Source organism: Lethenteron reissneri, chromosome 6 (assembly GCF_015708825.2).
Source record: "Lethenteron reissneri isolate LAM-NWPU_2019-01 chromosome 6, ASM1570882v1, whole genome shotgun sequence".
Classification (NCBI taxonomy): Eukaryota; Metazoa; Chordata; class Hyperoartia; order Petromyzontiformes; family Petromyzontidae; genus Lethenteron; species Lethenteron reissneri.
Genome location: NC_083784.1, coordinates 473,203 through 617,381, shown reverse-complemented (window position 1 = coordinate 617,381; position 144,179 = coordinate 473,203). Strand labels below are relative to the sequence as shown.

Genomic DNA, 144,179 nt, shown 5'->3' with positions numbered 1-144,179 from the left:
GGAACGAAAGCCAAGGAATGAAACACTTCAGACAGCACCCTGAAGAAGCTGCTAGGACATCAGCACCACCACCACCTCGACCACCACCACCACCTCGACCACCACCACCTCGACCACCACCACCTCGACCACCACCACGAGCACCACCACCACCACCAGTACCACCACCAACACGACCACCACCAGTACCACCACCAGCACCACCACGACCACCACCACCACCTCGACCACCACCACCACCACCACGAGCACCACCACCTCGACCACCACCTCCACCACCTCGACCACCACCACGACCGCCACATGAGTAGGCCTCTCTCTACGCATGACGTAGACGCGTGGCTGTATTTGGGGCGCGCCTCTGATGCGGAGACACCTGGAGGCGTTCGTGGCCACATCCCCACAACTCCCCACCTCTCTCTCTCCACTTACACCGCCACCCTCCCCCCCACTCACCCATTCGCCCGTGGGGTGAGTGAGACGATGATCCTGCGCCCTGCGCTATTGACTCGGCGGCGGTGCCTGTTGCTCCACGTAGGGACGGACGCGGGATGGTGCCCGCGCTGAGTGGAGCTGCGTGGAGCTGCGTGGAGCTGAGTGGAGCTGCGTGGAGCTGAGTGGAGCTGCGTGGAGCTGAGTGGAGCTGAGTGGAGCTGCGTGGAGCTGAGTGGAGCTGCGTGGAGCTGAGTGGAGCTGCGTGGAGCTGAGTGGAGCTGCGTGGAGCTGCGTGGAGCTGAGTGGAGCTGCGTGGAGCTGAGTGGAGCTGCGTGGAGCTGCGTGGAGCTGAGTGGAGCTGCGTGGAGCTGAGTGGAGCTGCGTGGAGCTGAGTGGAGCTGCGTGGAGTTGCGTGGAGCTGAGTGGAGCTGCGTGCTGCGGATGAAAGTCGCGGAGCCGTGGGACTCTGCCCGCACTACCGCTGCCATGTGAGCCACGCTCCAGGGCCCCGAGTGGGGTGAGTGGGGTGAGTGAGTGAGTGAGTGGGGTGAGTGAGTGGGGAGAGTGAGTGGGGAGAGTGAGTGGGGAGAGTGAGTGGGGAGAGTGAGTGGGGAGAGTGAGTGGGGAGAGTGAGTGGGGAGAGTGAGTGGAGTGAGTGAGTGGGGTGAGTGAGTGGGGTGAGTGAGTGAGTGGGGTGAGTGAGTGGGGTGAGTGGGTGAGTGAGTGGGGTGAGTGGGTGAGTGAGTGGGGTGAGTGGGTGAGTGGGGTGAGTGAGTTGGTGGGGTGAGTGAGTTGGTGGGGTGAGTGGGGTGAGTGAATAAGTGGGGTAAGGAGAGAATACGGTGCCAATTGAATGATGCACGTGGATCTGTAATTGTTAGGTTTTATTCAGTAAACATGTGTTATCAATTCATTCTAATCACGCCCCATGGTATATGGACTGATGTCTCCAACTGTTATCCACTTTACCGTTCTCTGGCCTCTCTATATGACGTGAAGAAGGGTCATCACTTGAAACGTCGTCTATCATGTACACAATACATTTCCTTTATTATTGACGATTGTGTTGAGTTTGTTTTGTGTCAGTGACTAGTGGTCTTTGCGTCATGTATAGGCCATGTGTGTGTGCGGAGTGTAGTAGTGTATAGGCATGTGTGTGTGTAGAGTGTAGTAGTGTATGGGCATGTGTGTGTAGAGTGTAGTAGTGTATAGGCATGTGTGTGGGTAGAGTGTAGTAGTGTGTAGGCATGTGTGTGTGTAGAGTGTAGTAGTGTGTAGGCATGTGTGTGTGTAGAGTGTAGTAGTGTGTAGGCATGTGTGTGTGTAGAGTGTAGTAGTGTGTAGGCATGTGTGTGTGTAGAGTCTAGTAGTGTATGGACATGTGTGTGTGTAGAGTGTAGTAGTGTATAGGCATGTGTGTGGGTAGAGTGTAGTAGTGTGTAGGCATGTGTGTGTGTAGAGTATAGTAGTGTATGGGCATGTGTGTGTAGAGTGTAGTAGTGTATAGGCATGTGTGTGGGTAGAGTGTAGTAGTGTATAGGCATGTGTGTGGGTAGAGTGTAGTAGTGTGTAGGCATGTGTGTGTGTAGAGTCTAGTAGTGTATGGGCATGTGTGTGTAGAGTGTAGTAGTGTGTAGGCATGTGTGTGGGTAGAGTGTAGTAGTGTGTAGGCATGTGTGTGTGTAGAGTCTAGTAGTGTATGGACATGTGTGTGTGTAGAGTGTAGTAGTGTATAGGCATGTGTGTGGGTAGAGTGTAGTAGTGTATAGGCATGTGTGTGTGTAGAGTGTAGTAGTGTATGGGCATGTGTGTGTAGAGTGTAGTAGTGTATAGGCATGTGTGTGGGTAGAGTGTAGTAGTGTGTAGGCATGTGTGTGTGTAGAGTGTAGTAGTGTGTAGGCATATGTGTGTGTAGAGTGTAGTAGTGTGTAGGCATGTGTGTATGTAGAGTGTAGTAGTGTGTAGGCATGTGTGTGTGTAGAGTCTAGTAGTGTATGGACATGTGTGTGTGTAGAGTGTAGTAGTGTATAGGCATGTGTGTGTGTAGAGTGTAGTAGTGTGTAGGCATGTGTGTGTGTAGAGTGTAGTAGTGTGTAGGCATGTGTGTGTGTAGAGTCTAGTAGTGTATGGTCATGTGTGTGTGTAGAGTGTAGTAGTGTGTAGGCATGTGTGTGTGTAGAGTGTAGTAGTGTATGGACATGTGTGTGTGTAGAGTCTAGTAGTGTATGGACATGTGTGTGTGTAGAGTCTAGTAGTGTGTAGGCATGTGTGTGTGTAGAGTGTAGTAGTGTGTAGGCATGTGTGTGTGTAGAGTGTAGTAGTGTGTATGGACATGTGTGTGTGTAGAGTCTAGTAGTGTATGGACATGTGTGTGTGTAGAGTCTAGTAGTGTATGGACATGTGTGTGTGTAGAGTCTAGTAGTGTATGGACATGTGTGTGTGTAGAGTCTAGTAGTGTGTAGGCATGTGTGTGTGTAGAGTGTAGTAGTGTGTATGGACGTGTGTGTGTAGAGTCTAGTAGTGTATGGACATGTGTGTGTGTGTAGAGTGTAGTAGTGTATGGACATGTGTGTGTGTAGAGTGTAGTAGTGTATGGACATGTGTGTGGGTAGAGTGTAGTAGTGTGTAGGCATGTGTGTGTGTAGAGTGTAGTAGTGTATGGACATGTGTGTGGGTAGAGTACAGTACTTTGTGTGTGTTGCTTGCATACTCAAACGAGCCTTGGGCGGTTCTCATCTCTGGTGGAAATTCCACGTTGGCATGGCAGAAGCCAGTACGTCCATCTGGTAACCACTATTGATGACCACAGATTGGTAGCAATTGTGTCTATGAACGCCGACGGTGCTGTACACAGCTCTTCTGGTTCATAGCCGAGTGCAGTGTTGGTGGGTGAGTGGAGTGGTGGAGACTGGGGTTCGTGGACTGTGCTGTGGACGCCAGCTTCTCAGCCGAGGCGAACATCCGTGGCGAGTTGATGATCAGAACCGGTCCTGACGGCTCCCAGCTTCACTAGCGGATTAACGCAGGGGCTTAAGTAATTATTAATTTTTTTTAATGCAAAGCTATTCTTGCGTGTGACAGCGATACGTCTCGGAGCCAATTGCCTGCCACGACGGGAGAGATTCGTGAGTTGAGAGTTCAAGGAGCGCAGACGACTCTGGCTGGCTTGTGTCGTCTGTGCTTCAACGCTTCTGTGTGGTCTTGGAAACATACAATAGATCATTATGCCGAGTGTGTGTGTTTAGTGTAGACTAAATGTGCGTACACGTATATTGTATGTGTCTTGATACAAACAAAATCACCAATTACTTGCAGCAGAGATTAAACAACAATGTCTATCTTGTAACTCGACCTGATATTTTGATTATGTTCACTATACAAGCATTAATATGCATGTCTACGTATTCATTATACATGAAAACTTGATATATACTCGAAGTGTGAACACTTTCATGGCTGTAACAAAAAACGACCCAAATGATTACACTGGTCTACAGCCTAAATGCTTCCAAAATAAATGTAGTCCAACTTTTCTAATTCTGGGTCACTGAGAATGAAAATGATGCTTAAAATTGCTGATTGGCTCTAGTTTTCAAGCTATGCTACTGGGTGAGTATATACGACCCGTGACTTGGGAATGGCAGAGGATAAGTGAGTTATAAAGGCAAGGGATCTCAATTTAAACCAGAAATGACTAAAATACATCTTTGACTGGATCTGTGAATAAATCAATGACTGGGTTTGGACAGTACTTGATTTTTGAACAAAAAATGAATTACAAAAATCTGAACCTGGTATTGCATCATACATGATGAGTTGCATCATGTTATTCCTAGAAGTCATGGATTATGCAATATTAACGAGGCTTACATCCCTCTGCTGAACAAATTGCCCTATATCAGCTCTAGAAATCATACAGTGTCATGCTCTCTTATTTGTCAGTGTTTAATTTTCCAAAGGGACACATTTCTGCTTTGCTAAAGTGACCAGAGATGCCTCGTACCTGTGTGAACAAAGCAGATAACTTCTGCTATGTTTTTGGTGAAGTGACTTTTGCATTACAAAAGCGCAGTATAACCACTATGGTTAAGAAAGCCTTTTACCTTAATTTTGGCTGCAAAATTGGAGATCAAGACAAGATGTGGGCCCCACACATATGCTGCAACACATCTTCGCTAGTGGTTGAACAGGAAAAGGAAATCGATGCCTTTTGCAGTGCCAATGATTTGGAGAGAGCCAACAGATCACATCAGCAATTGTTACTTCAGCATGGACTGTGCATTATCCAAAAATTCCATCAGCTACACGCCCGTTACCCCACGGATGACTGCCGGTTCCTGATGCACCAGAATCATTCTCACTTGAGTCAGACGAGGAAGAGGATTACACTTCTGGTCCTGAACCATCAAGGTCACATGACCCAGATTTTCTCCCATCCTCCTCCTCTGAACCACACCTCATAACACAAGGTGAACTGAAAGACCTTGTCAGGGATTTGGAACTACCCAAGAGCAAGGCAGAGCTGTTGGGCTCCAGGCTGCAGCAATGGAATCTTCTGGCAGGTGATGTTAGGGTTTCCATGTTCCGTGACCGTCAAAAAGATCCTGTCCCATTCTTCTTCATGGAAGGTGATTTTGTAGCCTGCAACAACATCAATGGTGTGATGGCAGCCCTCAACATCGTTCATGATCCAGATGAGTGGAGACTGTTCATTGATTCATCGAAGATGAGTCTTAAAGTTGTTTTGCTGCGTAATGGAAATGTATTGCCATCAATTCGAGTTGGTCATGCAGTCCATATGAAGGAAACCTATGGCAACATGAAACAACTTTTGGGGTGCATACACTATGACCAACATCAGTGGTAGCTTTGTGGCGATTTGAAGATTGTTGCTCTCTTGATTGGTCTGCAGACTGGATACACAAAGTACTGCTGTTTTCTTCTTGGTTCTTTCGGTAAAGTCACGTAGAAGGGAAGTAATAAAATAATAAAAATAAAACATAATAAAACAATTCTCACGACGTTTCGGCCACAACGCAAGCAGCCGTCCTCAGGTGAAAACCAGGTCCGTCGAGGCGACAGAGTCTGAATGTTGTTTTCTCTGCTGTTTTCTCTGCGAATGGGATAGTCGCGCGAGAGATTCCCACTACATCAAGATCGACTGGCCACTCAGACAGTCATTGGAGCCTGGGAGGAAAAGTCTTCAGCATCCACCACTTATTGAATCAAGGAAGATTTTGTTACCACCCTTACACATCAAGCTGGGTCTGATGAAGAACTTTGTCAAAGCCATGGACAAAACACAAGCAGCTTTCAAGTATTTTCGTGGAAATTTGCCAAGGTTAAGATAAAGGAAGGTGTCCCTGTTGGTCCTCAGATTCGTGAACTTCTTCGAGATGATGCATATGACAGTGCACTGCGTGGCAAGAAAAAGAGGGCATGGAAAGCTTTCCAGTTAGTGGCAACACATTTTCTCGGAAACAACAAGGCAGACAACTACAGGGAGTTGGTGGAAAACCTCCTCAAGGAAACATGTCACTCAAGATACATGTGTTTGCACTCTCATCATCTAGATGTTTTCCTACCGAACTGCGGAGCAGTGAGCGACGAGCGTGGCGAGCGATGTCACCAGGAGATTGCAACAATGGAGAAACGCTATGAGGACAAATGGAGCCCATCAATGCTTGCAGACTATCGCTGGACAGTGACAAGAGATGCTCCACTTAATGAATACAAGAGACAAGCCAAGATGTGCCGAGTAGACACTGAATAAGGACTAAACTATGTAGTTACGAATACATAATAGTTGTTTGCTTTTGTTTCATAATACATCTTATTTATATAACCCTTTTGCTGATTTGTAAAGTGTTACGTGAACAGGACAGGTGACATGTTATCATGTAAAGAAACCATAAACTCATGAAAAAACCTAGGTTTACAATGTATTAGTAAACTCTACTATCTACACAATATACATAGACGTAAAATGTAGGCAATCAGTTGTTTTGTCATATTTTAATTCAACACGTAAAAATCCATAATAAACAGCACAATTAGTCTCTGAAGCAGACGGCGTCTAAAAAATTGTAAACCAGCGTTTTCAATGCTATTCTTGCGCATGCCAATATATGTTAAGTAACTTGATGGCAATGTCGAGGTCTGATGGCCAGACGAGAGGGCTTCAGAAGAGAGTTGTTGTCGTTTTGTCGTCACTCCTCTGTTGAAGGAGCTTGGAATACCGCAGTGGTTTACCAACAGGTCCATCGCTCCAGTTGCTTGGCCACAAGTGTACTCTGGCTTGCCTTCAGTGTACATCTCTGCGTCTCTGGGTCGCTGTGTATCTCTATGGGTCACTGTGTATGCATCTATGTCCATTGGTCACTGTGTATCGCTATGAGCATCTATGTATATCTGTGTCTCTATGGGTCACTGTGTATCTCTATGGGTCTCTTTGCATTTCGGATGGTGGCGGCGGGTTAAATACACATTTATATTTACGCAATCTAACCCCAAAGAAACCTTTAGTATCGATTAATCGGGCTGTGTAAGGTGGAGAATGGTGTACGACACACATTTTACTTACGGCGATCTAGCGCAAAAAAAAATTGCGAATTGCTCTGATTCGAGTTGTAATTCCACGTGCATTTAACATTCACTCTGCGATGCAGGAATATACACGGGGAAAAAAAATCTGACGTACGTACTGCGTACATTGTCCTTGTTTCACGCTGCGCTAATCAGAGGTGGGGAGGGGGGGGAGCAAACTAAACACAAAAAGCAGTTCTACAGAAATGCGTTTTCACTCGAGATGATGGGTTGCTGCGCGCTGCACCGCAAAGCGCAGGGAGATGTGTGGGGAGGTGGTTGTGGAACTAAAGGGGGAAGCGGTGCAAGGGGGTGACGGCGGGAGTTATGCAAATGTCTGCCTGCCTGTAATCCAGCCTGTAGAGGCAGCGAGGGTTGGTGGGTCTCGCCGGACAGATGTTGTGGAACTCCCTCTCCCTCCGTGGGCTCCGAAGAGGAGCCATACCCTGGCTTGCCAGGAGAATGCGTTACGGGGGAAAACGTGGATTCATCTCCAGCTGTTCCATCTGCGTGGAATAGAGTGTTGCCCCCTCCCACATGTTTCAACACTCATTAACCCGTTCGCGTTCCGAGACGACTGTAAGGTGCAGGGTGGGTGTCCCATTCACTGTTGAATCTCAGAACACATAAGCGGTTAGCGTTAATTTTATTTAGAGAGTGGCGCCGCTGTTTTTAACAACCTCGTACTCACCACAGAAAACTGTAGCGACACGACCGCCAAACTCTGCGATAACTGGCGCCAAACTGGCCACACGCCCTCCGGACGATGTCTACGTACGTCATCGGAACGGAATCAGAAGAAAAACGGACTACGTACACGTACATCATCGGAATGCGTTAATTGGGTAATTGTTGGCACCGGCTCACCGCTTGGCTGCCTCCCCACTTGAATGTGGTTCCTCCTCGCGCTGCACAGATGTTCTCTCTCTTCGAGAACAAACGGATAGAGTACTGTTCGGCAGCGTGTTACAAAGTTCAAATAACAAAAAATCATCACGTGCTGCAATGTGCCTCGCGGCGCCACCACTGTGGTGTTTGGGAGGCAACAGTTTGTGGAGAACGTTAAGGTCTTTCAAGCAATCCAAAGCTGCGGTAGACGCTGTACAGATTGCAGCGATGCCGCCAGGGTGTGCGGTGCTGCGTTTAAGGGTTGGGGCTATGCCACAGTCGCAGCTTGGCGATTCTTTAATTTCCCACGGCATTGAGATGCGGCAGAGTCCCACGAGGCGTTCACCAGCATCTCGGCGTGCCATTGTTTTAGATACCTCCTCTGTGCACGTGCTGTGAATTCATTAATCGAAGTGCCAATGCTCACTGCATACTAGGAGGGTCCAAGGGTGTATCCTGCGATAATAACGCAAGATACTCCCTTACCTGTGCCACGAGTAGCACCCAGTTCGAGTAAAGCGCTTGAATCTATGATTGTGGACGGCGCAATGTGGCTGCTTCACCACGGCCAGCAGCTGTTTCTATAACACAGCGACGTTTTACCTGTGGCGCACCACAGGGAGGAGAGTTGAGTCAGGGATATTCTGTAATGTATGGGAAAATAGTACTATCAATGCTTTGGACAACGACAGGAATTTCCCCACAGAGAGGTGGTGTGATGGGTTAGGGTTAGACTTCTACAGGGAGGTGGTGTGATGGATTTGGGTTAGACCTGCACTGAGAGGTGGTGTAATTGATAGGTTGTCACACTCATTAATCTCATTAAGCTGAGAGCATTTCTCACGGTGCAGTTAGAAAATGCGTCTCATGTTGCATAGTTATCACGTGTGTGCGGTGCTGTGGCACTGCAATTTGCGCACTGCGCAATGAACGCGCCTATCTAAGTTTGATTACCGGCCATGGCTAATTATTCCCGTGGCAAGTCATAAATGCATCGGTCCTGGGCCTCCCTCCAACTTCAACTCGACAAAGTATGGTCAAAACAATCCCATGGCCTTCATCCAGCAATGGATTAACAAAGGGCTGAAATGGTTTTAAACGCAACTGTAACACACTGCAAATTATGATCAATTCACTGATCATGGAGTGGCTTGAGGATTATTGACTGGCTGTCTGTGCAGCCAGGGAGTCTTCAATGCAGGTTCATCAGTTGTTCTTTATGCCAAACTGAGTGAGAGAGAGAGGGGAGGCCATTGAGTAAACATTTATATTTTCGACATAGAACAAAGCAAAACTCAACGTGCTTGTCAATAGCACTGCCAATATATGACGTTTCGGGCAATGGCCCTTTTTCATAGCACATGACGAAGGACCATTGCTGCCCGGGACATTGCCTATGTTATGATTTTTTAATGTTAAGTCTAGAGTGTTAATGACAAATGTGTTGAGTGTTTTGTTTTTTCTAGATTTTAAGTTTTCGTGACTGCAAGGATTCATACTCTTTGGTTTTTTCGGTAAAGTCACGTAGGTAAAAAATTAAAATAAATTAACTCGCAACGTTTCGGAAGCAACACAAGCCTCCGTCATCAGGTGTAACTGCTCCAGTAGCTACAGCAATTTTACTGGAACAGTTACACCTGATGCGTATATATACACTACAGCAATTTTACTGGAGGAGTTGGACCTGATGACGGAGGCTTGTGTTGCTTCCGAAACGTCGTGAGTTACATTTTTTAATTTTTTTACTTACGTGACTTTACCGAAAAAAACAAAGAGAGTGTTTTTTTGTTAATTGTGACTGTACACCACTGCCAACGCAGCATCAGCAGCAGCATCATCACCGGATAATGAATTTTCCACAAGGGCACGTGTGTGGTGTATTCGTGCTTCAAACTGTTGTGTTGTCAGCCTATGTTTTGAATCAACAGTCTCATTCTGGAGCATAAATAATGACATGTAAATAATTACATGTCTAAATAATTACATATATAAATCGACCACCGTTCTGTCTCCACATTCACATTATTTAGAATTTTAGACCATCAGCCGGATATCTTTCCAGACCAGTATTATCCAGTGGCATTTGTTTAAGCAAGCAAACCTGTGGACCGTTTTTGACATTTCAACAAAGCATAACTGTGCTCATAAGACCCAGAGAAGGTCGAAGCCAGCTCAGAGGTTTGCTTGCTTAAACAAATGCCACTGGAAAATATTGGCCTGGAAAGTAAATATACCGACGGGCTTGAACATACTTGTATGCAGGGACACCGAACCAACGGAGGTCAGTTTATTTTTTATTATTTATAAAGTAAAACAATCAAGTTTCCGGTAGGAATTGTATTTACTTGAATAAGTGCTGGTTTTTTTAAGTTAATGAGTTTGTGAGAATCGATAGGATGGATAAAATATCAAACGCCTCTTTTAAAAGCGTAGCCCATTCTTGACCAGAACAAATATTGACGTCTACTATGTTCTTCTGACCAAATGCACTAAAGAAACAGTGAGCACACATACTGGCGTTGATGGCAGTCTGCATCCGACGATGGTGTCACGTTGAAAAAACCCCGCTTTCTGTTGTCTCTGCTTGCGGTGATGGCAATATGTTCAGGGGCTAAATGCCAATGTATTTCGACACCTGACGGGATTAGGTGCATTTTGGGTGATCTGGTCCCCAGGAATGCTCCAGTATTATAAGTGGGGTTAATGTCTCGTTCCGATGATCGGAAACCCAGTTCGTGGATTATGGGGAGGTAAACGTTACTATAAGTTTGTTGTCGAGTGGACTTGTGGGTTGATCTTTGGGCAGGCCCGCATGGGATATTACCAACACAGTAGCTATAATTGTGGTGCTGTAATTTTGATGGAGCATGACAGCCGATTTACCCCATCGCTGATACCGTGGTTTAGTTTCTCCAGCCCAGGTCACAAACGTGCTCCTGAAGACTCCCAACTCAGGGAAGAAAGCCTTCATCGAGCAGTAGATATTTGAGTGCATATAGCCGGGGGTTTTTTTTAAACGCATCATTACGCTTTTGTGGCCATCTGTACCACTTCCTTCCAGTATTAGGACGCCACTGGAGCTATGCACTTTAAAATCTAGATTGAAAACTCATTTTTTGAGAACTGTTGTTTGTGTTTAGTTTGTTGTCCTTCCACGGTACCTCTCCGATTAGCACGGTTGGCTACAAACGGTGTGAAAGATGTTCAGCATGCATACATTGCTGTAAAGGTTCTTTGGGATGGTTTTCATCTCCTGCTCGCGGCCCTTGAGCTAACTGGTGGAAATTCCCCATTCATTAGATAGGGCCAAGTCTATTCGCAGAATGGCCACCATTGGTTGAGCATGGTCAAAGAATTCCCAAACCAACATGGCATGGGGAGGAATTAATCGAGCAGTGGATTGACAAAGGACTGTGAATGATTGCTATCCAATGTCCGAGCTAGATGAACGTAGGATGCGGCTTTGCTGTAATGGTGAAGCACACCGCTCGCTGGTCCAATTTAACCTCCAGGTGCGACAGCTGGACCCACAGGTGCCAGTGACCGCCTCTGTACACAGGGCGGTATTAATGGGTACCGCCACAGTTAGTATCTCGGGCAGTCACGTGCGTGGCGAGGTGAAGTGTGGGTCCTCACACCTCTTCTCAAACGTGTGGCCGGCGTGGACAGCCCCTGACCAGAACGTCTGGCCAGGGGCTCTCCAGTCCTCTAAGCGGAGGCCCTTCAGCCAGCAGCAAGCAATCGCAGGGCTGCGCTTGCAACGCAGCGTTGTCTGCAACGCACCCCTGGACGCCTTCCACAGCACGAGTGCAAGACAAGAGCCACGCAGGGCTTGGGGAATGGCGGCGGTGTGCGGGAGCACCTGGGAAACGAGACGTTTGTTTAGGGGGGATGGCAGACGTGACGTTTCGTCTGCGTCCTCACTCTTGAGAATATTTGTTCTCAAGACCTCAGAGACATTGGCTGTTCCATCAAAGGTATTCATTTTATAGAGGGTGGTTTTTAGAGTCCCTTTTAATGGGTCTGGTTAAGAAAACTCCCTGTTATAAGGCGCCAGTGACTAAGCTAATCGCATTTTAAAGAACCAGCTGATTTTCTGCATCGTCATTGCTTGCCGTGGACGTGAAGACGCCCGTGGGGGTGGGGGGTCTGTGGAGGACACGGCAAGCCCCTGCTCTGTCAGCAGTGATGTGGCTTGGCACGGTGTCCGAAGTTTCATGTTGGGAGCTCCTTCAGGACCTGCATGTCCATACTTGATGGTAGGACGTGAATAGTGTATTCCCATTGCATTGTGCCAGCAACATTTGTAAAAATAAACTCCTTAAAGAACGTTATTTTTTAACAGCGGGTTTATTCTTAAGTGCACTAAAAACTAAATACTGTAACTCGATTGGCCAAGGGGAAGTGGCCGCCATCTTGATGACGAGGGACACGCGGCGCCTGCTCATTGGTCGAGGCGATTCCTGAGTTTAGGGACCGCGGCGTTTTGACCTAAACAAATACACATTTAATTAATAAGCCGTCCACACAAAATGCTAATTGCTTTGAAAGAGACTATCAATTGATTAGTTTATTCCGATTTTGATCCCGGCATGCATCTGAGTACGTGGGCAAAAATTTGGAATTGATTGGCCAACAGGAAGTTGACTAAACGTTGATTACAAGATTTGACCACGACAAACACAGGAGTCAAGTTAAGTATAAACCGTTGAATTTAAAATGTCTCTTTAATATAAATGAGTTTATTTAGTAGTAAACACTTTGTGAGTTTTGAAGGATGTGGCTGTTACTCAAGAGCTACGATTCAGTAACTAATTTTACGCTTATTTAAAAATAAACTTGTAATCAGAAAACACGACATGGAATTCTCCCCGGGCTCCTTGGTGAGTCACTCTGTAGCTCTCGCCTCTGTTTCGTGTGCGCTATGGAGAAGGGCCACTTCCCGAAACGTCACAGATTAAGTATATTTGCCCATCACGAACAGTGTTGTCGAGGAGAGTTGTCATACACAAGGACTGTTTTCTTGGAATTTCTCTCACTTGATACAGCTGTCGTGCTGTGACGGTTCCACCTGAAGACGGAAGCTTGTGTTGCCTCCGAAACGTCGTGATTTTTATTTTACTTTTACTAATTTTAATTTTTTACCTACGTGACTTTACCGAAAAAACCTAAGAGTATGGATCCTTGCAGTCACGAAAGCTTCAAATCTATAATTATGTACCTGTTGAGTTGTCTCTTATCCATAATACAGTTTGTTGTGGGTTAGAACGCGTAAATCTATAAATGTGTCGTTAAACCCGCCACCACCCGACACAGCCAACTAGTGAGGGTTGTCACGTCAACAGAACGTGCCGATTCGTCGCGAGTTCAGCACTAACCGGTGTGTTGGAGAGCCAAGCCACAACATTCACAATCTGTATTCCGGTTGAGAATGGTCGCGAAAGCCTCCGCGTGAGATTGTTTATTGTCCACCGCGGCTTGTGCAGCAGCAGCAGCCAGCACTGTCATGTCCAGCTCCCCGGTGATGGTGGTGCCACCCTGTGGTGATGATGGTGATGGTGGTGCCACCCTGTGGTGGTGACAGTGATGGAGTTGCCACTCTGTGGTGGTGCCACCTTGTGGTGCCACCTTGTGGTGGTGGCAGTGATGGCGGTGATGGTGGTGCCACCCTGTGGTGTTGGCAGTGGTTGTGGTGATGGTGGTGCCACCCTGTGGTGATGGCAGTGATGGAGTTGCCACTCTGTGGTGGTGCCACCTTGTGGTGGTGGCAGTGATGGCGGTGATGGTGGTGCCACCCTGTGGTGATGGTGGTGCCACCCTGTGGTGATGGTGGTGCCACTCTGTAGTGATGGTGGTGTCACCCTGTGGTGTTGGCAGTGATGGAGTTGCCACTCGCAACGCTTCGAGGCAATGGGCGACACGCAGAGCGAGGTGGTGGGGCCAGGGACGGAAGGGTGCGAAGTTGCGGCACACGACATTTGACCGTATTGGTAGGGTTAGAAAACAAATTCTAAGGTAAGGCACAACATGTTTTTGCTCAGGGGTAAAGTCGGAAACTACGGTCCGATATTTTGTTCGAGTGCGCTAGAGGAAATGTTTGAATCGTTGCGCGTATCGTGCTGCCACCTCATGATGGGGCCTCCCTTGCCAGTAGCCAATATAAGAAGAATAGGTTTTACCCTTTCTGGCAATAAAATAGGCGTTAAGATGTTAAAAAACCTAACAGAAACCTTTCGCAAGGAATCCTGTCTGCAATAACCAGGAAGGGCACGAGATATTCTCGCTGCCATCATTGGCCAGAAGGAATTCGAGCCAACGTGGGTCTCTGTCATCGCTCGTCTCGACCATAATCACCATCATCCCGTCTCGCCATGGACTTGTCCTGCACGTGTCCCCTATATATTTATCTTCGCACTCAAGGTGATGTTTATATATTGAAAAAAAATCTCTGGTGGAACTTCACACACAGCTCACATTCTGGAGGTGGGCTGCGTTGCTGTTAATGCCAACAAACATCTCAGCAAGGTAACAATAAACTAGTCAATAAGAAGTACTGTATATGAGGTGATGTTTCGAGTAATGGACCTTCATAGCAACTAAGGTGCCTGAGTCGTCCACCAGATGGCACTCATTACGCACAAAGTGCTGGCAACGAATGGCCCACACAACAGCACCTGGCTGATCTCGCCAAGGAACATCAACCATCACGCAAACGCCGCTCATCCTCGCAGCGGATTTTGGCTATCCGAGTATCCATCGAACAGAGATTGTATTAGGAAGCCACTGGAGCTATGCACTTTAAAATCGCCTCGATTCTTGACAACTTTTTGTGTTGAGTTCGCTATCCTTCCCCCACACCTCCGATTAGCGCGGTTGGCTACGTGCGGTGCGAAAGAAGTTCGACAATACAGAACATTTCCGGCGTGCTTGATTCAGTTGCCGCTTAACGAGGGTGCAATGGTCGATTCTGTGCACCACGCGAGCTGTGTCCATGACTGCATGTTCAGCTCCTGTGCCCATCCACTGCTGGATGAAGGCTTCCCCACACCAGCGGTGGCCCATTGGAGGCCCCCCGCAGACCTCGTTTTGCGGACATCCCTTTCAATGTCGACACTCCGAGCGAGATGATGGGAGAGGCAGTCGCCAAGGGAGTCGAAGCGATTGGGTTTCGGGTGTGGTTTTAATTTGGAACTGATTAAATCGGTTACGGTTGGAATTATTCAATATGGCGTTGGAAGATTCGGTTCCCCGCTTACTGAAAACCGGTTCAAACCGGTTCATATTTGCATATCGACTCGAAAAATTTGCACGCTAATTTTGAGCAAATATTCTAGACTTCCTGCAAAGCTGAGAGAGGGACGTGTTTGAATCGCTTCAAACACGTTTCTGTGTTGCGAGAAACGGCAAGATGAAGCTCCAGAGAGGCAAGTGCTGTTTGTGGGCACCTCGTGGATGCCTCTTGGTGGTGGTGGTGCAGCTGGTCGTGGTGGGGGTGGGAGGCAGGTGATGCGTTGACTGTGGTGGTGGTGGTCGTGGCTGTGATTGGCTGTGGTGGTTAGAGTCGGGTGGCTATAATCTAGCACGAACTCTTGTGGCACGACTATTAAAACTCGACATATAAACTCTTCGGTTCTTTAGGTAAAGTCACGTGGGTATAAATTAAATTAAATCACGACGTTTCAATTGCAACACAAGCAATCATCATCAAGTGGGAAAACCACAGCAAGATTTTTTTTTGCTGAAGTGGGAGAGAGATGCCGTGGTAAGAGGTTATATAGGTTTTCCCACCTGATGATGATTGCTTGTGTTGCAATCGAAACGTCGTGATTTATTTTATTTTCTACCTACGTGACTTTACTGAAAGAACCAAAGAGTATGGATCCCTGCAGTCACGAAAACTTCAAATCTAGATGATACATCTAAACTATTAATTATTTTAGTAGGTAAGGCCCACTGAGCTATATAGTTATTTTTCAGAAGGGACCTTGCCACGAATCATAGCTCAACAAAGTGGCTTCTCATGCGCAAATGTTTCGCTGCCAAATACTCTAAACGCGTGTTGATTATAAATGTGGAGGGAAAAACCGGAGGACGTAGGCGCAGGGAGACACACACGCACACTCCATATATACAGGCGTCAGGGTCGGGGTTGAGATTGAACTCACGACCTCCTGCCTACGAGGCAAGGGAGTTAACATCTCCTAGCCACCGTGTTGGAACAGTGGTGCACAATTCTTGATTCCCGCCACCTCTGTTGTCCACTTAGTCGGACAAACGGGTGCACCACACCCAGCCAATCAGCAGGCTGTGTGCGGTGGGATCAAATTAGGGTAATCCCACCTCTTCCAAGACATCTGGCCAGTATGGAAGAGTATGCCAAATACCCTCTGGATGGGCCTCTCCTAGAGCTCCCTCTAGTGGTGAAGGCCCTTCTCCCAGCAGTGATGTGAGCGAGCAATTGCAGGGCTGCACCTTCACCTGCCGCTAACCTCCTTTGTAAGATCGTCGCTTCTTGGATCGCGACGACCTGGATTTAATTCTAACTGCGGCGTTTTCCCACCTCTTGGATCTGGGAGTTTATAATCCGCTTTAGCCGTTCATTTTCTGTCAAAGAAATTAAGCAACGTGTTGTTTTAACTCTTCCCTGTTGGCCAGTATGTGCATGAGAACATTGGACTGGATAAGACTGTTATTCCTTCTGAGAGGATTTCAGTCATAATTAAAAGTGTTACTTAGTTAACCGCCATCATGTAATGGAACCGTATCATTCACAATGGGCCAACAAAATGGGCATCCAATTTCCAAGCTACACTGACGCATTTATTTAATTTGCGATAAAGCCCGCCGTGTCCTTGCGGTTTCTCTTGAACGGTCGTCACAAAGGTCCGTGTGAGCACGTCGCCCTACTTATGATGTGAAGCACATTTATTTATTCATTTCAGCAGGATAACTTCTCACTGCGTGATGCAGCCGTGGGCATTCTGGTGAGTGCACTCTGCTACAATAGCTAGCTATGCGAGTTCGAATTCCAGGCTATGGCGAAGGTCGGTGGGTGGAGTGACATCTGAACCCGTCCTGAACACACACTGACCAGAGTGGTGATAGTGATGGTCAAACCACCTCCCATGACGGACACGGCGTAGGGAAGGCATTGATAGCAGTGGATTAACAATGTGTTATTTATTATGTTTGATTGTGACTTAAATGAGTTATGTTAATATAATACTGGGAAAATACAACTGTATGTAAAGTGGTAATTATACGATTTGTGAATGTTGTGGATCCACTCTTCAACACACCGGTGGGCTAAAGTAGTGAACTATTTTGTCTTTTGTCAACGTGACGCATTTTTTACTGATTGGCCGTGTCAGGTGGTGGAGAGTTGCGACACATTTATAAATAACGCGATGTAACCCAAAAACCTTGATTATGAATTATAGAGGAGGTGCCCAGATAAACAAACACCAAACAGACACCCATCACAAGGCATGAAGTCTGCCTTAACCACACGTGCTTGTGGTAAAACATGCAAACGAACGTGTTTGATAACAATGCATGCCTTGCCCTTAAAACTGATTGGCCTACACCGGAAACGGCTTCCTTCACAGCATCGTTTCACCACCAGTGCCATCGAGCACAAAACGCCAAAAGGCGGACAGTACAAGGGCAATGCAGTCGCCGCAGCATGGATAGCTCGGGTATGCAGTTCCATCTACGGGACAATTTTTTGACAGGACTGTATTAAGATAGTAAAAATAAGTAAATACTTTGCCCTTTCTGGCAATAATATTGGTACAGCCTTTTCTTGAAAAAAGGGTTCCATAGATGAATGTAAAATGTTCACCATCGTTCATGTATGTATGATATCTTAATCTACATAACAGTTATGTTGAATTATGTAGATTGTATTGAAGTTGCAGTGGAGAAAAATAACGGTACAGGTTAATATAGTGGGGTTTACATCCGTCTGTAAGCGATATACTGCATAGTGGTTTTTAATAAGTTATAATCATTGCTGAATTCAACAAAGTGTACATAGCAGTACACATGAGATCGGATTAAAGTTATAGCCCAAAAATATACAATATAGGTTCATATGTATATATTTTTTTATAAATTAAATCAACACTTTGTGTCGCTATTTTGATACTTTCATCGTGCACACAACTATACAATCGTTTATTTCGGAATTTATTAACAGCAAAGTGGATTAAAAATCCGAAACAATTCATGGCATTATTTTATATAATGGCGACAAAGACGCTGGACTTTATTCAGATTTCGCGAGTAAGGCTGCTTATGAACATTCTGGGTGAGAATTACTGGCTTGGAGCCATCTTTGTTGAGCGCTCCCATCAAGAAAATGAACCACCACATTCCCGCCTGCCTGGTCAATTCCAGCCAATCAACGCCGTTAGTGGCTCTGCCTGCAGCAACGTTCGCAACCAGGCAGCTTCACGTGGAAAGTCGCGCCACCAGCTTAGAGTCGGCAGGAGGCTGGGGGGTCGAGCCGTGCGCCGTGACGGCGGGGCCCGGGGTAGCGCCAACAGTGGGCCCCGCTCCAACCCCATTGACCCTGGAGCGTGGCCAGGGTCAGATTGACCCCGGAGCAAACTCGTCCTTGTTTGACCATGCATGTACTGTACGTTGAACTTTTTTTGCGTCGTACATAACCGACCGTGCTAATCGGAGGTGCGGGGGAAGGACAACAAACTAAACACAACAAAGTTCTAAAGAAATAGTTTCCAGTGTAGATGATTTAAAAGTGCATAGCTTTAGTGGCTTCCTGATATTGGAAGGTCGTTGTGTCGGGTGCCGCAGTGGTGAGATGCTACTTGGCCTGGTATGGAGGAGGTTGTGGGTTCGATGCCAACCCTGACGACGCCTGTATGTTTGGAGTTTGCGTGTCTCTCTTCGTGGTCGTGTGGATTTTTTTCTCCGGGTCCTCCGGCTTTTATTTCCACATTTAGAATCAACATCACGCGTTTAGAGTATTTGACTGCTCTACATTTCCACGTGATAAGCCACTTCGTTGAGCTATCATTTGTGATCGCCAGGTCGCTTCTGAAAAAGACCTATACAGGTTAGTGGCCTTACCTGGTAAAATAAAACATTAGTTTAGTTTCAGGATTTAATGACCCGGCCACGATCCCGGCTGGCTGCCCTGTGTCCCCTGCCACTTGGCCCTCTGGGCCCCCACACAACCGACCACACCTCGATTGGAGCCGACAACAACAGGGGCTTCTTCACTGCCAACTCACACATGCCAGTGCGGTGAAGTATGGTCAAACAACTTCCAATAACCGATACAGTGTGGCCGAGGCCTTCATCCAGGAGTGGATAGACAGTTGTACTGGAGGCTTAATTTCTTATGGAATATTAACCACCCCCTGCCCATCACCTCCAATAACCATGGTTGGCTACGTAATGTCCGAAAGAAGTTCAAGATACATACATATAACCCCCTTGCGCACAACCTAACTCCCACTAAGGAAAGATTTTCCAGAGCTCTGCCCCGGACAGCTCCGGGTGAATTCAACCCCTCGCTGTACCTATTGGCCATGCGCCTTGGAAGCAGCAGTTCATGTCCTCTGCAATTCCCTTCCACCCCACCCCATTCCCCAGCATTCACAATTGGGCTTCAAGAATTTACGCAAAACTTTCCGTCCACTCGTGTTTGTTGTTGTGTTTGTTGTTTGGCGGAGGGCAGAGGGGACGTAATTGCCCCTCGCTTTTGCGCGGATCTCAGCGCTGCGTGTCTCGGAAAGGGCCGGAGGGCGCTTGTAGCGGGCACAGAGGCCAGGCCGACCCCACACAGCGGAGCGCGCTCACCATCCTCCACCCTCCTCTCCCGCGAACCCGGCTCACCCCTCTCGTGCACCGCCACTGCCACCGTCGCCTCGTATTGGCGGGGAGTCGGCGCTACAAAGGCTGCCCCAACCACCACTGCCCGAGACCTGGCCGCGATTGAAGGTCCCCCGGCGCGTTTGCTCCTGCACTGAAGGAACACGCGCCCAGCGCAACACCCGGAGCAGTGCACGATCGTTGTTGCTCACATCTGTGAAAAAGAGCTTCATAGCTCATCGTATTCCTCCAGTATAAAACAAATATTCTGATTCTGCAGAGAAACAATGAGTCAGGTGCGAGAAACCACAGAGAAGTGGGACGGCAGCAGCCATACAGTGAGCCGCCACTACCAACACTTGCCCAAACTCTGCAGTCCTCTTTATCTTGACTTAAAGCTTTCGTGACTGCAGGAATTCATATTCTTTGGGTCTTCAGGTAAAGCCACGTAGATAGAAAAAAATAATCAAAAAAATAAGAATATCACGACGTTTCGATCGCACCACAAGCAATCGTCTCCACCTGAAGATGATTGCTTGTGTTGCGATCGAAACGTTGCAATCAAAACACAAGCAATCGTCTTCAGGTGCGATGGAAACGTCGTGATATTGTTATTTTTTTTCTATCTACGTGGCTTTACCGAAAGACCCAAAGAACATGGTCCTCTTTATATTAAGTTATCGTCCGTGGGAGGAAACTGGAGCACCTAGAGAAAACCCACGTGTGTGAAGGGGCAACGCTCTATTCCATGCAAATGGAATAGATGGCATCCACATATCACGGGACCTTTTTTTGCCAGTATCTAAGTATGAAAGTATGAAAAATCTAAATAGATGGAGTCCACGTTTGCTGTACCGCTTTCTCCTGACGAGCCAGAGTACGGCAACCTCCCCGTAGCCCGCGGGAAGGAAGTTTCACAACATTTGTGTTATCCACCAACACCCGCTGCCTCCACGGTTCTGCACGACCAGGCCACGTGCAGTAGAGCCACCGCCGGCCAACTGGTCATGTGACGAGGGATCATGTTGTTAGAATTCAAGTTCACGATCCGATTCAGTAATCGGTCCTTTTGGTCTCGTTTGTATTGTTTCTCAAATGTGCGTGTCTCGCTATTGCAGTGTTGCGTGCTCCCTTAGTCGAGATCAGTGATTCTTAACCTTTACTGCAGCCTCGCACCCCTTTGGCTCTCAATTAGTACAAACATGTACAATGTTAATAAATACATGGAGGGTTTGATGAAACGAAGTAAGTTGTACTTAGGTGCCCGTGCTTAATTTGTGTTTGGATGATTTACCTTCTAAAAACATCTCGCCATTTCTCGCACCCCCAAGGGGTGCGTGCACCCCAGGTTAAGAACCACTGCTCTAGAGGTAATGAAGTGGTTTGGTTCACAAGGACAGACGCAGTGCGGCATGTGACACCAAAACAGAGGGCAGGACGAGATGGGAAATGCGCGACTGTCATTCCCTGGATTGGGGGTGACACACGATGATGACTTGGCACATGATTAAAGTTTAAACAGTCGTTTATCACACCCCTTGTTCGATGCACGTGTCGTGAATGCGTGAAAATCTATGTGAATCGATGACTCGACGTATCCCCGAGCGCGACAGATGAAAAACTCCTGAACTCGTTTATCTCCATTTCTGTCTTTGAGCAGGGAACGGGAGGGAGTGTAACCGAGTAAATTCACCAACCCAAGCCCCTTCGCTCAGCACCTGGCGACAAGACGAGGCCGGCGGGCGCCATGAACTGGGCCGGCCTCTACGAGGTGCTGAGCGGCGCTAACCGCTACTCAACGTCCATCGGCCGCGTGTGGCTCTCCGTGCTCTTCATCTTCCGCATCATGGTGCTGGTGGTGGCGGCCGAGAGCGTGTGGGGCGACGAACAGTCCGACTTCGTGTGCAACACGCTGCAGCCGGGCTGCCAGAACGTGTGCTACGACCACCACTTCCCCATCTCGCATGTGCGCCTCTGGGCCCTGCAGCTCATCTTCGTGTCGACGCCGGCGCTGCTCGTGGCCATGCACGTCGCTCACCGCCACCGCCGGGCCAAGCGGAAGGCGCGGCGGTGCGGGCGGCCCTACGACGACGTCGCGGTGCGGAAGCCGCCCATCGACGGCCCGCTGCTGTGCACGTACGTGGTGAGCGTGCTCTTCCGCGTCGCCTTCGAGTGCTCCTTCCTCTACGCGTTCTACTTCGTCTACAGCGGCGTCACGATGCCGCGGCTCATCAAGTGCGACGCGTCTCCCTGCCCCAACGTCGTGGACTGCTTCGTGTCGCGCCCCACCGAGAAGACCATCTTCACCATCTTCATGCTGGCCGTGTCAGCCGTCTGCCTGCTGCTCAACCTGGCCGAGCTGGTCTACCTGCTGGCGCGCTACTGCGGCCGCGTTTGCCGGCGCGGCTCGGAGCGCCCCTCCGGCGCGGGGAGCGGCTGGAGCGGCCGGCGGAAGAGGCGGGGGGTGGGCGCGTCGGCGAGCGAGGGGGGCGGCGGGGCGCCCCCCGGCCAGCGGAAGGGCGACGGCGAGAGGGGACGCAGTCGCTCGAGGACGCCGGAGGGGCGGCGACGGCCGGAGAGGTTCGCCGGAGGAGAAGCGCCCGGCAAGTCCGCCGGCGGCGGCGGTGCCGGCGCGGCGCTGCTGAGCGAGGTGGAGCAGAACAAGAGGAACTCGCACCTGGAGACCATCACCCTGGCCAACGGGGTGGTGGCCCACGCCAAGAAGGGTGTCCACCAGGACGTGGTGGAGATCGGAGAGGCGTGATCGCGGGGCCGGGCAACGGCAGTGGTGATCGCAGGGCCGGGCAATGGCGGTGGTGCCCGCCCGGCTGGGAGGAGGCCTGAGCAGACACCCTTTGTGGGTGCCTCGCCCGACTCCACACGGTGTATGCGTGAGCAAGCAATGTAACGTCATTACGTCGTGCACAGTTTTGTGCGATGTAATTAAAGCAATGGACTAATTACACTGTTAACATTATGCTCATAGTGTTATTAGAATTACAATTTATATATATAAGAATCTGAAATCGAGGTGATTTTTTGGTGCACCACATGAATGGTGTCATGCCTCCAGGGCCCCTCGAGCCACTGGGCGCTCACACCGAGCGTCGCCGCTGTCCGTTCGCGAGCCAAGCGTTCGGTGGCGGTGCTCATCTCTGTCGGCTTCCCCAAGCCCGCGGTGGAAATCTCACAAGACCGTAACGGGGCACCGCTCTCTCTAGAAAATGACCGCTGTTGACTTCCCACAAAGCCGTGCCCGATTTCGCCGACCACGGGAAGGATGATGGACCGAGTGGACGCCCACCCCGACGGGGATTTGAACTCCGCAGATTCTCGACCCGGGCGGCTCCGTTCACAGCGCCACGCGGCGTGGGACTTTATTTACTTTATTTGTGAACGATCGTTTAAAATAATACGCAGCAATAATGATGGTAATAACTGCCATCTCAATAAAAAAGTCACCAAGAACAATATTTTCGTCTGACATAGATTCACAGTTATCGCAGGAAAAGTACAGAACCCTACATGCAGCAGTTTCCTTGTTGGTTTGGCTGCAAGGGGCTCTTGCTGGGTTTCTTAAGTGGAGAGGGGTGGTGACTGCCAGGGGTGGCGAATTCCCTTTCAATGCAAGGGGGTTCTGTTACATTGTTTACAGCCATTGTCATTAAAGCCGAACTGGCAAAGGTGTCGAGTCTCGACTGGATTCAGAGTGAGTTCAGCATGGCTCCTTGTGGGCTCTTGAAAGCCAAACGATAGCAATACAAAATAAATTCAAAACAAGTTTGGACATCACAGAGCAAGAACCTTCATCAACAAATACTCTAATATACAGAACTGTATTTTATACATATCTTTAAAAAACATGTATAAAAGTGTTTTCACAATTTATGTTAAAGGCAGTATGAGCTTCACTTGGTTAACGCTCAGGGTATGTTTTACAAGTTGGTCCAGAAAACATTTACAATCACACCGCGCCGTGTGATACATGCAAAACACACGCCGGTTTCTACTCTGTCACACTTGAGAAAGAGAGATATATTTTTATAGAATTTTGTGTCTTTTGTCACATCACCAAACCAATGCAAATTGAGATTTCGGATAGGTCTACACACACACACACACGGGACACATTGCCTCTGTTAAAACTCCCCTTATCACTGAAATGCAAACCACACTGTGGGTTTTATAATAGACTCACCATTTGCCCTTCCAAGGACGTAAATCTGAAGCTTGCAAACAAAAAGCAGACCGCGACGTGATATTCATTGCATCAATTCGCGTGCAATTAGTAAGGGCGCGGTGACACAGACTTATTTCATTTCAAGGTTATAATCCCTTGTTCATCATGACGTCCTTTTTACTTTGATGTCTCAACAGCGTTACGTAGATCGCGTGACGTGAGGGTTCTGCCTTTGTAGTGAGGGTTGTAAGGGGCCATCCATTTAGTACGTACGCATGGAGGGGGGATGGGGGGTTAACCCAAATGCGTACGCTTGCGTATGGGGGGGGGTCTACTGACAATGTACGCATAGGAAACGGGGGGGCGGTGCAGCCTCGATAATAATTTGTCTACTTGGGCCTTCAAATTAGTTAGACAGTCCGGCGGTGGACTGTCTGTTTGCTTAAACACGTCAATATTATTAATCCTTGGTCGTTTCTGCGTGGATTAAATATCGGCCGTTCTATAGGATTCGGGGGGGGGGGGTGCGTCAAGGGTACGTACCCAAGTGGGGGGGGGGGGTGTAAAAAGTCCGCGTGCGTACAGGGAGGGGTCAGAGGTCAAGTTTTGAGAGATTTTTGCGTTCCTACTCAATGGATGGCCTCTAAGTTGACGCTGAAGAGGGGGGAGGAGGCGCCTCTCCCCCCCATGTGGAGTGACGTCAACCGCTAATTATTATTAATGGAGAAGGTGTCCATTTGGTTGACGTCACCTGTTCATGATTATTAATGAGGGGCGCTGTTCGATGTGGAGTGACGTCACCTGCTCATTACTAATGAGGGGGGGGAGCTACATGTGGAGTGACGTCACCCACTCATGATTATTAATTAGGGGGGGTCCATGTGGAGGACGTTGCCTGTTCATGATTATTAATGAGGGGGGCTGATCGACGTGGAGTGACGTCACGCGCGGGACACACAGACATTCTTGGCTCATTATCGTAGTAAATTAATGGCATCACCCACCTTTACCTAACATCATTTAAGGGCCTAGCTTACACAATCAGCAATGACGCTCACCTGCTCGGCAAATAAGTGTTAGCTCTGTCTTTTATTTTAACGAAACATGATTTATCTACGCACAGAAAATGACTCAATTTCATCACTTCGTGTGGGAATTTCCACTCGTATCCCGTTTCATAACTTACAAAAAAATTTGAGTTGAAGTCGTAAACTTTCCCCTGGGAAGTTCAAGACCCCCCGGGTTGTTGTTGCAGCACTGATCCATAGGAGACGCGCTTTGCTTGCTTGGATTGGAACCAGATTCACATGCCGGTAAAACAAATGACTCAAACTTGCAATAAGACACACGTGCAAACTCGCAATAAGACACACGTGCAAACTCGACATCATCCCCAAGACGCCGTCACCCTTCGCGATGCGACGATCCCCCCCCCCGATCTCTTCGCTCCGTCTCCGCGGTGTACGTCCTCCATGTCGCGATGACTGCTTTGGCTGCCGCGCAGGATTATACCTCAGCCACGGGCCATCATCCCTTACAAAGCCACGTGTCCTCGCCGAGCCCACTCACTTTTCTGAACACAGTCCAAATGACGTCTTTCACCCTGCTTATAGACCGTGTATTCCACTGTCTGCCAAGCTTGCATCTCTCCGTGCTGCTTTAAGAATCTTGGAGCTGTCATTCCTTCCTCTGTCTGTGTCCGCGTGCATCGCGTGCGTATGGCATCGCAAGGCAGTACGCACCGATTACAATGCAAGTCGCCTTGTTGCACTCGGTTTGAAAGCCTCCTTCTCATGCTTTCTGAACACGAAGCGAGAACTCATCTCCACTGCTAATCTCGTTGGAAATTTGTCAAAATTACACATTCATATACCAGGGTGAGGTCTCTTTATTTTTTTATGGAACCGGCCACAGTATCGAGTGAAGGTTCCAGCGGAACCATGACAGCTGCGTTGCGGGATGATCACGATCGATCTGCAAGACGTTGCATGACACTGGGGGTTGTTTTGTGAAGTACATCCAGCGAGGATGCTGCCACAGCCACGGTTCGGTTCGCACACTCGACTCGCAATCCAGGCAGACGTCGCCCAATGTGGCGGTCGATCACAACGGGGCCAGATTCGTCAATCCCCGGCCCCAACCCGGCGGTCGGAGTGAGCTCACAGCGGCGAGCTGATGATCGGCAGCGTCACGTGCGGCGGTGGGCTGACGGTGCGGGACACTTCCCATCTCTCCAGCATGGAAGAGTAGGCCAAAACCAGCGTTCTAGGAGTCGGCTGCCTGAGAGCGCCGCCTTGCCCGCAGGCTGTTCCGTGTCGCCGGCAGTGGCCCGAGCGGTGCGATTGCAGCGCTGCGCCTTCGCCTCTTTGCCGTGCGCGCTACGAGGGAGCTGCTCGACTCAGTCGGGGGGGGGGGCACTTGACGGGATGGGTTGTAATTGACGCTGGTTGGCATGGCCACTTGGCTAAGCGGCTTGATGAGGGGTTAGCTTCGTGAGCGAGCGAGCGAGTTTGCCTGCGTCTCTGTTTTGTGTGTTGTTGCGAAAGTTGATTTGGGCTTCAGCAGCAGAGCTCTGAAGCCAGGTGATGAACAGAAACAGGTTTGCACTTTTCATCAGTATTACAGTTTGTGCGCGCGTGTGTGTGCGTGACTAAGCTTGTCTTGGGTATGTGATGCACACATGCATTTCAGTGCCAGCATTGTACAGCCTACAGTATAGGTGTATACATATATGTTTTTAATGTGTATATATACGTGTGTGTAGTACAAAGATTAAGGCCCCCCTCTGTATTGCCTACATACGCTGTCGGGGCAAGTGCTGTTAGCGAGCACAGACAATACACACACACACGTTCTGCACAGGATGCTCGCATTTGTCTCCGTCACCATGGGAGTAATTCACCCATGCTAGGTGTGTCATGAGCGTATCTGCATTCGTCAATTCCATTGGTGGATGAAGGCCTCCCCCACACCGTACGGGCCGTGGAGGCTGTGCTGACCTCACGTGACCACGCTGGTCAGCGTGGGCTCGTGAAGACGGCAGGAAGCGGGGAGTGGGGGTGGTGGTGGTGGTAGCCCAGGATTTGTTCAGGTATCGCTCGCCACTGATGCTATCCCTGGCCGGGGACTTGAACTCACAACTCCGGGGTTTACAGTGCAGCGAGTTGACAGCTGCTCCCACCACTGCACCGTGGCTGAAGTGCGTGGTGAAGTATGGACAACCCCCCCCCCCCCCCGGCTGACGAGACATGGGGGAGGCCTTCCTGCAGCAACGTACCGACAGACGACTGTGATGCACAATTATAAACAATTGTAAACATTTATAAACATTAACAAACGTATGCGGTGTTTAGGTTAAGTAAACACAGGGTGCTGCTCATCTCCATCAGACGTCGTGCAGCATTGGTGTCAATTCTACGTTGTTATGCCAGGGCCCATTCGCACTCTTTCAATTCAGCCTCGTCTGGGGAGGGGGCCAGGGCAGTGACGATGCCCGGGCTGAAACAACTCGGGGCTGGGTTAGAACTCGGGGCTGGGTTAGAACTCGGGGCTGGGTTAGAACTCGGGGCTGGGTTAGAACTCGGGGCTGGGTTAGAACTCTGGGCTGGGTTAGAAGTCGGGGCTGGGTTAGATCTCGGAACTTGAAGGTTTGGAGCTCTGCTGCTTGACTAATTGAGCTCTACCCAGTGTAATGAGTAGCAAGCTTGGGAGCCCGACTGCTTTACTCTATCTCTGTAACATGTCCCAATTATTTAAAGGCATGCGTATTTAAAAAATTAAGAGATATACGTATAAGACTGTATTAACCTACTGCTGCTTCAGTGGTCACATTTTGTCCCATTTCAGGGACAAAAACGAGTTAACATTTCAGCCATGCAGTGATCTCTCTGGGGATTGAGGCCATTCCTTTACAACTCTTTCCTACATTTAGAGTATTTTGTCCCACATTGAAACAAAAGCACGTGTCGTTTTCTTTGCGCGGAGTGGACGCATTCGACAATGTATGTGCACTGTATGATCAAACACAATAAAAGGGGATGTCTAATGTTCATGCAGCAGAGCTTCTCTTATCCGCGAACCTACTACCCGTGACTACTATTGTCTGCAAACCCTATTACTCGCGTGACTCCTATTATCTGTGAACCTATTATCTGCGGGAGCTGTTAGGGCTCGCGAAAAGTCCCTATTGCCAGCAGCCCTTTTTCAGAATCATCAGAAACTTTATTTATTTTTCGATTTAACGCTTTCGTGACTGCAGGGATTAATCTTCTTGGTTCTTTCGGTAAAGTCACGTCGAAGGAAAATAATAAAATAATAAAAATAAAACATCATAAAATAATTCTCACGACGTTTCGGCCACAACGCAAGCAGCCGTCTTCAGGTGGAGAACAGGTCTGATTTATTTTTATTATTTTATTATTTTCCTTCTACGTAACTTTATCCTGCAGAAATCCGATGAGCTATGAAGCTCTTTTTTACACATGTGGAGTAAACAATCGCGGAGGACCTCGCGGATAACAGGGCCCAGCGATGTCGGCCCCGCGTGGCACGGCGGATAACCGGGGCCCTCCTCCTACACTCTCACGTTGGTGGCGGTTGACAATTATGAACTTAGCTTCGTGCTCACGGACGCTGAGTGAACGACGGTGTGGTTTGTGAACTGACTAAACGCGTCAGCTGAACGTAATGGGGGCATCAAGCACGCGGTTGTCCACGAGCGGCGTGCCGTGGCGAATCTTTGGCTGGCATGGGCCCAGGTGGCAATTGCTAAACGCAGCCAAGGGGCGACCACAACCACCTGCGGCCCCCAGACACTATCTCGATACGGCCCGAAGCCTGTGGAATTGCGTCCCTCGCCGAATTGGGGACTGCCTGACCCCCTCCAAAGTTCAAATTTTAACTTAAAACGTGAACCTGTTCGGGCAGCCATTTCGAGACACAGGTCAACAAAATGTCACAATGTACGGTTTTATATTAACCTAATTATATTATTATGTTTCGATTTAAAGCTTTCGTGACTGCAGGAATCCATCTTCTTGGTTCTTTCGGTAAAGTCACGTAGAAGGGAAGCAATAAAATAATAAAAATAAAAAAATTATTATGTTTTATTTTTATTATTTTATTGCTTCCCTTCTACGTGACTTTACCGAAAGAACCAAGAAGATATATTATTATGATTGCGGACTGTATGCTTTTACAGTTGTATCGGACGACAACGATGTACGTACAAGGGGGGCCTCGGTGCGAGAGAGGCCCTTTAAAGAGGTCAAGTTCAGTCGCTCGACTGGTGCTCGCGATACAAGAGGGCGACCTGGCACGTGCCCCACCCCTCCCCTCGTCCCTCCCGCCACTCGGGAGCGCGGCGCTTGGGACGCAGTCGCACCGCGTGCTGCACCCTGCACATCCCCGCGTGCTGCACCCTGCACATCACCGCGCCACTCGCTGCGTTAACACCCCAGAGCATAGTTCACGAAGAGATGTGTCGTCAACTCGACGGAACCGATCCAAGCATCAAGGGGGTTGTAATCGGGGTGTTTTAATGTATTCCCAACGCCGAGTGGCTCAAGCTGCAACTTTCACTTCCAGACAGTGAAGCGACTGGAATGTGCCCCGCCACTGGAGGAGTCTCCCCGCTACGTCGACTCCGCGCCGTGTCTCCCGCAGTTGCGTCGTGACGCCTTTCGTGCCACACACCGTGAGGCTCTCACAGAGACAGAGTCCGCCCGGCGACGTGAAACCGCAGCCCACCCCACGCGACAAAACCGCGGATGTGCGGATCGGAAGGTTGCGTCATCCCGAGTTCACTTCGTGGCGAGGTTGTAGAAACGTTGTGTTGTTTCAGTGGCGATGCCTTTCATCTCGTCGACGCGCCACCCGGACAGCGTCTGCCACGACTTGGGCAGAGAGTGCGCAGCAGACACGCGGCGGAGGCGTCCTGCGGCTGTTCTCTTGTTGAGAGGACACGCGGGCAAAGTTTGTTGCGGTACGCCGCGACCTCATTGATGCACAACGGAGGGAGCGTCGTGACGGCGACGCTCACGCCCGATGCGGGTGACCCCAAAACTCACGAGGAGGAGGAGGAGGTGGTGGGGGAGGAGGAGGGGGAGGAGGAGGCGCGTGACCCCAAAACTCACGAGGAGGAGGCAGAGGGGGAGGAGGAGGCGCGCCTCACCGGACGGGGCTGCGTGCCCCCCGGGCTCCCCGTGCCCCCCGGGCTCCCCGTGCCCCCGTGCCCCCGGGCTCCCGTGCCCCCCGTGCCCCCCGGGCTCCCCGTGCCCCCCGGGCTCCCCGTGCCCCCCGGGCTCCCCATGCCCCCCGTGCCCCCCGGGCTCCTCGTGCCCCCCGGGCTCCCCGTGCCCCCCCGGCTCCCCGTGCCCCCCAGGCTCCTCGTGCCCCCAGGGCCCCTCGGGCTCTCCGTGCCTCCTGGGCGCCGCTATCAGCACCCTGGCGCGGACCTCTCCCTGAACTGCCACCTCATATGTATCTTCTAACTCGGCGGTCTTCACTCATTCTTTCAGAGGGCCCGTGGGGGCCGCTGTCGTCGAGAAGACGCCATCAGCGCGCGGGCCGCCACGCCGCCTGCAAGGGGCTGTTCTCACTCCTTGTGGGCGGCCGGTGGCCCTGGTGGCCTTGCGATGAAGGACGCCGCTCCCACTCTATGCAAACTATGAACGTTCGTAGATGTGCGCACAGAACCTGCAGTCGTGAGGTTTCATCGTTTTTGGAGACAACGTCAAACGGGTGTGAGTGTTTCTGGCCATGCCCACCCCCTGCTGTCGTGATGCCCTCAATCGGTGCTCGCTGAAATTAATTGGCGATGGGTGCACCGAGCTCACGCTTGATCCGAGTGAGGGCGCCATTGAGCCACGAGTCACCAATCGCGTGCCAAACAGCTGAACGCTTCTCGACCAACGGCCTCCTTCCCCACGCACCGTGAGCACGTGCGACACCTCATACACCGCCCTCGTCTGCCTCTGAGCCGTGACCACGCTTGCCGACACCACATCCCACGTTGCTTCACAGCTTCCAAACGTCCTCGATTTTTTTTGCGCGGATAAATGGAGCACATTCGCGGATAAACCTGCGGAATAAATGATCCGCAAAGTTCATCCCTCACATTGCCCACAGGGAGAGGAGGTCTTACTTTTGAGCGGTGGTCTTCACTCATCTTCAGAGGGGGGCCACTTTCGCCGAAGAGACATCATCAGTGTGAGGACCGCCACAACATTTGTGTCCACTCGCTGTGTCTTGTCGGGGCCCGCACTAAAGGCCTCCTGGGGCCGCCAGTGGCCGCGGGGCCTTGCACTGAAGAAGAGCGCCGCTCTCGAGTGAGACTTGTGGTGGTCAGCCGGCAACCCCCCACAGCTGGGTAGAGGCCTCCCACATTCTCCTCCATTCCCAGCTGCTCCCGTCCAGTCCTGGACCTCCGTTGCTCTTGTAACTCGCTGACTGGCCCCGTACTGGACATCTGTGAAAAAGAGCTTCATAGCTCATCTGATTCCTCCTTGCACTCTCAATACAGATTGTGATTCTGTCCATTGAACTCTCGTGATGCGATGAACCCCTTTTGAGCGAAGAAGCGGTGACATTTCCCCATCTGTGCAGGTGGCCTGTGTACTCTCACCCCGTGTACTCTAACCCCGTGTACTCTCACCCAGTGTACTCTCACCCCGTGCACTCTCACCCCGTGTACTCTCTCTCCGAGTACTCTCTCCCCGTGCCACCTCACCCCGTGTACTCTAACCCAGTGTACTCTCACCCCGTGCACTCTCACCCCGTGTACTCTCACCCCGTGTACTCTCACCCCGAGTCCTCTCACCCCGTGTACTCTAACCCAGTGCACTCTCACCCAGTGCCCCTCAGCCTTCGTGTCGTCACGGCAGGGTCCAGGGCGTGCCGCTGCTTATTCTGAAATCGAGGCAAGAAGCTCGCGGGGTTCACGAGCTGGGGCAGAGGAACCCTCCGTGGCGTTCAGTGGCCGATCCGGGCCCCACTCGCCCCCCCCCACCCGCTCTCCGCTCCCCATTGGTCGCGGCGCGGCAGCGGACAGCCGTCGGCCCCCACCGCCGGCCCTCTCAACTCGCTGGGCCCTCTCAACTCGCTGGGCCCTCTCAACTCGCTGGGCCCTCTCAACTCGCTGGGCCCTCTCAACTCGCTGGGCCCTCTCAACTCGCTGGGCCACACGCGCGCAGTTGGGCGGCGTGAATTATCGGCTCAGGGGGTTCGGCAATGGGTCAGGTGGGGCCCCAATAGCGCTGTAATTACATTACAATAACACGTGGAACGTAAATGAAGGCATTTTCATAAGAACATTCAAGGGGGTCCCAACTCGCAGCTTTGGCCGCCGGGGGTGTGGGGGTGCAAGGCCCCCCCCCCCGCCTGCTCCACGCTCGCTCCGCTGCCGAGGAGCAGCGCTCCGAACCCTCGACCCTGCGGCGCCTCGAGCTCGATCAGTGCCGCGGTGCGCAGCAGAGGTGGAGTGGTTGCGCGCAACCTTCATCCGACATCACAATCACTGGCGGCCGAGTCGGGCTGCTGAGATCGTATATGCAGCCAAGGAATGTTAATCTGGGGAAAGCGATCCACACGCACACCGCAGGCATAAGCCATCACAATGCGCCATAATTACCCAAGCCCTTTACCCATATCATCTTCCATTGCCTGGGCTTGCAAAAATGCGTGTAATATCTTAACTACATGTAGCGCAGATGGCATCGCTTAGACTCTTTTTGTGTTAAATTGGCCTGCATGTTGCCGTGATTGTGTCTCTGTGCGTGTCACTGTGGGGAGCGGTGGCGCAGCGGTTAGCGCTTCGCTGCGCTACGATCCCGGCGACCCGAGTTCAATTTCCGCTCACGGCCAACACCGGTGACGATTATCTGAAACGGTCCTGGGCCTCCCCTAGGTCGACTCAGCCTCATTATTACCTGGTGCGGCATATAAACATCGCCACTAGGGAGACAAAGGTGGCCGGGCGTGGTGCCGGCCACCCACCCCCTCGTGCGCCGTGCCGGCCTTCATAAGTGCTCGCTGACAGAACTTGCCCCAACAGTCTGTTAAGGCTATACGGGAGATCTTTGTCTTTGTGTGCCACTGAATTGACAATTTGCTATTACTCTTTGGCGAACACACCCCGTGTTAATGATTTAAGGTATTTTTTTTTTATAAATCCACTGCTGAGCCGTGTTTGTCATTGGGTCGTTTGACCATACTTCATCACGCCGGTCAGTGCAGGTTGGTGGACAGATGTGGGGCGGCTGGGGCCCGTGCAGATGTTACTCTCCACGGACGATAGCCGGGGCCAGCAATCAAACTCAGGTCGCTACCACAGGAGGTTGCTTTCACCCACCTCCGATTAGCATGGTTGGCTACGTACGGTGCGAAGGAAGTTCAACATACAGTGCACACATGCTCCATCAATTGGAAGAATATCAATGCTATTTTTTCATTATCAGCCCGTGTTTTTATTGCAAATGTAACCGGCAGTTCGTTACATGTGCAACTTTATTACTTGGCTGTGTCGGGCGGAGGAGGGTGTACGATCCACATTTTTTTGCGATCTGACCGAAACAAAATCTATTATGAATCATAATATTGGTGGCGAAATCCTACTACGTGTTAAATGTATCAGTTGGTTCGACTCGTGTGCACTGCAATAGCAAGCAAGTCTACTGCAATCACTAACATTTATCATCAACAGACATCACTAGCGGACGAATGCCTCCTCCGTAAAACCTCGTCATCCTTCGAGGCCCTTAACTGTCACAATTCCACTTTTTCTAAAGATGCAATAAAATGTGGTGCGTGCGTAGTCACAACGGCATGCACAACGCCACGTGGCACGGGGGGCGCTCGCATGAGAAACAGACAGAAATAGATTAAGATTTCGAACCCGGACATATTAATTATCGCATCAGCAATTAGTTTTTTGTTAAAGCGTGGGGAGTTGCAGTCAGTCACTCCACTCATGAATTATTAATCCACGCTGTCCAAGCCTTGACAGTGGCGTCTGTGATTTTTTTCCTCTTCGGGTCAAAGTCGGCTATAGTTCAGGATTGTTGCCAACCAGAAGTCGACCAACAACGCCAGCGAATGAAACTCCCGAGACCACGGCCCGACAACCAAAATAACAATGAGACATTTTTCGAATTCGGTAGCAAAAAAAGCTGCAATATTTCAAGAGCCGCAACGCCATGTCAATACGAGAGACGGTGGTCATGAATGAATGACGCCACGAAGCAGTCCTTCACGAGCCACGCGCGGCCCGGAGCAGCAGGGAGCCGACCCCGCCTTGGAGCGGGCACGGGGGCCTCTGCCGTGGTGGAGTGGCCATCGCCCTGGGCTGCCCCTCTCCCAGCGCGCCAGTTGAAACAACGCTGTCCATCCAGAACTGCAATTGTGTATACCCACAGTCGTTCGGCAAATCGTGTGTGGTCGGATAAAGCGTGGGTCCTAGCCACCTCTTCCAAGACGTACGGTCAGTGTGGAAGAGTTGGCCAAAATTCCATCGAGAGGAAACTGGTTTCCGCGATGCGCTAAGTTTTCTTTAACGATTGGTGTTCTCGTCATTCGCAGACTTTTATTGAGCCTTTTCTGTGGAGCATTATGGGTTCAAGCAACTTGCATTCCAAAAGAATCTTGTTTTGCCTCCACACATAAATGGAGGTCAAGTGTCCAGTCCACCAACTTGGTGGCTTTCCAGGCCGAATTCAAGCAGCGTTTGTTTAAGGACTTTAAGCGATCAAACTCTGAATCAGTTTCGACTTTCGGGGTCTCATCAGATCAGCAGGGGTAGTCTTGTTGAATGCTGCTGGATTGACAAATCTTATTGGCAAGAGCACCATATTCACATTTTAGGGGCCCAATTCACGCAAAAAATCCATAACACACACAAACTCATCACCATCCAGCAGTGGATGTAGAAAGGGCTTAACAAGCAAACACATTTTGTTTGTCGATTTAAAGTTGTTCTCACGAAATGGGTAAAACGGAAGCAGATGTAGGCCATGGCGTCACAGAATGGTGCCAAGTCGCGGAGCCTCGAGGGATAATTAAGCGGGGAGAGCTACATTCGATTCACTCCATGTGATCATTCGCTCTCACAAGTGCGCAAACAAGCAAACGGGCGGCTTAATCGCGGCGGCGAACTGTTCCAGCGAGCGGCCGAGTGTGATTTGTCCGTAATTCGTACACGCTCAGAGAAATCGGGTATGCGCCCGGGTTTAAATTAGTGGGCAGACATCAAAGTTCCGTGGGTTTATACATTATCAGCAATATGCATCAATAAATACGGATATCCTCCCTTAAATTCCTTGGGATACTCCCACCTACTGCTGCAAACGGAGTGCACACCGCTGCAGGCTTCTCCAAGTCCCCCCCCTCACTCACTCACCCCGCTCAAACCAAGCACTTGAGCCGTTCCGGGCCAATTGCAAAGGCACGTGTTTGTTTAGTCTAGAGTTGGGACGATTCGTCGATTAAGTTGGTGAATCAACTAGAGATTGTATCGACCATTTCGGTCGTGGTGGATTGCTTGATCGACAAAAGTCAGATTTCGTTTCTGCTCAAACAACCCCGCAGAGCCAGTGATGTAAATTCCACATTCTTTTGGCTGGGGCAGGTATATCCATAGAACAATCGATGTTTCACTTCCCCGCAAAGAACATCCATTTTATCGACCCTGGAGGGTGATGGGCTTGAACTCGTACACGTTGCAAAGTGTGGCCCAACTCACTCCTGTCTCCCCAAGGTGGGACCCCCCCCCCCATCCTCTGTGTTTAACCATACTTCACCACCACGCTGGTTTCGTGCGGATCGGTTAAGGTGGGCCGACGGCCGGTTCAGGCAAGTATGTATGCTGAACTTCTTTTGCACCGTATGTACCGTGCAGTCAGGAATGGGACTCTGGAGTCTGGAGTGGCCAGACTTGTAACAGAGCTGCGCTAACAACTGTGCCACCGCTCCTCATATGTGTTTACACACACATAGCCATAGTTACATTTTTCGAATAGACACTTCTAAGATTGCCAACTAATGTAATCGCACGGTTGGGCTTTCACTTTTGTTCTGATAAACCGAACGAGTCAAGTTAACATTCGTTCCGTGCCGACTTGAGGGTTTAGTTCGCAAAAGTTAAAGAGGAGGGGGGAGATGCTTGAGAAATGGGATCAGAGAACCTCAGCTGGCTCTGTGGGGGCACCGCTCCGTGACGACGTCTTGAGAAAACACGAGACGCGACACCCGTGGCAGGAGAGCCTGAACACAGCATCGCGAGCACGTGTCGCATCCAACACAGCGCTCAGAGTCACGCACTCACGCGCGCGCAGCCCCACTCCCTGTGCATTAACGACTGTGCCCGCACTCTTGGTGGATCTTGCCCCCCCCCCGCCCCTAAGACCAACAAAGACAAAGACCCCCGCGATAGCCGAGCTCAGGCTGCTTGGGACAACTGCTCTTCTCGAGCAGCTACGAACGCTCGTTCTTCCGATATTAGGAAGCCACTGGAGTTATGCACTTTTACATCTAAATAGAAAACTCATTTCTTTACAGTAGCTGTTCATGCTTAGTTTGTTGTCCTTCCCCTGCACCTCCGATTAGCGGGGTTTGCTATGTACTGCACGAAAGAAGTTCAACATACACACATGGAGACTTGCACGGTGCCAGCAGCAATGCCCGACCACCTTTGCCTCCAATTCCTAATTTAAGGCTGAGTTGCCCGAAGGGAGGCCCAAACTTTTTGGCACTGATGTGAGAAAACTTACGTGGCCGCGTTTACGAAATCTGACTCCGGCGTCACGAGCTCACTGTGCAACATAGCCGTGGTATTGATTCGAAATCGCCGGGTTCGTAGCGCAGTGTACACCCCCCCCCACACACGTGCAGCCATCACCTGGCGCGGCACACGCACGGGGCGCTTGCCAGCACCATGCCGGGCCTCCACGCTGACGTTCACACACCGCACCGGCTACTCGCTGACGGCCGAGTGGACCCAGAAGAGGCCCAGGACCGGTTCAGATATTCGCCACTGGTCGTGAGCGGGAAATCGAACTCGGGTCATCGGGTTCGTAGCGCAGCATTCTCAACACTCCACGACCGCTGATCTACAATGACAAAGATCCCCATGTAGCATGCACAGACTGTTGGAGCAAGTGCTGTTAGCGAGCTCCTGTGAAGGACACAAACACCAACACCAACACATCGCGTTCTGAACGTCGCTGAGCGCCCTTGAAACCCCAAAGCGGCGTCGTCGTGCACGAGCGCGTCAACGTCTCTGCACGGCGGTGCGCACAAAGTACACACACGTGTGTGTGTGAACACGTGTGCGTGTGTGTGTTAACACGCACACGTGTGCGTGTGTGTGTAAACACGCACACGCATGTGTATGTGTGTGAACACGTGTGCGTGTGTGTGTTAACACGCACACGTGTGCGTGTGTGTGTAAACACGCACACGCATGTGTGTGTGAACACGGGTGTGTGTGAACACGTGTGTGTTAACACGCACACGTGTGCGTGTGTGTGTTAACACGCACACGCATGTGTGTGTGAATACGGGTGTGTGTGAACACGTGTGTGTTTTAACACGCACACATGCGTGTGTGTGTAAACACGCACACGCATGTGTGTGTGTGTGAACACGTGTGTGTGTGTGTGTTAACACGCACACGCATGTGTGTGTGAACACGTGTGTGTGTGTGTGAACACGTGTGTGTTAACACGCACACATGTGCGTGTGTGTGTGAATACGCGCGTGTGCGTGTCGGAAAGTGTTCAGCCTCTGCAGCTTCGAGTGGAATTCTGCAGTGGCCGCTTTGAAAGTCGACATCAACTCATGCGTAAAAGCTCACCGACTGTAACATTTTAAAAGCACACATACACAAAGAGAATAAGGCATCGAGACCAGTGTCGTCGCTTCCTTCCTTCTGATAGATCAGGGCTCGGCAAGCAAAAGAAACCTCAACATTTCAGGAGCCGCAATGCATGTGAGCAGGAGACGGCGGTGCTTGATAAAGAATAAACACGAAATAATAAACACTAAATAATAAACAATTGTCCAAGAGCGACACTTCCAGTCTCGCGTCAAAATCTGTGAACGACGAGAGAGATTTCCCATCGCCATAGCAGAAACCAGACGTTCAAACAACACTCCGAGCCACGTGCTAATCGCTCCTCCGATTCGATGAGCGCGGTTGGCTACGTACGGCGCGAAAGAAGTTCAACAGGAAGCATAACCATTCGTGTGGAAAGTGCACACCGCCTTTTGTGCATTCACGCAAAAGTCACCAGAAGCGCTCAGTGATACCTGAACCAGTCCCGAACGTTTCCTTCGCCAACCCGTATTGACCAGCGTGGTGAAGTATGGTTAAAAATATTCCCCCCGCCTCACCACCCCCACGGCGTGGGGAGGCCCTCATCCAGCAGTGGATTGACACAAAGGGATAATAAATACATGTCCCGTATTCATGCACGATGCGACATATCTGGATATGGTGTGTAAGTGAATGCTGAAGGGTAGACATCGGACTGCATTATTCCCGTAAACGTCTTCGAGGCTCTATTTTCAACACAAACAGCTGTCTCACCCTTCCCAATTAACAGTTACTAAATCTGTGACGGGACTCCATGTTGGCTCTATATAGGTCAACATGATGACAAATGTCATCGCCGTAGCTTGGGTTCACTTGGTCAACTGCCACGCGCGTTCATCGCCATTCGCTCCGTGGTCGTCGCGAGAGGGATGACGATGGCTGTGGTGGTGGTGGTGGTGGAGGTGGTGGTGGAGGTGGTGGTGGAGGTGGTGGTGGTGGTGGTGGTGGAGGTGGTGGTGGAGGTGGTGGTAGTGGAGGTGGTGGAGGTGGTGGTGGTAGAGGTGGTGGTGGTGAAGGTGGTGGTGGTGGAGGTGGTGGTGGTGGTGGTGGAGGTGGTGGTGGTGGCACGCCGCGTGTGAGCCTCGTGCAGCGCCGCACGGTGCCACGGGCGCGTTCATTACGGAGACTTGCGAAGGGGAGTTGACACGCAGGACCAGGAACAACAACAATCACTTTCGCCAAGTCCCGAACGCCGCCCATCAACTCGAGGATTTTAATAAGAGAGGTCGCGTCCGTGCCACACATCACGACACGGTGACTCCTTACACGCGTCTCATGGCAACTGTGTTGACCGGGGAGACATTTCTCCTGAAATATTTTCCAGAGCCCCCCACCGCATCTCCCTGTGTGGATTATCACTCGCCACTGATGTTAACAGTGGCCAGGAATCGAGCTCAGGTGGCAGCAGTTAGCGCAATTCGAATTGCGCTAACTGCTGCGCCACCGCTCCACCCCACTGTGTTAATGTGCAGCCTGTACGATGTTATACCACAGCGGCATTCCGACAACACTTGGCACACGCTGTCCTGATTTGTTTTAATGCTAAAACAAACACAAGTGCTGTTAGCGAGCGCCTATTAAGGCTGACACGGCACAGGCGCGGGCGGGTGGCCAGCGCGACACCCACACGCAGTTACAACATATCTCCCGTTTGTACTCGTGGGCTCCAGGGTGTAAGTGCTGTTAGCGAGTACCTATTGAGTCCGAGACGGCAACCCTGCGGTGGCGAGGCCAGAACCACGCCCGACCGTCTTTGTCTTCCCGCTACACCAGGTAGGACACCAGGTAGGACACTTATTACGGCGAAGTCGACCTCGTCTGAGCGTGGCCAGAACGCCGCCACCCTGGGTCGTCTTTGTTGTTTAACAAACCGCGCTGGGCAGGACATACTTTTAAGACTGAGTCGACCTAGGGGAGGCTCGCTACAGGTTTGGCTATCACATTTCATGGAGAATTTGAGACAGGTGCCATCCAGACATCCTCCCGACGTCCTTCCTTGCGGAAGAGGTACGTAGATGACAAGTTCGTCATCTGGCCACATGGCCGGATGGCGCTATACAAATTTCTCAACCACATCAATTCCATACACCCATCTATCAAATTCACCATGGAAGTGGAAAATGATGGCAACCTACCATTCCTGGATGTTTTGATCGAGAAGAGACATGATGCCTCGTTGGGACACTCTGTCTATAGGAAAGCCACCCACACGGATTCCTATCTAAAGCCTGACTCCCACCACCATCCAGCCCAGAAGAATTCCCTTAGCAAAACACTACACCATAGGGCCCGTTGCATCTCCGACCAGCACCACCTAGCCAATGAGCTTGAACACGTATGCCAAGTTCTCAGGAAGAATGGATATTCTGACCGCACAATCCGCAAAGCTGCATCCCCAACCATGGGTAGAGAACCATCTGAGGACCCAATAAAAACCATCACCTTACCATACATAGCAGGGGTCACCAAAAGGATTGCCAAAATCTTAAACAAACACAAGATCCAAGTTCGGTTCAATACAGTACACAAAATCCGTCATTTGATCCCATCGGTGAAGGATGCGATTTCGGACATGCAATGTCCTGGTGTCTATAAGCTGCGTTGTGTCTGCGGCAGCAGTCACATTGGTGACACGAAGCGACGTGTCTCAGACAGGGGTCGCGAACACAAAGCGGATTTGAAACACGGCAGAACCAACACCTCGGCGGTGGCGGATCATTGCTTCAACGCTGTGGGCACACGCGATGACGCTGTGGGCACACGCGGTGGCATTGTGTTCTCCGAGACCAAGGTGCTCTGCAAACCCTCGAGCCACCATCAGAGATTTGTTCACGAAGCCATCCAGATAAACAAACACAGACACAACTTTAATCGAGAAGAAGGATTCAGATTGAGCAATCATTGGAAGGATGTGATAAGCCGCGTTAAGTTTTAACTGCCATGATTGTCAGTCACCCACCCGTGGGTCTTGTTGTCCGATTACTACAAGTCCATTTACTTGATAATCTCTCCAGCCCCACCCGTCCATGCACGCCACAAACTCCCCCCCCCCTCTTCCCTGTGAACCCTACAGCCAAACTCCCCCTCCCTCCTCCCGTGCCTAACCCCTACAGCCACACTCCCCCCCCCCCCCCCCCCGTGCCTAACCCCTACAGCCAAACTCCCCCCTCCCCCCCCCGTGCCTAACCCCTACAGCCAAATTCCCCCCCCTCCCCCCCGTGCCTAACCCCTACAGCCAAACTCCCCCTACCGTGCCTATATAAAGCCACAACAGCAGATACTTTTTTCACCTGAAGACGGCCGCTTGTGTTGCGACCGAGACGTGGTGTTTTATGATGATTATCATCTTCGTGCCTTTACCGTTATGAACCAGCGAGTATGTGATTCCTGCAGTCACGACAGCTTCACATGAAGATTGAGTGAGTGAGGTTGTGCAAGGGCGTGGACACTCTGCGCCCTTTAAACTGGACACCTCCTCGCGAGCGCGACTCGGACCGTGCAGATGAGGGCCGTAAAACAAAGGGAGATAAATCGCCCTCGTGATAAAGTCGCATTTCTAGTGACACTAGTTCACAACACGTGCTCAGCCCACTGCTGGATGAATGCCGTGTCGGCGTCTGAGTTTGTTCCACAGTTCGCTGACCGGTGCGAGTTTGTGAAGGGGAGGAGCGATTCAGATCTCTCTCTCTCTCGCATCACTGATGTTGACCACGAGGAGTGCGCTGCGCCATGGCCACTGCGCCCGTCGCCCGCCCAGTAGTGAGACAAGTTAGAGGCGCAGCCCTGCAATGACTTATTGACACACCTCCGATTAGCACGGTCGACGACGTCGTTCAACACACACAGAGCAACTGCAGATTAAACAAGCCATGTGAAAGACCCCCTCGTCTAATCATCACCGTCGGCCTTGGCCAATCCACTGCTGGACGAATGCCCCCGGAGGCCCACCACTCGTCGTCCGATGCAGCAATCGCCACCACGAGTGTGCCTGAGCTCCAGTGCTGGAAGCCGCATTCGTATCACTATGCACGGGACGCTCCAGACGCAACTCAGTCGCAGTTGCAGGCGGTCGTGCACCTCTGAGAAATGCGCGTGTCAGTCAGCAGCAGCAGCGCTCGCTGTTATTAGTCCACGTGAGTGCCGGGTTCACGCAGAAGCAGCACGCGGCCCCTGGGAGAGACGTGGAGGCCCACGGCCGCGTTCTCGCCGCGACTCGGAAGACGCTCCGCCAAGGAAGACGACAACCGTCACAGCTGCTGCCCCCGTAGTGTTCGACAAAGTTGAACAAACGTCTACTGGATTATGATGTGCACCCAACACTTTTGCTCCGACTTGGGGGGTAAAACGGTGCTTCTTATATTCCGGAGAAGAGGGTGTGTACGCGAGGCTGATGTCTCCACCAAGCATATTGCACACACACACACAGACGCAACAACTACAAAGACGAACACCCCCCATGTCGGCATTCGCAATCTGCTGAGGGCAGTGGCCGTGAGCGAGTAGCACCTCAGAAGGCCGAGGCGGGGAACAAGCTGCGGCCAGAGCCACGCCCGGCCGCCTTTGTCTCCCCAGTGCCGAGTTGTTGTTTGGCACACACAGCACCGGGCACTTGTTTGAAGGCTGAGTCGACTTAGGAGAGAGTTGCAGGAGTGGCTACAACATCGCTCGCCACTGACGTTACAGAGCAGCCAGGAATCGACCTCGGATGCCAGGATTCGAGGCAGCGTGTGCGCCTAACCATTGCGCCACCACTCCGCACCGGTGCTGGAGAGCGACTTCGTTCCACCGCCCCCCAGAGGCGTTCTTCCTTCACGAGACGCAGAGGCGGATTGCGACACCGCTGGTCGTAGTGACCGGCAAATCCGATCAGCTCCACAGCCTCCTCGACCACATCAGCCCATGTCTTATCTAGCCCATGCCGCGCCCGTTTAGCCCCCCTCTATCTGGCCAATAAAGTCAAGTTCCCCGTAATAGTCTGCGCAGATTGTTGGGGCAAGTGCTGTTAGCGAGCAGCGATGAAGGTCGGCACATCACGCGAGGGAGTGGGTGGCCAGAACCACACTCGGCCGCCTTTGTCTCCCTCATGGCAATGATGTTTAGACACTTACCAGGTACAGTACTCAATTTGAGGCTGAGTCGACTTAGGGGAGTCCCAGGACCCGTTAATATAATCGTCACTGGTGTTGGCCGTGATCGGAAATCGAACTCGGGTCGCCGGGTTCGTAGCGCAGTTCACTCACCAGCGCACCACCGCTCCCCACTATACACACACAGACACACAAACACACACACAGAGACACACGAACACACAGACACACACACACAGACACACACAGACACAGAGACACGAACACACACAGACACACAAACAGAGACACACACACAGACACACACAGACACACGAACACGCACACACAGACACGAACACACACAGACAGACAGACGAACACACACACACACAGAGACACACACAGAGACACACACAGACACACACACACACAGAGACACACACACACACAGAGACACACAGAGACACACACACACAGAGACACACACACAGAGAGACACACACACACAGAGACACACACAGACACACACAGACACACACAGACACACGCACACACAGAGACACACACAGACGCGAACACGCGCGCAGCGAGCGGCAGAGTAACGAGTTAAGTCTTAACCGCGCCCCATCCCGAACGTCACCCTCCCTGGGCGACTTAAAGCCACCGCCGCCACCACAGCGGCCACGAGTACGCAAATGAGAGCGCCTCTTCCCAGTGATTGATGAGCTAACAGGACGACCCGAGGCAGCTATTTACAGAGGAAGGGGTGGTGGGAAGAGTTGAGGCCACGATCCAACCACTGCCACACACACACACACGCGCGCGCCACAGGCACTCATCACAACTTTCCAACCGAGCGCCGCGCCAGGAGATCGAACGTTGACAGCTGCCGCTTCGAGCACGAAGGGCACAGGGGGTGGTGAGAGGGTATCGGTGCGAGGCGCTGGGAGGCTCTTGGAGTGACACTTCGGTTCACGCACCTGGCACAAGGTAAGACTCTCATTCCCACCGCTTCACTGACAGCCCACTCTCGTCAATCCACTGCTGGATGAACGCCTCCCCACGTCGCTTCGGCCATGGGTGGGGGTGAGAGGGAGCGAGCGAGGTTGTTTGGACATACTTCACCACGCTGGCCAGTGCGGGTTAGTGAATCAGAATCTTGTTTGAGACTGGAGGAATCCGATGAGCTATGAAGCGCTTTTTTTTACAGATGTCCAGTCGTGAAGGAGAAATCGCCACTGATGTTATAGCCGTGGCCGGGAACATCTCACCCAGCTGGCTGGGTTCATAGCGCACTGACCTAACCACTGCGCCACCGGTCCTACCGTGCCAATGGTTGGTTTTCAATGAATGTATGTTTACAATGAATGTATGTTTAAAATGAATATATGTTTACAATGAATGTTTGTTTAAACCAGACGTTGATGTCTTAGACCCAGATGGGCAGTGAGCTGATGAGGCATGTTCTCAGACAACGTTGCGGAGAGCGAGATGAAAATGCCCCACACGGACACGAGATTCGAAGCACAATTATCTCCAAGTGACTCCGCTAAGTTACATTTGAAGTGGAATTAAGTGCATCCACTGATTTTATTTTAAGAGGGGCGGAGAGGTGGGGGGGGGGAGTGGTGGCTCAATGGTGAGCGCAGTGCGCTCATCAACCCCTCCACCTAAGTTGAGTTAGATTCTATCACGGCTGATGTCTGATTGATATCTCCAGCCGGTCCTGAGTACTCCTACCCTCGCTACTCACCGACGTGGTGGGGAAGTATGGTCAAACAACCCCCATCACCGTCATGATGTGGGGGAGGTGTTCATCCAAACGTAGATTGACGAAGAACTGTAAAATACTCTTGTAACTTTGTCATTCAAAGCGACGGAACTGAATTGTCTGTCGAGTGTACATTAGTTGACATCACAGATATGGAATGTTCCTTAGGGGGGGGCTCTTAACCCACCCTACTATACATTATTTTAGCGAAATTCAATTCTGATGTTACATGTATTGTACGATATAGACTCTGTCCTTGTTGGAGTCAGACAGAGGCAGGATGCCGCAGTGCTCAAACAAGCGGCAGGGCGATTCACATCTCCTTTGGCAACCCCTGAGCCGGTGGTGGAAATTCCGCATTCCCGTGGCGGGGTCAAGTGTATCCATAGGGTAGCCGCCGTGTGACTTGCTACAAAAGTGTCGCTCTCCCTTGAAATGATGATGGGTGGATCGCAGCCCAGGTTAGGATTGTAACTCGCAAGCCAGTCGAGCGCTCTGTATCCGCGATAATCCGGTGCGACGTCTCACAACCGAATATACAAACTGTCTATTGAACTGACGTTTCGGGTAATGGCCCTTTGTCAGAGCAGATGGAGAGAGGGCGATCATGTTGTGACGCATCGCTGAAAGCGGCTTTTTACAGTGTGGTGCCTTCGGCATATACCCTCGTCTGTTTATAAATATTCATACTGTACAAATCACCCTAGAGATGTTTAATGTTTCTGTCACTTAATTTTGCAATTGTACTATGATATGTCCAAAAATAATCGGCCCGAGTCAACTTACGCTCCAGGGAATGTATAGCTGTAGTTGACGTTGCTAAGTATTTTGTGCGATATTTCCATGTTTTTTTGTGACACGGTTGTTTTTGCAACGATTTCTATTGACTCCATGCCTCCACTTGAGTTTGTTTTGAGTTTGTCATCTCGGTGAACCACGTGGCTCAGGCGAGTGCGACTCCATCCTGGTCGCTCGACTTCTCTCAATCGACGTGGGCGACAATATCGTGACTGAGCTTTGGAGCCTGCAGTCTAACACTGAGCACTTCAGGAAAATCAGAAGATATTATAGATGTTATAATTATACGTAGCAAGCAAATAAAAGTATTCTGAAAAAAATCTTCGATTAAAAGTAGATAAATGAAGACAGTAACCATATTCGCAACGTCTAATATATATGTAATAAACCACCATTAACCAAACGCTGCCCGCATGCAGAGCGTTAAGGGCAGTCTGACTCGCAGACAGAAGTTAAATACAACACTGACTCATACTTCGCTAATCAGTCGCTATCCGTGTGAAAGTACGTGCTGGAAATACTCTCAGCGTGGTCATTAACACGCCCCGTCTATACGACTACGAACAATCGTAAACAGGTAAAACAATAAAGTACTGCCGTTTGTCAATCCACTGCTGGATGAAGGCCTCCTCCCAGCACGCATCGTTTCACCATCCTTCAGCAAGCTGATTGCTGCCGGTTGGTGAAGAGAGAGGGGAGCCCAGGATCGCTCCACGGATCAGTCGCTCCACGGATCAGTCGGTCTGCAGATCAGTCGCATCACAGTTCAGTCGCATCACAGATCAGTCGCTCCACGGATCAGTCGGTCTGCAGATCAGTCGCATCACAGATCAGTCGCATCACAGTTCAGTCGCATCACAGATCAGTCGCTCCACGGATCAGTCGGTCTGCAGATCAGTCGCATCACAGATCAGTCGCATCACAGTTCAGTCGCATCACAGATCAGTCGCTCCACGGATCAGTCGGTCTGCAGATCAGTCGCATCACAGATCAGTCGCATCACAGTTCAGTCGCATCACAGATCAGTCGCTCCACGGATCAGTCGGTCTGCAGATCAGTCGCATCACAGATCAGTCGCATCACAGTTCAGTCGCATCACAGATCAGTCGCTCCACGGATCAGTCGGTCTGCAGATCAGTCGCATCACAGATCAGTCGCATCACAGATCAGTCGCTCCACGGATCCACTGATCAGTCGCTCCACAGATCGCCCCTCGCGCTCGCCGTGCCTGACGACTCGAACCGAGCGGCGGCTGCGTCAGTTCGAGCCGTGCGCGCTCGTCGATGCGACACCGTCTCCCCCCCGGCCCCCCCCCCCCCGTCCCACCGCCAACCCGCGTTGTCGTGACCCGTACGGCTGCCCGTGTCAAAACGTCGAAGGTGACGACCGTGTCGATGATGTCACTCCTTGTCTGCCCGAGCGCAGTGTCTCCGCACTCGGGTCTGAGCGGGTCGCGCGATGGGCGATTGGAGCTTCCTCGGGAGGCTCTTGGAGAACGCGCAGACGCACTCCACCGTGGTGGGCAAGGTCAGAGCCCGTCCGCACCGCACGCAGCCCTCACTCGCCGCGCGTAGCCGTGGCCAAGGTGTGAGTGTGTGTGAGTGTGTGTTCACGTGTGAGTGTGTGTTAATATGCGTGTGTGTGTGTTAATGTGTGAGTGTGTGAGTGTGTGTGTGTTAATGTGTGAGTGTGTGTTAATGTGAGTGTGTGTGTGAGTGTGTGTGTGTTAATGTGTGAGTGTGTGTTAATGTGAGTGTGAGTGTGTGTGTGTTAATGTGTGAGTGTGTGAGTGTGTGTGTGTTAATGTGTGAGTGTGTGTTAATGTGTGAGTGTGTGTGAGTGTGTTAATGTGTGTGAGTGTGTGTCAATGTGTGTGAGTGTGTCAATCTGTGTGTGTGTGTCAATGTGTGTGTGTGTGTTAATGTGTGAGTGTGTGTTAATGTGTGAGTGTGTGTTAATGTGTGAGTGTGTGTTAATGTGTGAGTGTGTGTGTTAATGTGTGTTAATGTGTTAATGTGTGAGTGTGTGTTAATGTGTGAGTGTGTGTGTGAGTGTGTGTTAATGTGTGTTAATGTGTGAGTGTGTGTTAATGTGTGAGTGTGTGTTAATGTGTGAGTGTGTGTGAGTGTGTGTGTTAATGTGTGTTAATGTGTGAGTGTGTGAGTGTGTGTTAATGTGTGAGTGTGTGTTAATGTGTGAGTGTGTGTTAATATGCGTGTGTGTGAATGTGTGAGTGTGTAAGTGAGTGTGTGTTAATGTGTGACTGTGTGTTAATGTGTGTGTGAAAGTGGGTGTGTGTGATTCGATTCCCGCTCACGGCCAACACCAGTGACATTATCTGAACCGGTCCCGGGCCTCCCCTAGGTCGACTCAGCCTCAAACGAGTACCTGGTGCGATGTGTAAAACATCGCCACTAGGGAGAGAAAAAGCAGCCGGGCGTGGTGTTGGCCACCCACCCCCTCGTTTGCCGTGCCGGCCTTCATAGGTGCTCGCTCACAGCACTTTCCCCAATCGTATGTTGAGGCTATAGGGGGCATCTTTGTCTTGGTGAGTGGTGCTCGGAGCGGACCCACTCTGGGTGTCCGGACAGCCCGTTCGTTTCATCAACTGCTCAGAGACACTCGCAACGTTTATTGCGAAAAGAAACCCCACAACATTTTAAATATGGCCAACAGACAACCACACATTGATTTTATTCCGGATAAGAGAATCCCCCCCCCCAACATTTTTTCTTGGCTAATAGACACCCATACATTGTTATCACGTGGCTAAGAGAGACGCACAAGATGCTGGTCTCGAGTCAGGGCAAGTCAGAGGAAGTCCCGTGTGTTTCTCGCTGTAACAAGGCGACGTGGTGGGGACGATGATCACGCTGATGAGGGGCCTCTCTCTCTCACACAGCAGTCGGCGCAGTGCTGAGTCAGTCACCTGCAGTAATTGCGTAGATGTAATCCACTGTATGGTAATTATAGAGCCGTATAACTCATTTTGTCCGTGGCGTGATGAAGTGGGGGCCAAATTCACGGACCCTATCTGTAATCTCATCAATAACCACCGGTACCAATTCATTGATAGCTTGCACGACGCGGCTCTGCCCTTGGAGTGTGTGCTGTGCGGGGTGATCGATGTACTGGAAGAGTGGATGGCTGGTGGTGTTGATGGTGAAAAAAGAGATGGGGAAACGTGGTCGTGGTGATTATGGTGGTGCCGCGGGTGACGAGAGAATGCGGAAAGAGGTCCCGCTTTCAGAAGAAGGGAACACATTTCACTGCAATAATTATAGACGTCCTAATTTTATGCCAATTCCACGCCCGGTGCGTGATCATGTGAGCACGCTGCGTCGTCTTTGTGGGTGGTAGTGGTTGTACAATGCAGGGAGTGTCTCGGGCTGCGCTTAACGGGGCTGGCAAGGGCTCTGCTCTGCAGCTTGTGTCTGCAGACATCCTCCTCCTGTAGACCAGCTCAGAGCAGCTCGCAATGACCAGTGTGATGAAGTGTGGGAAGTGTGGTGACGTGTGGTGAAGTGTGGTACAACTAACGCTGATGAACAAGTGGCCCACCAGTGGATTGACCATGGCTGACGACGACTATGATTACGAAAGCATAATTTAAGTATTATATATGTATCGAATGACATTTGTAACCGTACAATTAAAACCTGTCACTAACTCTTACAGTCTCGCGATTTAACATTCCATCTTGCACCTAGCTAAACGTGAGCTGATTCCAACGCTCCATCTCCACCATTGAAGTAATTTAGGAGCCATTTCTCGGGTTCCACTCCACCACAAAATCCTTCATCATCAGCCATCATTCCTTCGAGAGCGTAACCCCTACAGCCACTACATTTACCAGAATGTTGACACAATCCAGTATTCAAATCAGATCGCGACCATTAGATTTGTACACGCTCTGTTATAGCGCTCTTAAAATATATAATACAGAATAGGCGACGTTTGTGCAACGACCCTTCATCATAGCACACACATCATGGCAATGATCACGATCATTCTCACAATAACCCGTGACGCTTCGGCGTGCTCCCCGCTGTCGCACCCCGCAGGTTTGGCTCTCGGTGCTCTTCATCTTCCGCATCCTCGTGCTGGGAGCGGCGGCCGAGAGCGTGTGGGGCGACGAGCAGGCGGGCTTCCGCTGCAACACGCAGCAGCCCGGCTGCGAGAACGTGTGCTACGACGAGGCCTTCCCCATCTCGCACATCCGCTTCTGGGTGCTCCAGATCATCTTCGTGTCCACGCCGGCGCTCGTCTACCTGGGCCACGTGCTGCACATCATGCGCATGGAGTCGCGCCGGAAGGAGGAGCTCGAGGAATGGCGGAAGCGGCATCCCGACGAGGACGAGGACGACTGCAGGGCGCTCCTCGACGGCGCCAAGGGCAGAAAGGGCGGCCCGCCCAAGTCGAGGAAGACCTACGTGAGCGACCAGGGCAAGGTCTGCATCAAGGGCGCCTTGCTGCGCACCTACGTGCTCAGCATCTTCAGCAGGACCATCTTCGAGGTGGGCTTCATCGTGGGCCAGTACTTCCTCTACGGATTCAGCCTGGGGCCGCTCTACCGCTGCAGCAGGAGCCCGTGCCCCAATGTGGTCGACTGCTTCATCTCGCGTCCCACCGAGAAGACCATCTTCATCCTCTTCATGCTTGTGGTGGCCTGCCTCTCGCTGCTGCTCAACCTCTTGGAGATGTACCACCTGGGCTGGAAGAAGATCCGCAAGGGGCTCGGCAAGCGCTACGAGAAGATGCAGCAGCAGCAGCAGCAACAGTCCGCGATGAAGCACCACCCGCCCTCGCTCGACCAACACTCGGTGAAGACCTCCTCGCAGCCCATCTCCTACACCTACTACCAGCCGCCCACGGACGAACGCAACTACGACCCGCCGAGTTTCCGCACGGCGACCAGAGACCCCGTCGCGGGGGCCCGTCTCGTCGCACAGGGCGTGGACGGGCAGAATTGGGCCAACTGGGAGGAGGAGGAGAGCCGACGGGGCGCCGCTCGGGCCGCCACCGCCGGCGGCGAGGAGGCGAGGCACGCGGCTCACGCGCCGCACCTCGTGAGCCGCGGCCTCGCGATGAGCACTCCGCCGCACGGCGCTCCTCCTCCAGCCACGTCGTCGTCGTCACCGCCGCCGCTGCTGCTGCAGCCCTGGGCCGCGTCCTCTCCTGTCGCCTGTGCCTCCTCCTCCTCCTCGGCCGCCGTCGCCGCCGCTCTGGCTGCGGCTCTGGAGGACGAGGCGGAGGTTCTGACGGCTACGGTGCAGATGCACAAGCCGCCTCTGCGTGACGCGGGAGGCGAGCACGACATCGACTTGAGGAGGTTGAGCAGGGCGAGCAGTCGGGCGCGCTCCGATGACCTGCAGGTGTAGCCCCCCCCCCCCCCCCACGTTCTCTCCGAGGGTCCGCCTCGACTCAGCCGCGCGTGGCGCTTTTCAGAGTGACCATTTACATACATTTTTTACCGTGGGATTCTCATTTATTTGAATCAATCATGGTTCCAATGTTGATCAAGGTGGGCCCTTTTCCCCAAAAATTTTAATCGCTTTCTCCATTTGCGAGCTTCAGTCCAGACTCTGCAAGACTTCTTGAAGCACCTCCCATTAGCACTGTTGGCTACGTACGGTGCGAAAAAAGTTCAACATACATCCAAGCAGATTAAAGGACTGCATTGGCACACAACCATAGGCAGACAACAATATACCCGGTCGTGTCGAGAGGGAACCGTTTGTAACAAAGGCGATAAATTGACCGACTTCATCGCTGGAGAGAGCCAGGGACGGTGAACATCCTGTTACCTACGTGTCTTTACCGAAAAAAAACCTAAGAATATGAATCCTGTTGTGGAATTAGAAAAAAAAATCGGAAGGTTTTTAATAGATTTAAATTCGCAGAGAGTGGGTATACAATCCCTTCAAGAGTGACACATGGATAATTAAACTGGCTTACACACAAAAAATTGCATCAACATGTGACACGCAATGGTCTGTCAAGCACGTTCAGCCGCGTGGATGGATCACAACTCGGCCAAGTGACACATTCCTGGAGAGACAAAGAGTCGATCCCTCGCCGCGACGATTGTTGTCGACGCCTCTCCCTCCCTCTCACAGGTCAGATCGTACGGATAATGTTGAAGTTGGCGGGTTCACATTCCGTAAGATGTGGTGCCGTGAGCTCACCGGAGCCCGAGAGCTCCACGTGCTCCTCCATCAACGCCGCGCCGGCCACTCGACGCGTCACGCCGAGTCGGCGTTGGCCGTCGTGGTCCCACGGCGTCGCCTTGCCAGAGACCGCAGTGTGGTGGTGGTGGTGGTCTGCGTCATTAAGACGTTTTATCGGCGTCAATAAAGTTATACAAATCTAATCTTACACACACACCCGATTATAATACGCACCCCTTCCCCCAAAATTAGCTTTAAAACACAGTGGGGGGGGGGGGGGGGGGGGGGGGGGGAGTGCATCGTGTAATCGGTATCGTGCACGGTAACACACGACCGTCTGGCGGAGCGAGCTATCTGGCAGCAGCAGTAGACACGGCAATGTCGAGGCGGTATAAAGGATGAGCTCACAGGCTAACACCATGGACCACGTGAACAGCCACTGATAGATGAGGGCCGCCCCACTCCCTGAGGGTCGTAGGGTTCACTTGACCAGACTCCACGATGGTCAGCACGGGTCGCCGTGGGCGGGTAGATACCGCAGCAGCCTGTAGCACCTGTGGATGCATTAGAGTCGCACGTCCGAGCACTATCCTGGCCCAAACCTGCTTTGGCTGTGTGCGGTAAAGTCAATTTCACTTCTGTGTTCACACCTCCCATGCACCCTCCCCCCACCCGCCTGAACCAACCCGCATGAACCAGCGTGGTGAAGTATGCTCAAGCATCCCCAGTGACCCGCACGGCGTGGGTTAGCCCCTCGTCCAGCAGTGCAATGAGAATGGGCTCGAGATGTCGATGTAATTCTTCTGTGCAGAGCAGCACTGTAGGCTAAACGCAAGCACTTGTGACTCTTGGTTGTGCTATTTGTTTAGCATGGCACGTGTGCGTGTGTGTGTAGCTCTGTGTAGATGTGGTGGGGAGCGTGGGGAGTGGTGGTGAGCGCTTCGCTGCGCTACGAACCCCGGGTCTCCCCTAGGTCGACTCAGCCTCAAATGAGTACCTGGTGCAGTGTATAAAAGCGTGGTGCTGGCCACCCAAAACCTCGTGTGTCGCGCAGGCCGTGCCGGCCTTCACAGGTGCTTGCAAACACCGCTTGCCCCAACAGTCTGCTAAGGCTATACGGGGGGGGGGGGGGGTCTTTGTAACATGTCCATACGCAGCGCCTAATTTCTGGGGCGTTGGTCTGGAAAATGTTGGCACGCCACATCCGTCTCACGACATCTCGTCCTCACATTTGTTATAAACCTGTGCATAAGATTACAGGAATTATAAGGGTACAGTAATACAAGATTATCACTGTTAGACATACTTTGTACTCTCGTGGTAGTGCCTTACGCCGATAATTATCCTTACTCTAAGCCAGCCCAGCAGCATTTCAGAAAATATCTAGCGATAAATTAATCTCTGCGTGTATATATATACACACCCACACGTTGTTACTGATATGCATAATCGAGTGGCTGTCTGCACAAGAGCAGGGACAGGGCGACGAGTGGATGCACACAGCATCGCGTGCACTGGGCGTGGGCAGTCGGAACACCGCGATTGACGACCACCCTGGTTCGACTACCGACTGCGGTGCACAACGTTGGTAAATGGTAATCTAATCATGCTCTGGGTGTCCCGTAGGTTGACTCAGCATTAACTGAGTACCCGTATCCAAAGTTACAATTGGGATACATTTAGAGACAAAGGCGGCCGAGGAGTGCGTGGCGTGTGCGCTGCGTTCGTCACTCGCGTTGCGCGCTGTGCCACTCGCGTTGTGTGCCACTCGCGTTGTGCGCTGTGCCACTCGCGTTGTGTGCCACTCGCGTTGTGCGCTGCGCCGGCTTCAGTCTAACAGCGCCGCGTGTCCCGGCTCAGGAGCGGCCTTTGTTGTATGTGCGACTGTACAAATTGGCCATGAATGCAGCCTTATTCATAACGTGTTACGGGCTAAACTTCAGGAATGTTGTCGATACTAGATCGTATTAATAGCCGTAACAATCAATGTAAGACGTAAAGTAATGAAAACGAATGTAAATTAAAAAAAATAACTATCGATAAGGAATGTTTACCATGGCCACCTTATAGCCACCAAGGCGACCACACGTACAGCAAGTGGGTTGCCAGCCCCACGTTTGTGCATCTCGAGTCTTCGCCTCTCGTGCGAGTGAGGGGGTCATCGTTTCTCCCACGTGTACTTGAAGAAAGAAAAAAGCTCCAAAAAAAAGGAGTCTGGTACAAACATCCCCATCGACAGGGAGCACCTCCCTGTACGACAGACACGAAGTGAATGCTTGTCTCTGTCATTAAATACCATCTGTGAGCATCACCACCACCATCACCGCAGTACTTACAGGGTTGCGATGCGCAGTGTGTCCTCGAAATACTGGGCTCAATCAGCGGTGGGGTTACATCGGCTATATATAAACATTCATCTGTTTTTTTTTATATAAATATCCGTTATTCCCACGAAGACCAAACTTATATCATGTCCCCTTTTTGACATCGCCATTCAAATGCCTTTTGTGACATTAAATTATATCTTAGAACAACGTCAATATATAGAAAAACAGAAAGGCAAAGAAACCAGCAATGCAACTACCGAAACATCGCTAAGCACAATTCTGGATCGCACGATCCAACACTTGCTACAGCACTGACAGTCGCTCCCCACGGTGTGTGTGCCTTGCCACCAGCTCATAAACACTCACAGCAGTTCGTCTCGAACTGCTTCGAGTGTTTAGTTTGTTGTCCTTCCCCAGCAACTCCGATTAGCGCGGTTCAACACACGTACGTAAACGTCGCGTCTCTGTGCAGCGTGGAGACTCGGGTGAACAACAAGCCAGCCACGACACCATCTGGACACACGATCGACAATAGAACCGTGGTCTTTAAAGGCACATAATTGGTGACGTCTCGGACGATGACTCCTCTCTATCGCACAGCAAGGGACATTGCCAGACACGTCGTTGATTGTTTGTATTTCCTTGAAGGCCGCAGGGTCATTTGCGAATGTGTTGAATTTGCTTTTATTTGTACGTGTCCACCACTGCCAAGACAGGCAGCAGTGTCACCAAATAGTTTGATTAACAATTAGTCAGCACTGCTTTGCACGATGTTCAATCAGGGTGCCACGGTGGCTAGGAGATGCTAACTACCTCGCCTGGTCCACAGGAGGTCGTGGGTTCGACCCCGACCCTGACGCCTGCTGCTGTATATCTGTAGTCTGCGTGTCTCTCTCCCCGTGGTCGCGTTGACTTTTCTCCGAGCCCTGCAGTTTCCCCTCCACATTTAGAATCAACATGTTAGAGTATTTGGCTGCTATAAATTACCACATATTAAGCTACTTCGTGGAACTATGATATCTTGACCAGTTTCAGTTTTCTAGAATCAAGAGTTACGATTTAATTTCCATTTGTTCCTTCAGAAATCCCACCCAAAAAACGCGATTTATCCACCCATGTTATTTCGAGGCCACTGTATAACATAAATATATGATTACGCATATCAAATGTCTTGCCAAAAATGTTGTAATTTCAAAGATGTTGGATCTATGCACAAATGTAATGCATTTTAAATAATGTACTTACGTCTAGGAAAGCCTAAACAACACACGTGTTTCAGCACATGGGGAAATCAACATTGGTATCGTAAAAAAATAACGTTTGCACTGCTACTCTATGTTAGTATTCCTAATTTAATATGCACTAATTGCTTAATACTTGACAAACGCAACGTATATTTAGTATGCAAGCTTTAACTGTGTGTTGCCTTATCTCCGGTGTCCGGTGATTGAAATGAGCGTGAACATCTTTGCGAGTTAAAGGCGCAGCCCTGCAATCGCTTGCTCGCGCCACTGCTGCCAGAATGCGGCCTCTACTCGAGGGGGGGCCGGTGTGCGCTTCCTAGAGAGCACTTGGCCGAATCTCCCCCCTGAGCAGACGTCCTGTACCCCGTCGCACACGAGCTGTCGATCGACTTCACCGCATTCGTGCGCATTGCATTTGCACGCTTTGCATGAGACAATTGTAGAGTATACATGTCTCGTGTGCATTACCTGCAGTGTAATACTGTACTGCGTGTTACCATCACTGCCTGGATTGACAACAATCGATATCAGGGATGACCTTCGTGTGTATGGAGTCACATATGCAATGAATATCACGGGCCACTACTTTTTGTACAGAAATATCAACTCGACCTCAAGAGCAACCGGGCGATGGGTGAGATCGACAGCTCGCTCGTGGGATGTTGGGTTGTACCGCGTGGAGTTCGGCACGACTGTCCGAAGTTTCGCTCCACGCGTGCTGGAAGCTTCATCAGCAACACTGGACCTTTCAGACTGCGCCTGCCATCAGTACAGGATGTTTGGTCTGACACGTGACTATTTGTGAAGCGTCATATCCTACGATGTTCTGCAATAGATCATAGCACAGCAAACGACAATAAGATATAATCAAAGACGATTAAGAATCGCTCAGCTACTGGTCAACGAGGTAGCATGGCATTGAACACTCGTTACGACCATGCAAACGAGGTGTTGAGACTTGTGATGTTTTTAAAACGCGGAGTTCCCCCCCCCCCCATAATTGCTTTCGCCATCCTGTTGTGGCACAAGACGAAGACAAACGTCGCAACGTTCTGGAGACAGCAGCATGCCAGCTGATGTTCGAGAAGCAACGTTCTGGAGATAGCAGCGTGCCAGCTGATGTTCGAGAAGCAGCCTCGAGAAGGTGGCGTCACAGAACTGCCGTGTGAGGCTCCTCGAATCGCTTGTTTGTACTCATCAGCTGGTGCACGTGTTGCACGAAGAATGCGCATCACGTGCCAAACAAACCAAGCACGATACATTCCTATAGCCAGAATAAAGCCTCGTCAAGTGAATGAAACCAATTGTGACGAGATGGGGTTTTTTAAACATGCTTTTTTTACGCAGCCAAATGTCGACTGGTAAGCAACTCGCTCCGTAGCTACGTGCAGGCCGGTGCTGCGCCCAGCCTTGTGCCACGCGGAGACAGCTGCCACTGGGGGTTCCCCTGGGCTCGCCTGCAGCAGGCGGTACATTTGAGTGGTTGACATTGGACGTGAAGTTCGGCTGAGGCATGTAAGCAAGCGTCCACGCACAGTAAGGCCAAATTCGGAATCCGGGTTTCATCACGTGCAGTTGTAACAACGTGGATTCGAACTCGCAACGTTTCTCACTCAGATCCATCGACTCGGTGCTCTGAGATGGTGAGCGCTGATCTTGATCCGGGTTCGGGCTTTCTTTTGAAGAAGACAACACTGAGTCTGCTTTGCTAGTTCATAGGCCTTGCACGTGTGGTTTGGTTAACACCGCAATAGTTGAGATGCGTTTGCACCAAAGTACTAACGTCAAACGGTTGCTATTATTGTTATTCTTGGGTCTTTCGGTAAAGTCACGTAGATAGGTTCGAACCTATCTACGCTACTTTACCGAAAGACCCAAGAATATGAAGTTCTGCAGTGTCACGAAAGCTTCAAGTCGAGATTTCCATTTATTGTTGTTGATTGTTTTTCTCTCATTTTACAATAAAACATAAACTCGATTATATATTGTTCTCGCCGTGTTTGTTGCAAGCCCAGCATGCGTTAAGAACCATTCAAGCCGTGCGTATCGGATTTGCACAATGCTTTGCTAAGCACTCCGTTTGTGCCTTGACGTGAGCTGAGCTACTTTTGATGAAATCCTTTTAATTAAGAAATAAAATCACGAAATCCTTTTCAACAATTCCTGCTGTGGTCTCTGCTCGGAACTCTTCTTGGGTGCTTGATTTCCGTCACTATTCAGCGGGGACATCCAACAGTGGTTGTCCTGTGGATGGTGCGTCCTCGCCCCCGCCATATGAATGTAGAATTTCCACCACCGACTCTGTAAAACGGGAGTTTTCACTTTCACCTTTTTTTTGCTTGAGTCATTGCTACACGGCTGTAGGTTATGAAACACGTACACAAACAGCGCCGTTGTCAATCCACTGATGGATGAGGGCATCCCCACTGCCTTGCAGGCAGTTAAAGGTCTATTAACCATACTTCACCACTCAGGTCAGTGCGTGTTACTTTAAGTGGGGGGTGGGGGGGTAGGCCACACTCGGTTCAGAAATCACTCGGCCACTCGTGCGAACCGTGGCCTTGAGTCTCGCGGAGGTCGTGAGTTCTTAGTGGTTGTACTAGCGCAGGTCACGTGTTCATAGTGGTTGTACTAGCGCAGGTCACGTGTTCACAGTGGTTGTTCTAGCGCAGGTCACGTGTTCATAGTGGTTGTTCTAGCGCAGGTCACGTGTTCACAGTGGTTGTTCTAGCGCAGGTCACGTGTTCATAGTGGTTGTTCTAGCGCAGGTCACGTGTTCATAGTGGTTGTTCTAGCGCAGGTCACGTGTTCATAGTGGTTGTACTAGTGCAGGTCACGTGTTCATAGTGGTTGTTCTAGCGCAGGTCACGTGTTCACAGTGGTTGTTCTAGCGCAGGTCACGTGTTCATAGTGGTTGTACTAGCGCAGGTCACGTGTTCACAGTGGTTGTTCTAGCGCAGGTCACGTGTTCATAGTGGTTGTTCTAGCGCAGGTCACGTGTTCACAGTGGTTGTTCTAGCGCAGGTCACGTGTTCATAGTGGTTGTTCTAGCGCAGGTCACGTGTTCATAGTGGTTGTTCTAGCGCAGGTCACGTGTTCATAGTGGTTGTACTAGTGCAGGTCACGTGTTCATAGTGGTTGTTCTAGCGCAGGTCACGTGTTCACAGTGGTTGTTCTAGCGCAGGTCACGTGTTCATAGTGGTTGTTCTAGCGCAGGTCACGTGTTCACAGTGGTTGTTCTAGCGCAGGTCACGTGTTCATAGTGGTTGTTCTAGCGCAGGTCACGTGTTCATAGTAGTTGTTCTAGCGCAGATCACGTGTTCATAGTGGTTGTTCTAGCGCAGGTCACGTGTTCATAGTGGTTGTACTAGTGCAGGTCACGTGTTCATAGTGGTTGTTCTAGCGCAGGTCACGTGTTCATAGTGGTTGTTCTAGCGCAGGTCACGTGTTCACAGTGGTTGTACTAGTGCAGGTCACGTGTTCATAGTGGTTGTACTAGCGCAGGTCACGTGTTCATAGTGGTTGTTCTAGCGCAGATCACGTGTTCATAGTGGTTGTTCTAGCGCAGGTCACGTGTTCATAGTGGTTGTTCTAGCGCAGGTCACGTGTTCATAGTGGTTGTTCTAGCGCAGGTCACGTGTTCATAGTGGTTGTTCTAGCGCAGGTCACGTGTTCATAGTGGTTGTTCTAGCGCAGGTCACGTGTTCATAGTGGTTGTACTAGTGCAGGTCACGTGTTCATAGTGGTTGTTCTAGCGCAGGTCACGTGTTCACAGTGGTTGTTCTAGCGCAGGTCACGTGTTCATAGTGGTTGTTCTAGCGCAGGTCACGTGTTCACAGTGGTTGTTCTAGCGCAGGTCACGTGTTCATAGTGGTTGTTCTAGCGCAGGTCACGTGTTCATAGTAGTTGTTCTAGCGCAGATCACGTGTTCATAGTGGTTGTTCTAGCGCAGGTCACGTGTTCATAGTGGTTGTACTAGTGCAGGTCACGTGTTCATAGTGGTTGTTCTAGCGCAGGTCACGTGTTCGTAGTGGTTGTTCTAGCGCAGGTCACGTGTTCACAGTGGTTGTACTAGTGCAGGTCACGTGTTCATAGTGGTTGTTCTAGCGCAGGTCACGTGTTCATAGTGGTTGTTCTAGCGCAGATCACGTGTTCATAATGGTTGTTCTAGCGCAGGTCACGTGTTCACAGTGGTTGTTCTAGCGCAGGTCACGTGTTCACAGTGGTTGTTCTAGTGCAGGTCACGTGTTCATAGTGGTTGTTCTAGCGCAGGTCACGTGTTCATAGTGGTTGTTCTAGTGCAGGTCACGTGTTCATAGTGGTTGTTCTAGTGCAGGTCACGTGTTCGTAGTGGTTGTTCTAGCGCAGGTCACGTGTTCACAGTGGTTGTTCTAGCGCAGGTCACGTGTTCATAGTGGTTGTTCTAGCGCAGGTCACGTGTTCACAGTGGTTGTTCTAGCGCAGGTCACGTGTTCACAGTGGTTGTTATAGTGCAGGTCACGTGTTCGTTGGCTAAAAACTCAACAGAAGCGTCAATAAGAGTGTTTTATTAAAGGAATAAATATATATACTATTTGAGACGTTTCGGTCAATGACCCTTCTTCATAGCACATACAAATACATGTAAAAATATTAATAGATATTGGTATGCGCCTTTGCCCTCAACGTCGCCGATTATTTCTTTCCCTTCAAGGCAGTCTTATTTTCCTGGCATAGCGACATCCGTGTCGAGTGTCATTGATGCACGTGTTGAGTTGTGAGCTGTTCACTGCGCTTGTGCACCACTGCCAAGGTAGCGGCAGCAGCAGCAGCAGCCAACATCACATAAATCATTGAGTTCATTGTCCTTGCCCTTGAGCGCAGGAGAAAGTGACCAAACGGAAACTTTCTCAAAAGTCCCATCGGAGAGTCCAATACCGCGACCAGGAAGGAATCCAATCGGAGACGAGTTTAGGGCGCAGCGCGTGGAGTGTCTCATCGACCTCGCCGGCTCAAGACGACGCAGACAATTGGGCTCGAGTCCAGCTGTTATCTGTTCTTCGCCCGCTGCTGCCTGGCTCGGTGTTCCCTTGAGCACCCCGGTGGTCACGGGTCCAGGTCATACCCCTCGACCCCCTCGACCCTCTCCAAACGCTGACGCGAGCGCGCCGCATTCCGCCACGCGCCGCCGGTGACGCAATAAACACACACACACACAATAAACACACACACACAATAAACACACAATACATACACACACAATAAACACACACAATACACACACAATAAACACACACACAATACACACACAATAAACACACACACAATACACACACACACAATAAACACACACACAATACACACACACAATAAACACACACACAATACACACACACAATAAACACACACACACACAATACACACACAATAAACACACACACACACAATACACACACAATAAACACACACACACAATACACACACAATAAACACACACACAATAAACACACACACACAATAAACACACACACAATAAACACACACACATAATAAACACACACACAATAAACACACACACACAATACACACACAATAAACACACATGCAATAAACACACACACACAATACACACACACAATACATACACACACACAATAAACACACACACAATAAACACACACACACAATAAACACACACACAATAAACACACACGCAATAAACACACACACAATAAACACACACACAGAATAAACACACACACACACAATAAACACACACACACAATAAACACACACACAATAAACACACACACAATAAACACACACACACAATAAACACACACACAATAAACACACACACAATAAACACACACACACAATAAACACACACACACAATAAACACACACACACAATAAACACACACACACACAATAAACACACTCACAATAAACACACTCACAATAAACACACACACACAATAAACACACACACAATAAACACACACACACAATAAACACACTCACAATAAACGCACACACACAATAAACACACACACAATAAACACACACACAATAAACACACACACAATACACACACACACAATAAACACACACACACAATAAACACACTCACAATAAACACACTCACAATAAACACACACACACAATACACACACACACAATACACACACACAATAAACACACACAATATACACGCACACACATAATAAACACACATACATAATATACACGAACACAAATATATATACACCAACAATATTTTTACACACAATCTACACACAATAAACACGCACGCACACAATATACACATAATATCTAAACAACACACACAATATACACACAATATACACACAATACACACACAATAAACACACGCACAGAATATATACACAATATAAACGCACACAATATACACTCACACACAATATACACGGACACACACAACACACACAATATACACGCACAATACACACATACACTATACACGCACACACACAACACACACACAATATACACACATAATATATTCACACATAATAAACACGTACACACAATATACACACACCACAATACACACACAATACACACACACAAGACACACAATACACACACACAATACACACACACAATACACACACACACTACACACACACACAATATACACACACACAATACACACACAACACACACACAACATACACACACACTTAGTAGACACAGAGAGTGAGACAACAAAAACACACACACAACACACACACAATATACACACACAACACACACACACACAACATACACACACTTAGTAGACACAGAGAGACACAACACACACACACTTATTAGACACAGAGAGAGAGAGACAGTTTAACACGTAGTAAGGCTTTCGCGACCAATATTATTCATAATAAACGTTTTGGGTTAGATCGCGTTATTTATAAATGTGTCGTAACCCTCCACCACCCGACACGGCCAATCAGCAAAAAAGTGTCACGTTGACAAAAGACAAATAGTTCACTACTTTAGCCCACCGGTATGTTGAAGAGTGAAACCACAACATTTACAATGCCATGTTCTCTGTCATTTTGGAGCTGCGCAAGCCTCTCCTCAGCGTGCCTGGCAAAGTGATGTTGAATAATCCTTGGTCAGGAGCGTGCACACAAACATAGGAGACAAATAGACGCACACACGGCACGACACACACACACACGCGCGCCTACACACAGACACAGCGTGGTGGCGACGTCACCACGGTGGACCTTGAGGCCACGTGGAGTGTCAAGGCTCACTGACAGGTCAGATGGTCACGGGACAGACCGAGGTGCCATTGGGTTCACTGACTGAGATAACTGGCAGATGCACCATCTGTGCTCCCCTCTGTGCCAGCTGTCTGTATTTTACGCACCCGGCTCCCCGCTCGCTGTTGTGAGCTTTCTTGCTGGAGGGCCCGGAAGCGTCCTTCATGAGCCTCCTCCACAGAGGCCGGTCTTGACATCGCTGGTACCAGTCTTTGGCAAGTCCACTTAGCTTCATATCCTCCTGTACAAGATTGTGGGTTGCACAGAAGCCTCTTACCATTGGTATTGGGCTGATCTGTCCCATACCTTCCAATCACTTCAGCCCAGGTGTCTGCGTCATGCCCAACTCGGGCATTAAAGTCAACCAACAGGATGACTCCGTCCCAAGGGGCCACTTTAGCCAGCACCTGGCACAGGTCGTAGAAGGCATCTATCTGACTCATTAGTGTTGCCTGCATCCCACCACTGATGTTCATCTTCGGTGGGGGTGTATAACACCACCACCACCACCGTTCAACAATACCATCTTTCAACACCACCACCATCACTACCATTCAACACCACCACCATTCAACACCACCACCACCACCATGCTTCGCCTCGCGTTCATGGTGATGCGAGCCCACATTAACCTGGGACTGCCCCGAGTGGAGGTCTGTCCAACCCTTATAGTGAACCACTGGACCTCCTGTATGCCACACAAGTCTTGACGGTGCAGCTCCCGCTAAAGCGAGGCAAAGACTCCCCGTAGCACATGCGAAGGCCGGCACGGCACACGAGGGATGGGGGTGGTAGGTGGCCATCACCACGCTTGGCCGCCTTTGTCTCCCTAGTAGCAATGTTTACACACCGCACCAGGTAATCATTTTTAGACTGAGTCTACCGAGGGGAGCGAGGTCCAAGACCGGTATTGGTCGTGAGCAGGAAACGAACTCGGGTCGCCGGGTTTGTAGTGCCGCGAGCGAACTACTATCCTGCCGCTCCACCCCGACAAACCGAACTACACTTTGTTTATTTTATGTAGAGCAGCTAAATACTCGCAGCGCACGTTGACTATAAATGTGGAGGAGGGAAAAGCCGGAGGACTCGGGGGAAAAAATCCACGCGACCACGGAGAGAGACACGCAAACTCCAAATGCACAGGTGTCAGGGTCGGGATCGAGCTCACGACCTCCTGTAAACGAGGCGAGGCAGCTAACATCTCGCCACTGCGGTGCCCCTTGCAGACAGAGCCTGGCCGATTGCTAGCGAATGTTCTGGCTGCCTTCCTGCTTGCCTCTGGTTTCGCGTGCCACCTCTGAATATCAGGTAATCCCCAAGTGAGACACATTTGTCACCTTTAACTTGCAATTTCCTTATCGAGCACACATTTTGGACCTTTAAACCCCATGCCGCCAGAGTGTGGTGAACCCCAACGCGTATCTTACACTTGAGATGAAGTGTGCCGGTGATTACACTTGCAAACAATGCAATGTTCACCCACCCTACAATACGCACATGATATGACTGTGCTCACCACACCCCGAGCCCTGCATCTGCCGTCATCAGCTGTGTCAATGTCGACCTGCGACTGCTCGCTGCTCTCGCTGGTGGAAGAGCTTCCCCTACGGAGAGATCTCGAGGTTCGCGCCAGCGAATATTTGGCCTACTCTTTCACTCTGCGTCATAGCTCATCGGATTTCTTCAGGATAAATACACATTCAGATTTTGTGTCGGGAAAGGTGGGAGTACCCACACTTTACCCCACCATATGCGGCCTGCCGATGTACTAACTGTGGGCTACCCACTTTAAACTACCCGGTGGGCACAGGCATGGGGACTTGATTAATTGTGCACCATTGTTTCAACTGCCGTGCCGGGAGATCGAATCGAGCCGGCGGCTTCTGAAGTCGAGTGCTCTGCGAACCATTTCACCACCCCAAGTATGCATCTCCAAGGAGGTGTTTGTACAATTTCATTTCCATGCCCTTTGTAAATAAACTCAAAGCCCTGGGAGAAACAAAACATGTCGAATCGGTGAGTGGCTTTTGCAGGCTCGGAGGGGCGGCATGCAAGAGTCGATGGCATTAGCCGTATACAGCGCTTGCCAGAGCTTATAAAGTATTTACAGAAACACGAATTAACAGGGATTTTTGTGATGCACATTATGGCACTTGGAAAAGATTGTTGAGAATCAGTGAGGCATTCCTGGGTAATTACATAGAATAATAATAAAATAAACCAATACTAATCATAAATACGTGCTCCAGTAATGATTGACAGCCCTTTAACAATCAGCTACTGAAGGTCTCTCTTGTGTGACCAACGTTCACCACGCCGGCCAGGGCGGCGTTCGTTAGCACGAGGCGGTTGTGGGTGTCGGGACAATGATCATTCGCCACTGATGTGAGCCGTGCTTGGGAATCCAACTCGGACAAGGAGCTCAACGCAGCGTGCGAAGCGCTGCGCCACCGGTCTACCCCCCACCAATGAAGCGACCACTGTGACCGCACACACACTCTGCAACGACGACGCGTCCTTACAGCTGCTCACATTCACTTTACAGCTGGTTGTGTTCAGTTCCCCACGCGCCTCCGATGAGCACTTTTGGCTACGTACGGTGCGAAAGAAGTTCAACGTACGTACTAATGTGATCATATCGGCGAAAGACGTGCTCGCAGTGTGTATTGACAAAGCAAGCTCGAACTGAGTTTGATGCGGCTGTCATTCAAGTTGACTAAAGCGAGGACGATGAGTCGACTGAAATGATAATCAACCACTTTATGTCCATGGTCCATTGCTCAGGCCCCATAAAAAAAGATTGGCAGTCGCCTCGGCATCCTTCCTCCCTGAAGGCGGGAAAGCCCTCAAGCCATGCCCAGCGCGACACAACTTATGATGCCGATGACATCACGAAGCCCCGCCCATCACCTCCCGTCCAGCGGCACACGTGGGGGGAACAGAGGTCGAGACTTTAACTGTTTTCGTATTCACGCGATTAGTCGAGTTTCCGAGCCAATCATCGGTAGAATAATCGTTTACTTAAATCGCCGGAGGGCCCAGCAATAGTGCTGACAATTTCAAAGCCAGCCGATGAAGTCTCCATGCAAATCGTGTCCTACGTGCAGTGGTCATCACGGGAGAAATGTTAACATCAAACAAAGCCATTAAGTAAAGACTCAACTACCAACTCAGGTTGCCCGCAACCAAAAATAAGTCGAAGAAACAATTGTATTCGAATTCGGTGAACAACCCAATTGTTTCAAGTGTCGCAATGCAGCGTGAGACATGGGCTGTTGTGCCAGCAAGGCTCGGGCGAGCGCTTGGGGCGGCCGCGTGGATGACAGTCCGCTGGTGTTTGTGCACACATCAGCTGTATTTTATCATTTTAAACTTTAAACTCCACCGGGTGATATTGTTTTGCAGACACATGCATTCCACCCGCATGTTGTCAAGTTGTACACAAAGTGGTGCGCTTGCCACGAGCATTCGATGCAATTCGTAACGTCAATTAATGATGAACATGACGAATTGACTGGTGACGGTTTATTTGGCAACAGTGCCGAATAAAACCAGAAATGTTGAATCACACCGATGTTGAATCACACCGATGTTGAATCACACCGATGTTGAGTCACACCGATGTTGAATCACACCGATGTTGAATCACACCGATGTTGAATCACACCGATGTCGAATCACACCGATGTCGAGTCACACCGATGTCGAGTCACACCGATGTCGAGTCACACCGATGTTGAGTCACACCGATGTTGAGTCACACCGATGTTGAGTCACACCGATGTTGAGTCACACCGATGTTGAATCACACCGATGTTGAGTCACACCGATGTTGAATCACACCGATGTTGAATCACACCGATGTTGAGTCACCCCGATGTTGAGTCACACCGATGTTGAGTCACACCGGTGTTGAATCACACCGGTGTTGAGTCACACCGATGTTGAGTCACACCGATGTTGAGTCACACCGATGTTGAGTCACACCGATGTTGAATCACACCGATGTTGAGTCACACCGATGTTGAGTCACACCGATGTTGAGTCACACCGATGTTGAATCACACCGATGTTGAGTCACACCGATGTTGAGTCACACCGATGTTGAGTCACACCGATGTTGAGTCACACCGATGTTGTGAAACGGGCGTCGCGAGGGTGGCAATACCTTGACTTGCCAGCAGAATGTGGCGCGGCATTCCCTCGTGATTCTCCAGGGATGCGTTCCGGGGATGCTCGCGAACCGCACATTTCGTGTATAATTATACAGTATTGGCCTTTTAATTATATAGAAATAAAATATAAAATTCGTGAACATTATGTCACCACTTTCTCTCTCTATCTCGATGCAGTTGTGCAAAGTTCCAGATGCGATTCGTGGATCGTCAAAACCGCGGATAGCAAGTTCGTGAATAACGAGGGAATACTGTGCAGCAAGAATGTGGACTTCCACCTGTTCCGTCTGTCTGGAATGTTGCCCACTCGGCAGAAACAGGTTTACTCCCACGTGTTTAAAACACCCATTAATTGGTTCCAACCACGTGTTTATTGAAATTATAGACGTGGCCATATGCCCAAAGTGTCTGCCAACCCTTTCCCAAAACCCGTGATGGACTTTCTATTCAAGGGACGGTGGTGCACTCAGGTCCGTCTCAATATGAGAACTGAGAATCTGTGGAAACATTTTGCAATGATCTCATGGTCGAGGCGGAGGGACTCAGGCGAGCTTTGCCTTGAAGGCCCGCGGAATTGCCGCGTGTCTTCTTAAACCAATGTAGACATGGCACGACTTTCAGTCGGTGAAATCAGTTGATTGATCGACTACAAATTGCAATCGACTCCATACCTCTTGCCTCCCGAAGGCGGGAAACCCCCTACAGGCCACGCCCTGCGTGACGCGGAAGATGTTTGACGTCAAACATGACGTGTCCCGCCCATCACCTCTCGTCCAGTGGCACACGTGTGAATAGAGGTGAGGGTTACATAAAAATAAGTTCATGTTATCCGATTAGTTGAGTAATACAATCGATAATATTTAGTTAATTGGTTAGGCCAGTTCAAAATAAATCCTAACACTTTTTCTAAATGATGAGAAACTTCATCAGACGAAGGAAGGAGTGTGTTCAGGATGGCCACGGATGAGACCAGTAATACGCATGCACCCACACAGAAGGTGATTTCTAGGCAGGCTGGATTGTTCGACTGTTTAATTTGTTTGTTGTTTCCCCTCTCGAGTATTTAACAGCTGAACGCGTGGGTATTCAGGTGTCAAATGAAGAAGTGCGTCTTGACGCTCCGACCAGCGACACGCGGGGACACGTGACAGCGCCACGCGGGGTCACGTGACAGCGCCACGCGGGGACACGTGACAGCGCCACGCGGGGTCACGTGACAGCGCCACGCGGGGACACGTGACAGCGCCACGCGGGGACACGTGACAGCGCCACGCGGGGACACGTGACCCGGGGCACAGCCACGAGCGCTCTGCGCGCCTTGCGGCGCACGACGCAAGATTAGTCAATGGAAACTTGAAAAGCGTGCGAGAGAAGCACGCTGAGATGCAAGGTTGGGAAATAACACGATTAACGTGTTAAAGAGAGACAGATGATTGAAAAGTTCGTGACTACACATCCCTCGAGAGTTGGGAAGTACTGAAGAGGGTTTGTCTGTTACCCACAGTAGCAACTGGTAGGTAACCATTCATATAACAATAAAACAAAACACTTTTTAAAAAGTCTTTTCTCATCATGCGCCATGGTGTAATCAAGTAGAGTCTCCGACTCTGAGTATCCACTCTGTCTCGACTGGCCTCTCTGTGTATGTGCTGTGACGAAAGGCCATTGCTCAATACCTCCCCGATTATATGTTTATTGACAAATGTATTGAGCTTATTGATGAAGAGCGGGCAGCTGATTGTTTGACCACATATAAAGGAACACAAATGCAACACATCGCATTGACGTTGCAAACACATGAGGTTGGGCTTGTTCAGGAAACATCACGTCAACACGGGGCGAAGACTAATGGGCACGTGATTGGTGACGTGGTGACAGCCGATGGAGAGCTGCACAAGATTCCAAAGAACACAGGATGAAATGTTACTATCCTTTGTGCAAGCACTTCCAAGAGTTCATGAACAGTGAGCCTGGTGAAATTTATGGAGCGCATCGTCAGTAGTGAACCTTTGGATCCTAGGGTGTTTCGGCCTTTCATACTATACACCCTCCCCAAAGGCGGCCAGCGACAGGGTGATCAATCCTACGCTTGCGTCCCATTCCCAATTAGTCATAGGAGTTGCCTTGTTGTTGATAGCCAACATCCCATGGGACTATGCATGGCAGGGGTGTCCTCCTCCCTGAGTCAAGCATTGTTGACTGCATACCTCCTGGCCCTCTCACTTTGGGGCCCAGCTGGGGTCTTTCCTCTTCATCCAGAGCCACTGACTGCTGCCTTCTGCCGCTTCCGATACAGCTCTGATTGCCGAACGCTGGCTCTGGCCCTTAATTCCCAGGTCTCTAAGCAGTCTGGTTGTAGATGTTGCCACAAAACCTCTGCAGCCCACCTCCACTGGTCGGACTTCTGTGTTCCAGCCATGATGCCGCGCTTCGGCAGCTAGATCGGCATAGCGCAGATGTTTTCGCTCATAAGCCTCATCTACTGAGTCCTCCCAGGGTACTGTGAGCTCAATGATGAAGACCTTCTTGAGCGAACAGGACCAGAGCACCATGTCAGGTCTTAGGGTGGTGGTTGCGATCTCCGAGGAAACACAAGTTGCCGGCCAATGTCAGCTAGCATTTTCCAGTCGCGGGCCAAGCGCAGCTGGTCTCGCTCTATTGGTGTAGAAAAAAGAGGATGACCGTTGTGGAGATGGAGCGAGCAGACGAACTCGTACGCAGAGGCGAGTTGGATCGTGGCCACACAGTGTTGCCACCTTGTCGTGCGGTTAACGTCCACATAACGTCGAAACAACCATAGAATTGGCCTAACATCCCATTGAGTCGTAAGACTCTTTATGGGTAAATAATGGCTATCATTATTACTATTCATCCTCATGTATCAGAGAGTACGACGTGTCTTCGTGGGCAATGTGTCTTGTTGTCAAACTCTGACATGACTCACAGATGTGTAAGTAACACACTTGGTAGCAGTCATAATTCAATATTGGCATGTTAATTTGTACCAATGGTCCTTATACCAGGCAACTATTTATTTTGTGAACAGCCATTTGCCAATCCAGTGCTCAATGAGGGCCTCCCCAAGCTGTACCGGTTGTGCAGAATATTTAACCACGCTTCGCCATGCACGTCATTCGGGATTTGTGAGTGTGTGGAGCAGAGAGACGTGGGTGGCACGACAGTTCAGCACCACTTTGCTCTGCTGCCCACACCGCAGCCCAACAGCAGCCTATAACAACAACATCATCAACGTGCCATGCATGGCGGTGACCCATCCAACCGCTATCCAGGCTTAAGTCTGCTTCGCGTACGAGATCTGACGAGTTCGGGGCGCATTTGCCATTCACTATTTGCACAGAAGGGAATTCTATTCTGTACGCAGCATCACGGATTTCGTTTATGTCGTTGCATCAACAACCCTTTTTGGACTTTGTGCGATCCAGCAGGAATTCTAGTCCAGGAAGGAATGCAACGCGCTATTAATGAACAACAGAAGAAGTTGTACTTTGTGCCGGGGGTAGTTTGTTTGTATTTGTGTCCGAGGCTCCGTCACATGACTTATTAGTTGATATGTCAATTCAGAACTTCAATCCTGAACAATATTATTTTGCACAACACATCCCCATATGCATCTGCAGTTTTTGTAACATGCTTATTGAGTGCACTGGTTAGCAGCATCTCGAAGAAACGCCTCATTCAGGACCCAACATCGCTACCTCCTGGCTTTGAAATTCCTCAGACGTCAACCGCACAGGAGAACATCAGCAGACCGATGCGCACCATCTGCTTCATGTCGGGATAGTTAAAGACACGCCACAGTCCTGAGATGGTGGCCATGCAGCCCAAACCATGAACTATATCGTAAACCGATGTGGTCTACGCTCCTTCAACAGAGGAGGAATATCAAGACCACACGAACTCTCTCCCTCTCGTCGTGGCTAGCAGACCTCGACACTGGCATTTAGCTCGAGGACATATTGACACGTGCTATAAATAGAACAGTATTCTTATATGTCAAGGCTCACTGCTGTAAATTGAAATCTACTTGGAATTGAGTTTTGGATTTCATTTTTTTCAAGTATTGTATTATTAAATATATATTCCCAATTTGAGATTTCATTTGCGTATTTTTACATAACATATTTTCATAGGTGTATTTGTGTGTGCACTAAATGTAATCACTTTAAACATTTTATAAAATCTTGCAGTGAACTTATTCAATATTAAGTTTCACCAGGAACACTGTATGTTTGTACGTGAACATCATTGTAGTTTTATAATGTAGGAAAAAAGTGTTGCCACTTATCGTCAATATAACTTTACGTGATGGCACCTGGCAGGCTACTCACGGCAGTGACGATGCGGTTGTGACGTCACTTCAAATGACGTCACTGCTCGTGATGTCATATTTTCGGATCAATAAACAATGTCTGGATTTCCCATAATGTAATATCGAGGCCAACTTTTTTTTCTCAGATGAATCCCAACATCGGGTAGACGTCCATACGATCTACTTATTCTCTGCATGTCTATCTGTCTGTTGTTGTATTTATTTCACATTAAGTATTCATATTATATCTATGGCCACCAAATCTGAATGCGCCCAATCTCATTACATCTCAAAATCTGAGCGTAGCTCTTGGATGAGCAACCACCATCCATAACAGGTGTTGTGGGCTTCGGGGCTGTGGGCAGGAGAGAGAAACGCAGAAAGTAAACTCTCACTCTCTGGTGCTTTCGGTAAAGTCACGTAGATAAAAAATAATAATAAAATAAAACACGACGTTTCGGTCGCCAAACAGGTGTTGAGATCTTAAAACACCAAACTGAAACCTTTTACAAGGAATCATGTCTGCATTGAGACGAGGGTCAAAAGAAAGCTGTCTCTGGTGTGGACCAATCTGTTTCAAAGACGATGCCTATATTATCAGAGTATGTTTTTTGCTGCATTCTGACCACAAGTATTGTGGTTAATGCAGGCATGATTCCTTGTGAAAGGTTTCAGTTTGGTGTTTTAAGATCTTAACACCCGTTTTGTTGCCAGAAAAAGGGGGAAAACCTATTCTCACATTTTGGTACTGGCAAAGGAGATCCCATGATCTTATAAAGTGTTTATTTGCTCCCACATCTGCCTATAACCTCTACAAATTGAAAAATATAATTATTTCGATGCAATGCATCATTCCACCCCGACCCTCTCGTGTTGCCGAACCAGAGAAGTGGTCGTGTGCTGTCGACTTCCAGGGCTCTTCTTTGGCACGGTGTAGAGATGCTCCGTTGACTCAATGAAATTTCATAAACAAATTTGTTGTTCGCCTCACGTGAGTGCACATGTCAGCCTTAACCAAGAACGGACACCCAATTCTCTCTGTGCTCAACAGAGAGCTGTGGTCTTCTATTAATTCGTGAGGAAAATAATGTTTACTATTAACTAAATACTCTTGTGTTGGGCAATGTGTGATCTGGTCTGCCCCTATACACCAGGACGAAGACAGATTCTCGTATAAAAACAAAATACTATAATCATTTCCTTTAAAATATTGGCGTAATAATTTGCATCCCTTTGTCGATCCACTGCTGGATGAAGGCCTCCCCATCCCATGTCCGTCGTCGGGGTTGCTTCACCCTGCTTCTCTATGGTGCATCAGTGCGGGTTGCCGGAGAACAGGGCCGAGGATCGGTCCATTTACAACTCGCCACTGATGTTAGCTGTGGTCAGGTGTCAAACTCAGGCTGTTGGGTTCACAGTGCGGTGCGCTAGCCACTGCCCCACCGCTCCCACACAACCTACATTGGACAGACAGGAACACTGCAATGCGCAACTTAAAATACGTAGACTTGCCAATCTCACAAATGTTGCCACAAATAGCCAGGTAGAAAGATAGGCCAGCAGAGTGACATGCAGAGAGACAGACATACTGGCAGATAGGCAGTCTGTGAGCCTGCCTGACAGGCAAGCAGACAGACAGGTAGACAGGAAGTCATTCAGTCAAGCAGGCAAAAAGACAGGCAGCCAGACAGACCGACTCACAGGCTGACAGGCACACAGGCGTAAATGTTGACAGACTGCAACACACTGACAGACAGACTGACTGGTAGACAGAGAGATAGCCAGACTGATCGAGGCTGATTGGCGGGCATAGAGATATGACGGACAGCGTGTGAATGACTCCATGGCACCGGATAGGAAATAAAAAATATCGTAAAAAAAAACGTACAGCACGGATTGAGTCATGCGTGCACCCAGAACGCGACGGGCATTAGGCACGCCGACTGCTCTGGGCAGAAGCAGCGCTATTGTTCGGGGCAAGTCAGCTGACGCGACGCGTCGCTCTGCCCAGTCTTGCGCCCTAAACGGGTTAATAGAGCTTCTATCTTTCCAGCGATTCGCACTCGCAGATAATGCAAACACACACACCCCACCGAACACGAATACGCATTGGAGGGCGGGCGGGAGTTCATGACTCATTGGCACGGTCCGTGGATGTGGTGGCGCTGACTGGCACGAGATCAACCGATGCGTGCTAATTGATAACGCGGTCTCAGTAATGTACTTTACAAGGTGTGTACTTGGTGACTTTCATTACCAACTTTCAACTCTCAATTAGTGCTTCATTCCGCTCGTTTGCCTCTTTTCATTTCGATCGAGATGAAAGTGCTGAAAATAATACCTATGGGTCCAGGTTGATCGATACCACCTTTAGTAATTGCCCCGTATGGTGGGTGGTGGTACGAGACGATTTCCACATTGGTCGTGCATGCCTGCGAGCCAGCACTGTGGAAGCGAGGGTTGGTGAATCACGCGAAATGTCTCGCGACCTCCCCGTGGGCGTCGAGGAAGAGCACCATCGTCAGCCCTTCTAATCGTCGTCAGCCGTCCGAATCGGAGGTGCGGGGAAAACACAACGAATTAAGCACAAAAATCGGTTCTAAATAAATGAGGGTTCAATCTAAATTGTTTCAAAGTGCATAGCTCCAGTGGCTTCCTAATATCGGAAGGAACAGCGTTCCAGACGGCCACAGAAGTGAATCTGAAAGCGCGCGATGCAGTGACCGTCTTTGTGGACCATACTTCACCACGCTGGCCAATGTATGATGGTCAACGGAGTCGGGTGACATAATGAAACAGATTAACTTGGAAAAGTACTCTAATATGACATTGTACGAGATTCGCTGTCATTTGCACATCGCGACTCTTGTGGAGCACAGCAGAGCCGTGAGCGCGACAATGAATTGCCATCAACGTAATGAAAGCATCTTGACACAGCCGCAAACTCTACAACGACTCTCGCAGGCAGGACGCAGGGACAGCGTGGCTGGCGCTGGGGCACAAGCCAACCAAGAGCACGCACAGCGCCCTCGGCAGCACAATGAGCGCGGCATTAATAATAAATAGGAGTGCATCAAATATCACATCAAACCCTAATAACCACAAGCTAATTAACATAAACAGTCAATTACAGGAAGCTCTCTCATCTCTTATCGTCTGCATCTTTTTTCTCACAAAGGCTCTATTTTTGGTCCGTGTTTCTCTTATCGCACTCCATCTATCTTCCTTGTCCATATATGTTCTGTCATCTCACGAGGATTGAGAGCCCCGATGGAGGAGGACTGCCCTGCTTCGGGGCCCCATGGGCCACCACCAACGACAGCAACATGCTTCTCCTGCCCTGCCTCGCGGCGGCGGCGGCGGTGGGATGTTAACTACCTCGCCTGGTGTGCACGAGGACATGGCCTCGATCACGACCCTGACGCCTGTATATTTGGAGTTTGCGTGTTCTTCGTTTTTGTACCGCCACACTTATAAACATGCGTTGAGACTATTTGGCTGCTATCACTGAGCTATATCGCTCAGTGGGTCTAATTATCTAGTAAAATACATTTTGTCAAGTTCCTGGAGCCCCGCGGCTGAATGTCACGGTGGGCCCTCTCATTTGTGACCGACAAAGACGACAACACCGGCCACACATGGTGCGGGCCCGATCTTGTTCAGATTCCCTAGACAAGTGGCTCCCTCCCGTTGCGTGATCGGCCTCGATGCTGGCTAATGCAAACGCGCCCCCTTGTGGCGCAACAACGCGGCACGGGCGTCTCAAATAGAATTCCCGACAGTTTTCGCAATTCAAACTGAATAGGGCGCTTTGCTGAGTGTTTTTCATACTCAAGACGCAATTCCGGAACAGTGATACTTATCATTCTGGCTGAACAAATCCCACATCATAATCACGATGCATAGTACACTTTGGTTTTGTTGGGGGGCAGGGGTGGGAAAAGTGAATTTTAGAGCAGGTCGACCGTAACGGATCACTTGACTCGATTCGCGATTTTTTGTGTGTTAGGTGATAAATTTGAGGAACCAAAATAAATGTGTTCAACAAGAAGGGGGCACCCGGATTTGAACCGGGGACCTCTTGATCTGCAGTCAAATGCTCTACCCCTGAGCTATACCCCCACAGCATTAGACCCGCTTAGCAGCACTTAAACGCATAGCTTATACCACCTGTGACCACTCAGATGCCAACCATTGCCCAGGATTACTTATGAAATGTATAATCTGCACAGGACGTATGGTACCTGGGGGTATAGCTCAGGGGTAGAGCATTTGACTGCAGATCAAGAGGTCCCCGGTTCAAATCCGGGTGCCCCCTGCGTCGTTTTTTTAACGCCAAACTTTATTTTGTCAACTCAGACGACAGAATGGGCCAGCAACTCAACAAATGTCTGGATTCTGTTCGTGGCAGTGGCTTCAACAATAACGATGGAATTCAGTAACATTATTCAGCTACATTTTAAATGTCTTACAACGAAAAGGCGTCCCGTGCGCGTCAACGCTTATCTCACACGACGCGTGCGCAGTGTCTGTAATTGAGGGGTTTTGTCCTATTTCGCGTGCACATCAACACAATTGTTCATTATCTGTTAGCCGCACAGACGAGGGGGTGGTGTTCTGAGCACACTCTAAGCCAGTGGTCTTCACTCATCTTCAGAGGGGGGACACTTTCGCCGACAAGACATCATCAGTGTGAGGACCGCCACATTTCAAACGATTGCGGGTTTGACAGCACCACGGTGATGATAACGGGCGCTGCGTCCACTCGCCGTGTCCACTCGCTGCGTCTTGTCGGGGCCGCACGACAGAGGCCTCCAGGGGCCTCCAGGGGCCGCCAGTGGCCGCAGGGCCTTGCACTGAAGCAGAGCGCCGCCCACAGCCGTCTGCGCGATCTCCACGTCGACGTCTCTGGGTGGCGGCGCTGGGAGCGCGACACGGCGAGACCCGAGAAGCGGCTCACAGACTGCTCGGAGCGGCTCTCCTCTCCTCTCACTGTATGACTCATACCCAGCAGAAGCAGTCGTTTCACAGACACTGCGCACGCTTAGTGTGAGATAAGTGTTGACGCGCACGGGACGCCGTTCGTTGTAAGACATTTAAAATGTAGCTGAAAAATGTCACTGAATTCCATCGTTATCGTTGAAGCCACCGCCACGAACAGAATCCAAACATTTGTTGAGTTGCTGGCCCATTCTGTCGTCTGAGTTGACAAAATAAAGTTTGGCGTTAAAAAAACGACGCAGGGGGCACCCGGATTTGAACCGGGGACCTCTTGATCTGCAGTCAAATGCTCTACCCCTGAGCTATACCCCCAGGTACCATACGTCCTGTGCAGATTATACATTTTATAAGTAATCCTGGGCAATGGTTGGCATCTGAGTGGTCACAGGTGGTATAAGCTATGCGTTTAAGTGCTGCTAAGCGGGTCTAATGCTGTGGGGGTATAGCTCAGGGGTAGAGCATTTGACTGCAGATCAAGAGGTCCCCGGTTCAAATCCGGGTGCCCCCTGCGTCGTTTTTTTAACACCAAACTTTTTTTTGTCAACTCAGACGACAAAATGGGCCAGCAACTCAACAAATGTCTGGATTCTGTTCGTGGCGGTGGCTTCAACGATAACGACGGCAGCGTGGAGCAAAGCGTGCGACTGGCGGGGCGAGTCACCACCCACTCGTGATGGGGAGAGCCCCTGGGGGGCACCTGGGGGGGGGGGGGGCACGCCGCCCTCTCATCGCAGGGGCCACGATTTGAGACACAATAAATCGGCGAAGGGAAGGATATGATGAGAAAAAGGCGGGGAGGAGAGGACATGAAGGCGATGTCGCGGTTTGTCCGTTTTTCAATCTTCCAGTAGCAGCGACGGCTGCGTGAATGGTGCCGCAGTGCCGGGACCCCCCCCCCTACCCCCCCCCCTACCCCCCCACACTCGCACGGCGACTCGTGCCGGCTCACGGAGCGGCTCTTCTCCAACACGCGTCCGTGCCGTGCCGGGGTGAAATGAAGCATCGTCGTCGTCCTCGTCGTGTGCCACGTTGGGAAGTCGCTCGAACGAGGGTCGAGCGCTGCGCCAAAGATCGCCGCCGGTCACGGGCAGCACCGAGCCTGGCACGGGGTCGTGCCGGCTCGCCACCATTGCTGTTCCCCCACTCCCACCAAGCGCCTGGGGATCTTCATCATCATCATCACCACCATCACCACGATCTCTGGCGAGACCGCCCGGTAGGTGTCCACAGCTCCCTCTGTCTTGTGCCAGAGATCGGCACCCGCTCATCGGACAGCGATCTCGCTCCACCAATCGGAACCCGTTTCGATGTTTTCGTCACTCCGGCCGCATGCACGTTCCTCCAGGATGCCGTGTTGCCCGCTTATATTCTTTCAAATCTCTGACGCTTAATGTCGTCGGGTCTACGAAGCCTAACGAACTGAAATATTAGACACGGACTCGTCTCGTGTGACAATTCAAGATTACATTAAAAAATCATGAATACTCGTTCATTCTACGAAGAGTAATCAATGAAGCAGAGGTACCGCTGTTGCCGGTATTGTTTAGATGTTTCCACGATCTCTCTGATGGTTACGATCTGGTCTCTTGTTCATCTTTTCTTCCTAAAGTCGGCTTGAACATCTGGTAGTTCTCGCTCTACACAGCTCTCTATTTTATGTTGAATCATCTTCAAGAAAACGTCGCTGGTATGTGATGAGAGCTCTGGTACGGTCGTTGGAGCATTCTCTGGGGCCGCTTTCTTCTTCTTCTTCTTCTATGTAGGTAGGAGACGAAACGCTTCCAGTCTATGGGCCACTCGCCACGAGACCAAATCTGTTGATGCAAAACTGTGTCTCAATATCCTCATCTCCTGCTCCCTTGATGAGCTCAATGGTATATGACATCTCCTCCTGGGGCCTTGTTGTTTGTGAGCTCCTTCAGGGCTTTGCGCGCTTCACACTCAACCACAGTAGCTTCTTGTTCCTACTTTCCTGCAGCACATTATTTAACGCTTTCATCTAGCTCTGTATTCTCTCGATCGTCTATTTACTTCTTCCAAAGTACTCTTTGGTTCTTTCGGTAACGTCACGTAGGTGACGAGACTTTACCGAAAGAACCAAAGAGTATGGATTCCTGCAGTCACGAAAGCTTCAAATCAAGATTCTTCCAGAATATTATTTCCAATGGTGTCCTTAAGGCCACCCACTCACTTTGGGTAAATCTGCCTCACTTCTTGAAGAGATCTCTCGTCCTTCCTGCTCTAACTTTAATTTCTTTGCTGCACTTCAACATTGCATCATTAATGTCTTTATTAAGTTAACGACATTGGGACTACAACGTGTAAAAAAATGATAAAAAGTTTTTCAATTCACACACTTTTATTTGACGACGAAGAGATGACAGCGATGACAGCGACAGCCAGGACCCGAACCCCCACGACAGCCCCGAACCCTCATTTGCCTCTCTTATATTCACTCAGCGTGGCCAAGCCCCGCCCTTGGCCACGCCCCTCTTCTCGAACTCTCCCGCGGATTCCAGGAGCTTCCAATTCGATCCCCTCTGACTCTTGGCCCAGTTGTCGTCCTATGCTGCACCCACACCCGGAATTAACACCCATGGCCACTAGATGGCATACTGTCATTACAGATGTAACAGATGGATTTGATACACTCTTCAACCACACACACAGATTTATTTTCATGCAAACAAGTAAGTATCTTATAAATCAGACTGCCAGTCATAACATATGCAACTGACACTTGAACCAAAGAATGATTGCTACGGTGATACTAATAAAGTAAGCAATGGCTAAATTCGTGATTAATATTAATCAATATCATTAGAAGGCAAACAACTCAACAAAGACAATCAGCTTTCAGTTTGTAGCAGTAGTCAGTCTCACGCTCGCGTTGAGGCGACCGCAGGCATGTAGACCTATTCTGTGCTGTTGATTGTGAAGTCGTCACGTGAACAGGCAGCAGCTTGATGGGTGGCGACAGAGCAGCGTCAGCACGGTGGTTGATGCAAATGGTGACTAATGTATCCCACTGCTCTACTAATTGTATGAATGCGCCATTGTATGAGAATGGATGTGTTTCTTATTGGATATATGTTGTCTCTCTTGTGAGACAATGAAGACCTTACAATTTACCAGCTCACCGCACGTTTGGCCTCAAGTTGTGTCTGGTGCGGCCACAGCTTGTGAGTATAATGTCGTGCTCTGGAGTCGGGGAGTCTCTGGTGCACTGAGCCAACCTCCCAACCTTGTGACATAGCTTTCAAGTCAAGTTCGTCTCCTATCTGTGGTGCCACGTTTCCTTAACGAAATAACATTTGTATGCAAACAACCATTAACTAATCAATGAAAATTTTCCTCATCATTGATGAGTATTAAAATACATATGATTGAGACAATGTGTGTAATCCTTCTTAACACTAAATGTGTGTTTTTATAAGGGTATATCCACAACGCAGCCCAACTGTAAAAATACACAAGGTGGTTTATCAACAATGTTAGCGGAGCCTGCTGTGGGCGGTGAGTGCAGGGTGCGTCAAAAGACTTTATTATTATTATTTAAGTGGCCCCACATACAGCATTGTAATGACTCGCAGTTTAAAACTTAAAATTTCTTAAAACGTAAACGGGGAGCGCCCTTTTACTTGATCGGCCAACGCGTCACTTGCCAGCGCTCCTACGAGCCGAGCTCGTGCTCAGCTCACCTACATATTGGCTGGCTGCCGGGCGTGCGCGCATGATTGACAGAATGCCTGACCTTCGATTCTTGATTGGCCAGGGGATGTGAAGGGTAAATACCCATGTAGTTCAAACGGTAAATGGAGGCTGGTTAATGACCTGGGATGGGAAGTTAAAGGGTTCGTTGAAAAGAAAAGAGATCGACCCAGAGAGCCATAAAAAGGGCACGCGCCAGTTAATCGGGAATGCTTTTTACGAGAGAGTCCCATCCCTCTGTATCACGTCTTGCGTTGTTGTCGAAACCACTTAACCCTTAACAGACATACTCCTCTGGAAGTTCCCTTAACAAACGCGAGTGTATGCGTGCGTGAGCGTATGTGTGCGCGTGTGTGCGTGCGTGAGCGTACGGGTGCGTGCGGGCACGTGTGTATTTGCACGCACATGCGGACTGGATCAGGCCACTCCAAGCAGACTGCAGGTGGCTGCCTGCCAGTTGGGGCCCAGCTCGAGCCGCGTGCACGCGCACGGGCACGCGCTCTCCGTCGCGCGGATCCACGAGGCCGCTCGCGCAAACGCGTCGGCACTCCCCGGCACGAACATATCCAGCTGCACCAACCTAAAGTCCAGGCGACACGCGACACACGACACGTCAAATTGCTGCAAGTCTGTGAAAAAAGATCTTCAGAGCTCATTGGATTCCTCCAGTCTAAAAAGGTTGGCTACGTACGGTGCGAAAGAAGTTCAACACACAGTACATACATGAATGCGTGCGTACATTTGGAAAGACAAGAGCGGGTGGCGAGCCGAGCGCTTTGTAAAGTGACGGCAGCGTGGCACTCACGTGCTCGCGTCTCGCCGGAGCAGCTGCAGCACAAACTCATTCAGGCTCGAGGCCACACCCGCGCGCAGGCGCAGGATCTGCAGCACGAGCAGCGTCCACACCAGCCGGACGACGGCTTCTTCCATGCGTGGGCCTGGGATGTTTGCGTTCGGTGAAAGCAAACAGCGGGGGGGAAATCAGACTTGCGTAGGTGTTCACGGTTTTGCAGTGTGGATTATCCGAAATTGCACTGCGTGTTGTTCAGCATCACCCTGTAGAAGGTACCCTGCATGCGGAGCAGAACGTCGGTCACCAAGCCCAACAACACATCGGCGAGCTGCACAGCGTATGTGTGGACTACTTAATTTTTATCTTTCGATCGTTTGAAACAAATATATCCTGCGATGTTTAATTTTCAGAGTGTAATAAAAATGTTACTCATGGGAGAGCATTGGCTCATTATTTATAAGTATCATTTAGGGACTCATTCTTTCCAAGAATTACAGTAAACCTCAACAAAGTTGAGGGTTTTACTCAATTTAACCACAATATATATAGAGAAAATGCACCGGGATATTTCTGCAGTTCTGCTTAAGATTCGTGCTTTACAATAATGACATAAATGCCAGTAATTTATGCTAAATTCAAAGTGCTGCGATTAGTTACCATTAGTTCGTGTGCTCACAATACACAAATAGACTTTTACACTGAAGAATGCTCTGTTTAAGATCCTTGTGAATCATACGCACTTTTTTATTTTAGACTCATGCAGCTAACTGCACACACGTGACAAAATCCTTGAAAAAATACAAAACAATCAAAATTAACCCGTAAAAACAAAGTTTTTCACTATAAATCCTTTATATGCGTGGCATCGGTTTTATTTCAGCCCACATTGGTGTTTGAAACGGGCGGCTAGAGTCCTCTCGTCCTCTGGCTTGAGATGGCTGCCACCTATGGGTCAGATTATTGCCTGCCACCATTAAGCAATTGGTAATTAAATAGAAAAAAAAAATCCTAAAAAGTGTAAAATTTTGGAAAAAAAAAATTTCACGAACATTAATTGTCTCGCACAACGAGTCTGTGTGCAAAATGTCAGCTCGATTTGATCACGGGAAGTGGGTTAAAAAACGACCGAAATATGTGCACGGTCGTAAGCAAGCAAGCAAGCACGCAAGCACGCAAGCAAGCAAGCAAGTGAACTTAATATAAAGGATTAAAAAATGAGACTATAAATATGAATTGAATTGTAACTTTGACTTGTAAAATAATAATCAAATCACATCGGTGGTTGAAACTTTACATGGACACTCAGATTAGAAATAGTAGTGGGACCATCTTATAAATAAGGCACACATTTAAATCGACTGCTAGGAAGCAATTACTGTTAAGCATCGTATACACTGTCTTCCATTCGAACAAGTTAACGCCATTGCGCACCTAGGGACTGAATGCCCTGCTTCTTCAGAATGACGGTGATGTGATCTGGGCTCCAGCCGACGAGGGATGAGAGCTCCACGCCACCATCCCAGAATCCATCCTGATTGCAAAAAAAAACATTTACTCAAAGAAACATTGTGGAAATGTAACTATCGTTCTCAAATAGTCACCATTTGTCAAGGGGCTTCAAGGAATATTTCAACCGAAAATAAAACGCTCTTGCAGATGCAGAACTAGGACTTCCATCCTTTGTTTGAATCAGAATAAAAAAATTTGTACTGCAGGAGGCATCCGATGAGCTATAAAGATCTTTTTCACAGATGGTCAGAACGGTAGAACAATTAAAAAGCCGGATAGAAGTGTAAAGTACAGGAAAGGCTCGTGGTTCCAGCCTGGTCACCAAAGATTGCACAAAAAACATAATTAAATTTAGTTTGTGCACTGAATTTGGATAAATTCCACCTATTGAGATTTAAATTGATCAGGGTGACAGCCATTAGACAGTTTTATAGCAGTATGTGGAAAAACTGTGACCCCTACTGTGCAAGTTTCACGAAAGACAGTTGTATCTGAAAATAACATCAATTTATATTTGGATTGCATCTCCTTTGAGGCATTCCAGTACATTATAGAAATGTTTATTTTCCTTCTTAATTTCCATCTAACAACAATAGCACTCCATCCTTTTGTTGTTTGCCTCTTTATTCCATGTTTTGTTCCTGATCTGCCTTCAATAATTGCCCTAGTTATACATATTCTGTGTTTTTCAGTTCCATCTCACCAACTAGAGTTTTTCTTTTTTGTTTATGCAAACTTGTTGTGCTTGACTTTTATATCGCTCATATTGACCCAATGTGCATCAAGACCGTTTTCTAATCAATGCACATTACGACTCATGACATACGCATCCGAAACATGGCGAATGATAAAGGAGACGCAACAAAAGCTGAAAAGTGTGCAACGAAGAATGGAGAGATGACAGACAGAAATCGTGGGTGAGAGATCAAACATAAAGCGGAGACATCGATTCTTAAGGAAATTAAGTGGACTTGGGCAGGACACATCGTGGCAAGAATGGATGGCGACTGAAGAAAGAGTCTCGTGACCAAATGGGCGCCAAGAGGAGACGAGACGCCCGAGAGGACGGCCGTGCACCGGCGGGAGAGAGGGCAGCGCTCAGAGTGCAGAAGCGAGATTGACTGTGCTACCACAGCACCGTCAGTGATGGCGATGGTAACCTTCATCCAGCAGTGGATATACAATGGAAGATAACAAATCACACACATATACGTACATACTGGCTTAACAGTGTTCTATGCAATTCAACAAGATTTCACGATATAGCAAGTGGAAATTATCTTCTTGGTTCTTTCGGTAAAGTCACGTAGAAGGGAAGTAATAAAATAATAAAAATAAAACATAATAAAATAATATAATACTTCCCTTCTACGTGACTTTACCGAAAGAACCAAGAAGATGAATCGCTGCAGTCATGAAAGCTTTAAATCGAAAGTGGAAATTACTTTACAATACAAGTATTTACACTGTAGATGACAAAGGAATGTGATTAGCCAGTGCTAATACTGTATCGTCCATTTATAAACGGCATGCATGTAAATGACCATACTGTTAATATCACCTTGTTTTGAAGACACGTGATCTTGCTCAAGTCAGCGTGTTGCCAAGGGGTCATAACGGACAACTCGGATGGCCCACTGCCGCCCAACTGGGGAGCTCCACGTGATGTGTCGGCCATTAGAAAACATTCAAAACCAAAAGGCAGCAGACATTCTTCTTCGCTGCTGAAACTCTCCAATAAATTAGATGAGCCTTCGAATGGAGGCTCTTCACGAAGACGGCTGGATGCTTGACAAGATGAATACTGAAAGGCATAGTGCCTTGGTCGTTCAAAACGCGAGGCAAGCCGCGCTGGAGGTGGAGGCGGGGGGAGTGGAGGTTCTGGAATGTCAGTCGAGCGCTCTTCGGAAGAGAGTGGCGTGTGAATGGGAGCAAGAGAATGGGCTGAGCGTGGGGACGAGAGAATACTTCCAAAAGAGCTGGACATGGCGGGTGCGTAGTATTCTGGTGCTGAATCCCTGTTAGCTAGTTGCATTACGGACATGTCTCGTTTTGCAGGTTCAGGCGCTCTGCTCATTAAACCAGCTCCAAGCTCGTTGACGTCGGGCATTGGTGCCGCACCTGGTCGGCCACGGGCCCCAAAACAGAATATTGGAGATGGAGGTTTTCTAACGCGAGCCAAGCATTGTTGTTGTTGTTGTTGCAAGGAAGAGGCATGCATAGCGAAATGCTCCGATTGTAATCTTGCATGGCCCTGCTTAAAGGTGTATTGATATGGTGGAGTGAACGTGCTCGGCGTTTCCATCGCAATAACGTCCAGAGAAGCACCTGGAGGCTGCAGGTTATCTAAGATGTTTAATGGGGCAGATGCTTGAGCTCTGGCAAGAGACACTCGTTTTCCAGTGGAATTCAGTTTGCGAACGACAGATCGCGGTACGCAAGCTGAGCTGCCGAATACTTGTTGTAATTGCTGACATTCAGCTGCTTCTTTTAAGCTCACTTGTGTGGCTTGTTGTAAAAGCTGGTGTTCACCAAATCTCTTGCTGGCAGACATCATGGTTATGTGTGAAGCTGACACACCATCGTCCTTAACATCTCGTCTGAAGAGATTTGATGAACCTTTACTGGAACCCGTTACCGCTTCTACACTTGCATGAGCAAATTTTGTCTGGATTCCAGAAGTATATTGAGAGCCCTCGTCTGCTGCAGCCTCTATTTCAAACGGAGGCAATTCTACACATTCAGCTGCACCGCCGAATTCAATTTCGGGAGTTTGTTCAGTTTTTTTAGATAGCATATGGCTACGTGATGGACGTGCCTTCCTACATTTTATTTTCGAGGAGACCAAGCCTCCTTCTCCACCGACCGGTGCTTTTGTTTTTTCTGCCCCCAGGTGGAACTGCATTGAACCCTGCTTCTTCTCCTCCTCCACCCAGCCCACGTAGGGCAGGAAGTCCACAGACTCCTTGGAGAGCAGCTCGTCCAGTGCAGGGCCTGTCGCTTCATCGGCCAGTGTCTGTGGGTCACAGAGAGACCACAGCCTCACGCTCCGGTGGACCACTTGCACACACACACGCACATGCCCTCATAACATCAACATTATCAGCCAATCTATCCACTGCTGGGTGAAGGCCTTTCCAAGTCAACACCATCTATCGCAATGTAATGATTCACCTAGCATCTGCATACAAGCAGATTTCATTGCTCCACTGTCTCAACAGACATCATCTCAGGTGCATCCTGGGTGCATCATAATTACCGCAATGCACAACAATTTAATCCAGAGACCGCTGCTTTCATTCAATCTCTCGGTGCGGCCTTTGGAACAATGGGAAACTTTTTTTAAATCCCCCAGCCTCTGTCCACCCAGCAGCAGTGTAAATGGGTGCACCACAGTTAGTCGATGGGGAGTAGGCCAAAATAATATTTACCGGAGCTCTGTGGAGCTCCCTCTAGCCAAGGCCCTTCCACCAGCAGTGGCATGAGCAAAACGTTTCTGGGCTGTGCCTCTAACCTCGTGCAGCACAGACTGCCGTGTGTGAACTCTACAGTGTTGCCACAAGCATCCACATTCTCAGCCACCCCGTGTCTTAAAATAATCTCTGGGACGTCCAAAGGTGGCACAGCATGCCATCCAACCACCATGGTGAAACCTATGGCCAGTGCCACTAGACGCTCAAAAGCTGATAATTGAATTAACCTTTTTGTTCATTTGCGTTGCTTGTACGTATAAAGGGCTCCATCATGAAGTGTCAGTGGCATAACAACTTTGTACATTTGGTACTTGTGTCATTCTTTTAAGCACAAGGCCATCACAAAGGGACTGTTGCAGGGGGAAAGTCAATAGGGATACAAAAATGAAATGATACACATACGGTGCGATTCGACTAACACGCTGTTTTTCAGGAACACAAATCGCCTGCTGGGCGATGGACGCCTGTAAATGTACCTCCTTCAAACACAGCCACAAGCCCAAACCGTGCACTGTAGACTTACAGAGTCTCTTTCCTCCACCGCCACGAAGCTGGTGTACGGCGTTATAATCGAATACTCCTTGCTCAACTCGACGATTCGACTCTTCATTTCTGCTATCATGACCTGTGGAGAAGAAAAAATACATACATATCTTCGCGTCTGCGTATTGTTTGGCAGACTTTTCGCTACGCGCGCTCGGTAGCTTCTTCAGTCAGGCCTCATGGTGAATATTTGAAACCCTCCCAGCGAAATATCGCAATGGGCAGTGGCGTTACGATGTGGTCTATGATTTTGCCGACTGATATTTGGATAAGGACGCCGATTTATTGAGCCAGTGGACGAACTCACGAAGAGCGCTTATCCCATCAGTCTGCGGGAGGATAAAGAGAAAATAATCTGTCTTCGTAACACGACAACTAGCACCAACCTTCCCTACTACAGAGATAAATGTCCATTACATGAGAGTAAAACCGATATTTTTTTATTCTGAGAACTGGAATTTATCTACATTACAGGCCCAGGGATTCTGCCATGGTGTAATGGCTAACACACTGGATGTGCAATCCAGCATGGCAGGTGAAACGATGGTGCAGTTTTCATAAATCCCCCTGCCTCTGTCCACTCGGCACTACGACTGGGTGCACCGCAATTCGTTGACCGCCATGCTGTACCCTTTTCCTACGTGAAATTCAAATACATAGATTTTTGCTTCGAGCAAGTGAGGTGCAGCACCTGTCGTCGAACTCACCGAGCACCACCAATTCATGCAACTGCTCCTCGTGGCAAACACTAGGCTCAGAGCGTCCGACGCGGCGCCCCACGTCAACACCCGGTAACGACACCGCAGCTACTCCGCGAGCCAAGCGGCAACGCCGGTGGCAGGTTACCAGAGGTCGCAAACGGGTTTTGATTCCTTACCCGTACCCGGCCACACCAGGGTCGCAAACGGGTACCCGTATCGGGTAGGGTACGGGTATCGGGTACCCGATTGCGACTTCTGCAGCGTTACGCTTTTGGACACCGCTCATAGCCGAAGACGCAAGCCTCGGATAAAAATAAACCTCGTGCTGCGTCTCGTCCGGATGCAGGTTCCCGTCCTCGTAGTCTTGGATGATGGCGTGAGCCGTCAGCCTGTGCAGCATCTGTCACGAGATCGTTTGGCAAGTGTGAGCACAGGTACAACGCACTCCGTTGTATGGTGTGCACATCTGTGCGTGTGCTTACATGTGTCCTTGCAGTATAGCGCTACGAAACCGGTGACGCGAATTCGATTCTCACTCACGACTAACGCCAGTGACGTTTATCTCACCTGCTCCTGGGCCTCCCCTAAGTCGACTCATGCGAGAACCTGGTGCGATGTATAAATATCGCCACTGGGGAGACAAACGCGGTCGGGCGTGGTGCTGGCCACTCTCCACCTTGCATGCCGTGCCAGTCTTCACTGGTGTTTGCTAATAGCACTCACGGAGGATTTTTGTCTTGTCCTTGAAATACCAGGCTAATTAAAGGGTGGAATGGCCATATTCCTTGTATTCACAAATTCCTGTTATTTTCATCGAGACCAAATGTATCCCCAGTTACTTGTAATGTTATTTTTGAGTGCTTATCAATTTACATCACATCGCACATTTTTAATGGTCTTCCCCCAAAAGGCCGCATTACGTGCAGAACAGGGCACATCCATTCACTCACTCACTCGATTTCAAGGACACCTTAACCCAAGTACCTCACAATAAGCAACACGCATCGTAGAAGTGTGCGTGCATGTATGCGAGTGTGGGCACCACGACAGAACATGCCTTTCCACGCGTGATCTGCAAATTGCTGGTCGACACCATCGTAGAGAATTCTTGGTTGTTGATAATGGCATGGAGCGTTGCCTGCAAAACGACACCAACCTCTGTGTGAACATTATAATTTACAAAAAAAATCAGTTTACAGAACTTTGTCAATGCACTGGTAGATTAAGGCCCTCCACAATGACTGGACAAGGCTTCACCACGTTGCACCATGCGCGTCAGGGCGAAGGGGATTCCAGGATCGGTTCGGACTTCACTCATCACCCATGTCAGCCCTTAACCAGGCAAACTCACCCAGACTAACTCATCTCAACATGAACCACCAACCCCTTGCCACAGTGCGCTGGGCCGCAGGCGTGCATCGTCAACGTAGATGAGCAAGGACCCATGTTCGTCGCCAACAGGTGGCTAGGCTTTTGGCGACGGTGCCGCTGGACCGCGTGCGTGGTGGCGTGTGCAAGGTGCCGTCACCTGCGTGCAGTGCGGCACGATTCCGTACACGACGAGCCGCGTGCCGCAAAACACGGAGCGGATCATCCTGGGAGCCTGCATCTCCACGCGGTCGTCGCCGAGGGCGCCGCGGTCGAAGCGCTGCCACTCGACGGTGACGTCACGGCACACCGGCTGCGTCGCCTTCTCCATCAGCGCCAGCATCTGGGGGCACGCGGATTCAAGCGGGACTCCCGAATGAGACTCGCAAACGGGACTCACAAACGGGACTCATGAAACAGGACGACCAATCGTGACAAGAGAACGTGACTCACAAGCGAGACTCATGGCAATTGGCACCGGTGGCAGCTCCCCACTCACCCCCTACCCCCACATTTGGAATCAACATCACACGTTTAGAGTATATGGCTGCTATATATTTCCACGAGATGATATACCACTTCATTGAGTTATCATTCATGATAGCCAGGTTGCTTCTGAGAAAGAGCTACGTTGCTCAGTGGGCCCAACCTGGTAAAATAAATAACAAGTGAAAAACGTCTTGAAAGTAGTGGGAGAGTAGCCACATTACATGTGGTGATGGTGGTGGTACCCATTTATCCTGCTGAGCAGATGGGCAGGGGGATTAAAAAAAAAAACTTGCACCATTTTATCAAACTGGCGTGCTGGAGGACAGCGTTACTACCACACAAACATAATAGCAAGATAATTTGAATTGCTTTGGTGAAATTCCCTGAAATTGTTAGGTGTGATGTTGCATGTTACGAGGGATTTTCACCTTGTCTGTCCACGTTGATCTGTTTTTGGTGGTGAAGAATTCACAGGCGCCTCCACTGTTCCGTGCCAAAGCATTCAGGAAATATCTGTTTGGCGTTTCACTGATCGAACAGAAACACACAACACGCACTAGTCACGATCTGTTACAAGCCAGGGCTTAATTTCTCACGTGATAGTGTTGGGGACACTGCTAGGCCGGAATGGCTTGGGACTACCACCAGAGTACAAGGTGTACCTATCAATGATAATCGTACATTATTGTACGGTAGATTCCTATAATCCTATGGACAAGTTTCTAAAAAATGTGATTGATCTTGAGAACAAGAAAAGGTGAGATGGAGGTGGTGTGCCAATATAATTTCCGGAACAGCTTTAAGTACGGCTCAGGATTAAAATAACACCATGGGATCTCTAACATCCACTGTGAAGCAGACGGCATGCGTATTAACCCAGGATGGCCACTGGGCAAACGCTCGACTGCTCGGCCACGTCACCGCTTTAATCACAGGGGGGGTGAATCCCAGATGTAAAACTAGGACCTCAGCCACGGTGGCTCAGCCGCCTTGACCCCTGTGCCACCTGGCCATTTCCAATTTATCATCATCACGGTCCATGGGCAGATCGCCCACAGGCGGTCCACTACACATTTGCTTGTTTGTTTCCACTTTCCTCTGTCTTGCGCTAATATGCTCAAGTAGTGTCACATCTTTCTGGCACCAATCTCTTACGATGTCGTCATCAAGCCAGTCTCTTCTAGGTCTTCCTCTCTTTCTGGTTCCTTCCATTTTTCCGAACATACTTTAAATTTTCCTGTTGTCCATCCTACATACGTGTCCAAATAGCGCCAGTTTCCTTCTCTTTTCCCGATGACGTGGCTTCTAAAGTGTCGCCCCATCACACGCTCGCAGCGCGGCTGACACGACGTCGCTCCTGCAGGGGGGGGGCGCTCACCCGACCCCGCAGGCGAGGACCCGCAAGAGCCGCACGTGCTCACGCGCCTCCCGCGTGACGCGCGCCTCCGACTGGGCCACGCCGTCCGTGAGCAGCAGCACGGCCACCGGCGGCGCCGCCGCGTCCCGGCTCCCGCCCACGCCCCCGGCCAGCAGCGCCAAGCTGCGAAGAGGGCGCCACAGCTCCGTGTTGCCCGCGTCGGCGTGCAAGCGCTGCCGGAGGGGGCGGTGGGGGGGGTCGGGGAGGAAGAAAGGGCGAGGGTTGGCGTGCGTAGAGCCGTGGAGGTCTCCGAGTTCAAACGAGCAACGGGACGTCGATCCTCTACATTGGTGGACCGGAGCAGATTTGAACTTTGACCCTTGTCATGTTGATGGGTTCGTCTTTACATAGAACGGCCAACAACCACTTCCTGTAAGGTGGTGATTATTTTCTAGTCCTTGGAGGAATGATGGGCTGAGTGGATGCCCCCACACCGAACAAGGATTTTTCATCTTCAGATTCTGGTTTTGAGTCAGGTGCTTTACCAACAACACCAAGACTGTACTGCACAAGTGGATATTGTGGAGAAGTTCCAGCACGCGTTGGCTCGACCTGCCTTACTCGCTTCCGCCGTCTCGACCTACAGTTCACCTTGCGGCCTCCAATCGGGTTCGAGATGCCTCCTCGTCAAGGCTGACCCTCGAAACAGACAAAGTGAATATTGCGCCTCTGTCTTGGCCCCCATCATCTGGAATTCAATCCCTCCTTCACTGCTCATATCTGTGCCGAACTTCTGCCGCAATCTGAAGACTTCTCTTTTCTTACTTATTATCCTCCCTTGCCTCTGAATGACCTTCTTAAGTTCACATTGTGCGTGTTATACATCTATTAATTAATTAACTATAAATATGCTACAAAGATTTTTTAAGGTTATATTCATATATATTTGTTACTCAGTTTATTTCACGGCATTAAAACTCACCTTTATAAAGCTAACTGCTGTTGCGATATTGGATGGGCTGGATTCACGGAAAACAGGGAAGAGCTCCTTGTAATCTACAAAGAAACATTGCACAGTTAAATCGCTGTCCAGGTACAACATTGTCCAGCTTTACCCCACCACGTGTGAGAACTGCTTATCGACAAACTGTGATGCACCCATTTAAACAAGCCAATATAATGACCACATGTTCAATACTACTACAGACATTGTTATCAATACTCTACCTTTCCATCGTCAATCTTGAGACCATTCTTGGTGTTGAATTAGAATTGTTATACCAAGATCCACATTCATACCGAATCTGGAAGCGTACTATGTCATGATGACAAATTACAATTCTGACGGAAGTAGAAACATTCAGCGTGGGCAGAATCATTCAGTAAAAAGCAAAGAGAATCATACAACCAAATTGGAATCATTCTGGGAATAGCCAGTGTGACCTAATTAAGCCTTTGTATTTGCCCTGAAGGTAGCTAAACTCGTGGATGTGTTGATACGCAGAGGCAGTGATTTCTAAAGTTTGGCTGGTGTGCAGAGTACAGACAAATGGAGCAATCAACTATTCGAATTTAAAAATAGAGTACTAACAATCGGGACTGCCTGGCATGACCTTTCTGCACCATGTAGAGACACAGCGTTGCTTTGCAAGCTGTTCAGTTTATTTAAACTCGGAGCACTGCGATTATATTTAAGATTGACATTTTATTGGTCCTCCAGAAACTTCCATGATATTGGGGACACGGTAAATCCGGCCACTTTATTTGGCATTCACCTCGTACGTTTAATCACGCAAACTCCGGTCATCCTCGCAGTGGCGGCATTTGGCTGACCATCGAACAAAGACGGTCACTGCATCACGCGCTCTCAGATGCGCTTCTGCGGTCATCTAGAATCCTCTTCCTTATGTTAGGAAGCCACTGGAGCTGTGCAAGTCTAGATTGAAAAGAATTTCTTCAGAAAAGCTATTTGTGTTTAGTTTGTTGTCCTTCCCCCGCACCTCCGACGAGCACGGTTGGCTACGTAGGTTGGGAAAGAAGTTCCACATACACACAAGGAAGGAGCTGCCCCTTTCACCTCGCCGAGCACCACGCGCGCGCGAGCGATCGCTTACGCGTGCCAAACTTGAGCACGTTGAATCTGCTTCCGGGCGGGAGGTGGCGCAGAGCGAAGAGGGCCAGTCTCTTGGCGTCGGTTAACGGCTGCGCTGCCATCGAGGCCGAGCAGTCGAGGCACAGGACGATGTCCACACCTTCCGGGGGGCTCGGTGCAAACTCCGGGTAGAACGTCAGGATGCAGGCCTTGTGGGGGTGACAAGCGACTGGTGTGCAACGCCTTTCAACGCGCGTTTATAATTGGGAACACTTTTAATCAATTTTGGCGATTTTCAACAAAGTAAATACCGAACACTAACACAACTTTCTAACACAGTTTGGTATATGTTGGACCATGTTTACAAGCGTTATTGAGCCCCCCTCATTCCAAACACACAGAGCTATCGGCCGAGCCCGCTTGAAAGAGATCTTCATAGCTCAAATGGGCTTCAGTCGGCAAATCAACTTTTGATTTTAATTCTAATGCATAAACGCCCACAACATTAACACTTTCCCATCGTCCACGAACGTCTGGAACGCAACAGACTTGACGGGCGGTGTTTCCTGGGCAGGGGAGAAGATCTACGACCTCTCGCGCATCGCCGCTCACCTGGCTGTCCGTGTCGGGGTTTTGCTCCACCCACATGCGCGGCTCGTGGATCTGGGCCAGGAACACGAGCAGCTGGAACTCCGACCCCAGCGAGTCGTCGCTGGATGCCAGCTCCACCACGGCCTTGCATGCCGTGCGCTGAGCCACGCGCCAACACAGCGAGCGTTAATGTCGTGTCCGTGTTTAGTCGGTCGATTTCAAGTGGTCATTCTCCGAGGACTAGTCGAAGGTTGGTTACGTACGGTGCGAAAGTTCAACATACATGCTCGTTGAACTTCATACATACATGTATGTATGTTGAACTTCATACATAAATGTATATGTATGTTGACCTTTATACGTACATGTATGTTGACCTTCTTTCACACCATACATAGCCAACCGTGCTAGTCAGAGGTGCGGATAAGGACAACAAACTAAACATACATTCACCGGACGCTCTAAAGTTAATGTGGTCCACAGTGGTTTAGTGGCACGGTGCCCGGTGGGTGGCGCTCACCTTGATGCGGATGGCGTGCGTGGGAGAGGTAACGTTGATGATTTCGTACGGCATTTCCACGGACACCTGCACCGACAAGCGTCTGTAGCAGCCAGTGCAGGTCACACAGCGCCGTTAAAAGTCAGCAGCAAAGTCCCCGTGGACAGTGCATACATGGCAACCCATTTATAGATTTCAAAAATAATAAACTCAACCACATTCGTCAATAACACTATGGGTGTGGCCTTAAAATAACAACATGCAAGAGGCAATGTTAAGAGCAATGGTCCGTCTTCATCGTTGGTCAGTGTGGACTGTGAAAGGGGAGTCTAGGACCGATTCCGAACCAATCACCATTGATGTTAGCCATGGCCCGGAATCAAACCCGGGTTGCTAATTTTTTTTTATCTTGCCAAAGAAGGCCCTCTTTTTCAGAAACGACCTGGCTATCACAAATGATTGCTCAACGAAGTGGCTTATCATGTAGAGATTTATAGCAAACAAATACTCTAAACGCATGTTTCTAAATGTGGAGGGAAAACCTGGAGGACCTGGAGAAAAATCCACACAACTACGTGGAGAACATGCAATCTCCAAATATACAGCAGCAGGCGTCAAGGGTCTGGATCGAACCCATGACCTCCTGCATACCAGGCGAGGGAGTTAACATCTCGCCACCACGTGCTATGCTGAGTTCATAGCACAGCGGGCCTTAGGTAGGACTCATCGCTGGAAGCAATTATGACCGATGGTGAAGGAATGAAAGCGATGAGTTTTACATAGGAGTGAGATGAATAGTCGCATCACAGGGCCATGAGGAATGGCGATGGAGTGGGATTTAATTCAACAGTGGATGAACCATGGCAGCTGATGATTGTGCTGAAGTTTCAAGAATGCAAAAAAGATTTAACATCTGTTTTAAAGTGTAGCAAACGTTGCATTGTGTTACTTTAGTTCGATAATAAATCAGGTTCAGGTCTTATTTCTGTTCTTTGTGCAACAAGTTAGTTTGAGTTCACAAAGGAATCATTTGTCAATGAAGGTTCTCATTGACCAATATGATTCCAAGTTCCACCTACTAACGGTTCCATTTATGCATAAGCAATGTGAGTGGGCCTACGTAAAGGATAGTAAGAGGTTCGTGTGTTTTTAAGTACGGGCAGTCCTCGACTTACCAACGGGTTCTGTCCCTGGGACCCGTAAATCGAACAGACCGTAAGCGTGTATGTTTGTAAGTCTATTGTTCGTAAGTCGAGGACTACCTGTGTGTACAATAAGTGCATGGTGGTGACGCTGCTGTGCACGTGGCGATGTTTGCCGTTGTATCTTGCGGATGGAGGACGTTCGTACCCAGAGTGCTTTGCCACCGCCAGCGTCTCCACCGTTTCCTGGAGGAGGAGGAAACACGCCGCACTCGTAACTTACATGACATTTCACGTCTGGGGAATACTCAGTGCTGGATTCAGCTAGTGCGGGGCCTGTAGCATATGTTATAAAGGTGCCCTAAATAAAATAAAACACATAACTATTAAAACACACATTTATGTACTAGTCGCGATAATTGTATCATCCGTTTTGCTAAATATCGTTGTATTACAAAATAATAATTTCAACTTATAAAGTGCCACTGCACAGTATTCGCTCGCTCACGAAGAGAAAGAACGACTCAAGAGGTGCGAGGATGAACCACAGACGAGCGGGAAGGCAAGACATTCGATGAGGCGGCATTATCAGCAAATTAATGAGTGTTTACATGTGGGAGAAAACTGGAGCACCCGGAGAAAACCCACGTGTGCGAGGGGGAAACACTCTATCCCATGCTGACAGGAGGAGCCCACATGTTTACTGCATTGACTTGTGGCGAGCCAAGCAACTATCAACGCCTACGGGGAGTTTCGCAACATTTATGCGATCCGCTCTCGCTGCCTCCACAGTGCGTGTGCGCGCGTGAGCTGCACTTGCCTGGCACAAGTGCACCTAGCCTGGCACAAGTGTACCTAGCCGAGCACAAGCTCCGCGGTGACGTCACCGCCACCTAGGCGGCGAATGGCGGCTGTTTGTAGTTGTCGTTGCTACTGCTGCTGCACCTGAGTGACGTCGCCGGTGGCGAGCCGTTGTTGCCACGGCGCCAGGTTCCCCGGCAGCCGGAAGCGGACGGCGGCCCCCTCGGCGGCGAGCTCGCACACGTAGGTGACCTTGATGAGCACGCGGCTCGCCGGTGGCAGGTTCCCCACGCTCACCACAAACACGTCCTGCCGCGGCGGAGGTGGGCGGGGAGGACATCGGGTCGACCGTCAGTCCCTCCGCTCTCTTTCCTCGTCTCTCTCCGAGCACAGCCCGGCCTCTGATATTCGCTTCCTCCCCGAGATTCACAGGTACGACCTGACCCCCTGACCAGGGCCGGTCGGCCACAACGTCGAGATCCTCTTTCCCTCTCAGTGACAGAGTATCAACAACCCTGCTATTGTCTGCAATTGTATCGATGTACACATACAGCCCTTTTGTCAATCGTCGCGACATGCGGGTCGTAGGGGTGGTGTAATGATGGGCAGTGTGGGTGGGTGAAGCCAAGGAGTATAGATAATGGAGCATGGTGCAATACAGCTCAGTTCGGTGTATTTTGAATTTCCCTGTGAGCCAATAAGCTCTTAAATCAGCAATGGCCTAAAACTTTAAAAACTAAACTATTTTTTTTATTTTATCAGGGAAGGCCCACCGAGCTGTATAGCTCTTTTTCATCAGCGACCTGGCCACAAATGATAGCTCAACGAAGTGGCTTATTGCGTGAAAAGGTATAGCAACCAAATACTATAAACGCATGTTGATTCTAAATGTGGAAGGAAAAACCGGAGGACCCGGAGAAAAATCCACACGACCACGGGGAGAACATGCCAACTCTATATATACAGGCGTCAGGGTCAGGATTGAACCCAGGACCTCCTGTATACCAGTCGAGGTAGTTTACATCTCGTCACCGTGGCACCCCGATTTTGCTGCACTAGGCCCTCGTCTGCTGACAATGTAGCCTCGCAGAAGCTTCCAGTACCTGTTGCATTGCATGCTGGCCACCCATCCAAGCACTATCCATGCAGGCGCAACCCTAGCTTCACTTCTGACGAGATCGGTTGCATTTTCTGGGTGATCTGGTCATAACAAACACATTTGCAGTGACTGTGAACGCCACTGTGTGGTGCCGGGCTTGCGAGGCCACGGCGGATAATATATTGTCATTATGTGCAGCCCGGTTATGGGGTGAGTACCAGCCCTAGCGGGGCTTGGGTGAGCGCTGGTCAGCGCGGAGGCAACACGTACAGTGTGCGGTGCGGGCTCCCGGTGAGAGAGAGCATCAGCCAGCCAGGGTTTCGCTGGGGCACGATACGCTGGTTGACCTTCTTCTTGGTTCTTTCGGTAAAGTCACGTAGAAGGGAAGTAATAAAATAATAAAAATAAAACATAATAAAATAAAATAATTCTCACGACGTTTTGGCTACAACGCAAGCAGCCGTCTTCAGGTGAAGAATGAGACACTGCCAAGCTAGGAGCTTATATATAAGCTGGGTTGGAGGTGGAAGAGCGCCTTAACAAAAAGAATGTGCATATCAAGAGGAATTTAGCATATTCATGGGAAATGCGTAGGAGGTGGGCGGGGGGGTTTCAAAGTCATATTATGCCCATGCATTATGCAGGATCAGCAGCATCAAGGGAGGATGCAGGGAGTAGCATTAACAAAGGAAAGGAATGGTTGACCTGCCGACACGTGACCGGATGATATTGGATGGGGGCCACTGGGTGGTCACGTGGTATAGAGGAGCTCTCGGGAGCCTTCGGGAAAGAGCTCGAGAGATCTAGAAGGTGGGCGGGGCGAGAGGCGGAGCCAGCCCCAGCCCAGGCCGATATAACGGGGGCCCCGTCAGGGGCTCGGGATTCTTGACTGTTGGTGAGTGAAGATCCACGTCGGGTTGAAGAAGCCTCGAGCCACGCGGTCCGGGACCCGGCTCGTGGTCCGGACCGGGATAGCGAACCGTGTCTAGTTCTGCCGTAGCGTGGTTAGGTGGGCGTTCAACACCCGAGTGTAGGTCACGTGATGTTGTGCTGAGTCGATGTAATAAATAGTGTTGCTCCCAAAGACAACGTCTGCGACTCAGTTGGACTCACGACCCATTTATCTGACCTGAGCAAGCAGCGGTTTGGCAACTCGGTGTGACGTGTGCCGCGTGTTTTCCGTGACCATGGAGCTTGGTGCGTGTTATTGTATTCACCGGGGACTCCTGGTCCATGAGGTAGGCCCCATGGCCCTGGCTCACTGCCTCGCGGTACCTCCGGTGGGCGGTCTCTTTTTCCTTCACCTGAATAAAAAGACATACAGAGTGAGTGCAGTTATCATAATAATTTAAACTTGTAATGTGCATGGTATTCACTCACTCTCGAAGAGAGAGTGGCTCAGAGGCGCGATGAGGAACCACAGACAAGCAGGAAGGCAACAACGCCGTGAGCCGGCCTCACCGTCCCGGAAGGCGACGCCGTGCGCCAAAGCCGCCCGCGAGGGCGCGAGAGGCCCAGAGGAGAGCGCCGTACCTGGCCCACGATGTGCTTGCCATTGATGAAGGCCTCGAAGCTGCACACAGCCGCCATCTCGTCAAGTGGGAAGGTGAACTTGGCCTCGATGGGCTCCGTGCTCTCGTTGTCGTACTCCTGCATCACCACCACCTGGGTGGGGGGGGGGGTCGCTCAAATGAAGACAACTTTGTGGGAATTCAGAGACTGGCCCGCTAGAGCGGCGTCCCGTGGGTATCGCTACGCTACAGCCAGAGGCAAGCGGCCGGTGTTGAGGGAATTTGCGGCAACAGCAATGAGCAGTTTGAGCGAGGAGACAATCCCGGATTTGCCGAGCCCCTTGAGGAGAGGAAAGCGTGAAGTCTGTGTGCAGGTGATCAACAAACACAAACGTGGATGGTCAAGAAACGATAAGAGGGGGCGTGTTTTATTTTTTATTTTCCTTGAACATACTGCTAGTTGTGCTGTACAGCGCTCCTATGTATTTTCGGGCTGTACTCTGTGCACTATTTGGCACAGAATCAGAACATAAACTTTTTCAGAGGAATCCGATGAGCTACAAAGCATTGTTTCACAGATGTCCAGTAGACAACCTCCGATGCTTCGCTCCACGTGGCGAGAGCTTCTTAAGGAAGTCTACGCTGGTGAATTCAGCTCCTCAAGATGCTCCCAGCAGGCGCAGGGAAATGTCGCGACGTGACGCCAAACAACACCGCGGGGTACCGCCCAAATAAATACATCGGAGACCTTTGATTTGAATGCGTTTTCTAATCTCTTTGGCCGCTCTGAACCCACCCCCCCTTCCCGTCTCACCTGGGCGGTAAAATCGAGGATGTTTGCCCGCACGTGCACGGCCTTGAGAGGCACGGGCAACCCCGCCCCCGAGTGTAACCCGCTCAGCCTCTTCTTGGGTTCTCCTGGCTCAGGCAGCAACTCCGGGACATTGGGCTCAGGAAGAATTCCTGACATTGGGATGAGCAAAATGCAAAAAAAACCCAGTAAGAATTAAATGTCTTCCCTGTGCACCTGACCATGGGGCAGCACTCACAGCCGTTGATGGCCCCGAGCCGTTGATGGAAATTCTACGTGAAACCCAATCACGGTACAATGCGGGTTTATATCTACATTGATATAGTGTCTAAATGTGATAAAACACTCAAGACGCTGACACCACTCACCACACACCTGACATCAACACAACACAATTTAGATTTATATAGCTTTTAAATACCACCGCATAGTAAAAACAGAGTGCTCACTCTCATCGGCAGGGGTTTCTGGGGCTTCATAAAACTCTTCAGCGTCCGAGTTCTCCTCCCCTTTCACCTCGTCAGATTCGAGGCAAAACTGAACGATGTAGCGGAGCTTCTGCTGCCGGGCATCGTAAATCACAAACTCGTCATCCTGCGCACGCAGACACGCAGCGGGAGAAATGGTTGTCGCCACTTTAGCCGCCAATGCCCTGAGACCACGATGACAGCACGAAGTTCACAGCGGCTCACGCATTCAAACATTCACTTGTGCCCGTTCGAAATACAGCCAACTCTCGATCATCCCAGGTAGTGTTGGGGGGAGGGTGGCCCGCAGATAAAATAAAACACAGATATGAAGCATTTATAATTTAGGATATAAAAGCGTAATAGTTAAATTGAACCCGTAAGCCTTCACAACCAATTTCAAGATTCCCATTCAATCAATAAAGTTGTCATGAGAACAAACGTGGCAGTTTATTACTGCTTCAGCAACAACGGTGTGTTGGAGACCAATTCATAACATTTAATCATCTGGCACGACTTTCCATGGTAGTTACACAGCCAGCATCATAAGGCAGTTTCCAGACATCTGAAAATGTCCCTCCAGTCTTGGGCCTTAGATCGGTGGTGTGATGTCATCAATGTGCTCTCTTCTGGATACACATTGATGACATCGCACCACTTGTTTGTAACAGTTGTTCATGTACAATGGGTTTACAGACGTAGGAATCGTCATGGATGTTGTTACTGCTTGATAAAGTAATTGTATTACTTGATGAAATGTTTGAGTTCACGTGGGTATTGAGTCAAAAAATTGTAGCAAACAAGGGATTGGAATATTCAGCGTGGAGGTCTAGTTGTTAGTTTTCAATTTAAGATGTTTGTCTGGTTAAAGGGAGCTCACCCACTCGGCTGAAAGCACCAGCGTGAACACAGTCCTCTTTCACCTCTCTCGTGTGTTTGGGATGTACCATGCGCGTGTTGTTCCACACCAATGTCCGACTGTTCGCTGCACTTGTTGGGAGCTCCTGAAGAAACTCCCAACACGAGCGAAACGTCGGACTCCGCGACGTTCGACGCGCGCGACAACCCCGAACACACATCGGGGGCGCTACGCGGCGCGACCGCAAACAGCCACGAGGCAGCGTTGCCGTATCGCCGCGTTCATCCCTCACCTCGAACTCGGAGGCGGTGCCTGGGGTGGCGCGCGCCCCGTGCAGGCTGTCGTGCCCCTGCGGGGGCGCGGCGAGCGAGGGGTCGCGGTGGCGCACCAAGTGGCAGCGGCCCAGCGCCACATCGCACACGGCGAGCACGCGGCTGCCGTCTCGAGCTGCGGCGCGGCGCGCGTACTTCACGCTCGTGCTGCGGGCGGGGAGACACGGGCACGCGGGCAGACGTCGCCATCGTCACCCATTCGCGTTATTCATTCAGGGAGCAGCGTCGTCGTCGTCGTCACGGCCAACACCAGACACGTAGCAACCACTGAAACGAGTATTCCATTCGGAACAGATCGATCGCTTCATTAGCGTTTGTCTTTTTAGCAAATTTATTCCGATTGTGCTTTCGGCGTCACATCACAAGGTCTCATGTGGAATTTTGTCCACGCAGACAATGTGCAATTGTTTACGTGGTAATTTATAAAATAATTCCACAATCAAGAGTAACGTTTGTTTAACCTGGGGAGAACTCAAGAACGGTTTGCTACGTGCCCCCTTGCACCTTTGAAGAGCACGGTTGGCTACGTAAGGTGTGAAAGAAGTTCAGCGTACTTGCACACAGGAAAGCATGATTAGTGAGGGAGGTCACCAACATTACAAGAAGCTGCAGCCGTTCATGCAACAAATTCCGTGAACCTCTGCAGTCACTAGACATCCTCCACGCACCACAGGAGCAATAAACAGATCGATTCATTCACCGAATCGTGAGGGAAAAAGAGGGGGAGGGAGAACGGTCCATGACTAATCAACACCATATACGGGCAGCACCTGATGGAGTCACTGAAGTAAATGCCACATCCCAGCATGCCGATGTCCGTGCGCTCCACTCCGAACTCCCCCACCACTGTCTTGGGCAGCAGCAGACCCCTTGAGCAAATGTAGAGATACAAGGAGGTGAATTAATAACTACAGGTTATGTGAGTGTGTTTGTGTTGGTGTGTTTGTGTGAGTGTTTATGTGTGTGTACTTACGTGTTTGTGTGTGTTTGTGTGTGTGTTTGTGTGTGTGTGAGTGTGTGTGTGTTTGTCTGTGTGCTTGTGCGAGAGTGTTTGTGTGGGGGTGTTTGTGTGGGTGCTCGCCAACAGCTGTTTTGTAGCAGCGAGCGGCAGTGTAGCGGTGAGCGCGCTGCTCTACGAACCCTGGCAACCCGAGCTTGATTCCCACTCATAACCAACACCAGTGACGATTATCTGAACCGGTCCGGGCCCTTTTCTAGGTTGACTCAGCCTCAAATAAGTAGCTGGTGCGATGTGCAAACATTGCCACTAAGGAGGCAAAGGCGGCATGGTGCTGGCCACCCACACACTCGTGTGCTGTGTCGGCCTTAATAGGTGCTCGCTAAAAGCACTTGTCCCAAGATTCTGTTAAGGCTATACAGGGGATCTTTGCCTTTGATCGCAAACATCACATGCCACAAGTCCCGAGAGCAATCGCGGCTGTCTGTTGGAATGGAACCCGTCGGTGCTACGTCTCTTCGGTCCTCGGGCTTCGGTCTTTACGCTCGGCATCGTGGGTCAGGCAGCGTGTTACTGACTGACCCGAATGATGTAGTTACCCCGTTGTGGTCTAGTTAACCGAGTGTACGTTTGTGCAGTTACCCTGTTGGGGTGTTATAATAAACGTGTTGCCTCCAAGTTCCAGTGTGTGTCTCCGTGAAGAACACGATAATTATATTTCTGATTATGATGCTGCTATGAAAAAGCTGAAGAAACAAGTGATAATGACGATATTTCAAATGATAATAATAGTGCCAGAGATGCTAGACATGATGCAAATTATGACTAAGCTGATGAAGCAGAAGATGATGTGATAATATATATGATATTTCTGACGACGATGCTGCACGTGACCAAGAATTTGACAATCGTCACTATACAAGCAATCACGATTATGCTGACAAAGCTGTTGATGAGCGAAAGTGAAAGCGCCAATGACATCAATTAAGATGCCGATGATGGCGATGACGATGCTGTCAAATCGCCCCTCACCTGGACAGGATGCCGAGCAGGCTGCGCGGAGTGAAGGCGTGGAACAAGGAGCGCGTGTTCCCCACCTCCGAGCGGAACTGCCCGATCTCCGCGGGGCGATCCACGCGAAAAATCTTCAGGATCTTGAAACCATCGAGTCTGTCCAGACATGGCACGGCAGAGAGAGCATCCAGAAAGTGCCACGCCACAGTGGTGAGATGTTAACTACCTCGCCAGGTATACAGGTCGTGGGTTCGATCCAGACCCCGACACCTGCTGTATATTTGGAATTTGCCTATTCTCCCCGTGGTTGTGTGTATGTTTCTCTGGGTCCTCCGATTTTTCCCCAAACATTTATAAACGAGCATTTAGAATTTTTTGGCTGATATAGATTTCCACGTGATAAGCCACTTTGTTGAGCTATCATTTGTGGCCAGGTAGCTTCTGAAAAAGAGCTGTATAGCTCAGTGGGCCTTACAGGTAAATATTTACTAGAAGAACCGATAATGTCCACGCACAGCCCTGTTGTCAATCCACTGCTGGGCGAGGGCCAGCGCACTCAGTGCGGGTCGCTGGGGGTTATTCAACCACACCGGACAGTCTGGGTTGGTGAAGGTGGAGAGCATAGATGTGCGAGCACAGCAGTACAGTACAACAGCGGACTGTGCTGCATTGTCCTCGACTGCCCACAGCCCTTTATCAATGTACATCGCTGTACACAACATCTGTTGTGGATGTTGGCCACATACCCAAGCATGATAGAGGCTCAACGCTACTCTAGATCAGGAAGATTATTCAACGGATCGCAGGCAAGTGGACCCAATTTAGTTCCTCAATTCAAGAGGTTCTTGGGGAACTGAATTCGCATCCTGAAGAAGCCCAACTCGTGCAGTGGAACATCTGACATGATGTAAACCACGAACACAAAGGCAGTAGCAGTAGGAAATAATATTTTTTTTCAACATTATCATATAACAATATTTTGCAAAACAAAGCAGTTATCAAGAACCTTATATCTTAGAACATATATCGCCACATCCGATCAACCCTAGGCTCATCAGGGCTCTCTCTGTGCGTCCACATTCCTGGCTGCTGCCACTGACCTCCCGTGGCTGGACTGCAGCAGCTGATTGCGGAGGCTGTTGAAGTCGCTGGAGTTGGGCTCCAGGTGGAGCAGGGAGCAGCGCAGGGCGGTGAACTGCGCCAGCGTCGTGGCGTTGCGCGACAACGCCGTCAGCTTCTTCAAAGCCAAATCTTGTTCTCCCATCTGCCGGGATGAAACGTTAGCACGTGGAACTCCTCGGTTGTTGAGAATGTTAATAATGATTAGAGCTTGTGATCGAACCCATCATCAACAGAGTCGGGTGTTCCACTGCAGAGCTCTAGAGAGACCATCTGGAGAGTTGTATTGGCGCACCCCACCCATGCTGACCAGTCACCTTGGAGGAAAGGGAGAGTGACTCACTGTGGTGTTCCCACAGAGATGGGCTGGGGGGAATTTGAGAAACTTGGCCATTGTTTCAACTGCCACCCTGGGAGATCAAACCGGCAATATTCTTGATTGGACGTCCATTGTCCTACCTATCGCCCGATAGCTGCACCCCCAAATAATTGTTACAAGGCAAAATAGGCCATACCTGGCACACTAAGTTGTCGAGCTGAGATTGTACTTTATGGAAGGGGATTTCCACCAAACACAACGGAAACAAGGGGAGTGATTAATTTTCACTCATGCAACTTCAGCGTAATTGTACATATTACTAAAACGGGGAGTTAATGGTTCGTGTTTAGTTTATGGTAAGTGGCCATGCTTTTCCAACTTGAGGAGGAGAGTGTGAGAAGTGGAAGATGCATTGTGTGGGGTGTGCGTGTCATTCCAACGAGAAAGCCAATGGGCTATAAAGGCGGAAAACTTAGGCAAGGCTCAGTCGAGGAGCACGCCGATCTGAAAAGCCAAGTTGCTGTTGTGAGTACTGCCGACACGTGTATCATGTTATGACAAGTTCTGAAATATGCATTTTAAAGATGCAGTGTAGCACATATTCTTGTTGAGAAGTGAAAGGGACCAGTGGTTCGGTTTGATGTAAAAATACGTGTAGATTGTGATGTGAGAACAACTCCTATGGACGATTCGTTAAAAAGAGGTTAAAAAGGAAGATCTGAACGGTGACCGAGTATGAGTGAATGAGGGGGAACATTTTTAAAAACTCAAAGCGGACTGAATATCACTGAAAGAGTGTTCACCCACACAGCCTTCTGAGTCTGGATGTGAGAGACACTGAATTTGCAAGAAGAGGTGTGCATGACATTGGAGATTCAAGATCCATGCACTAAACAAGGCTCCCAAGGCCCAGGCACGATCAACGCAGCCTTCATAAATGGGGTGCGGTGACGTTGGGCGATGGAGCAGCATCTGCCTGCTGTGACGCATCAACGCCAGCGGGGGATGAGCGTGGAGAGACACCGCACGCCAATCTCCTGGGATGGGTCCAACGCAGCAACATCGAGGAGAGTGGGCTGCCACACAAGCTCAAGAGCAGTAGGACTGTGCCTGCTGAGGGGAAAGTGGAAGCAGGCCTGAAGCCAGAGTAGTTGGAAGACGGAACACACTGGGGGGAGGGGGGGAAGGCAAGCAAGACCTCACTTGTACCTGGTGGTGTGCAAGAAAAGTGTGTGTACTTAGGAGCGAAGAGTTGCTCAGCTTTTCTTGAGGGAATATTCTTGTCTTTTAATTTAAAAAATGTAAGCCCCGCCTAGTGAAGTGACCCTATAGCACAACATCCACGTTCAGACAACCCCACAAATTTCTGTGGCTGGTGACGAAAATAATAACAATGATAAAATGTGGCACCACTCCTCGCTCACACTCACCGAGCTATCGTCTCCGTCCGTGTTTTTCTTCCTTGTCGCCTCGTTCGCATCCACGACGTCGCGGATCAGCTGCCAGGATGTAACATCAGGCAAGTGAGTATGTTAATCGACATTAGGCTTCTAATCGAACAGATAATCAGTAAAAGGCCTCCACTGCAGAAAGCTCTAGAGGGCCCCCTCCAGAGTAGTTTGGCCTACTCTTTCATGCTGGCTGGTCATCAAGGGGGAGTACAGACACTTCACCACACCCAAACCACCAGTTGACTGACTGTGGCATTCCCATTTATATACTCTTGGGTGCGCAGAGTCAGGGAGATTTAAGAAACTTGGCCACTGTTTCAACTGCCATGCTGGGAAGATCGAACCGGCGATGCGTCTCGATTGCAAGTCCAGTGTTATAACTTGTAAACGACGGCAGATTCTCCAAATAATAATAACAATAATAATACATGCGGCGACACTGCTTGCTCACTCACCTGGCAAAGGTCAAGTTTTGCTGAGATACTGGCCATGCCTGTAAGTGGACAAACAGCCTGAGGTTGCTGAGGGATGATCTTGTAGAACTCGTTTGACAGTCTCTCCAATGCGCCTTCATCATGTACATCTTTGCTCAGCACTGCCTTCTTCAGCTGCAGCAGGATAGCTTCTGCTTTGGTGACCTATATTTTATTTTGGCAAGAATAAGAAATGGGGAAACGAAGACAATTCATGCATACGCATGGGATTAAGCAACAGCTTTTCAACATTGGTTTTGTTCTTGGATGTATTTAATTAGTAATCATTACAACCGCGTCTCTCGCCAGAAGCTCAGGAATTTGTACGTTCGTAAACAGCGATGTCGTTGGCAACCCGTTGCTGTGGAACCCATCCCTAATAGCAACACAACTTTACTCTAAAAAAAATGTTTCATTCTGCATCATCTTTACAAGAGATATTGTGACCTCCCGTGACACACGGACATACCTAATGCATAACCCTTTCAGCATGAGTTTGAAGGCCTTAAAAGTGTTATCTACAATTGTGGAGCTTTGTAAGGAGAGTTGAATACTAATTGTGAAGGCCTATCAAGAATGCCCATGTGGGTGTAGAAACACTCCAGTCATTCGGCAAGAAAGATTTATTTACAGTCAATAATTTCCAACAAAAAATGTATCCTTCTTTAAAATGTTTATCCGAGTATTTTCAGGATAAAAACACTGTAAAGATACAATCGGCAAAATACTTTCTGTACTGCCAGCTCGAGGTATCGAGCTGCTACAGCAGCCGAGTTTTTCCCACACTCAACCTCAAAATAATCCACACCTCATCAAATACCTTTTGTTTTACCGTACAACCGAGCTGTGCTGGGATTGTAACGAGCCAGCCTGGCACGGCTCCAGAGGCACAGATTGTTTTTCCCACTGCCGAGCCCGAACCGCGCTACTTATGTCACGCACAATGAACGAGTGCGATGAAACTGCGAACCCTGTCTTTGTTTGATCCAGAGACAGATTCAGATGCCTTGGCCACATTTCATGGTTTGTGACTCGGCGGCGCGGCAAATAACCAGTGGAAAACCACCCGTGCCGCGAGGGCCCCACGATGGCGTGGTTCTGATGCGCCAGTGGAAAAAAGGAAACAGTCACCCGACTGCAGTCGTGTGCCATCGCATTTGGAAATCACCTGTGCTGTGAATGCTAAGGTGGATTCCGCTTTACCTGCTTAGGCTCGATCAGCATTATGGGCATTTGAAGGATCTGGGAGAGATGCCCCAAGGCCTCGGACCATACGAACGACACAAAACGGCCGACGTCCTTGGACAGGTGAAAATTCGCCATGGAGATCTCCGTCTGTGCCTGTCATCATCAGTGGGGACAAACAAATAAAACATATATATATATAAAGGTGTGAACAGGATTGACGCACCTAATGCCTGAATGCACCACGTGAAGCCACTTGAGAGAAACCAACAACTGACTTAGCATCCCTCCCCTTCTCTACAGCACGCGTCACCCTCTTGTGGGATAAAATCCGTAAAAATGTGTTTTGTCGCATAGAAAATTAACAACACCGCCCTCTCATATGCTACGCTGGCTCTAATAGATGCTCACTAATAACACTTTGCCCAAGTCTATCTTCCATTGATAATATATTTTTGGTTGAGATGACGTCAATAAAATGTGTGTCGTTAAACCCTACACCACGTGACACAGCAAATAAATAAAGCTGCCACGTGAACAAACGTGACAATGTACTGCTCTTTTCGCAGGACCACCAGTGCGCTGAAGAGCAACCTCACAACTTTCAAACGAGGACGACGTTGCACTGATAGCAACAACCAGCAGCATCCGGCAGTTGCCAGTATTATATCTCTTTTAAAATATCTGACCCAAAAGATTATTAAGAATCTAAATATTGGCCGCTAAAGCACACGTGTTAAGTTTATCTTCACTTTATTGGGTATATTTGTTTAACTGTGTAAAGTTGTAAATGTGTAAGAAGAGGTGTTTCAGTATGTGGTGGTGGTGGTGGTGTGCATGTCAATTACAACCATCTGGTCCACAAGACGAGTTCCACAGCAATGGAAGGATCCCCGAGTGGTTCCAACTTTGAGGAAGGGTGACCCCAACAATGACCGGGTGTTTTACCAGTCGAAAATATTCTCGTTTAGCACTTGATAAGTGTAAATAAGATGCTTACGGTGATGGATAAATTATGTTTACGGGCCGTTGTTTCACAGTGGTAGGCCCCGAGTGGCCGTGGGCCGTATAAAATGAAGTCAGTGGTCCGTGTGGAATTAAGTCATGAGCCGGATCGAGCCGGTGCTGTAAGTCCCCACCTCTGCTTTAACAATCGACTGTTACCCCCCTGAGTGTCTCATTGCAGCCCCAAGCACCTGTTGGAACATGCGAGAGCCGAGTTGGAGGCCGGCGGGAAGCTGCTCCACCTTGACCATGCGGCAACGTTCTCCGGTGAGGACCTCGCAGGCGTGGCCCAAAAACACCTCGGCCCCCCGTCCACTCCCAGCCATCCGCACTTTCGTCAGTCTGCTGGTCACCTGTGCACAGACGTCACAGTTGACTCTGGTTCCTGGGTTCACCAAAGTACCTTCAGGTTCAAACAGGTACAAGCGTGTCCTCGAAATATCGGGATAAATAAGGGAATGGGGTGCCCCAGTAAATATTATTTACTTCCGTTTAAGACCAGAGTAAAACTTTTACAACATGTGGTGTTATTTCTTTATTTTCATGTGACACTATGTCTGTATTATAAAAACAATATCACGGAAAACCACCATATAAGAATAGGTTTTACCCCTTAAATCTGGCAACAAAACTGAAACCTTTTTACAAGGAAACATGTCTGCATTAACCACAACACTTGTGGTCAGAATGCAAACAAAAAACACTCTAGTGCATTCGCCACTTGTTGCAGAGGTTACCGGTTTGAATCCCGCAGCCGTCCGGATTGATCCTGGGGATGTATCAACCACGAATCCATTACACGGCGGCAGCATGCCCTGGTTTATGAACGACGCGCAAGAGAACCTGACCTTGTCGGGGCTCCTGCACGTGGCGTGGTAGGCAGCAACGCGGAAGACGAGGCCGCTGGAGTGTGGAGCTGCTTGAATTTCTACGACCGCCCAATACTCCTCCTTCGCCTGCTCCTTCTCACTCGTCTTTGAGAGCAGAATGTCCAAACGTCAGCGTTGACATCGTTCACGATTGCACAATCATAGAATGCAAATTCGTCGCGGCAGTCGGGTGGCGTGCGAGAAGGGCGAATCTGGGATTCAGCCGCCTGTGTTTAAAGCAAGCAGAGCGACTTGAAGGTTTCAGCCGGGCTACTTGGGACTGCACAAAACCCCATTCAGCTAAGGTTGGCTTAAGTTTGGCAAAGTACTTTAACTGCGATGCGATACACATTGATGAAGCAGGGCATGTGAGAAGGTAATTGAAGGGGCCTCCAAAGAAATATTGTGATGTTATCTTTCAGAGGCCATTCTCTAACGTGCGATTATGTTACTTTCATTTTCTGTGAGTTGCAAAAACAAAAATCTTCATATCATGAGAACATGACACTGATAGCAAAAGTGGAATATAATTGAAAAAAATCTAAAAAAGTGCAAAAGAGAATGTGTGCTCTATAATCTCTGTCGTAACACTGACCTTGCAGAAAATTGCCGATCGCACCATCTCAAACTCCTCTGGGAAAGCGGGCCGGTTGTTGTCCTCATCATCATCATCCCAAAGCCTGCATACCGCATTCACTATTCATTACAAAACTCCAACTCAGACAACACGCTAAGACTACGCGCTAGAACGACTATTGTAATACTGCAAAATGAGTATTATACATCCACGTTAACACCACAGGGTTGATGCCAATATGACTTATAGAGTATTGCATAATATGAATCAGGAACTTCCACTTTAAATACAATTTAAGGGACAGCATTAGCAGCAATGTATACACAATGTATTTTGTGTTTGTAATATTGAACAATATTTTTTTCCCTTGTAACAATCCTCCACTCCGCGACTCGATTAAACGTCGTCACAATTCAAGTATCAATCATGTTTTCAATTGTACTCTTAAATCGTAATGTCAGTCTCAAATTCTATGTCATTTAATCCGTCTCATTTGTAAAGTCGGTCTTATATGAATGTAAAATCTGTGGTATTCGCTCCATTAGCCTAAAAGTTAACATTTGCATAGAATTAAGCATACATTTTCAATCAATCGATTTTTACAAGCATGTTTTAAATGCTTGCATTGCGAGCGTAAGAACTGATGTTCATCAATGAAACTGTGACGATTTATTGTTGTCACATTACAAGTTTCAACGTGGGTTTTATGAAGTTAATTTGTAGAAAGTACATTCGAAGTCATTTCCTATACCAGCCAATGAGGAACAAACGTTACACGTTTCTTAGTATAATTCAGAACGTGCAGCTTACTTGACTTTGTTGAGTTCAAATGTTTCCTCTGCTGGCGGTCCTCGTTTGTGATCTCCTGTTCTGTTACGGAGCGCCCTTGTTACGACACCATTCGCTCGTTCTGTTTGGGAGAGGTAATGGTAAGAGGAAGAAAAAATAAATCTACATTTGTAAAAGAATCACGATAATATGCATTACAAACACTGCCAGAACAACATTCTGAGACAAAATGTAAAGAACAAATACAATGATCAGCAGAAACACGTGATTGTGATACTCAAGCGGTGTAAAAAGCCAACTGAAAAATGCCCGAGTGTTTTAATTATTGTATTAATAAACACAGTAAACCCTTGCTATGCGCGAGTTCTGTATTTGCGAGTTTGGCATATTTGCGAGTTACTAAATGAACACTCATTTCTTATTCCCGACCTGCCGGACTCCAGCATTCACGAGTGTACACAGTGCCAGACCACCGGCACCAGGGAGGTGCGTGAAGAATGTTGTTACATTTGAAACTGTCTGCGCAGATTCGGAATGCCACCTCGGCTGCCCGTTTGGTCCTCATGATAACAGCTGTGCGACGTTATCCATCTCCCGAGGAGTCATCCTCCTGAACTCCTCACCATCACTACCACCACCACCACCATCATCGCCAAACCATTCATTATCAAAGGCAATAAAAAAAACACATTGTTCTTAAAAATGTATTATTCATTTATATAGCCGTTGTTATGAAACATTTACAATTTCCCCCCCCGCCATGTTCACTCGTACGAGGAACGTATCCCTCATTTTTTCCCCGATGAAAAAGGTTTTTGCATTCACGAGGGTTACGTTCTTGAAAACGCTCTCGAGTCCAGGGTTTCACTGTCACTTATTTGCAATCACCGACACCGACCTTCATTGCCCACGACGACGATGTTGTTGTTGTCGGCAGGATCGGTGGCGAGCGCCGGCTCTAAGAGCTGTCCTGCCGCGAAGCACCGATCCAGGAACTCGGGGCACACGACTCGCGCGCCGTGCTTGGCTGCCAGCTTCAAGCGCGAGGGAGAGCCAGCCCCTTCTGCCGACACCACCAGATGCGTGCACTACGGGACAGGGATTATCAATCGCCAACGTGCGTGTTACACGCATGTGTCTGATGCGGAAACATGCTTCTAAGTGACTCCGAAGTCTCGTAGGTGAAGAGGGACAACGAGTGATTGCAAACTCGACCGTTTGATGCAGCAGAAGTAGTGGTGCTACAAAGCAGAATGTTCACTTCTAGCAGATCGTTTCTAGCAGGAGTCAGAAAACTGCAGCCTGTGGGCCTAGGGGCCGTCCATTTTTGAGCCCCCCCCCTCATCACACGGCGTCACAAAAAGTCAGACCCACCCTCAAATATGACGTCACAAAGCTCTGCCCCCCCCCCAAAAAAAAATGCTTCAAATCGCTTTAAACTATGGTCATTGTAGTGCGTATTTAATGTGGCGCTGCACTCTGATGTTGTCGGAGAAAACATTTATTAAAAAGTCTCTTTAATGATGTAGAACGTGTTGTCTATATTGATTTAAAGTTGCGCATTTTGATGTGACGTCACATTTCTCAAACCCCCCTCGTCACACATCGTCACAAATGTCTGACCCCCCCCCCCCCATGGTGCGTGACGTCATTTATGGACGGCCGCCTAGATAAAGATATGACCTGCGATCTCATTTCACACGGTCCATAGCCACATGAGGCTTACCACTTGGAACTGCCTGCAAGGATGTATCCTTCATTGCCAACCAACTTCACAACACAAATTGGATACCAGAGGAAAATATTTTTTTTATTTAGAAAAAAAAGTGAAAACTACTTTTAAACTTTTCAAAATGCATTCCTGTACATGAGAAGTGTGAACATGTGTGCAAGATTAAGAATGCAAAAAGGCCTGATGCATGAACATCTATAGAATATGACTTTCTACAAGACGTCTGGCCAGGATACATAATTGACCAGGGCTGAAAGGTGACGGTCGGATATGTGACATTGTACTATACAACAAACTCTCCATCAAGGCCCGGCGCTCACCTGGGATGTGACGGCGTGCGAGATGACTGCGCCATGGGCGGTGAGTTTCTCCTTGAGCTGTAGCCGCTGACGTCGGGGCCACGAGGGGAGGTCCAGTACGATGAAGCAGGCCGAAAACAAGCCCATGGTACTTCGACGCCAAGCGCACGCTAGCGGCCTCTCTGCACACGAGGGGGGGAAGGGGGGGACACGTGCACATGAAGAGATGGAAGGATTGGTGCAAAGGTGCTTTCTGCTGATGTTAGGTGTACACTGGAATTGTAATCTAGAGCAATGCTTCGCAATCGGTGTGCTGTGGAAAATTCCCAGGTGTGCCATGGAATTTTTGGAATTACAGGAAAAGATAGAATTTAAAGACCCCACCTCCTACCCCCTCTCCATTGGTCAGGCATGTGCAGGACTGCAGACAGCCGTCATCCCCCACCCCCAGCCCTCTCAACTCACTTGAGCGCGCATATGCAGTTAAAGAGACACATGCGGATACAGATGCACACACAAAGAAAAATACAGAGACGCGAAAACACGTATAGAGAGACACAGATACGGAGTTACACACACAGGGAGACACTCAAGAGGCAGAAAAAAGGGGAAAAACCATATTATTATATTTTGGTACTGGCAAATGAGGTCTAATGATGTAAATGTTCAGGAATCTCGATGCCAATGTGTGGGTCTGCTCGCCGCCACAAAAGGGGGCTTCGGGAGTTGCGAGGTGGCGTCGTTGTGCTCGAGGAGGAATGCCGAATTAAGTGGATGAAACTGTTGTCTTCACTGGATGTCCTCAAAAGATGCAGAGATTCAAAGGTAATAAATACCACACACAGTTAAAGTAACTCATCACATTAAGTCACTGAAAGTGAATCAAATAATACATAAAGCTCGTGAATTGTTGCTAAAAGAGAGAATACAGGATAATAGAAGTGAGCTTGAATTTAAAAGAAATACAAAATTATGTTAACCGTTCTGATAGCTACCGACCTAGTGCTGCGTGGAAGCGAATTATGATCAAATACTACATTGTTTAAATGCATGCCTCTGCAGGCCACCATACTTCAATCGGGATCACCGTTGGCACGGCTATTCATTAACCCCCCCCCCCCCCCACGTTGCGCAAGAAGAGCGCTCGGGTGTGGTCACCACACCTACGCCTCCAGTTGCAGACGTCCTCTTTGGAGGCCACACATTTACATTTATGAACACCAACACAGAATGACAGCCTATGGTGGTGACCACCAGGCTAGCTACACCAATCACGTGGTCACTAGTGGAGTGCCACGGCCCTGAGTAACCCCGTCTCCATGGCCGGCACTCCCGCACCCTATCCTGTAGGGGTCGGCACTGCACTCCGAGCGTGGTGCCACCCAGCGCTGTCAGCCAGCCTTTATGACCGGCACCACACCCTCGTGGTGCCCGCGATGTCGCCACTCCGCACGCGGTGACCCTCTATGGCCGGCACCACACCCACACCCACGTGGTGCTCGCGATGTCGTCACACCACACACGTGACCCTCTATGACCGGCACCACAGAGCAACATCCCACGACGTCACGACATAAACAACGAAACAGGTGGAGGACTTCTCCACAAATCTGGCTGCCGCCTGATGAAGCTGGTTGTAATTACTGGCGAAATGTCGTACTCGGATTGTAAATGTTGTGGCTTGGCTCTCCAACACACTACCGGTGTGCTGTACTAGAATACTACACTATACACTACACTATACACTAGTGCTGTACTAGTATACTATACACTAGTGCTGTACTAGTATACTACACTATACACTAGTGATGTACTAGTATACTACACTATACACTAGTGCTGTACTAGTATACTACACTATACACCACACTATACACTAGTGCTGTACTAGTATACTATACAATACACTATACACTAGTGCTGCACTAGTATACTACACTATACATTAGTGCTGTACTAGTATACTATACACTACACTATACACTAGTGCTGTACTAGTATACTACACTATACACCACACTATACACTAGTGCTGTACTAGTATACTATACACTACACTATACACTAGTGCTGTACTAGTATACTACACTATACATTAGTGCTGTACTAGTATACTATACACTACACTATACACTAGTGCTGTACTAGTATACTACACTATACACTAGTGCTGTACTAGTATACTACACTATACACCACACTATACACTAGTGCTGTACTAGTATACTACACTATACACTACACTATACACTAGTGCTGTACTAGTATACTACACTATACACTACACTATACACTAGTGCTGTACTAGTATACTACACTATACACTACACTAGTGCTGTACTAGTATACTATACACTACACTATACACTAGTGCTGTACTAGTATACTACACTATACACTACACACCAGGGGCGGTTTCTTCATTAGGGCGATTGGGCGACGCACCACCAATGTCATTCAACCACAGAGTCACGCTAGCCGTCACTGTCAGCCTCTGGATATAGTCCAATCGGCGTCATGTCACGTTCTGTGGAGTACCGCCTCTTTTGGGGCGATTTCACTCCGGCTGAGAATCGCCCCGAGTGGCCCCATAGACTTACATTCAAAGATGTTTTTTTTAGAACGGGGGCGCTGCAATGCATTCTCTATGGCTCCGGGAGGGCAAGCCCCAACGTGCTCACGTCATCATACGTGGTTACGTCATCATACGTAAGCACGTTTCATCCAACAATATAATTTGTGGCCACCTAGTGGAATCCTTAATAAAATAAACTTGAGTGGTTTGTTTTAATAGTGAGTATAGAAACAAACAAGATGTATTGTAAGAGTCACTTTATTTTTCATTAATATTAAAGAAGTGAAGTTGCCTTTACATGCTTAAGCTGTTAATTTATCCATTGCATGGGTGGACCTTATCCTTATCAATCATCCAGACATTTGCCCCCCCTGAGAGATTTTGCAGGAGCCGCCACTGCTACACACTAGTTATGTACTATACACTAGTGACGAATTGTCACGTTCTGTTTACGTGACAACCCTTACTCGTTGGCTGTGTCGGGTGGTGGCGGGTTTCACGGCACATTTAGAGATTACGCAGCTACGATCGCCACGGCAGACGGTGAACACGCGCGGCTCGCACTCTGAGCGCCGTGGCACGGACATGTCCACGCTGCAGCAGCAACAGCAGTGGCAGCAACAGCAGCGGCAGCAGCATCAGCGGCAGCGGCGGTCATCGCGAACGTTTTGGTCAAACCATCATCACACGACGCCGACTGGCACACACACAACATACATGCCTGTGACATCCAGACGCGGGCTGCGTGGACCAAGTGGTTGCTCCTACTGCTGTTGTTGTTGTTGAGGTGGTTGTTGTTGTTGTTGAGATCTGTGTCGCTGTGACAGGCAGGCAGGTGGAGGCTGCGTGGATCAAGTGGTTGCTCCTACTGATGTTGTTGAGGTTGTTGTTGAGGTGGTTGTTGTTGTTGAGATCTTTGTCGCTGTGACAGGCAGGCAGGTGGAGGCTGGGCGTGTGAGGAAGTAACCCTCGACTCCCACAGCGCCAGCCACGCGCCTCGCCTGACTAATGCCCGGCCCCCCCCCCAACCAATCCACGCGGGTTCGCCACGATACGGCGATACCACGATACGTTATCGTAGGACGATATACGATAATCGTATCGTCCGTGTCGAAGTTCATATATTGCGATTATCGTTACTCGTGTTAATTTTTGTAATATTTTAATTCATGCCCCCCTCCCCGTACAAATGATGTACGAATAATATAATTATTGTCATATAAATGCTTTAACATGTGAAATTATTGCTCTGTAAATAAATACATTGAACGTGGGTTTTATAGAGTACAATACACGCAGTACAATGCAAGATGGGATGACATCAGCCACCACCCGGAACAAAAACACGTTCGAGCCGCCGCGTGTGTTCCGCCCGGACGCGGCGTGCGCAGCATGGCGGCGCCCATGGGGAGGCGGCATGGCCTCAGCGTGTCGCGGTGCGTCGAAGCTGTAGAGGAGCTGCTGATGAGACACGCGGCGCCGAGGCCAAAGCGACTTCCCGAGCAGCTCGCGGAACACGCGGAGCCGCCGGGGAAGGCGCGGTGCTCGCGAGAAACCCGCCCGGCGCGAGTGTTCAAGGAGCGCAGTGCAAGGCACCTCAGGCAGAGGGACCTGGTGGTGCCCAAGGGGGTGCTGGAGATGTTGTTTGAGGGGGGCCAGGTACTGCAATGGCTCTCGCGCAGTTCCAGACACGAGCAGGCGCAAGCCGACACCAGTTGGGGTGCTCGTTTTACTCGGCGAGTCATGATGATGAGTTGTCACGAGCTCATTCATTCATCACACATAGCGTAGAACCGTTGCACCAAACGTGTGACCCCTTGCGACAGCATTCGCTTAAACTGATCTTGCTTGCCATACACCGGCGTCTCGACTGATTTGTTTGATACACGGATCACGGGGGCGTTTCGGAGTCAAGTTTTGGCAAAACAATCGATCCAATGTTTTGCCTGAGTCTTAACGTTTTTATAATTGTTGGATGAGCGTTTGGTTATGGTTCACACAGCTTAAGGCTCAACAACGACTTTCCCAAGTTGACATGTTTACCTGCAGGCTTTCCCCATATTCGCGTCAGACAACATTCTACGATCCATGCAGATTTGATCGCTAAATGTCCAAAGCGGGACCACACGGGATTTACAACGTCTAAAGTTGATTCTAGATTTGAAGCTTTCGTGGCTGCAAGGATTCATATTCTTAGGTTTTTTCGGTAAAGTCACGTAGGTAAAAAATTTAAATTAATAATAGTAAAATAAAAATCACGACGTTTCGGAGGCAACACAAGCTTCCGTCTTCAGGTGGAATCGTCACAGCACGATACCTACATAACTTTAACGAAAACACCTAAGAATAAGTCTAAAGTTGAGTTTGCCCGCTGTGTGTGCGCAGGTTCCTAGCGCGTTCATCGCCGATCTGATGAGCTCGCATGATCCCAGGCTGCCCACCGTTACCGACTGCGTGCAGACAGAGAGCGGCCTGGCTGTTCGGTTCGATCGGCGCGAAGTGTACAGCAGGGTACTGGGAAGACCCCCCGTATCGGACCTCATGAGTGATGCTCGCACATCAGAAGGCCACAGGGCGTCACTTGAAGGCACGGCAGACCTACCGTCTGTTAAAACGCTCTCGCTGAACTGCTGTTTGCCAAATGAGCGCTCGTCGAGCGAGGATGATTATTGTTGCGAGTGTCAGGAACATGGGAATTTACCAGAAGTTGCAAAGCGAGAACTCCGAAGTTGCGTGGTGGTCAACTGTCCGTGTCTGCACCGATGCGAGCCGCTCACACCAGGGCATCTGCGCTGTGTTCTCCTGGCCCATCAGCTGTCAAGACTGCTTTCGCTTGATGGGTGAGGATGACCCGATTATTACATAGTGCGCGTCCCATTGCATTGATACATCGGGAAAACAATCTAGATTTGAAGTTTTCGTGACTGCAGGGATCCATACTCTTTGGTTATTTAGGTAAAGTCACGTAGGTATGAAATTAATTAAATCACGACGTTTCGGGCGCTTGTGTTGCGCCCGACACGTCGTGATGTAATTTATTTTATACCTACGTGACTTTACCGAACGAACCAAAGAGTATCGGGAAAACAGTTGCATCCACTTCTCATGGTCTTGTGCCACCACTTGGAACTCTTCCCACATAACACCTGTAGACGCTATAACCTGTACTGATGGGGCAAATGCTGTATTACTGAGGCGATTGATATATGAAAATCTAGACTACCACCCGTGATTAAACTGGATTAAGTGCGATTAATTTATTGTCACAGCCCCATCACCAATGACTGCACAAAAACACTCGATAAAATTTCGTTTTCACGTAATGTGGGAAAAAAAATCTACTTTTAGAACAACCATTTTGCTATTAGGAGGTGGAAATGAGCACCACCCTTCAGTGTGTAGTCCAGTGATAGCTCCTGTGGGCTGTTGCCTAACACGGGGTGGGTAATGCACAACTCTGCAAGAGTTACAAATTGATTCTTCATCTCATGATGCCGATAGCACAATCGGAGTAAAATTGGGAATGAGACTTCAACATTCAACAAATGTGTCAAGAAACTAAATGTGAGATAACGGAAGTAACGTGAAAAATAAATGTGACGTATAGTACTGTAGTAGATGAACGCTTGTGCCATATTGACTTTGCATTCAGTTTAAACTCTTTGCTGACCCTTTGATCGTCGATATAAGATTGAGACGTGCTTTGTATATTATGTGCGCAGCTATCACGTGTACAAATGTCCAGCCATCAAGGAAGGGGCACACGTGGAGGTCCTGAAACCACTCCGGGTTGAGTGGCCGACATTAGCAGCCGAGAAAACGGCAGCGCACGGTGACTCTGGTCCTCTCACCGACCCCGTGGCAGAGTGCCGTTCGAGGCTCCTGCAGTCAGGGTTCGCGGAGCCAATGGAGAGGCAGAGTGCGACCGAAACCAAACTCTCACGCCGTTCCGAGCCGGAACCGGAAACAAACAGGAAGAAGGAGCAAGCGGAGAGGGAAACCAGAGTGACGAACGAGGCAGAAGCAGCTCGTTCATCTCCTGATCAGATGTACAGAGTCAACCTCCAGCAGTTTGTGAGCACGCGTTGCCTTGAAGGGATGGACCCAAATCTTAACACCGTCTTGGGTAAATATAAGGCGTGCAGGAATGCACTGATCCCTCGATTAAAATAGATTCTTACGCTTACAATATATGCAACTAATCGTGTGTGTCAGAATTGATTGTTTACAATTAATGCGAATGAATTGCTAATTATAGGCTCAGGAAGTGAAACATCTTATGGGACAAAATAAATAAATGCTAACAAAACGGTAAAGTGAGACCAGAATTGATTCTCTCATCAATTCTTCAAAATCGCTACAGAAGGGGAAAATTAATCAATACATGTCGAGTACATATGTTCCTTGCACATTCAGATTTTGTACTGTGTTGAACGAACAGCATCTCACTTTTGGGTTTGACACGGCGGTGATTCTTTGTGAATCTGATTGGATGTTTAAACGTTGTCTGTGCTGTGGGTTTCATGCAGTTGATGACGATTACTTGGCTCAGGTGGTCGAGTTGGAAGCTGCACTGAATGGCTGCCATGGCGGTGAGGTAAGTTTTCCTGTCTGCGCACACTCACTGGATGCCCCTTGGTCATAATGCTCCACTGTACTTGCAACCCAGAGGTCACTAGTTCGATTTCCTGGCACCCCATTTGAAATAATCGTGCAAGTTTCTTAAATCCCTCCCCCCCCCCCGAACCATTAGCCCTGGTGGCGAGCTGTTAACGACCTCATCTGGTATGCAGGAGGACGTGGGTTCAATCCCAACCCTGACACGTATATATTTATAGTTAGCGTGTTCTCCCCGTTGTTGCATGTATTTTTCTCCGGATCCTCTAGTTTTTCCCTCCACATTTAGTATCAACATGCGTTTTTAATATCAACATGCGTTTAGAGTATTTGGCTTCTATACATTTGCACATGATAAGCCACTTCGTTGAGCTATCATTTGTGGCCAGGTCGCTTCTGAAAAAGAGCTATATAGGTCAGTGGGCCTTACCTGGTAAAATAAAAAGTGGTTTTAGTTTAGAAGAATCAATGGGAATACCAGAGTTGGTCAATCCGCTAGTCATATGTACTGGTGGGGTAACGTGAATTCAGTTCCAAATTCAGTTTCTGAAGAAGATCCCATAATGTGGGGTGAAACGTCCACCAATGCTCAACACCAGATGGGACAACCCACAGAAACATTGAAGAGCTATACAGCACAACTGATAAAACCTACACAGTGATACAAAATCAGTTTGCTACTGCATTTCCAGTGTGTTCATTGCATGTCTGTTTATGTTTTCAGACACGTCTTTTGCATATCGTTTGTTGCGAAGAGGAGTTTAACCAGCAGAAAGTTGACTTGCTTCTTCAGTTGGTTGGTCAGAGTGATGCTGTGAAGATGCAGGTGAACTCCACATTGAAACAAAAGCAAAAGCGTCAGGCAAACATCACGTACAAGTTGAATAAATGTTCACTGCAACAGTGCACTGCTCTCTGGCCTTCACTGGTGTCGTCAGCCCATTCACCATACCCTCCCTGTATGTGCTTATGACCCATATGATTCACTATGCATGGCTATTGCTCACGATTCGTTGTACACAACTGTGTTTCAAAAGAAATATTTTGCACTGAGCGTCAAATATAATTTGAAACAATGATTTAATTCAGCCATCTACGAATAATGCCTGCTCTAGGGGCTAGTTGCGTGACACCTTTGAGAGTCAATACATATTCTGGACTCATTTCATAAAAACAATGTCTGTAGTATTGATTTTGCTTTGGAGAAAATCACCGACCAGCCTGCAACGTATCATGTATTCTTTGCAACAGAGGCACGTGGTGGTTGGCAGTGTGAAGACGGGAGAAGAGACTTCGCAGGTTAACGCGCTTGAATATTTACGGTACGCTACTTTTATCGTGGGGGGAGCGTTTGGTGCAGTGCTTTTCGTGCCGAGCTGTAAACCCGGAGATCCAAGTCTCATTCCCAGCCATGGCTCACATCAGCCGTGGGTGCTGTCTGCACAAATCCTGGGCCACCCCTTCACCGGCCTGTGCTCACCAGCGTGGGGAAGTATGGCCAAATAACGCCCGTGCCTGACATGGGGTGGAGTGGCTTTGATCTGGCAGTGGACTTACAAAGGGCTGTCAATTATTATAATTATTAAGGGATTTTAATTAACTTGGGGTCACATCAAAATATGTTTAAATGTGTTACAACACGATATACTTGAACACTCTACATTGTATTGGATGGAAAATAGATGTATCCCACCCAGAAATTATATTTGAATTTTTGTTTTATGTTTTCTGTAAAGGAAACTGTTCAACCGTTAAATTATTTCCAAACTTTGCAATTCGACAGTGTACCTGCTGCTCTAGACAAAGCTCCAATTACACGTGCTGTTTTGTCTGCGCATTCATATACAGTCCACTGTCAGATGTGGGCCTCTGAGTGTTACTTGACCATGCTTCAGCATGCTAGTCAGTGTGGGTTTGTGAAGGCGATAATTCACACGTGTTTCCTCTGCTGTTGGTGACATCAGACCTGGGTACTCTTTCTACCTTCCTCAGGTCGTACGTGGAATACACCAGAGCCGCTTGCTGTCCCTCTTCTTAACCAAAGTGTTCTCTTGCAGGCTCCGCCGAGCACAAATGAAAGAGGCTTCAGTTATGAAATACGGGAACTCGGTGCAAGGTACGATCGTCTGTCTGCTGCAGGGGTAGGGGACCTGATCCTTACTAAAGCCCGAATAAAGCCTTTAGATAGATACCTTTGGCATGCAGCCACACATTAACACACATCTGTGGGTTATTCCATAAAGCAAAACAGTATTACGGTTCACCTTTGCAAGTGCCTGAACTTAGAAACACGGTGTTCCCTTGTTGAAAATAAACCCTCCTAAAGTATTTGATTAGTGCGGCTAAGATGCTGGCAGTGATGGATACATCTCTTTGTGGGCTCAGCGGTGTGGCCTCGTGTGGCCGTCTGAAATTAAGTTGACGGCCATATCTGGCCCACAGGTCATAGGGTTTTTTCACCTCTGTAAAACGATCAAGCAAATCAACTCTTTGTTCATAGTATCAAAGTATCCCCTAGCTCCAACAAACATTATCGGATGCTCATTTCTGTTGGCAGCTGATTACAAATGGTGGATATTCAACATTTTTATATCAGGGGCCTCTCTCTGAAAGTTGGATGGATATATGTTTCGTACATAGCTGAACGTGCGAATCGGAGATGCTTCCTTATAAGCTGACCACTCATGTCTAGTCAACAGAGTGGTACTCATTTGACAGATAATGGAGGGACCGGTGGCTCTGACCAAATCAGATCTCAGAAGCTTTGCAAGATTGAACCTTGATAATGCTTGGGTGGGCACCCACTAAGCATAAACACAAATGTAACACTATCAGTAGAGGGCAGTGCAGCTCAATATTTGTTTATATTGCACGATGTTCCAACATCTCAGCTCCCCACCTGATGAGCTTGATGAAGTATGGTTAAATAACTCCTATGACCCGCACGGTGTCGGTAGGCCATCATTCAGCAGTGAATTGACAAAACGGCTGTACGTGTACATGAAGGGATGAATGTGTGAGGTGTTATTAACGTGGTGGATGGGAGTGTTGTTTAACCAGCTGACTGGCCGGACCGTGTCACGTTCACAGGCCCCGAGTGGGAGGAGATTATCGACGTGATGACCGCAGCGACGGTGAAGTTTGAGCTGCTGTCCTCGGCTCACCGCAGCACGGTGCGCTCATTCCACACGGCGGCGCCGTCCCACTCGCCCTTCATCTCACATCTTCACATCGCTCAAACAAAACGAGAGAGGTGTCCAGGGGGGGGCTCTGAGGTCAGAGCGTCGAGCTGGCGCCGTTGGCGTCCTGCGCTGGAATCCAGGCAGCCGCCTGCCGCCATTAAACCGGTTCCCCAAATGCAGCGAGTTAGCGGTCGAAGCCAGGGGTCAGCAACCAAAGTAACAATAAGCAAATTTTTTCCGAATTCAGTAAAAAAAATTAAGAGCCGCAATGCGTAATTCACGTGGATACGAGAGAGTGGCCCTTAAAGAGCCACCGCATGCGGCTACAGAGCCGCAGGTCTAAACCCAGTTACCAATGACTACCAAAAAAACCCCCATCACATTCTCTCGGAGGTTGAATGGCACTGGGTCAATTCATTCCTTCATTCGTTCATGCAAAGCCACCCAATACGTAAGAATATTTACGACGTAACAATCCTCAAATTAACTTTTTACTTTCCGCCATTCGTTCGTTCCATCGCTAATTCCGTCACGTGTGCACACCTGCAGCTGCCGCTGGAGCTCGGCGAGGGTGCGGAGAGAGCGAGCGCCGCCAGGGGACGGCGGAGCGGCACATTCGTCATGTACAACGCGGCGCGTCTCTCCACGCTCTTCCAGAACTACCGCACGGCCGTCAAACAAGGTCCCGCGCTCAATGAAAGTGCAGCGGCAGCAGCGGAATTAGTGGCAGCAGCAGCTGCTAGGACTACTGCTGCAGCGAGCAACATGACCACTTCACGATGTCACTTTTTGTTTTTGTTTGGTTGTTGCTTGGACTAAAATTTTGATCCAGCTGAAAGTCATTACCAGCGTTAATTGTGTAAATGAAATTAGTGACAAACACATTCAACGCAATCTGTTCTTTAAACCAGTCAACGGTGAATCTTTGAGTGGGCAAAATCATCAGGTGTAAAGATGACTATGACGATGATTGCCCGCCATTTGTATGAAGAAACATACCAAGATAGATTAGTAACGTCATTAAAAACTGCAATGCATTGAGAAAGACCGAATGTGGATATTAACTCGACTGTAAATGTATATTACAAGATTTACAGAGTTCACTGATTGACTGACTTGATAATATTGGGTGGAGGTTTAATTGCGCGCCCCTAACACCCAACGTTTAATAACCAAGAGTGAACTAATTTTGACTGCTTTGTTTCACTTTCAGAATGGCGAAATAAAATCCAGAGACTAAGATTTGGATAACTTAAAAAAATTAATGACTTAATTAAGACTGCTTTGTTTACGCAACTTTTGTGTAAACAACCCAGGGAATAACATTTCATCTTGATAATTGCTTGAGTTGGAACATCTTGTTTGCACTGGTGTCTGGGTGTCAGATGACCCATACATGTAGTAAACACGTCACATACAAACAGTTTAATCCCTACAACTTGTGCAGTATACATTTATGCGTTGGATATAATGATGATTTATGACCTTGGAACTATCATTTTTTAGTGTTAATGTATTCTCACAAAATTTCCATGCTTTTCAAATTCACCATTTGATGAAAGTTGAGAATTTTTTTGTTGGGTATTATTTTTGTACTGTAGTAAGTATGGTTAAAACAGTAACATGTGCATTTTATTTACCACCTAATTTCTCACGTTATGCATACGTGTTCCCTCAATATCTATTGGCCAATGCAGGAATGTACCCAAAGTTTCCTGAAGTATCTTCGTTGGATTTCTCGCTGCTGAATGAAGAGGTAAATTAAACACTTTGTGACTAACGATGCCCTATATTCACATTGCTGAAGATTAAACATTGCTAGAACCGCAAACACACGGGTGTGGGTAAGCATTACAATAAACACAAAGCAAATAAATGACGGTGCTATCGGTCGGTCGTGTTCGTGGGTCACACTTTAGGAAGAATGGCGCCTTCTCTACAACTACATCGTTCCGTTTGGGGAGCTGCTTTCTCGTTCGTCTCATCTGGAACCGGCGCGGGGAATTCACGCGACCGCGCACACGGACGTGGTACCAAACAAGCCGCCCTGGTTTTTCCATTTCACAAAACGTGCCCCTCGCGTGTCAGCGAGCGTCAGCGGAGCAAAGCGCCAAACGCTTTGAAAGCCACACAATGTCGCGCCGAGGGGGCCGCTATTCAAATTGTACAGTGCTTGAGTCAGCATCGCTGGGGGGGTTTAATAATAACCGTGCATTCGATTGCGGAACAGCAAGTCCGCCTTCCGGAATGTCTGGCTTAAATAAATAATCTATTGTTCTGTTGACATTTGGTGTTCACTCATTGCAAGAAAACGTGCTTGGGTGCCTCGCAAATGAACACATTTCCATTGCAATGACATCATTGCAGAATGACTGCATGCCCGAGCCACGCTCGAGTCCATTCGCAGTCCCGGCACATTGGTGAAAATTCCACATTGCTACGGTGGCTAGAGCACCGCACTACGAAACCCACCATCCTAAGTTCAATTCCCAGCTACGACTAATCGCAATGGTGAGGGATATATGAAACGGTCCCGGCCACCACCTCCTCCACCAACCAATGTGGTGAAGTATGGTCAAACATCCTCCATGACTGACATGTAGGGAGGCCTTCATCTAGCAGTGGATTGACAAATTCCTGAAAATGTTCTCAATTATGTAAATAAATTAATCATTTTAAAGGATTGGTACGTGTGCTTTACAGATATCACTGTTAGATTGTACCCCTTATCCTCTGTACAACTGAGCCACGCTGGGGCCGTGCCAAGCCAGCTCAGCTCAGAAGGCGCCAGGTAGTTTTTCCACGACAGAACCCAAGCCGTGCCACGGATGTCACACGCATTGAATGTGTCATTAGTCCCACACCTGGCCCTGCTTGGCCCCAAGCCAGATTTAGGTGTCTTGTGAGGTGAGCTTTTGATGGTTTGTTAGTGGCTCGGCTCAGCAAACAGCCACTTGAAAAGCACCTGTATCACGAGAGCTCCCGCGCTGGCATGGTTCAGATGTGCAAGTGGAAAAAGAGTTATTCGTTGTGAATTGTGACTGCCGTTATTAATGCTTAAGATTCTTAGGTGGTAGTGGAGTCAATGGCAATGGCAGTTATGGGGTCGCAGTGATGCTATAAGTGAATTGTTTGCGATGTCGTAGTGTTTTGCTCTGCCCTCCCTGCTTTACACACAGCTCTACAAGTTCCTGGTGGAACTCAGCATGGACTTCAGCTCCTACTACAACCGGGTTCGCGTCCTCTCTGTGAGTAATCAACACAGACAGCTGACTCATGATTTAAGATTCTGTCTTTATTTTGTGCATGTAGGCATTGTGTAGTTTTACATCTCATTCCTTGGGGCTGTGCATTTCCACGAAGTAACTTTTATTTTAGATATTTGTGTTATCATTTGAAATGTTAGTTTTTTGCACACATTAATCACTTAAGATAAACATGTAATTCTGAAGCATAAACAGTCATATTTGAGAAGAAGCAACACTGACAACAATTCTGCAGTTATTTTCTTCATAATTTGGGTACAAATTATACGAAGAGTAGCTTCATGTGTCCGTAACAGTTGCTAACCAGGAGATGCATTGGCAGAGGGCCCCACTCAGAATCAGAAATTTGAGAGTGCAAACCAGTGGCATAGCATGGTTGTATGTGTATGTATGTATTCATGTTGACCTTCTTTCGTACCGTACGTAGCCAACCGTGCTAATCAGAGGTGCGGGGGAAGGACAACAAACTAAACACAAAATATGTTGTAAAGAAATGAGTTTTTAATTCTAGGGGCATGGAGCCTGGTGCAAAGGCATGAAATGGAGGCCCCCTGTCTATAAGCCATCCTCTGTACCATCTGTTGATCTTCCACGAAACTCATGGTCCACCATAAATTGCATCCACTGCACAAACAATGGCAGATGCGGATACCTGATGCACAAAGGGAAAATTAGAAACTCTCCAGTCGTGTGCGGCTGTGGTCATTCAGAGCAGAGACCCTACAACGTGTTATGACGCAATGCCCCGGTCCACACAAACATACGAAGGAGACATCACAACGATGATACACTCTGCTGCTCCTGACGCGGTTATCTGGCTTAGCCACCTGAATGTGACATTGTAGTTGGTGCTCTTCATCTACATTAGCCGTACGAAAGAAGAAGCGTCCCCTCCGGCCGATGGGCCCCATTGCAGTTACACCTCCTGCACACTGAATAGCCACGCCACTGTTTCAGACCCTGGCTGGAGTGTCACCTCAGCCTATCATGTGATGAGTACCACTTTGTGGAAGGTCAACAGTGGTTGTCTTGAGGACTGACTGACTCCTTCCATATGAATGTGGAATTTTCACCATTGAATGTACGGGGGGGTTTCATTTATTTAGAACTGCTTTTTGTCTTCAGTTGTCCTTCCCCCGCACCTCCGATCAGCTCGGTTGGCTACGTACGGTGTGAAAGAAACTCAATGTACGTACAAGGCTGAGCAACTCACCCACGTGCCCCTTTGCGATTGCCCAGGAGCCCGTGCCGCACCTGTCCGGGATCATGTTCGCCCGGCTCCGGCTGCTCGAGCGTCTCCAGGAAGTGATGCACGCCGCAATGGCGGCCTTCGGCCTCCCGCCATTGAAACAGATTTGACGCGGCCTGGCGCTGGGTCACGGTCGTGGGTCTGAGCCGCAATAAGACAAATGTGACGGGCTGCGTTTCTGAAGTACGAGCCAAAGGTGGGGAAGCTGTGACCTACGGGCTGAATACAACCCTCGACTTCCTTTCACCTTGCCTTTAGACACAATTTTAAATGGTCCGCAAAATATATTTATCCATCACTGCAAACATCTTAGCCGCACTAAACCGGTACTAGAGGGGAATTTTTTTAACCTGGCAACACCGTGTTTATGATTTTAGACGTCTCGCAGTGGCAGAGGTCACAGAGCTGTGGGTGTTGGCGTGTGGCGCGCCGCCAAACACGTTTGAAAGTCCGGTTCGGCTCTCGGTGGTGAGGGGAAAGCTGTCCCCATAGATCCACTGCGTGGGTGAGCCAGCCTGCTACAGGATGATGAGGCGCTGCTCGTAAGCCGTACACAGAGTAGGTTGTTGACCTGTCAGTGTGGAATTTAAGTGTCCATGTCGTGTGTGGGTTACTCCCACGATTGTAAATGCATGGATGGTGAGGTAAAGGTGGAGCCCTGCAATGTTTTGCTCATGTCACTGCTGCTGGCAGAAGAGCCTTCACGAGAGGGAGCTCTCGCAGGGCCCCTATCGAGGGTATTTTGCCTCCTTTTTCTCGGTGGCCGTACATTTTGGCAGAGGTGGGATTACTACACGATCCACGGTGCACTACTACCCCCCTATACTGCGCCGCAGATGGGAATTAACCAAAGGTTTTAAGCAAGACCCTGCGCAAGAGTTCACTCGTTCCTGCGTAAACAAAATGCATTATTGTGGTGACCGTCCATTCTCCTGAACGGAGTCATTAATGACCACACATTAGGTTTGTGCACCACTTTGTTTATGGCCCCGAGGTGGTCGTTCTTTCTAACCATAACCACCCCCCCCAGAGCCAGCATGCACAGCTTCTCGCCCTCCCACGAGTCAACCAACCCCTCCTGTGTGTATTCATCGTGAAAAAGTTCAACCAACTCAATACAATCCCAACATTTAACTCTGCAAATGAAGACCGGTGTGTTTATTAATGTTGGACTGTATCATGCGTTGAGTTGCTGCACCGTCCCGCGTATTGTCCCGACAAGCACAGGGCACAATCCAGTGTCCCGCTTAATGCGACACTGCCGTGCCGCTGAGAACAAAAACCACCAAATTAAAGGTACGGACGGACGTGTCCCCTACTTTGTGATTCAGCCAAAACTTTAAGTGGAATTGGACCTAGACATGAACATTCGCATGATCCGAATGTGTCACGTCACAGGAATGGATGTGACGTCACAGGAATGGATGTCACGTGCACGACGCCACAGCCACGAGTTTCACACCAAATCGGCGTTAGGTGTCGCGGGCCATCGGGTGACGTCACCTTTCGTTAGCACGAAGACGCTTGCGTAACTATTACATTCTTACATTTAACATTATTACTTAACGTAAATGACCTGTTACGATATATGAAATTGTCCTTAATCTGAAATGTTTTCATCCGACACTCATCCCTAATAAAGCGAAAAGCTACACAATGCAACACGGTCTGGTCAAGCATTGTACTGAGTGTAATTTAAACACTTTAGTGATGTATTTCAGACCACGATATGACAAACACGACACTTCAGGGAACAAGATGCCACATCCATGTTCCTCTCTTTACAAATGGAACAATTTTTCATGATTAATGGAACAATTTTTCATGATTAATGTAACATTTTAGACGCATACATCACATTACAGTAACATTGTACGTTTCTGCATTCATCGCTGAACGTATTTTGCTTGCAACGAATGAACTAAAATAAACGCCATAACCATTAGGCGCACTGAACATGCAAGTGTGTCACTCGCTTTCATTTCTAGAACTGGTAAAGTGCAACACTAAGCTGCATTTGGTTGTGCAAATTACCATGCACAAACACAAATTGGAGTTTGTGTGTAAATTTATTTCAAAGAAGTTAATATACTGGCTTTGCTACACGATGTATTATCGTGTATTGTTTACTGTGATAGAAAAAGGAAGTACTGTATAATTGCTTCTTTAAAAACGAAACATTTAAATCAACATGTCAGCCTGTAGCAAGGCCTACCTCTGGCAATAATAAATCAGGATGCTACCTTAAATGCCCTCTCGTTAATCTGAAGCGTTCTACCAGTGGTCTCCGCCTGGTGCACTTCAAGTGGTACCGGTGTACGAAATCATTCATCTTTCCCATATTGCAATTCACAATCGTGCTGTGCGCAGTTTGGAAAATCAGGGATAGAGATCCAGTATCGTGGCGTTGAATTCGTGTCAAATCTCACCATGCTTCGTTTTCTTTGGCCACGATCCCTGCATGGCCTGGCCCTTCCCTGTCATCTCACTCTGCTCTGCTCCACACACTCTCAACTTTCCACTCTCATCTCACTCTACTCCCCTCCATACACTCTCCACTCTCCATCATCATCTCACTCTACTCCCCTCCACACACTCTCAACTCTCCCCCCTCATCTCACTCTGCTCCCCTCTACACACTCAACTCTCCACTCTCATCTCACTCTACTCCCCTCCACACACTCTCAACTCTTCACTCTCATCTCACCCTACTCCCCTCCACACACTCCACTCTCCATCATCATCTCACTCTGCTCTGCTCCACACACTCTCCACTCTCATCTCACCCTACTCCCCTCCACACACTCCACTCTCCACTCTCATCTCACTCTACTCCCCTCCACACACCCTCCACTCTCATCTCACTCTACTCCCCTCCACACACTCTCAACTCCCCACTCTCATCTCACTCTACTCCCCTCCACACACTCTCCACTCTCCACTCTCATCTCACTCTACTCCCCTCCACACACTCTTAACTCTCCATCATCATCTCACTCTACTCCCCTCCACACACCCTCCACTCTTCACTCTCATCTCACTCTACCCCCCTCCACACACTCTCCACTCTCATCTCACTCTACTCCCCTCCACACACTCTCCACTCTCCATCATCATCTCACTCTACTCCCCTCTATACACTCTCAACTCTCCACTCTCATCTCACTCTACTCCCCTCCACACACTCTTAACTCTCCCCTCTCATCTCATTCTCATCGTGCTCCCCACCCTATCCCCTCTCGTTTTGCTCTACTCTCCTCCACACACTCTAATACCTCTCCCCCCTCATCTCACTACTGCCCACAATGCACTCTCCTACCATTCACAACTCTCACAAGCTAGCATTGCATCACCCTGTAAGATGATTTCACAGGATGCCCTCAAGTAATTCAAGGAGGCCTCTTAATTTACTCAAGGTTGTTTTCATTATTACTAAGTACACATTTTAAATCCCTTGTTCACTGCTTCTAAAACCAATTTATTTTTTCTTAACTAATAAAAAAACAAATTGAGTGCAAAACCCCAAATTGAATTTGAAATGTCTATAGGTTATTTGGTGACTGGGATCAGGCCATACACTCGCTACACTCGAGAAGTCGGCTCAATTGTGGATTGCTAATACTCAGACTTGAAACGAGGATCTCAGCTGTGCTGGTTCAGTGCTTTGACACATTGCTAACCCCACGGGGCACCTCGCTTAGACTTCACACCTGCGGTTGCAGAAGATGATCTGAAGACGATTGCTTGTGTTGCGATCGAAACGTGATTTATTTTATTTTATTCTTTTTCTATCTATGTGACTTTACCGAAAGCTCCAAAGAGTATGATCTGTGATGCTGACATCGCACGCAATGAACGAACAGACATGTGTGTGGATGACACGTGATGCTGTATGCTAGCAGTGCACCGACTCTGACTTCGCACGCAACGAACGCGTCATGAGCCCTGGCCCAGCTTGGCACCGTGCCAGATTCAGTCTCGCGAGGCCAGAATATGAAGGTTTGCTTCTGGCTCGCCTCGGCAAATGAGCCGTGGAAAGCCACCCCACACACACCACGAGGAGTCCCATGCTGACGTGGCTCGGATGTGTCAGTGGAAAAACTGTGCTTCGAGTCACCGCCAATGCGCAGCCCTCACAGTGACCGCAGGGTCTGCCTGGGTACGGACGAGCCCCGGGGAAGAACGAAACTCTTAAACATCTCCAGCAGCCGCTCGTCCTCGTCTTGTGGGATCACAGAAGAGCTCCTCCTGGCCGGCAGCTTCCTCGGCGGCAGCGGCGGCCCGTCGCCCATCGCCCCGGCGCCCAGGAAGTGCCGCACCTTCTCCTCGAGCGCCGCGTTCTCCCGCGCCTGACTCAGCCGCCGGAGACGCAGCAGCACCGCCTGCTCCTCGTCCTTGTCTCCCAGCGCCGCCGCCAGGCCCGGCCGCCGCCGCGGAGGCCGCAGCTTCAGCTTGGCCTCCTCGAGGCCCTGCTTCTCCTGCCGGTGGCTGTTGGATGAGGAGAAGAGCGTGCAGAATCGGATGATCCTCCGCCGAGACGGAGGAGAGGGGCCACCCGACCTGCTCTTGAGGCCGCCTCTTTTGGGACTGCGGTAGTCTTGGTTACGTTGCCCACCGCCTTCCTTCCTCGTGGTGGGCTTCCTTCGGGACAGACCCTTGGCGGAGTTGGCGTCGTTCCGAAAAGCCGGCGTCCTGTCCCGCTTCGCTTCTCCGGCATCCAGCGTGCGGTCTCGCCTCGCCTTTCCCACATCCATTGTCCGATCGTTGCCCACTCTGCCGTCCCCGGGCGTGGTTCTAGAGCCAACGCGCCCGGCGGTACGATCGACCTCGCACGGCTTTTGCGTCCGCTTGTCGAACGTCACGGCTTTCACTTTCTCCCTCCTCGCAACGCCGCCCTCGGACGCCTCGCGACCGCCGTGCACGTCGACTCCGAAGGAGTTCGGCGTCTGCCAGGGACCCTCGCTCGTCCTGCACCGGCGCCGTCCCGTGCCGGTGAGCGTGGCCGCCTGGCCCGCCGGGGCGCTCTCCAAGGTCCTTCTCAGGCTCAGGTTGAACTTCTCGTTGCCGCGCTGCTGGTTCTCCACCAGCAGCTCGGTGGACTCGCGCGCGATGGCGTAGAGGGCCAGGCAGCGTGCGTGGGCGATCTCCTCCAGGCTGTCTCTCAGCCTCGACTCGAACGTGCGGTTCTCTTGCCTGGCTCTGTCCAAGTTGGAAGACTTGACCCTCTGCGTGATGTCCATCGGGGCTGACTTGAGGTAGCGGTTGGCTGGTTCACGGTGCCTGGGCGTAGGTCATCATCACAATCATCAGCAAACGACATCGTGTATCCCCTGAAGATGCAGGACACCCCATATGATGCCACAATCCATGCTCTCTCCTGTACATGAACTGATCTCATACGGTATGTATGTGTACGTTGAGCTTCTTTCGCAGCATACATAGCCAGCAGTGCTAATCGCAGGTGCGGGGAAGGACAACAAACTAAACACAAAAAGTAGTTCTAAAGAAATGTATTTTCCATCTAGAATACATACAAATATATACATATGTATAATATAAATATATATAACGCTAAATTATTAGCTTTGAACATCAGCATGCAGTAGAAAGGTTTTAAAAATATATAGGAAACGTCTTGGGCAATGGCCTTCATCCAGCAGTAAATCGATCATGACTCATGAGTGCTGCTGATGATGATGGCTTTGGTAATTCGACAACCTGTCGTTTTAAAACCGGTATAGTTGGTAAGTGTGCAACGGTACGGCGGTAAGGTCGAGCCTGGATCAGGGGTCGGCAACCGATATAACAAGAAGAGCTATTCTTTATTCCAACTCGGTTACAAAAAACTGAATGTTTTCAAAGCCGCAATGCGCTGTGGTGAATATGAGACGGTGGTGGTCCTTAAAGAGCCACAGCACGCGGCTCCGCAGCCGCAGGTTTCCGACCCCTGCGTTACAGGGAGCAGTGTTGCTACATATGTAGCATACATATGTAGCAGCTACATATGAAGCAGCTATGTCGCAGCACTGCTCCCTGTAGTAGCTACATATGTAGTAGCTACGTATGTAGCTGATACATACGTAGCTACTGTGTAGTAATTACGAGCACCGCACTTTCAAGGGCCCCGCGCTAAATGTTTTCAAGCTATCAATTCCGGTTCTGTGATTCTGCACTTGCTCTATCACTATAGTACTATACCGCCTTCAACTTTTATGAACGACTGGGTGTTTAAGGTTAGAGATTTGTTGTATTATCTGGTTGTATAACAAATTAAAAAATAAATTACTTTACTATGCAAGTAAAAAAATGTGTGTTTTAATATTTGTGGGTTTTATTTAGAGCCCCTTCATGACATCACGCTACAGGCCCCGCACGAGCTGACTGCGGCACCGAGAGGGAGCCCACGATTTCAGAGAGAACATACCGCGATGTGTCTCACCTTGAGTCCGGAGCCAAACTGTTGCGGCCAGACCCAAGGCGGTGGGTGCCAAGGGGCCGGGGCCCTTTCTTCGCTCGCCAAGCAAACACCGCCGCTGTCCGCGTGCGCGCCTCCGAGTTCACCCGCGCCGCGTGAGGTCAGCGGCTGCTGCTGCTTCCGCAGACTCCGCCGTCCACACGGCCACATCCGCTGCGCTCTCGAGGATTTGTCCGCAACCCATTCTGCACAAACACAACGGGTTCTACGGACTTCCCATAACAGCCAGAGCCACCCGAGTGTAACTCCCCCACCACCCCCCACCTCGCCAACTGTAGAATATCAATACACACGCAGCCGTTTCTTTTTCGCTTCTTTTCGTTTCTTTTTCTTTGTTTGCCGGTAACACTTCGCTGACCTGAGGGTGCTGCCCAACGACGACGAGTCAACACAGCCGCGCGAAGCGTGCTGGACGTGTCCCTGCGCCGAGCGCCTGGCCCCCCGCCACTTCGCCCTTGGCATTACAGGTGACCGAGCCCAGAGAGGGCTCGTCAAGAGCGCCCTCTTTGACTTGAGCAACCTCTTTACACATTGACACACACGCACACACACACACGTGTGTGTAAAGAGCTTGCTCGGACAAAGACAAAGATCCCCCGTGTAGCCTTAACAGACTGTAGGGGCAAGTGCTGTTAGCGAGCACTTATGAAGGCCGGAACGGTACGCGAGGGGGTGAGTGGCCAGCACCACGCCCGACCGCCTTTGTCTCCCCAGTGGCGATGTTCACACCTCACCAGGTACTCATTTGAGGCTGAGTCGACCTAAGGGAGGCCGAGGACCAGATAAGTATCAGTGTGTAAAGAGCTCGCTGTAACACACACACTGACACCCACGTGTGCGTGTGTCAGTGTGTAAGAAGCTTGCTGTAACACACACACACTGACACACACGTGTGTCAGTGTGTGTGTGTCAGTGTGTAAGAAGCTCGCCATCTGCGCACTCATCAAAACCCAACAAAATGACAAACGTGCCATGGTCATCATCAACTTTGATGGACGAACAAGAAAAAAAGAAGCTCTCTGTAACACACACTCTGACACCCACGTGTGTGTGTCAGTGTGTGTGTGTAAGAAGCCTGCTGTAACACACACACTGACACCCTCGTGTGTGTCAGTGTGTGTGTGTGTAAGAAGCCTGCTGTAACACACACACTGACACCCACGTGTGTGTGTCAGTGTGTGTGTGTGTAAGAAGCCTGCTGTAACACATACACTGACACCCACGTGTGTGTGTCAGTGTGTGTGTGTGTAAGAAGCCTGCTGTAACACATACACTGACACCCACGTGTGTGTGTCAGTGTGTGTGTGTGTAAGAAGCCTGCTGTAACACACACACTGACACCCACGTGTGTGTGTCAGTGTGTGTGTGTAAGAAGCCTGCTGTAACACATACACTGACACACACACCCACGTGTGTGTGAGGTCACAGCCCCATCGTTGGCCTCAAAGACGTGTAACTTTTATCACAAGTGCCTCTCTGTGTATGTACGCGCGTGTAAGTACACGTGTGGGGCAATCACAACAGTCTGGCAAGGCTATTTGGAGGATCTTTTACTTTGTCCGTGTGGGGAGCGGTCGTGCAACGGGAGCGCGCTGCGCTCCAAACCTGGCGGTCCGAGTTCGATTCCCGCTCACGGCCAACACCAGTGATGATTATCTGAATCAGTCCTGGGCCTCCCCGAGGTCGACTCAGCCTTAAATGAGTACCTGCTGCAATGTGGAAACATCACCACTGGGAAGACGAAGCCGTCCGGGTGTGGTGCAGGCCACCCACCCCCTCCTGTGCTGTGCCGGCCTTCATAGGTTCTCGCTAACAGCACTTGCCCCAACAGTATGTTAAGGTTATACGGGGGTACTTTTCCGTTACCTTTAGAACGCGGAATGCGTGGCGAGCAGCACGGTGACCTGAGTTGTATGCCCCCCCCCCCCCCCCCCCAGCCAGGGGTGGCATCAGTGGCGAGTGAGATCCGAATGGTTCGCCAGCGCGGTGAAGTATGGCCAGACAGCCCCCACGGACAGCAGGGAATGGGGAGGCCTTCCTCTCACCAGCAGTGGATGGTCAAAAGGAAGTCAATGATTCATTTTTAACTATGAACAAATCTAGGTTTATATTTTAATTATCTAGCTGAAAGGCTTTTGACTCTCCTTGCACGCACGTATGTTTACTGTGTCGAGTGTCTTTCTCTCACGTTGCTCTTTAATGGATGGATTGATCGTTATTGATCTGCGCTGGAATGTTGCACTTAAAATGCTGAGATTCGCAACCCAAAACTCCCCTCGCAAAAGATAATGTTGTCACAATTGTCTTACACTAATTTGTAACACAGTCGTTCATGCAGAGCAAATGCACACTTGCTTGAGTGAATAATGATCTTGCAAATATTGTACAAACAAGACTCAACACATTTGTCATAACGCTGCCCCAAAAGGAAATGATTATATATTATGAGACACTCCTGTGCTATAATAACATTGGCAATCATCTAAACTGTGTCTGGGCCTGTCCTAGCTTGACTCAGCCAAATATGTTTCACGGCTGTGCTGCGTAAAGTAGTGGACGGCACACACCTGCCTCCGTGTCGGGGTGGTATCTCGCCTTAATAGGTGCTTGCTAACAGCAGCGATGGGATGCAAACTTCATAAACGGAAGACAGAAAAGAGGAAGACCTGGGAGCAGATGGGCAGAGGCAGTCGACAGACTCGGCACAATGGGACCAATAACAACAACAGCAGGCAAGCCGCCTCAATATCACAGGTGGAGGGAGTTCGTGGCAACAGCGGGGTGCTCGTCTACAGACGTCTGGCAGTTCAGCAGCACTGGCTCAAGCGAGCCTCATTGCTGATGAGACAATGCATGCTGAAACCGGTTCACCAGAGTCTGCTTGTGTCGAACCGATGCTGCTGTGTGGCTGATGGGCTGTGTATTTTTATTATTTTCCACAATGACGCGACTGAACATTTTGTACGGATAATGTTGCCTGTTTATTAACATCATTAATCCCAACACTGTTTTAAAGGCTACGTCAAGAAGGTCTTATGACCATGAATGCCTCGATCAAAATTTCCATCGATGTGGGATGATGTATTTCGGCTACGAGCTGCTGGTACAATTCATCGCTGGATAATTATACAAGTGTAATAATTATACAAGTTTAATAATTTAAACGTGTAACGCTCCGCCACAGTATTCGCTCATTATTTCCGAGAGAGGAGAAACCACAACTAAGCAGGAAGGCATCCACGCGATGAGCTCTGTGCTCCTCTATACATTGACGATCCAATTAATGAGTGTTTACCCGAGAAAACCCACGCGTGCGAGGGGGGAACACTCGATCCCATAGAGACACATCAGGTAGAGTTCGCATTCTGTCTATACTGCCTTCACCTGGCGACACACATTATGGCACCTCCTCGACGCCCACGGCAAATGAGTTTTGCAACATTTGAGTGACCCACCAACCTTCGCGGCCTCCACAGCGCTGGGCTAGAGGCCCAGGAGAGGGTCTCGAGGGCTCTGGGTGAAGCCGTTTCGCTCTGCGTGCGACACGACGACGGCGCTCTGAGCGAGCAGAGTGGAGACGCTCGTGTTGACAGCTGTGATTGAGCAGCTGCAGCTCACGGCGAACCACTTGAGGAGTACGAGCGCTTTCATTTTACCACGTTGCTTTCAGATGTATTTGTTGTCAAATGTAAAGCGCCCTCTGAAAATCCAATGGAATGATCCTCAACAATCTACATCATCATAGGGCAACAGCAGCAACTTGGTTTACTGCTGGATAAAGGAATTGGCTGTTGGATGTCAGACCTTGCAGCTGCAAATATTTTTTTTTATATTTTCCTATCGACAGCGTGTGAATCCACTAATTTGGATGCTCTCATATTGAAATGCAGATGCTTAGTAGATGATACTCTTTTGTGATGTGTATTGATTGGCACTGTGCCCTAATCATCGCGTTCTCACCGTTACATTACCATCAACACGAAACAATTATCATCCGCAGGAAAGAAGACGCAATAAACGTAAAATATAAAACCTATTAGGCTCACGAATAAAAAAATATCCAATTATGCATTTCACGTCACAAATTCCATGCTTGTCTATTCAACTCTGCTCGTAGGTGAAATGAGCAACGCATGTGTTGTACAGATGTAATCTTTATTAATTATCTGCGTTTTAATTATTTATTCCGATAATTGAAAGCTGGCCGTCCGAGACATTTCCCCTTTTTCGCTGAAAATCAGATGGAACGGAACTTCATGCAACACGTAAAACTGGATCTTGTATTGTTTAACACAGACATCACACGGACATCAAGCACAACTGGAAAAGACTGCTAAATAAACGCGGCTAATCGTTTTCATATCATTGAGATGCACAACCCAAGAACCAGAGAGAGAAATTCGCTAACGTTGGCACACGTTTGAAAAAAACCGCACACGGCCTGAACATAAAGCGACACGTGCGAGCAATCCTTGATTCAGTTCCTGAACACGATCCCCAGCATGTGCAGCGAAACATCGGACATTATTACAAAAAAAAACGCATTCATATCTTCCGAATAACAATCGTGCGCACAATGTACAAATCGCGGCCTTGAAGCTCCGCGTGCCGTGTAACCCAAAGCAGCGGCGCGTCTACAATCAGTCGTCCCCGCCCTCGCTCAGGAGGTGCTGAAGCTTCCTCTCCAGGACGCCGGCTGGAAGAACATCCCCAGGAGGCCATCTGTCGCCGAGCTGTCCGTGACATGGCGACGAGCAGGGCCTCTCCCCGCCGCCAGCGCCGCGCTCCGTCCACCCCCCGGGCGCCACCGGCGTGGAGGCGCAGCAGCTCGTGGCGGTGCCGTGCGGCTGACGCGCCGTCGGGTGCGGGGTGGAGGACCTGGGCCGGCGGCCCGCCACGGGGCTGGAGCAGCCCGGGCTGCCCGCGGGGTCGGGCGCGAGGGCCGCGAGGCTCCACGCGCGGCGCACGCGCGGAGCCTCTCGCGAGGCGCGCCGCGCTCCCGTGCGGGGCGCCGCGCCACCGGGCTCCGAGCCCAGAGCCGTGGCTGCGGGAGCCGCCGCCAAGACCGTGGCCAAGGATTCCTCGCGATCTGTGACCGACCGACTACCCAGCGACTTGCGTGCTGCCAGGGGCGATGGCTTCAGAGAGATACCAGACTCGGTGGCTCGATCCGTGGCTTCTCGTGGGGCCGTGGCCAAGAGGTGGAGAGACGCGAGTGAAGCCCCGTCGCATTGTCCGTCGTGCGATGCTGTGTCGCCGTTATTCGTTGCCGCTTCAGGGGGGACCACGTCTCGTTGTGCACGATCGCTGCGCGGCATTTCTGTGCCACCCGTCCTCACCTCGGGCTCAGCTCGACAACCGTCCCCAGCTTCGCCAGCGGAACGTCGCAGCTCGCACGCACCGCCAAAGGTGTCCTCCTCTTGCTCGTCCCTCGAAGGCCCTTCAAATGTGGTCGTCGCGCGGTCGAAGGAGTGCACGGACGCAGCCATGGGTCCACTCTCTTGCGTGGCGGTGTCGTCAAGGTGTCTCGCGCTGTTCCCTTCTGCAGGGGACTCTTCTCTGGTGGGGGAGTGAACTCTCTCATTCACCGTGCAGCGCGTTTCCCTTGTCCTGTGGACATCGGTGGAGCATTTCGAGGTCTCTGTGGCCACGTTTAGTTGTTGGTCGTGGTGCTGAGAGATCGATGCCACGTCTGAGACTTGCCTCTCGTCATCCCGACGACGACCAGGACGTTCAACCCCTGCCATTGGTACAATGTGTCTTTTATAGAAACACACAATTCTCAATCATTGAACATCGACCAGCTCCGTTCGTGGATGTGGCTTTTATACAAAGAGAGGAAGTGAGACGGTGACGTGGACGCAGCTTTATAGAGGTGTCTGTTTTGAAATTAAATGCAACACACACAGGCACATGGACTGTGAAAGTAAACAAGCGTATTATTATTATATCGCGATATTAAACAGGCGTGTTGGACGTGTCCCAAGTGCGCTGTTGCATCACACTGCACCAAGCAATACACGTCGGGTGCATGAGAAGTACACGTGCCCTCGTCGATGCCTTTTATCTCATTGTCCCTCACAGATCGTCATTTACATAATTTCAATCAGCGCAGTCTTTGCATGCAGATAACTCGCCTAGGGTGGGTTTTCAATTGAGTCACTTTGCAATTAAAATGGCACTTAAACGCATGCCCTACAAAAAATAAATATGTAAATGTTTACAAACAATCACGAACATTGTTTTTGGGCTAATGAACACGGCTATGAGGGGTGCAAACATTGCGGGCCGGGATCACATCTTGACACAAATGACCGATGCACATCCGTGCCCTTGATTTACCCAGGCAAGCCTCGCTGAGTCTCAACACCTGAACTCCGGTCCTACGAACAGCGCATTTTGGCTGCCCGTCGAACAGATGCGGTGGTCACCACATCGCGCGCTTTCAGATGCGCTTCTGCGGCCGTCTGGAACGCTCTTCCGTCCGCTATTAGGAATCCAGTGGAGCTCTGAACTTTTAAACCTCGATTCACAACTCGTTTCTTTAGAACAGCCTTTTGTGTCTAGTTTGTTGTCCTTCCCCCGCACCACCGATTAGCACGGTGGGCTACGTACGGTGCGATAGAAGTTCAACATCCATACATACAGGACGCTTGGCTAAGAACATTAAAAAGCTTGCGACCTCGGATGTGGTGGGTAATGTTGAGGGTTCGAGCATCCCCATGGGGTTGTGATGTGAAGGCGTTGACAGGGGGGGGGGGGGGGGGGGCTCGCTCCTCGCTCGCGCTCTGGGTCCGAGCAGCGCCACACTCGATGCGGCGCCTCGTGCCGCATCAAAGGGCTCCGAGGGCTTTTAATGCCCCCCCCCCGCCCCGCCCCCTGAGCCTCACGCAAACATGGGCCTCGCCAGCTCAGAGGGGTTTTGAATTTAAGCATTGAACCCAGATGCACATGTCAAGGTTTTAACGGCCCTCGTTTAATGCAGTAATTAATGCAGTAATTTGTGTGTGTATGTATGTGTGTATGTATGTGTGTGTATGTGTTCATACGCAGCACTGAGATGGAGCGTTTTATGTCGAATTCACTCAACTGGAAATAGTGACTTGAGTATAAATAGACAAGTCCAAGTGATGTTTTACTCACACGAGCATGAAGGCAATGCGCATCTCCTGTTTACAGCCCTGAGCCAGTGGTGCGAATTCCCCATTCCTATGACAGGGGCGAGTTTATCTACAGGAAACCCACTGTTTATTTCCCCACAAAGTGGTTGTTTTATCGACCCGGGAGGGATGATTGATCCTGGAGGAGTGACAAAAGAAAATTATTGTTTCGACGGATTTTAAAGTACTTATAATGTAATGATTGTAATATTGTCACAAAATTGCAAGTGGGATTTGTGTTTACATTTTTAAAGCATCATCATCGCCACACTGTATTATATATATACCGTTCCTCCCATACATGAGTAATGCTCGAAGGTGCCCTGTATTTTCCTCCAAGGTCACTCTGGCAAGAGACACATTATCTCTGTGAGATCTAAATTGGGTGCATAATCTGATGGACTAAAGTGTGCCCGTGATCGGTAAACATAGATGGGACGCAGAGGCTCGAAGTGCAATCATACATCGTTATCAAATACTCTCACACATCTCAAAGTAGTTATTTTAAACAAATACAGGAGTTGTTAATATTGAACAAACCTTGTTACATTTAGCCTCTACATTTTGATTCTCCGAGTGATACTAGTCCGATATGACTCATCCGAAACGAACAAAAACATTTTGGATCCAAACTATTATAATCGACAGCGTTGTCCAGATATCTTGTGAGCCCCATTTAATTCTCTCAAACGTAATATATTTTTAAAGTAAGGTTGGTTTATTTAAAACATAAACGAATATGCCAAAGAAAAAACAAGTGAGAGGTTACTTGATTGGGGGTCATAATACATCTGGACCACCCTGTACGTCTCATTATGGGAATTTTATAACCCACAAATCGGCAACACGTCTAAGCCTACGTGTTAAAGGGACGTCTATCTCGACTCACCACTCAGATTTAGCTCTGGCTGGAAATCGAACGCAGGTCAACGGGTTCGTCGCGCGGTGATTAAAACAACCGCACCACCGCTCTCGATCCCCACCCCCCCTGATAACTGAAGGGGCCACAAATATTCATTCCGTGTGAGCCTCACCACGAGCTCATCAACAAAGGCGTCGAGAACAGAGGACTGCCACCCTCCCTCCCCCCTCTCTCCCGTCGCTCAGAGCTCTCGAGCATTCACATTTACATTCACCACAAACAGCAGCAGCAGCAGCAGCAGCGAGGCACTTGAAGATTTTGACGGCTTGAAATTTCAATTACGATCGTTTGATGTGGTTTGCCGGCCGCCCCCTTTTCAAAGCCGACGGCCACTTTCATGTTTAAATTACACGCCCACGAATACACAATCTCTGACGGGCCCCTCGGTTCCAGGCCAGGGGGTTGAGACGAGAGATTCGCCAGCAATTATCTTCTCGATTCGTATTGCCGATATTAAATGGATGTAATGGGCTACATTGTTATTGTCACCTCTGGCAATGAATAATGAAGCGGCATTAAATGGTATGTGTTCAGGCGCACACGGCGCGGACAGACGCGGCTTAGCGTGACCTCGCCGTCAACGCGACAGTTAAACAATCACTGTGATGAAAAGTAAAAGAATAGGATTTACCCTCTATGGCAACAAAACAATAGGTATTAAGCTGTTCAAACAACAAACAGATTCCTATTGCAAGGCATCAAGTCTGCAGTAACCACACGTACCTGGTCCATAGATACGCAATCAAGAGCACGTGACAGCAGCGAAAGGTAAAGGGGCAACCCTGCAACTGCTTGCTCTCCGCCACTGCTGGCGGAAGGGACTCCACTAGAGGGAGCTCTGTCCCTCTAGCCTCGTCGATATGTGGCCTCCCACACTGGTTAGACTCTTAAACGATGTAGATGTGCCCACACTTTACTCTACCAAACTGCTGGGTGAACAGAGGCGGGGGCAATCACCAAACAAGCGTGCCCACTGTCCCAAATGCCGCCCCGGGAGATTGAACCGCCACCTTCCCTGGATTGCAAATTCCATTTTCAAGTTCATTTTGTTTAACCATGCGAGAACTCAAGCGACCAGAGTTTCAATTTAAAAAATCTAAAACTTTGTATGTTACCAGGTAAGGCCCACTGAGCTCTATAGCCCTGTTTTAGAAGCAACCTGGCCACAAATGATAGCTCAACGAAGTGGCTTATCACCTGGAAATGTATCGCAGCCAAATACTCTGAACGCAAAGATGTTGACATGTATTTTGCAAGTCCAGTGTGCTGACCATTCACACCACGGCAGCTCCCACGGCAGCAGCAGGAGGCGAGATATTCCCCGAAGCTACAAAAGGCACTGCCTACCAATCTCTACCCAGCGAGTGCCAGTATTCTCACGTGCATCGCCGAGTGCAAAAACATATTTCACTTGCTCACGATTATTAAAGTGAGTTTCCACTTGCCCGGTGGTGTTAAGCCAAGACTAATGGAGACTAATGGAGCCTTGGCTTAACCACCAACTTTCCCTGGAGGTCGTGGTCTCGTGTGGTCTAAACTGCACCCGCATTGATTCGTTATCGTTATCGAAACAATCAATCGATAACACAAAGTGCGTTTCTACTCGGCACTGGAACACCCGAGGCAGAGTTGGCAACGTACGGTGCGAAAGAAGTTCATACAATCATACATACGCCGCGGAGTCAGGGATGTGGGCAACTTGTCATCATTATGAGCGTTCTCGAAACGGGCCATTCAACTCTCGAGACGCTGTCGTGTTACGCCATGGCGCCCCCTGGAGGGCGCCAAGGAAGTGGGGGCCGGTGAGGTTGATCGTACCAGATTCCCTGTCTCTAATTCTAGATTTGAAGCTTTCGTGACTGCAAGGATTCATATTTTACTTTATTAATTTAAAATTTTTACCTACGTGACTTTACCGAAAAAACCTAAGAATATGAATCCCTGTCTCTACTTAGCGATGCATTTCTCTCTCTTTGCACTCTGTTTCTCTTTCTGTGTGTCTCTGTACCTGTAAGTGGTTAGCTTTTTGCGTCTGTCTCGCAAACTCTCGAAAGGACATATCGAGGTAATCCATTAATAAAATATAATTAACTTAAATAAGGAAAATTAAACATAAACTTCATTTTTCTCTCTGACGCTGTATCTCTCTGTGTCTGTCTCTCTATGCTTCACTACGTCTGCACATTTTCAGTACGTCTCATACTATTATTCAACCACTTCTGATAGTTTTGCACCCTCCAAAACCGTCCTTGCTGCGTTCCCATGGCCACTGTATATTAAGCCCGCTGGGTTTGTGAACTGGGAAAATGAGTCAAGATTCCCACGCCACGTTCACCCAGCAAAGTGAGCTCAAACCAGGCCATGTGGCCCACTTTAACTCGGTCGTGTAGCTCACTTTACCCCCTTGGCAAATTGTTCCGTCCACCAAATAATCCACACAACCCACACGGCCTGGGGAGGCCCTCACCCAGAAGTGGACTAACTACAAGCTCTACGCGTATTATTATCACAGCAGGAATTCAGCAGTAAAAATATTTTAAACAGGATTGAGTAGAAATCATTCCCAAGCATCCTCCTGTATCTCACAATGCGGACCAATTCAATTCCACGTTTAGACCAATACTTAAAACTATGCAGTTTTACTGATCGGATGCATAATCTCGTTATCCTTGCCAATGACATCGATATTGTAGAGCCTCGATGCCTGAAGCGTAGGATTCTTCACCACTCGAACAACACTCTGCTCACGAGCCATGGATTACCAAACTGCACAGGAGCACAACCTCTTGTAGGATTCGTCTGCCTTCACTGTTTCCTTC

The 144,179-nt window shown here is 49.4% G+C and overlaps 5 protein-coding genes and 4 non-coding genes across 15 annotated transcripts; 5 read left to right on the top strand and 4 right to left on the bottom strand.

Annotated features, from left to right (window-relative positions):
• Positions 1-431: 431 nt before the first annotated feature.
• LOC133353306 (gap junction beta-2 protein-like) lies at positions 432-24,231 on the top strand. 6 transcript variants are annotated; one of them, XR_009756365.1, is made up of 3 exons: positions 441-952; positions 21,413-22,637; positions 22,826-24,231. XR_009756365.1 is itself a non-coding variant. In XM_061569458.1 (3 exons), the coding sequence occupies exon 3, from the start codon at positions 21,500-21,502 to the stop codon at positions 22,514-22,516; it is 1,017 nt and encodes a 338-aa protein (XP_061425442.1). In that variant the 5' UTR covers positions 12,445-12,791; positions 13,786-13,923; positions 21,413-21,499; the 3' UTR covers positions 22,517-24,230. The 6 variants fall into 6 exon arrangements, 5 of the variants coding, with proteins under 5 accessions (XP_061425449.1, XP_061425433.1, XP_061425427.1 ...); XM_061569458.1 differs by lacking the exon at positions 441-952 and adding exons at positions 12,445-12,791; positions 13,786-13,923 and having other exon boundaries at positions 21,413-24,230; XM_061569465.1 differs by having other exon boundaries at positions 432-471; positions 21,413-24,230.
• Positions 24,232-42,612: 18,381 nt separating this feature from the next.
• Positions 42,613-57,338, top strand: GJA3 (gap junction protein alpha 3). The gene is made up of 3 exons (XM_061569429.1): positions 42,613-43,858; positions 46,863-46,964; positions 49,502-57,338. The coding sequence occupies exons 2-3, from the start codon at positions 46,896-46,898 to the stop codon at positions 50,816-50,818; spliced, it is 1,386 nt and encodes a 461-aa protein (XP_061425413.1). The 5' UTR covers positions 42,613-43,858; positions 46,863-46,895; the 3' UTR covers positions 50,819-57,338.
• A 17,687-nt stretch (positions 57,339-75,025) lies between these two features.
• TRNAC-GCA (transfer RNA cysteine (anticodon GCA)) lies at positions 75,026-75,097 on the bottom strand. Its single transcript has one exon. It is a non-coding gene; the product is annotated as a tRNA-Cys (tRNA).
• Positions 75,098-75,221: 124 nt separating this feature from the next.
• TRNAC-GCA (transfer RNA cysteine (anticodon GCA)) lies at positions 75,222-75,293 on the top strand. The gene has a single exon. It is a non-coding gene; the product is annotated as a tRNA-Cys (tRNA).
• A 923-nt stretch (positions 75,294-76,216) lies between these two features.
• TRNAC-GCA (transfer RNA cysteine (anticodon GCA)) lies at positions 76,217-76,288 on the bottom strand. The gene has a single exon. It is a non-coding gene; the product is annotated as a tRNA-Cys (tRNA).
• A 124-nt stretch (positions 76,289-76,412) lies between these two features.
• Positions 76,413-76,484, top strand: TRNAC-GCA (transfer RNA cysteine (anticodon GCA)). Its single transcript has one exon. It is a non-coding gene; the product is annotated as a tRNA-Cys (tRNA).
• A 2,145-nt stretch (positions 76,485-78,629) lies between these two features.
• On the bottom strand, positions 78,630-115,464 carry PARP4 (poly(ADP-ribose) polymerase family member 4). 2 transcript variants are annotated; one of them, XM_061569400.1, is made up of 34 exons: positions 115,207-115,464; positions 111,936-112,096; positions 110,782-110,971; positions 109,905-110,004; positions 109,113-109,197; positions 108,497-108,622; positions 107,840-108,001; positions 106,662-106,799; positions 105,441-105,623; positions 104,965-105,033; positions 103,197-103,360; positions 102,115-102,252; positions 100,895-100,993; positions 100,085-100,271; positions 98,916-99,060; positions 98,470-98,618; positions 97,678-97,809; positions 97,362-97,448; positions 95,190-95,354; positions 94,453-94,490; positions 93,124-93,205; positions 92,625-92,762; positions 92,035-92,221; positions 90,903-90,976; positions 89,942-90,153; positions 88,992-89,091; positions 88,235-88,417; positions 87,764-87,844; positions 87,026-87,106; positions 85,986-86,087; positions 83,551-85,005; positions 81,912-82,011; positions 80,493-80,625; positions 78,630-80,267 (listed from the first exon to the last, which is right to left on the bottom strand). In XM_061569400.1, the coding sequence occupies exons 2-34, from the start codon at positions 112,059-112,061 to the stop codon at positions 80,105-80,107; spliced, it is 5,574 nt and encodes a 1,857-aa protein (XP_061425384.1). In that variant the 5' UTR covers positions 112,062-112,096; positions 115,207-115,464; the 3' UTR covers positions 78,630-80,104. The 2 variants fall into 2 exon arrangements, 1 of the variants encoding a protein (XP_061425384.1); XR_009756355.1 differs by having other exon boundaries at positions 80,141-80,267; positions 80,427-80,625.
• Positions 115,465-115,720: 256 nt separating this feature from the next.
• On the top strand, positions 115,721-128,771 carry DALRD3 (DALR anticodon binding domain containing 3). The gene is made up of 13 exons (XM_061569418.1): positions 115,721-116,148; positions 116,875-117,329; positions 118,212-118,615; positions 119,019-119,086; positions 119,831-119,932; positions 120,358-120,428; positions 121,164-121,222; positions 122,197-122,279; positions 122,838-122,970; positions 123,986-124,044; positions 124,208-124,318; positions 125,468-125,536; positions 126,794-128,771. Exons 1-13 carry the CDS (start codon positions 115,882-115,884, stop codon positions 126,911-126,913), a joined length of 2,001 nt encoding a protein of 666 aa, XP_061425402.1. The 5' UTR covers positions 115,721-115,881; the 3' UTR covers positions 126,914-128,771.
• Positions 128,772-129,882: 1,111 nt separating this feature from the next.
• LOC133355147 (uncharacterized) lies at positions 129,883-133,640 on the bottom strand. Its single transcript, XM_061572479.1, has 2 exons — positions 133,243-133,640; positions 129,883-132,083 (listed from the first exon to the last, which is right to left on the bottom strand). Exon 2 carries the CDS (start codon positions 132,041-132,043, stop codon positions 130,937-130,939), a length of 1,107 nt encoding a protein of 368 aa, XP_061428463.1. The 5' UTR covers positions 132,044-132,083; positions 133,243-133,640; the 3' UTR covers positions 129,883-130,936.
• Positions 133,641-144,179: the final 10,539 nt, after the last annotated feature.

Excerpts from the sequence above, each read along its gene's own strand:
- LOC133353306 (XM_061569465.1), top strand. The coding sequence starts at position 21,500 with ATGAACTGGGCCGGCCTCTACGAGGTGCTGAGCGGCGCTAACCGCTAC.
- GJA3 (XM_061569429.1), top strand. The coding sequence starts at position 46,896 with ATGGGCGATTGGAGCTTCCTCGGGAGGCTCTTGGAGAACGCGCAGACG. Across the intron at positions 46,965-49,501 it reads ACTCCACCGTGGTGGGCAAG|GTTTGGCTCTCGGTGCTCTT; the intron begins GTCAGAGCCCGT and ends CGCACCCCGCAG.
- LOC133355147 (XM_061572479.1), bottom strand. The coding sequence starts at position 132,043 with ATGGACATCACGCAGAGGGTCAAGTCTTCCAACTTGGACAGAGCCAGG.
- DALRD3 (XM_061569418.1), top strand. The coding sequence starts at position 115,882 with ATGGCGGCGCCCATGGGGAGGCGGCATGGCCTCAGCGTGTCGCGGTGC. Across the intron at positions 117,330-118,211 it reads AGACTGCTTTCGCTTGATGG|CTATCACGTGTACAAATGTC; the intron begins GTGAGGATGACC and ends TTATGTGCGCAG. Across the intron at positions 124,045-124,207 it reads TCTCGCTGCTGAATGAAGAG|GAAGAATGGCGCCTTCTCTA; the intron begins GTAAATTAAACA and ends GTCACACTTTAG.
- PARP4 (XM_061569400.1), bottom strand. The coding sequence starts at position 112,061 with ATGGGCTTGTTTTCGGCCTGCTTCATCGTACTGGACCTCCCCTCGTGG. Across the intron at positions 100,994-102,114 it reads CTGCTCGGCATCCTGTCCAG|GGGTCTGCTGCTGCCCAAGA; the intron begins GTGAGGGGCGAT and ends CATTTGCTCAAG. Across the intron at positions 92,222-92,624 it reads ACCCCGACACGGACAGCCAG|GCCTGCATCCTGACGTTCTA; the intron begins GTGAGCGGCGAT and ends CACCCCCACAAG.